This window comes from Ambystoma mexicanum, chromosome 5p (genome assembly GCF_040938575.1).
Source record: "Ambystoma mexicanum isolate Mex_15411 chromosome 5p, UKY_AmexF1_1, whole genome shotgun sequence".
Lineage (NCBI taxonomy): Eukaryota > Metazoa > Chordata > Amphibia > Caudata > Ambystomatidae > Ambystoma > Ambystoma mexicanum.
In genome coordinates, this window is record NC_090930.1 from 906,412,427 (window position 1) to 906,556,605 (window position 144,179).

Sequence of the window (144,179 nt, forward strand, 5' to 3'; positions counted from 1 at the left end):
CCTAGTAAGATCATTGTCTCTGTTCTCCCTCTGTTCACCATTCCTTGCCTCGTGCGCCTTGAAACCCTTGTGTATAGGCGCATTGTAAATGCCATATCATATCATTGCTGATTTCTCCCAGCGACCCCCACCCTCCAAAAATCTATTATACTTGGCCCCCCCTGAATTGAAGGCCAGTGACAGAGTGGGAACACAATAGGAACATCGTTTTGGGATTATTTCTGATAAAAATGTACTCTTTGGGAAAAGGGATTCAAGGGGCAACATTGTTTTTCTTTTTCTACGTGTGATCACAGATGCAATATGAGGGATAGAAAAGCAATCAGAATTATTTTTTGCCACGCCTAAACAGAACATGCAGGGCTTTGTGGTTTTGGTCAGAGCGCATGGGAACAAGGGGGCAATTTCATTTTGCACCATGCACATGCCAAGAAACTACTTCACATTTCTGATTTTAAATGAAAGGGATCAATGGGGAACTTTGTTTTTACCACACGTGCAAAGGAAATACCTTGCATCACACTTCTGATTTAAAATGAAGGGGATCAATGGGGAATTTTGTTTTGCACCCTGCACCCTCACATGGAAACAGGATTTGGGAATTATTCTTTTAGCAGATCTTTCTGTCTATTCCGGCTCACAACACACTGGGAAGAGCTTGTTGGTTTTGAATGCCAACTAACACATCCCGTGATTTCAATAGGGGAATTAATGTATTTACTTTAATTAAATTTGCAAAGTATCTACATAGACAAACAGGATATTTTGCTGTAGGGAAATAACTAGGACAATACTGAAAAATGAAGGGCCTACACAATCTATGGCTTTGGGGATAGTTTTACTTACAGGAGAGGCCTTGGAATGGGCATCAGGGAACATTAGGGCACTGCTGGGACAGCAAGGGGGTCAGTCAAGGATTTTCTCCTCTGAATCCTCCAAGGTGTCCCAGTCAGCTTCTATGTCTCCTGGTTCCTGTCTCCACTGCAAGATTTAGGCCTTTGTACTGGGATGTTTCTCGCAAGAGTTCAGCAGCAGGTTGCCTCCCGGAATAAGTGATAAAAGCCCAGTTCTAATGCAAACTGGTTTACTTATAGGGCAAATGACATAGCAAACTTGTCATGATTCCCGTGAAAGTGATTGGTTGGTTTTCTCTACCCACGTCACACCTGTTTGCTAATAGGACAAGGATATGGAGAAGTGAGTAAGGACAGCTGTAGGAGGAGAACGCTTCATCATCCCAATTTGACAGTAGGCTCGCCATGTTTTAAAACTCACAAAAATCTATGAACATGGCAAGTACTCTAAATTTTCAAATATTTACATGTATGAATATATTTTTAAGGACTACATTTTAAGGCAAATCAGATGAGGCTTCTTAAATTGGCACACTCTTCCTATGCAGAGGTATTTTTTTTCATTTACCCAGTAGACATATCAGTGAGACATATGCCCCTTCATAATTTTCATCTTACTTCCTTCACCCCGACATCAAATGTGAAATCTCTTGGAATCAAGGGAAGGCCCAAAACTAATTTTCATTAATTACTTTATTTATGTTTATCACACAAATGTCGTTTTAGCATGGTTGAAATAGGGTGACTGTCACCTTTAATAAAAGTCTGGAATGACTGTTGTGGCTTCTATGCTGCCTTTTTTATGCAATCAAATGTATTTTTCCATTCACTTAAACTCCAGCTTCACAGGCCTCACTCCAGCCCCCAACCTTGTTCCTCTAAGTTTCATTTATCCTAAAACATGTGACTAAGCAGAGCCTGGCTCGTGTGTATGTTAATGTATCCCTCTTAAAGACCTGTGGGGCCCTGATAGCAACTTTAATGGATATTCTATGGGAATTGTGACTTCAGGGTCACTTCTGCAGAAAGAATAGGCATGGTCCTTTCTGTCTTTACTGTGCTTTACATCTATGCAGTGTATTTCTTTGCATATTTTGCAGTAATGACTTTGATTGATAGTTGACACCAAGGACTGTGTCTTCAGGCCAGCAGAGGAAAGATCTTGGAGGTTACGAAATGACTGGCTCATGTACCCTGCAAGCAAATGGCTTTTAAACTCACACACAAATGCATTTTACTTGACATCTTATAAGGAACCTGGGCCTTATCCATACGTATCAAATCTCTTTTTAATTTCACAGTTTCAAAATACATGAGTATCACTTCTGTATTGTCCATATGTATAGGGCAGTTACTTGAAGAAACCATGTTCAAGCTTTGAAAGTCTAGTGAGCATTTCTCTTAGCATACTGTCATTTGGATGAGGGAAAAATGAAAAGGAAATGATTCTATTTCTTGTAAATGCAATGAGCTTGGTTTCACTTTAGCTGGCTGAGCACAATCTGGTATTACATTGAAGATAATGTATGCACTGCTGTCTCTTGAAGTAAAAGTGCAGCTATCCATGGATTGAGTAAAATGGCATTGTCAGTCAAATGTCTTTCTTTTCTTTGCTGTAATTCATTGTGCATATCTTCACACTTTTGAAATTCATTCATGGGGGCTGATTCATGGAATTTGTGCGCCAAAAAATGGGGACGTGTGCACCATTCTGTCTGCAAATCCCCATTTGTTAAACAGGGATTTGCTGGCAGAATGGCGCACAAATCCCCATTTTTCGGCACACTAATTCCATGAATCAGTCCCACTGTCTTTCCTTAGGCCTGTTTTTGGTTCAATAGGCCTCATGTGTGACATCAACATTTCTGTGCTGGCCTTACACTTCAGTGGGCATTTACAAATGACTCTAGCCTCTTGATTTCTAGCATTCTGGGCTATATTTCACCCCACACCACACAGACGCAAGTAAGAGAATTTCTAGGTCTCAATGGTACTACTGGTCGTTCATCAAGTGGTATGGGACAATTGCCATGCCAGTGAATGATGTAACTTCAGAGGAAATGCTGAAGAAAGTAAATTGGACCCCTTCCTATCAAACCATCTTTCAGGATATAAAGGATGGATTGTGCAGGGCCCCAGTCCTAAAAGTGTCAGACTATGGTCAGGAGTTCATTATCCAGACAGACGTCTCTGATTTTGGGATTGGAGCATTGTTAGCGCAGCTGAAATCTCAAGGGGTAGAGCAACCTGTTGCCTACATTAGCAGGTTATTGACAAAAAGGGAAAGGAACTGGCCAGTCATCGAAAAAGAGGCTTACACTGTCATGTGAGCCATAAAGAAGCTGAAACCCTACATATTTGGGTCGGACCTTAGCATACAGACAGACCATCAGCTTCTTTGATGGTTAATGGCCATGCAGGGGGAGAACCTTATGCTTTTACATTGGGCCATATCCCCAAAGGGATAAGATATGTACATCCAGCAAAAGCCAGGCTCTCAGCATGGAAATGCAGAAGGCCTCATCAGGTACTTTTGCCTTGATGACAAACTAGACCGTCAGTAAGGTGGTGGTTCACATGTTGAGGCTGGGGGCATGTGAGGAATTCGCCCATCCGCACGGTGGGTGTGCGCTCACCTGGGCTTTTTAAAATTTGAAATGAAATTGAATGATGGTAGGTCAGACTCTGGAAACTGTGGTGGGCTAATCCACAAATATTTTCCTACGTTCAACGCACAACATACGCATAGACTTGTATTCTCTGGGTGGACAAAGCATACAAGCCCAGCCCCCCTCTTATTTTTAGTTGGCATATAACAACCAGGAATACACCATGTCATCTCAGAAGGGGGAGGGCCTAGCCTTCTCCCTGCCATGACCTATCTAATTAACTAAAAAGGCTCCATGGATCTGCCCTGTACTTTTGTTGAGCACAGTAGCTGATGGCAGCATGTACATACTAATCAGGGTTTAATTCAAACAGTCCTAAATGCAGCCTGTCTGCAGAGGCTGGCAAAGGAGACAGGAAACCCCCAACACCCTTTCATATGCACTGTGTCAATCTGATTCCAGCTCCCACGTTCAGTATTGATTGACAGGGAAATGTCATGTCTGGGAATACGTGTTTACAGTAGTCATCCCTCCTGGGAGACCCATTCAGAAGGTAGGAGTATGTGGTTTGACAGAGACAGAAAGTTTGGTCTCGCTGCAGCTTCAAGGGTGAACGGCCGCTTTAATCAGGAACCACAGAGAGCTATATTAACCAGAGAGACCATTTGACCCACAAGAGACAGAAAGATGGGTGGGACCTAGTATTACAAGTTTTCCAACTTTTACCTTTTCTGTTGCAAAGCACTCTGGTTATGACCTCATGCATACAGGAGATTCCTGGTGGGGACCCAGGATTGGTTCATTAAAGTAGGCTTACCCTACACCAATCACTGTGGCCCATTCGGCTTTAAAAGAGGGCTGCACCCCTCTTTTGGCAGATCATATGAAGACTTTGCAAGGATTAGCAAGCGGAACTCATCATTGAACCCTGGCTGAAGGTGCAGGCTGCCTTACATCTTCCACCAGTAAAGGAAGGCTAGGACCTCCAAGAGGGAAGCAAGATCCCTACCCTAAATATCTCCCGGGGAACAGAGAGAGATGCTTAATACAGAGGACCCTACAGCAGCTCCAGAACCGGTACCCAGCCATCACACAGCATGCCCCGCTAGGCTCTGCAGCAAGCTTCCTAGGAGGGGAGTGCCAGAAAGTCTCTGAACCAATCCAAGGACAAGGCAGCTGTCTGAAACACTCTCCTCAGCTTTGCGCTGTACGCCTTAAATAAAGACACAAGCCCAGTAGTGAAGAGGCGAATGTAAATTCATCGACAAGCATATCCTGACATCTGCCTTAACTGACATTGTCAAGCCAGTCAAGCCCCTCTAACTCCAATGACTGAACTGCTGATAATTGTTACACAGCAGTCGCTAACACATCCGACATGCCTCGACTAGTGCTTCAGAACCGCAGACCAGCACTGAGACAATGGTTCCTAACCCCGAGCCGCTGTGTAGGCCAGCCTTCAGCTGTCCATGCTGCTTTGCTTGCTGAACCCCCACCCTCCACCCCTACCATGAATACAGCTGCGGCTCACTTACCTGCTGCTCTTCTGTACGACTCTTTCCCTGTGACGCTAGTTCCACCTCTGCATTGAGAGGCGGATCTTCCTCTGCAGGGTACTTATTTTTCTTTTTTTTTACAACTTTATTTGTCTCCCGCTTTCCTTTTTAGGGAAGTGCGGGACACCACCACCACCCCTGATTTCTATTAATGTCGAGTAAGGACAGCGGGGGACAGAACCGGAACCCCTGCTCCCCTTGCTATACATTTTTTTTCTTTCTATTTTTCAATGCAAATTCTTTATTTTCTCCTGCTTGTTTTTTTCCAATTTTTTTTGATGAATTCCATTTTATGTAACTTTGACTTGACAGTCCCTTTTATCATTGGGTAAAAATTGTATTTTCGCTGTGTTGCAACTAACCAGCGATCCATGTCCTTTCGGAGATAAGCCTGCCATTTCGTCCACGTTACCAAAATTCGAGGACAGGTTTATAATTTGCTTGTTACACCAATCTGTTTGGATCCCTTGTGGTGTAATAGAGGTGTGGGGCTGCTTGATGGTTTAGAAACCGATATTCATCCCTGGACTTCTGGTGCCCCGGAAGTTGATTTGTCACATTGTCATCACATTTTCTTACTGTGAGTACTTTGGTATACTTTTAAATCTGCACCTCATACCAGGGGTGAGTGTGCCTTCAAGTTTTTGACTCATATCATGACTGGAACAATGTGGAACAACTGAGTGTTTGGAATCAGTTCAAATTAGCGTGACCAGACATCCCGATTTCCCCGGGACTGTCCCAGAATAGGGTGCTCTGTCCCCCTTTCTCAAGTTTAATTTTCCATTGGAAAATGCAGTGGTGCCGGTTTTTGGTAGTAGCTCCTTCAAGCTGGCAGCAGGACTGCACAATCTCACACAGAAGAAATGCTGCATTTTACGAATTAAGATATTGGTAGTTTGTGATAAATCATAATATGTGTTCTATTCCACCAGTAACATACTTGCCAACCCTACTGATTTAGATGGTAGGATACCGCTTTTTAAGCAGTCCTACGACCTACTGACTTTCCTGGCAGCACTACGGATTTTCAGGCCTGTCTGCCTGAGGCCCAGGGAGCAGAGCACAGCAGCATCCAAGGGGCGTGTTAATGGCCCATCTCAACATTTTGATTGATGACAGGGGTGCGCCTGGCCAGTCCTGCGTGAAACAGACACAGGGGCCCTGCACACACCTGGTCTAATGTCAGAGCCGTCAGTGTGACGTGAGATCCCGTTCCTCTCAGTTAGCTCATTGCCAGCCAGGTGTACAACTCCACACTCTGGCTGTCATAAGGTAACTACTTTTAAACGTGTTTGTGTACATGTTTTGGATCTTATTGTATGAATCTGTATGTGCCGTTGTATGCTTTGAAATTGTGCATCATTGGTTATTTGTGATTTCAACTTAATTTTGAATGGGGGGTTTGTCTTCCATCCTTTTCCATTTGTGTTTTGATTAATGCATTCACGTCATACGGTTGTTATAGTTTGGGTTTGAGTATGCCGGGCTAGTATTGGTTAGTGTGTGAGCTTGTGTGTTTGTTTTTCTCTGCATGCATGTATTTCAATGTTCACGTTTGTGTGCATTCAAGTTTATTTTGGTTTACAGTGCGCATTTGTGTATGTGTTTGAAAGTGTGTGATTGTATCCCGTGCATTTGCATATGCTAGAGTATATGTTGTTTTTCCCATGGGTCTTTATTTTTTAAGCGTTTGTGTATGGTCTAAAAATATCAATAATTTGGTCACTAAGCGACCGAATACATGTCGTTGTAACGGGAGACGTAGACTCAAAATGACGGTCCATTTAAAGCTGTGGGGCTCATCAAGTTAGAAAAGGGCGAACCTCTTAGTAGCTCTATTCCACAATGTACACTGACTGATAAAAGCTTGGTGGTTGCAAGGACCAAAGGTGGACACAACTATGACATTGAGGCTCATTACGAGGTGGGCGGTAAGGGGTTAACGGCGCCGGTAAAGGTGCCGGAGCTGCTAACCCCTTACCGCCCTATTCCTAGGACCGCTCGTGGGTCCCGCTCTGTATGCCTGGTTTTACCAGATGTCCTTAGCGGGTCCCGCGAGCAGCCCAGCATGCTAACAACGGGCCCGTCATTAACAGTGAGGCTCTTCATGGGATTCGAACCCAAGCTTAAATTCTCCTAGGACCTAGAAACATGTATTGATCTAATAAGTGTATTACTTCCAGCCTCAAACACCCCACAGGGAGCCCATTAGCCCTTCAAAAAAGTGAGTGGAAGTGGTCATCCTCCGTGTTCCCTCGGTTTGTGGGAGGGGGGGAGGGCTTAAATGTAGGTTGCTTCCAGCCAAAGCATGTTTAGTCATTGGTTCTTCTTGTCTTCTTGCCTTTGCTTGCACGTGCTGCCTGCCTGTAGCCGTAACTCCGAAAACCACCAGTTTATCAGTTCACATACATTTATTTGCTATGCTGCTTGGAAATATTTCTACCAGTGCAGGGCCATGAAGGAAGGTTTCGAAATGAGATTTGTAATGACCAATGTAAACAGGACTTTTGAACCCACTCACAAATGGAGTACATCATCCATCAGTACATCTTTGCAAAAGGCAATGCCAAATGACCTTGCAAAGGTGCACAATTGGGCAGCCAATGGCCGCTTGATTTATTGGTTGGCATCGAGTACCACTGTCACTACTGCATAGAGGTGCGGACAGGGGGAATCCCTGAATTCAGTAACTGGGAGCGCGACATGTGTGACTCAGTGCAAAGCGATCCTAAGGCTCTCCCGGGCTCCCAGGCTGCACACCCATTTGCTGCGATGTACTTCGAAACAAAACCCCTACCCGTTCAGCGCAGTGAATCAATGCCGTCTTTGTAGAAGTCAGCAACATTGGATTTGCAAGAATAAAGTCAAACTTGGACCACTTGCGCCCTCAAGCGGATATTTTCAAATATAGCCAGACGCCCAAAATATACAAACGACTGATAAGAAAATGAACATGTGTCCTCTGGTAATGGACACTGAGTTAAACGTGCTGGTAGACCCTCCTGAGTGGGAACCATTCTGAGGAATGGGTTATTTAGCTTTGCTTATTCTCGGTAAAGGGGCTGCTACATGTCTGCAAACTGAGAGAACAGGTGCCAATGGACGTTTGTGTTAAACAAACACTTCAAAACCTAAAAGGGGAGGTGGGTATGCATGTTTATGACTTATCCAGTCACCCCTATGGATCCAAAAATTAAAGGATGGAAAAGCACTATTATAAAGGTATCTTCAACAATGAACAAAACGTGTTGCACGTGCTTACAGCGAATATAGTGCAGTTGTAAGTATACATTCTTGGCTTATGGAAAAAAAACAGTGTTAGTACTTTAGACAAAGCGGCGTGTGATTGGTGATTTGCTAATGTACGGGGTTAATACTTTGGTATATGAACCATGCAATGTGGACATATGAATTATGAGACATGAAATTGATAATCTTATAGATGAGAGTTATGTGAAGTAAAAGGGATATACTTTGACCATTGAACACCTTGCAAGAAATTATTAATAATAACATAGGTTTGTTAATTTGTGTCTAAACATATCTTCTGATTAACTAAAGAGAGTGCACGTTCCTTTTGATCTGCTGGTTTAATAATATATTTGTTTCATTGACGACTTTAATTCTAAATCATTTCCCTGCACTTGCCATAGATCTGGGCATGGAGTTGGGTGTATCAGAGTGTTTTGCTATTTAATCACAGGCTTTGGGCCAGCTTTAAACCAACGTTTAAGTAGTACTAGCACTCTATTTAGAATATTGACTCCCGGAGGTGCCAAGCAAAGAGTGGGGAGTAGATCTCTTGTTTTTACAAGAAGCCTCCTTACGGAACGGCCTTCCTCTCCCTCTCAGACTTGAGCCGGATCTCCTTAAGTTCTGGAAACTCCTCAAGACTTTCCTTATCTCCTCCTCCTTCCCTTTCCCTCTCCCCCTCCCTTGCTAGACTGGTGCCTGTACCCTTATGTACCTTACTGGGGCCAGGCCCTCCTCATCCAGTCTACCCCGGTAACCCTTAGCAGCACTTTAAAACGGGTACCCTTCCCTGACTAGTTTGATTCTGGTTCAGCCATCCCCTGAACTATCTCACCCTGTCCCCTGGCGCCCCCTGGCACTTGCCCTCCTGCCCCCTCTCAGCAGTTGGCCAGCCCTGGGTCCCCTGCCTTCCTCCCTCCTACCCTCACCTCCTTGGCCTGCCCCCTCCCAACTGCACTTATTGTCACTGCACTTGCACAATCCAAATGTCACAAGGCTTAGGACTGTTCCTTACTGATATTGTTTTCTCCTCTGTCCCCGCCCGCCCCCTTATAAAGCACACAAGAAACTGTAAAGTAACAGATCTTCCATAAAGTGGGGCCTGCAAACGGTATATCTTTGTGACACCCAGGGCAATGTGGGTCAGTGGCCAGTCTATTCAGAAGGGGCATTCTTGCTGACCCTCATCCAGCCCTAACAGAGCAGGCCCAGGTACCGTGCCGAGGTATGGCACTTCTTGTAGGGTTATTAATCTACAACTGGGATTGCATGAGGGGTAAAGGCTGTGTGATGCTACTTCTTGTAAAATAGTTGGCATCTTGTCATGTGAGGTCCAATGATAATATTATGAAGATTATGAAGAGAGAGAGAGTGTGTGTGTGTGTGTGTGTTCTGTGTGTGTGATTTTTTTAACCTGCCCACTAGCTATTTTGATTTAGGGCCGCCACCAGATGTGTGCTTGTGCAGTGGGTTGACACAGGAGAATCAAAAGTTGCCTGTAGTCACAGCAAGATGGGAGCTTGCAGTGACCTCTGCCGCCCGCTAATTTGTGCCTTCGCCTGTGGGTGGAAATTTCTCTGCTAAGAAATGTGCTTCTCATGGGAGATGTCTTATCCTATTCAGTACCCTTTGTCACATGTTACTGTGCACTCTCCCTTTGCTAGGGCCCAAAGACTAAGGTACTACCATGGAATTCCAGGAGGAAAGCATGGTGTTAATCAGAGGCATTGGTGGGGGGAGCAAGGTGGCTATAGCCCGGGTCTTTTGGTTGTAGCCAGACTCAGACTCGCCTATAGGGCAATAGGCCCATGGCCAAACCAAAACACAAAATGCCACTTTTATGGGCAATTTAGGCCAGTTTGATTAGTTAAATCACTCGACCAGTGTTGTTGAATAAATATTCTTTAAAGTGCACAATTTGGATCACATTTTATCAAAAAATCTCCCCCTCAGTTACTATTTTAAAAGTGTCACAAAAGGAATGAATAACCATTTACAACTGTCGGACACTTTTTCATTGGTGCCTGAGATAAGTTTATGGCCCAGTCCGACCCTGGTTGTAGCCCCAGATAGAAGCTCAGGGGCTACAACCAAAAGGCTGCTAGCCCCGAGTCCCGACAGTCCCAACATTAGCATAGCCGCAGATCGTTACCAGACCAAGCAACACCCCTGGTGTTAATTAGTATCCAAAAGACAACACCTTTATCAGCAGGCCTATTCCCGGCTCATCTCCTGCAAACAGGTATTGATAGAGGCAGCGGCCGTTTGTGGAAGCCCGAATTGAAATCAGGGCCAACATGCATCCGACGTTTCAGAGCAATCATTTGCAAGAAGGGTTGACGATTAGCGCTCCGTAATGGGATCCGGCCTGGGCGATCCTAAGCTATGATGCAGACACTGAAAGTCCTTGCTGCTCTGTTGCATAGCAAGCAAGGGGCAGGTTTCTCTCCTCTTGAGAGGGAATGCACCCCATAATGCATACCACATGTGGCCTGAAGGCAAGTCATACAAAAGGTTGCTCTCTGAACAGCTCGGGGCACCAAGAACACATTTCTTCAGAGTGCAAAGACTTACATTAGGTTTCTTGATGGGATCTGACCTGATATGAAAAGGTGATCACAATTTCTTATTATGTAAGTGATACATGTTTCCTGTATGGACCCAGAAATACTGCCACACATTTCTTCATGCAATATATTTTAAGGGTAACATTACCAATGGGAGTAATTTTAGCCCGACGTGTAAATTGCGCAGAGGGGACTGCTTACATGAAGACCAGGATGCTGAGATATTTTGGACTACAAATCATCTCAGTCCCTTCTAACATAGACAGCAGTAAGAGATCATGGGAGTCGTAGTCCAAAACACCTGGAGAGATGCAGGTTGCAGACGCCTGGTGAAGACTTACACATAAGCAAACGTCCCAGTGCAATGATGTTTACTTGTGTGTGTATATATGATGCATGGAAATCAGAGCAGTGTTGGGTTTCTGTGCATTATTTAGCATCGGCTGATATAGGGCCTTATTCATGGACATTTTTTATAATGATGCAATCCCATAGTAACACGTTCTGTGAATCAGGCCCATAGAGTATCTTGCACGTCACGCATGCATGAATTCCAAGTTCCTCCTTTTCTGGAAAGGATCTAGTTCACATTTTAAGAATCTTACAGTGGTATCTCAGGTTTTACTGAAGTTTGTGCAAATCAAGCAATTGTATAGGGTGCCAACTCGTTCCCCGATGCATATATAATTCTGTGGAGTGTGCGTACAGGCGTGATGGCTATTTGGCCACGCTGTCAATGGGAAAGGACTTACATGAAGCCTTGTTGCCTCCTCCAATTGTTCCTCTGATGTTCCTCCTCCAATGACTGGAAATACGAGGCAGAGTAATGATTGCATAGAGAGTAATGATTGCATAGACTTGCATAATAGTCTGGCAGTTAAGGGGTTAAAGTATGTTTAAATATTGTGGTTCTCTCCTATCACCCGGAGGCAACTCTATCCTAACGCCCTGGAACTGATGTGTGCCACATATAAGCAGAGTCTGCATACTGCATGCTGATGGGCACATCCTTTCACTGCTAGGCAGTGCTACTACTGTGATTTGAGCCAGCTTTCTAAAGCTGTGTTTGATCCCCTATATGAGAGCGCCATCCTCAAATGGTGGGGATTAGCACAAGAGTAAATATTCCAATAATGAAAGGCAATTGATGTGAAAGAGTATATTCTTAGGATGGTAGCAAGAACACCACTTGGTCTCTACTTACAGAAACTTTGAAAGACAAACCTGGAATTTCATTCAAAATTGACGATCGATCTAGAAACTCACCGCAACCACACCCTGTAAATAAATCGGTACTTCATTTCACTGTCACTTATCTCCTCTAATGTATTGATCGAGTAGCAACACTTGTCCGGTGCACCCATACCGCAAGTTGTCTCTGGGCACTGACCTGACCACCTTACCGTGAGTGGAAGGAGAGAAGTTTGATAAGAGCTTGAAGGATTTAACGGAGCATGTGTTTTGAATGGGGGCAGGAAGGGTGATCTAAATTCGGAAGCTAGGGCTGTGAATCAGTGCCCCAGGAGGAGGAGAGCTTAAATGTTGCAGAGTGCAGTCCGAGTCGTTCCAGACCCCTCCATGCATGCAGTGGGTGTTGTGATGATGAAGTCTATCCCTGACATAGTAGAGGGGCATGTTATGAAGGCATTTGAAATCGAGGCAGGCCATCGTGGACTGCACCTCCTCCATCAACCAATGAAGAGAAAGAACTCCTGGCCTCGGAGAATGGTCACTTGCAGAGCCTGGAGACAAGGTCAAATGACACACTTTGGATCATCGGGTGTTTCTTCAGAGAGCCAGAGAGGAGACCTGCATACCGTGCAGTGAAGTCGCTGAGCTGGCAATTGACTGCTTCTCAGACTACTGGGGCAGGATATTGAAGGGATGAAAGATGCATTGCTTTTTATAGCAGTTTTAATTGGAAGAAAGGGCTGCTTCCTAGTGAATTAACGTGTAGCGAAAGCTTCCATAAATCACTCCCAGACCTTTAAGCTCGTTGCTCAGAGGAAGAAGTTACTAAGATGGGAGTGGGCCCGTTATGGTTACAGGTCATTTGGTCGAAAATAAATGGTTGACAGGACAAATGGTCGACGCAATTTGGTCGAAAGACAAATGGTCGAATTTTTTTTTTGTTGTATTTTTTTTGGGGGGGGGGTCCTCCCCCAACCCCCTTTTTTTGGTAAAAACCCTTTTTTTCCCTAAACGAAAACCTGAAAAATAAATATATAAATTTTAAAAAAAAATCGACCATTTGTCTGTCGACCAAATGACTGGACACCACCCGTTATATGTACCAAAAGATATCAGTACAGTATCAGTTCTGCTTAATTTGATTTGGTGCTCTCTATTAAATGTTGGAATTTATGTATTTATTTATAACTTTTGGTCTTCAACATGAAAAGCACATCACCCTTTCACATAAACAATGCAAGGTTGGATCAATTGAATGCATTCCTGTCTGGGTTGAAACTCAACCTCTGTCCTAGACACTGCTGCATAAATATGGATACCATCTGTGGGAAATTGCATAGGTAAAGATCTCATGATGTTAAAGAGGGGTACTAGATATATGTGGAAGAGAACTGGAGACAGAGGGACCCTTGGGAAAGCCCACAAGTGGCCATGGATCTGGTGGAACAGAACTGGTCCATCTGTACTTTCTAGGTACTGTCTTAAGGAAGGTCAGAAACCACGTGCTGGTTTTTTTTAGAAGCATACACCACTGAAGATAGTTTGTGGAACAGGGCAGCGTCGTTTATCATAAGATTGTGAATACATCGAGAATTGCCATAGAAAGCATACATCCAGAATCCGCAGTGTCTAAGGTGCCCTACCAGAACCCGACAGGGGCAATCAATGTCTTGTTTCCTGTGCAGAAACCAAATGGTATAGGGGGAAGAGGACCTGTTGCCTAAAACGTATTGCAACTGAAGCACCGCCAGCCTTCTTTGATTTTAGAAATTGGTCGAAAATGTGTGATGGATCTGAAATTGGCACAGATGGAGGGTTTGTTAGGGAAGTGGAAATCATTCCACCTTTGAGTGAGCATGCCCGTGAGCTGGACTTAAAACCGTGTTTGCCCAAGTAGGCAAAGGACGTTCCAAAGAGGGCTGGAATCTGTAAGAGAAGACATCTTGGGGGTAGAACTGGCATCTGAATTAGGGAGTTTCTCCTGTTCCATCAACTATTCTAAGACACCTGGTTGTCTCTTCAACAGGGACAAGCATTGGGGGGACAGAAGAAGCAGGGGAGTGTTTTTTTTATTTTACGGTGCTTGTCAATCATATTCACATTTTTTTTTTCCCAATCAAGTGATTAAGGGTTTCACACAAGGAAAGAGAGCATGAAAGCAGGAAGATGTGTTTGCGAGATTGCTGTCAAGTTTAAACACAGTACAGCTTGTGAGGGTGCACACTGAGGTTTCATCTTCGAAAACAATGTTTTGCTTTCAGGGTAGCTTTTTTGTAGGTTATTAAAACCATCCTGTAAGAGGGATTTAACTCTGGTCTGAAGATGTTTCACCAGATCTCAGAAAAATATAGGCCTTAAAGTTTGCCAAAGTCTGAAGATTATTAAACAGAGATTTTTGCAGATCCAGCGTCATTCTAAATGATCTGGTTGTGGGAAAATCTGTGCAAAACAAGACTGCATCTATTTCCAAAGCATCCTCACATTCTAACGCCTTGCAGCATTGAGTGTTTCCACACAGGTGCAGAAAGTGGCACCGGATGTGTGGTTTCTGCACGAGTGGATAAGCAGCACATGCAGTGAGACATGGCTATTCCATTTAATGGGGTGCGGGGGGGCCGGGGGAGGGGGATCCTGGCAGGTTTCCCAGTTTTCTCATTCCTGCAAAAATCAGCTGCATTACTGCACTGATGGTATGCCTGAGGGATATTGGAACAATGGCCCTTGCAATTGCTGATCTGCAGGGCGTGGATCCTTCCACAGCTGGAAGGGGTCCACAGCAAGCAGATGTGTGTTTCCCAGGGTGAACGGCCATTCACCACACACTTGCAGTGAATCATTGACCCAAATTTGCCACATGTGGAGAGAGAGGAGCATGGGTGGGCGGGGGGTGCCTGACATGCACCAGGCAGAGGTACTATTGGTTGAGCACGCCCATGGGAACGGTTTGACCCACCTCAGAACAAGGTCATTGACCATAAAGGTGAGATAAAGCAAATAAGACGATGCTATGAATGAGAAGTGGAGATGTTTTTTTTAAAAATAAACAAACAATCAGCTGGTTTGTGAAATCCCCAAAACACATGCTGGTTGACAATAGATTGGGGGAGGTGAAAAATCTCCTGTTGACATTCTAAAGGGGCCATGTCACACTCGGTGACTTACAAAAATGCTTTTGGAGGAGATTCTTGCAGAAGAATACCAGAGACAGACGAAGGTGGGTGGGGGCTGGTCGTGTCGGCGAGTGGACAGTGTCACCTTGACCTGCCCTTCACCTGATGGGGAATTTAAAGATACTTGTGGAACATCTCCATTGGAGAGAGAGGAGAGAGGAGAGAGGAGAGAGGAGATAGAGAGAGAGAGAGAGAGAGAGAGAGAGAGAGAGAGAGAGAGAGAGAGAGAGAGAGAGAGAGAGAGAGAGAGAGAGAGAGAGAGAGAACACACCCAACCATCCAGGCATACATACATAGAACTGGTTTCTCGGGGTTCAATTACTGTCATTTGAGATCTGAACTTGGTCCAACAGTTGGCCTCTTAAACCTGGCCGTGGCAGACACGCCTCACAGGTTGGATCTGCTTTCCATCAGCTGCAATGAGCACCAGAGTTTAGAACCTGAATCCAAAAGGGCACTCCCATCCAACTCCCTCTTGAGACGGCTCCCTGTGCCAGGAGGGAATGAGAAGGATTTTCCTTGAAACAAAAGAGCGCAGAATCCCGCCGCCTGTTGTATGGCCCCGCCGCCCGTTTTTAAATGGGTGTTCTTCGAGACGCGCTTAAGCACAAATCAGCAGCAGCAGAGCCTCCCCCCTACTCCCGCCCCCTCCTCCTAGTCCATTAAATCGAAACTTGGATTTGACAATCACTCCCACTTGGTGGCGGCGAGTGCTCTGCATTATTCATGTTCCGGGGCGTGCCTTCTGCAGGAGCGCTATATTAACCAGAGCTGGGACCGAATGAGCGAACAGATGGAGAAAGGGGTTACAGAGAGCAGAGGCAACCGAGGAAACCAAAGGGGAAACCTAGACTCGTTTTTTTCCTGATAGTTAACTATTTATTTATTTTGAATTTGCACTTTTCTCCAACTAACACGTTTTCGGAGCACCCTTTTTTACTTCTGCAAAGCCATCTGCGTGCCGCCTGGGTTTGTCTTCTCTTTCCCTCCTCGTGTCACGTTAGTTGAAAGTCGCTTGCACTTTGCAGCGCGTGCATGAATCGCTTCTCCTGTAAGTCACTGCGACGTTGTGGTGTTCTGTCCTTTTCCTCGTTGGCACTTTTTTGACAGCCCGCCCGCGTGCTCCTTGCCGCTCCGCTGCAGCGTGGATCTGTGTGTGAGTAAGGCGCCTCTTCCCTCCGACCCACGCGTTCTCCGTCTGTTTCTCTGACTCTTGTGCACTTTGCTTTCCACTCAGTTACTTCAGCTCAACGTTAAGTCGCATGAATAGCATGTAGGCTGTGGGGCACTTTACTAAGACTATAACGGGTCAGCTCCTATTGCTTCAAGTGTTCTGTCAGCCTCTGTTCCTGGCTTTTATTTTTTTAGCCAGGGCTCGCTGTCTGCTTAGCTTTCTGTCCGTCTCACTCGCTGTCACAGCCGGGCCACTTGCCTAACTCTGCCACTGTGTGCAAGGTGTACCTCTGCCTGGTGCCCTTGCTTTGGCTGACTCTGCTCCTTGGAGGGCGACCCCTCGCAGTAGTTGTGGTATCGCTTGCCCAGCCCCCATTGCCTGGCCCTGACTGTGCAGTGCTGTTCTGTGGTACCTGTCCGTGCTCCTCCACTGCCCATCTCTGTCCAGCTATACCGGGCGTGGCCAGTCTCCGTTGCACTTAGTAACCTACCTCTGCATTCTGTGTCCCCTGCCAAACCTTTCTGTCACTGCCTGCATCGCATGGTTCCCCCCTGCCCTTCTCCCTGCAGAGTGCAGCTTTCCTCTGCACTCCCGCCTAGCCCTGCAGTTTAAGGGTTTCCTCTGCCTCTAGGTCTGAGCCTGCAGTGTAGGGGTGCCCCTGAACATTCCCTCCTCTGCCTCTGCAGCTCCTTTCTCTTCCCGCATTCTAGGGTCTGCCCCCGCCCCTCCTCCCCCGCCCGGCTTGTCATGCTCCCGCAGCTGTACGTGCAGCTGGGGGCGGCGCTGCCCCTGTGGCTGCCGCTGCTGCTGGCGCTGCCGGTGCTGTCTGTGGGGACGGTGGTGCGCTGCGAGCCCTGCGACTCCCGGGCTCTGGAGCAGTGCCGGCCGCTGGCTGCCGAGTGCGCCGAGCTGGTGCGGGAGCCGGGCTGCGGCTGCTGCCCGACCTGCGCCCTGCCCGAGGGCCGGCCTTGTGGGATCTACACCGAGAGTTGCGGCGCCGGCCTCAGCTGCCAACCGCCCCCGGGCGAAGCGCGTCCCCTGAAGGCCATGCTGGACGGCCGCGGCACATGCGAAAACAGCACCAGGTCCAGGAGCCAGCTGCTGCTGCTGATCGGAGAAGCGCCCCCTGCAGGTGAGCGCAAAGCACGAGCTTCTGAAATTATGAGCGCGCGCGCAAGGGAGACGCGCCTTGGCCTAAGAGCCAAATGTAAGCCCTCATCAGCGCCCAGGGTAACATCAAGAGTGGGGTGTCTAAGCAGAGAAACTCGTGCATAACGAGCCACCTGGTTCTAGGGACCTCTAATGATTAGAGCCCATCGAGAAACCCCAGTGCCACTCTGAGATAGCTAACACCAATGGCTGTGCGGAAGTAGACCATGCACGACGAGTGAGCAGTGAGAGGAATTATGATATTCAAAAGTAGCGAGAGTGCCGAAGAGAGTTATGTTATAAGGAGGGGGCTCGTGGGGAGAAAGGTCACTGAGGCTCCGTGTGTGAGCGGTATCGGGAGTGATGAGTAATTTGGGACCTTTCATGACTGGGTTGCCAGTGTAAAAATGTCGTCCGCAATTGCTATGTACGCCATGACGGTTTGTTCAGGGGAGGAATCCATGAAGGGCATGATTCATGGAATGTTCAGCTTAGTGCAGTGTGACTTTGCACTGCCAAAAAAAACACCCTTATTCACAGAGCAGTACAAAGTGTATTTTTGCACTGCAAAGATACTTTGCATTGATGCAAAGTCACTTTGCACCAGATGCATTGCTGGGGGGAGGGGGCTATTGGGACTATAGCCCATGGTCTTTTGGTTTAGCCTTGGATAGAAACTCGGGGGCTACAAAAAAAAAGGCTAGCTAGCCCCGAGTCCTGAGAGTCCTGACATTAGCATAGCCCCAGATCTTTTCCAGACCTAGCAACACCCCTGCTTTGCACTGCAAAAATATACTTTGCACTGCTCTGTGAATCCGCGTGTTTGTTGGCAATGCAAAGTCACTTTGCACAGTGCTAAAAATTCCATGAATCCGGCCCTAAGTGTTACTGTTCTGGCTCGAGAGGTCCTGAAAATGTGCAAGGGGGATGTAATAGCAAGAAAATAAATAGGGAGAGATGGCACATAAGTGGGTACATGTTATTTATGGGGATGTATAGAGCACTCTTTTGCCATGTTTCTTGATCTCTTGGTGCTTTGATTAATTTTAAAAACAGGGAGTCAGAATATGGTTGGAGGTGATGGAGGGAAAATGCAAGATGACTTTGCTGTTGTGTTGAGTGTGAAGTTCGGAAGTACCCAGATACTCTTTGTTTCTAGGTGGTTCAAGTTGAGGGTGTCTGAGGTATCTCTACCTTCACGGGAGCCTGTTTTTCTCGTAATGCGAGAATGCATATGTCGGAATTTACAATGTATATGTAAGCAAAAAACCGCTAGCGCAAAGTTGGTTGAAGCACTGTTCCATTGCATTTGCTGTTTACAGAGTTGGTAAGTGCACTGTGTTATGGAATGTAGAATTTGAGCGTGTTAGTCTTGAGGGCAATCATTGGAGACGTCAAGGGGTATTTTTTTCACAATTGAACATCCAGAGGAGAAATGCTATTACCTGTGCTTTTTTTCTGGTGAGTTCTGAAGATCTACAAGGCATCACAAATATGGAGTGGGATGCCATCAATGTACAGAGCACACTGGAGAAATGACATAGTGAGTGAACAATCAAGGGACACTTTACAAGCTGTCTTTCAGTGAAGAAATTACCTAATAGGTGTGTGTCCTGATATTGCAGTACTATCGCACCTAGTTATTTATGAGTAGCGGAGGCCGGCAAAGCCTGGATCGCTCACATTATGATCACAAGGAAATTTACACTGGTGATGGGCAATTTAGCACCAATATTTGGAGAGACCAAAAGTTGGAAAATTAGCTGTCTGCTCTTGTCATTCTGTGGAGGGCAGTCCTTACTATTGACTCAATTCTATGAAAAGTTTGCACTATTAATTTGGTGCAAATGTCAGTGTAAAACTGTCCGTCAATCAGGTTAAATTGCCCATCTCTTGCGCATCATGTGATCCAGCCTAGATCGAGTCGGAAGTTCAGAGGGAAATGCTATCACAAGTTAGTCGCTTAATGGAGAAATGTGTTCTTGAGGAGCCTGCACTGAGAAATGATGTTTTAACATGGGCTGCCCAATGACGAATGTGCACCTTATTTGCTGTGCTTCAGACGGAAACGCAGATTATGTGCCAAGGGCCAAGGGGGGCATTACTAATGGAATACAGTGTCTGAGGGAGAAAGGTCATTCTGTGTGTGTTCAGGCCCAATCTCTTTAACAAGTGGTTCTCGAAGGACACATTCTCAACATTTATATTTGCCACAAGCTATCTGCACGAGTGGACATAAAGAGAAGTCATGGAACACTGGCTGGACATTCCAGCAAAAAAAGAGAGATTGATTGGAGAAGAAAAATCATTGTGAGTTGGTGTTGTAGTAAATCCACACTGCTAAAGCGTGTCCCTGGGGGGTATTGTGGTACATTTCTAAGATGTTTCTAAAATTGACATGAGAAGAGTGAATGAGAAAATCTGTAAATATATATTTATAAATAGGAAAGTACATTTAAGCCAAGTCACACATTCATCAACGCCACCTAGTAGCCATCGCTGAAAGTTCACCTCCAGTGCTGAGCCACAACAGCAAGGCATTGTGGGTATGCAAATTAGCTCAAATGCAAACCTTTTTCTCCAGGAAATTGTCTTTGTCTAAGAGGGCAGTATTACTTTATACATAGCTTAATCAACCCAAGACAGACAGACATTTGCAAGGCTACCAGGACAACTACATACCTGGCTTCATCCTTATAAGGGATCATCAGTGCAGTATAGTCCTGACAGCCATATATATATATATTGTGATAAATCTGGTCAACTTAACTAAAGTTTTTTCAGTGAAATTCACTGAAAAAACTTTAGTTAAGTTGACCAGATTTATCACAATACAAACCTTGAAATGTAGCGGATGTGGAAAGTCATGATCGGCTTAACTCTCCCGTTGATTTCCCACGTAATGCCCCTGTGAATCCATGCTCTTATAATATGTACGTGCTTATGGGCTTTGCAATGGGAACGCGCTGAGTTGCCCGTCATGACTTCCCACATCCACTGAATTTCAAAGGTTTTGTTGCAATAAATCTGGCAAACTTAACTAAACTTTAACTAAAGGTCTTTTCAGTGAATTTCAAGGGTTTTGTTAAACCGTAGTTTTTTGTTATGTGCCACTGGTATGGTCTTCAGCTGTGTCCACTGTATATGTCCCCTCAATATGTTTCTTTTATACACACTGCCTATGTACCCCTTCTCTTTGGGCCCACTAGCCAGGGCCTATGGGCCTTGGCATGGCCAAAAACCTTTAAACACTTCCAGGCCACTTGCCATGGACTTTGGCCATGTCCAATTTCCACCCTCACCTCACTGTAGCTGTCCAAATACTTTTTTGCTTTAATCCCTTCATTAAAAATAAAAAAAACCTTTTCTACATAACTGCGGTTATCATAGCAACGTATTGCACGTAGCCATGGTTATCATGTAATACAGATAGCCGAGGTTATCCAGGAAAAAGTATGGGGGGAATTTCTTTTTTCCTAGCCACTCACCAGGTGCCCCTCTTCCTGGCATGCTCTCCCCACTCCTATAAACTCATGTTTCCCTCCATAGCCCTCTCCCGTGCCCCCACCAACCCTTGTTGTTCCATGCAATGCACTTTCATTCCCAATCTCGTTTTCTTGTGTAGCCGCGAATATTCCACAGTATAACTGCGGCTACGAGAAAACGTTCATACTCTTAACCTGGTCCATGGCCCCCTTCTGACTCCTCAATTTCACATGGTGTCCTCTTTCCTCCCTCTCCCCTCTAGCCTGATGCCATTGCATCGTTTTTCCCCCTCTAAATGGCATTCTTCGGCCTTTTGGTATTCGGATATCCTTGGGTATAGCTGCGGTTATCTCTGACATCGAACAAAAACAATGGTGCATTTTTCATTTCTGAAAAGCCTCTCTGCTGCAAAGAACCATGAGGGATATAACTATAATTTTGGGAGAACGGGACACCCCCTTCTCTGTCAAATATTTAAAAACCTACTGGACGCAATAATCCCAGACCACCTCCCCGCCCCCTGGAAATTGAGTCAACACTTTATGCCATGTTGTTTCATACCGGTCCAATTCCGTCCAGGTGTTTGGGCTGTGCGCTCAAGCAAACATTTGACTTTTTCCTCTGGGAAAATGAATGGGGCTAGGCGGAAACTGATTTTTTAAATTTTTATTTTCCTAATAACTTCTTTATTTTTTAACAGATCTTTCCCAACATTCCCATTCTGGGGGGTGTAAGTAACATTTTGTCTGCAAAATATATATCAGCCAACTTCATTGCACAAGTCAAAAGTTATTAGCAATTCACTTTTTGGATTTCCTGTGGTACTCAATACTCCACGATAGTGCGGCGACCGCTGTATTCTGGGATACTTCTGCTCTTCTAACATTCTAACTAAAGTCCTCGAAGATTTGGGGTACGTTTTATTATGGAGCCCTTTTAGTGGTGCTACATGAAGCCCCATTGGGGACATCTAAAAGAATACCAAGGTATAGTGTGTCACTAATAGAGGTATCAAGGTATAGTGCATCACTAAAAGAGTACAGGCAGTGACCAAGTTATCAAGAGGATCTCGCCGGGGTTATGTCAGCAAGTCAGTTCTCTTAGAGGCAGCAGTGTTAGGGCGGGGCCATTTCCGTTGTGCATATTTGTGCAGGTCTGTTCAAAAAGATTTTTAATTTCAAGCTTTATGCCATGATGCGCTTAACAATGGGATCATTTTGGAAAATGTCCGCTGCAAGGGAGGGACAGCTTTCAGTTGTCAGACAGCTGTTACAGGCTTTGTGGTGTTTTCTCCTTTCGTCTGCCTTATCAGAACCAACTTCATTTCACTTTGGAGTTAAATAATCTCTTAATTAGAACCTCGTGATCCTCCCAGTTGTGGTGCAGCAGGTGTTCACTGTCACAAAATCACAGGTTCCAATCGCTCTAACAAGATTTGTCAATTTCCCAAACACTAGGTCAGGCTTTGAGAATTACTAAAAGACATTCATACAATTTCTATTGGCAGAGCATTTATCCCGTGAACAACAAAAATATTGAATGCACATACAGAACATCTAATTTATGTTCCCAGGAGAAGGAGTTGCCCAGCAAACGAGGCACTGCTGTTCAAAATATAATCTTGATCAATGAACAAAGAATATCCACTTCTGATCAATTCTACATTGATTGTAAAGGGGAAACTATGGATCCAGAAGGATCCTATTCGTTGGAATGCTATAGTGTATCTTATATTTTAGGAGGTGTGCTTTATGTTTATGTTCTGGTTGCACAAAGCTGATGAAGATGAAGCCACAGCACAAATATAAACAACATGAGTGTACATTCTAGTTAATCGATTACACTTTAAGCAAAGCATTTTAAAAAATGGTTTGAAATGAAGTTGTCCAAATCATTATACCATAACCAAATCAAGCACTGGGCTATCAGAAAATCATCAAATTAACATTTCAGTTCCTTCAATTTCCTCTTCTTTGTAATGTTAGACCTGCACATTTTGTCATTGTCTTGGAAAAGAACCCCAACTTATTTGGTGCCAGTAACCAAGCAAAATAAACTATTCCTGTCCTCCAAGAATCACCTTGCTTCCCATTCACCAATGTACTCTATACAAATAGGGAACATTTGAACATTTCAGCTGTCTGCTTTTCTTGAAAACAGACAGCAGATGACAAGCACAGAGACTGTTAAATTACTAATATTACTAACTCCTGGTCAATCGGAACTGATGAAGTAGTCACCTTCCTTGTAAAATGTTTTCAAGCAGTTCCCCATTTTAGCCACAGGAACAGACTCCTATAACTCTGTCTATCTAGTTGAAGAGTGCCTATAAGTTATTTAGACAAATATATCTTCCGTTCAATAATTAACAATGCATTTTGTAATGCAGCTTATTTATTGGCCATCCATTGGTCTCAATGGCATCCATCTTTGGCTGGTAACCTCTTGATCATCTGTTTAGTCATGGTTCTGTTCCTTTTTTGTAGTTAGTTCTTCTCAGTCTTGATCCTCCATTGGGATTCAGGCAGAAACAGCTGTTTCTTTGAGAGAAATTAGCATTGTTCAGGAGCAGCTTCCAGAACTAGCAAATATTTGCCCTGATATATTTCATTTGTCATGTTTTAATAGTTTCAGCTTGAAAAGACAGGCCAAGCTTACGTCAGGCAATTCTGCCCTATATGTATTCCCAGTTTTCCAGATAATATTTTGAAGTGGGAGTATTTTAATCCCTATTTTTGGTAGATGGGGGTAAAACGATTTTTTAGGGAGTAAAAACATGAGTCCCGTTCCCGAAGGGGGTATTTTATGAAGGAGTAAAAATGTGTTCAACTGTAAAGCCGGGTTGAGCCATGGTTGTAACCTTTGGCCAGAGTTGGCGTGTGACTCTCCTGCAGTTCGGATCATGGCCCGGTGTCACACAGTGGATTCAGGCCAAGCAAGTGATGGGCTTGGCTAGGGCACGATGCAGCAATATCGAGATGGTTTGAAGTGCAAGCAATAGTTTGGATTGGTGAAGGAGCGCAAAAGCCAGCGCTGGCGTCTTCCTTCTTGTTCAAGGTGTGGTGTACATGGAGCGACCGGTTCAGTGCGGCAAAACAGGAAGCTTCAGGTGGTCTGATCTTCCAGCTTTTTTGAGGCCCACTCAGGGACATGAGGACAGAATGGATCTGTGTAAGGTCTGCTCTCCTAGCTTCAGGAGATTCTGGTGCAGAGTGGCAGGTCCTGGTCCACAGCAAAGGTTCACCCCACAATGTGCCCTGAAAGTGTGTAGGGGGCAGATCTTTCTTCTGCCTTGGGTGGCTCTTTCCTCACCTCAGGCTGAGGACTTTGGAAAGTGCAACATGCCCATAGGAAGTCCAATGAGTTCTTCACTGGTGTTAGAGAGCAAATGTTTAGGTTATCTTTTTTTTTCAAATTTGAAATGTTTCCATAAGAAATAAAGTACAAAGCAAATGTTACTAGGCCAGCAGGCTATCATCCAGGTAACAACATAAACCTGAATCAAAGAATACAATAAACAATAACCTCGATATACATATTAACCCCAACACATTTAAAAACGTAGCCATGAGCGGTGGCCTGACATTCCCAAACATAAGAGACAACACAAAACAAGAGAACATAACAACACAAGCACCCTCCCCCCCAAAACGTATCCATTAGACGTGATGCAACCCCATTCTATTACACAATTCTGATTAAGATGGTTTACCCATAAAAATCATTGAAATTCCCCCATTGTTCATCATAACGTGCTTCTTTCATTGCTTATTAAACATAGTCTTCTCATATTTAGATAGAACTTGCACATCTAAATCCAATCCTTTACAGTAGAGGATATTTAGGTTATCTTGAGAGGATCTAAGACGTGGTGGGAGACCCCTTCTTTTAAACACAAAAGCCTGTAGTTGATTGGACCAAAGCTAGTCTGCCTTAGTGGTCCAATAACTGTTCTTCAAAGAAGTGGACTTTGCCCTTCTGACATCACACCCAAAGGGCTTTGCTCTAGAGGAAGTGGAAGGAACAGGAAGGGGATAGAAAGAGGCAGAGAGAAACACAATGGTGGACGTCTCCTTCCACTGACCCAGATCGCTCCTGATTTCTCTAACTCCATCGCTTTCCTTCTCACTAGGATCAAAAATTTAAAATGCAGCACCCTGATGTGATGCTAATCCCTATGAATGGGTGTGCTCCTTTGACCCCTGGACCCAGCGCAACTGCCTGCTGTGCGGCTGTCCCTGGTGTTGGAGGGTGATATCTTCCTCCACAAAGAGATCAATGAAGAGGCATAGACATTCATGTTCCTGTCCTGTCAGGCTCACCCTTTCTGGTCCGAATACACGTCACCTTCCACAGCTGGGCGTGGCTCACAGGAGCTGACACATTTGTGATATTAAAATGGACGTGGCTTTAATAATTAATGGATGTGGCTTTAATAATTACCAACCACCATACCCTAGCTCAGGGATGGCTTATATTTAAAGATTATTCTGCCACCAGCGGGTCGACTCATAATTGTAGGGTTTTTTTAAATGGGTGCATATCTTAAAAGCAGCCCAGGTGCTGCAGATACGATGTTGTCATTGCTGCTGTCAAATGGGCACTTGTGGCCTCTGAAGCTGCTGTGTGCCATTGGTAGGGCAGGCCCCACAAATCAGGTACTGATGCAGCAGGAAACAGGTACACACTATGCTTTTGGCATGGAGTTTATGAAAGGGGAATCTGATTAGCAGATTTCCCTTTCAGAGATGGAATTACCCAGATCATTTTAATAATTCAAAAAAGACAGGGCTCCTACACCCTTGCCAAATGGCAATCTGTTACAGTGCATTGTTCATCATTTAATCTTCCTATAACTCGATTGCCATATGTCAATATTTCTTATCCTGTAGCATTTGCCGACTTAAGATGTCTTTGCGAGTTTGGCAGTAGAGCAAATCATTTGCTGTTTTGGAACAACAGATTTGTTACTGTTCAGCCACATTTCGGCTTTCATAACTGAAACAGTACAACGCTGCCTGCTTTTGTGTGGAGGACATTGCCTCCCTCAACACAAGAAGTGGTAATATCTCATTTCCCAAATTAAAACCATCTAGACTCAAAAATGGGGAATAACTTAAGGGTCCACATGCCTCTGAGTAATATATCGTACTTCCAAACAGTGGTGTTGCTAGGTCTGGAAAAGATCCGGGACTACGGGATGTCGGGACCCGGGGTTAGCCAGAATGTTGGTTGTAGCTCCTGAGCATCTATCCAGGGCTACAACCAAAATATCTGGGGCTATAGCAACGCCTTCGCTTCCAAACTCGTAATGAGGCTGTGTCACTCCATGGTGCTTCAGCATCCTTACTTCCACAGCGATGCAGTGCTGACTGTATAGTAGCCTCTACATTATTAGTTAGTCTTTCAAGATAATGTGGGTATCATTGTAAACCTGGTTATTATCTGCTTTATATCTGGCCAATTTGGGGTCACTGGATCGTACTGAGGAATTGGCCTTGTCAGCCCTTCACTCGCCTATATCACCAAATACTAATATAAAATAAAACCATGAGTCCACCCTCTAGTTGTTTCAGTCGCAAAACCAGGCGGGATTTGGACATTGTATTAGCTACCTCTGTTTTGACAGCATATAACCGGTGCACCGCCACCACTGTGCAAATGTCAGTGTGCAGTTGGTTTGGTGGAATGATCGTGCCTGTTGCTTCTTGGGGTAATCCTTCTCCAGGTGCAGTTTTTTCCTGATTAAAGCATGATATGTATTTTAGTCGGGGAAAAGCCTGGAGAGACGAGCACCAGGAGTGTAGTGAGCCTCAACTGGTTCATTATCAGTCGGGAGCATGGGGCATCACAGTCCTGACCAGCTTGTTATGCATATTTACGCAGATACAAAAGTAAATAGCCTCATGATATGATATGATATGGCATTTGTAACGCGCCTATACACAAGTGTTTCAAGGCGCGACGAGGCAGGAAGGGGGGAACAGGGGGAGGACAGACAACGATCCTACTAGGCCAGGTGTCATTCAGACCGCGCAAGTGCAGGGGTAGGGGGAAGGGAAAAGTGCAGTACAAGGTAAGTAGAATAGAAATAAATAGATAAATAAATAAATAGGGCCAGCTGGTGGCAAGTGCAAGGTAAGTGCAGACAAGTGCTGGGAAGGGGGGGCTGTAGGGATACAGAGACAGTCCCGCAGTGCAGGGGTTGCCAGGGAGGCAGTGCAAGTGGAGAGTGGCTGGGCCCAGGACCGAGGTCGGTGAGAGTGGCCAAGTTTCAGATTCAGTGCAGAATTTAGTGAAGAATTAGCAGGGGAGAGGGAGAGAGAAAGCAGAAGCAAAGAGGAAGGTTTTGAGGTGCTTCCGGAACCGGAGATGGTTCTCCTCAAGTTTCAGGGAGGCAGGAAGGCTGTTCCAGAGGGAGGCTCCTGCCGCGGAGAGAGATCTACCCCCAGCTCGTTGCTTCGAGAAGCGGCTGACCCTGAGGGAGTTGGAGACGGATGAGCGAAGGGCTCGGGAAGGAAGATATTTAGGAAGAGAGAGTTGCAGGTATTTAGGCCCCAGGCCCCAGAAGGCCTTGTGGACAATGCAGAGGGTTTTGAACTTAATCCTTGCAGCCACTGGGAGCCAGTGTAGAGATTTCAGTCCTGGAGAGATACGGTCCCTGGGATTGAGGCCAAGGACAAGTCTCGCAGTTCTGTTCTGGATGAGTTGCAGAGGGCGGAGAGTGGAGGCAGGCAGATTAAGATAGAGACTGTTACAGTAGTCCAGCTTCGAGAGAACCAGGGCTCGGGAGACAGTGAGCTTCTGGGGGGTTGAGTTGCCATAAGAGATGCATCATCCCTGACCCCTTCCTTCTGCTATCCTCCAATGCCCCAATGAAGAGGTGATTCGTGCCCTTTTGCACACTGGTATGTATTGCTGCCACTCTGGGCCACTCGTTTCTACAGATTGCCGTAGTGCATGTGTGTCCAGTGAACATTACCTCTTTTGATTAAGCCCCACACCTCAGCTCAAAAGCACAGAGCTCCACTGTCACCTAGCTGTATTACACTCCTCTGCAGACACACAATGTTAAAAAAAGGTGCTTGGTCTAATTGAAACCAGTGCCACCATTATTCTGAGCTGTGCCACAAGGTTCTCTACAATGCAGAGGATCACAGAGGTTGCAAAGATTCAGTTTATTTATTTATTTGAATTCTTGTTACGCGCCACATGCCCGTGGTTCTCAGGGCGCACAGGGGTGCACAGAAAACAAAAATAAGACAAACCAAACATTAAAAGACTGAAGGATAGGAAGTGTGGAGAGGTCCTAAGATTACTCAATATTAAAAAGATGAGTCTTTATAGCTCTTTAAAAAAGAGGGTAGTTTTGAACCTGGCGTATTGCAGGTGGAAGTACATTCCATAGGAGAGGACCCTGGAAATTGGGAGTGGTACCTCCAAATTTAGCAATTTCTGAATCTGGGGGAAGCAAGTACTGTAGCAGTAGAGGAACAAAGGTTCCTGCCAGTTGTCTTGACTTTGATGCGTTCTGACAAATATGAAGGACTGCTTAAGGACACGCACTTGTGTGTCATTGTTAACACTTTGTGTTATTCTATGTTTTACCGGAAGCCAATGTAGCTTCTTTCTGTGGGTGGAAATGTGAGTGTGGTGCGATTGGTTAAAGATGGTGCACACAGTTGCAGAGGTGAAGGCTCACCAGTTGCCTAATAGTATGCTGCTCAGAGTCAGATGCTTAGCACAATTGAAAAACATCATTCAGAAAATGTGTTGTCCAGAGCAGATGTGGATGGCCCAGGTTTGAAATTGTCATTTGGTATATATAACACACTTAATACCAAGAGTGTTCTAAGCACAGACACAGGGATTGATCCTGTGTTGTTGCTCCGTGTCGTCTTACTTCCAAGGCGAGTGCATTGCCCCTGAGCTATCCTCCCAGGCCTCAATGAAGATTACCTTCTCTGAGCATGTTCTGGTATGGTGTCCACCAGTTGAAGAAGAGGAAAGGGTGCATTCTCTGAACCTCTGTAGGAGTTACTGGCATACCTGTCATTCAACATATACGGCCCCTGGTAACTAGGTATTGAGGGGGAAAAGGGTGGATAGCGCCTTTCACCTTCTTTGCTCCTATATTGTTTTGCAATATTGAGCATGTTGTGTTTGCAACAATTCTGTGGATGAGAAAGATGGTTTTTCCTCTCAAAACATGCAGGCTTGCTGATGTAAAGTGTTTTGTTTGAAATGTGTTGGATTACTTCTGCCATGTGGCCGATAGGGTACATATGGATCATGTAGCTGTTCAACGGGATTGGGAGAAAGAGAGGGTCCTTTCTGGATTTCATAGGGAACTGAGGTGAAATTCCCAAGCCGAGCCCTCTGACTCCTCCCTTCCTGAAAAATAACTGGTTCTTGAAATTTCTGCACCATGAATTCCCAGAAAGAGGATATAAAGGTCCAACGTTTATTAGGTGGTGGATTAATGTGTTCAGGTCAGCTCGTCTGGTCATGCTCCAGCTCTTACGGTGGTTGAACTCTCAGTGCTTCTTTCTGGCCAAACACCCGAGTGACAGTGCAATACCTCCCATTCTGAGATCATATTAATGAAGGGGGTGTTTCTGATGGGGTTATTATAAGTGGCTGGGAAAGTTGTATCTAGTTTTATTTTTGGCACTTGTATAAATAGCGTGATTATACCACTCCTCTGTGTAACGAGGCACTACTGGATGTTCACAAAATCTTGCATGAACCACTCTAGGCTAGAGAAGCTTGCTGATCTCAGATTATAAAAAATAGATGTTACCACCTCACATAAAAGTTGGGATGGAAATGAGGAACCCAGCATCACAGGAAGAATGAAGCAGCTCACCATCTCAGTAGAACACATGTAGCAGCTCTGGATGACTGAACCTACTCTTGAAATCTAACACTAAATTATGGGAATGCTTAGAGCCCGATTCATAGAATATTATGCAGAGAACGACTCTGCGCGAACATGCATGCAGAAATTATTTTTGTGTGCTCTGGGTATTCATGGAATTGTTTGTGCGATGTAACCCCATATACAAGTTGCGGCCAGAATGCCCCTGACCTGCCCCCATGCAAAAAAAAAACCAGTCAGAAATAGCTACCTTTGCATGCTCCCTGGGTGTGAATACTTGCAGCCTGAAAACAGTGTGTGGGGTCCCCCTCAAGCAGGCCCGCAACTCGTGGACCTTGCGCCGGGTCCCCCGTAACTGTTACCAGCACCCTGAAAACATGTGTACGATTTTTCGTAACTCTGGTAAAATTCAGAGTATCTGCACCCCTGTAAACCATTCCTGCACCCTGCACACCTAAGTTAGATCGGAGCCCTGGCTGCGCCTACGCACCCCTAAATCCGACACCCGATCTTACCTCTGCATATTGAATCCTATGCACAAGTGTCTGTAGGCTTGCCTTCGGGGGCCGGTAGTATGAGGGCTTTGTGTGGACATTTCTCTACCGGGGAGGGGGGGGTTGAGCAGTCAGATCCCTGAATACGTATTGTTCTGCGCAATAGTGGGAGTGTGATGGACTGCCTGCGAGCCATCCCTCGTAACGTCCACATTTCCCCTTGTTCTTCCTCATTTTACGAGTTACGCCGCCTTCCATGCCCTCTGCGCAAGCCACGCCCACACTCTGCGTGGTCTCGTGCAAGGCACTCGAACACTCGCAGAGATGTGCTGAGCCAGTGTGAAGTCCCAGCAAGTTAAGAAAAAGTACAGTGCAGTTGATTCCGTGAAACGACAAACGGGGTTTTGCATGCAGAATGGCATGCAAATCCCTGATTTTCCATGGAAATAATTCCATGAATCAGGCCCTTAGTTTTATATGTGAGGCCAGCTGATCATTTCCTAAAACCTCAAATTTCTTATAAAGACTAAGGGCCTCATTACACGGTAGGCGGTAAGGGTTTACCGGTACCAGTATTTTACCGGTACCGGTAAACACTTACCGTCTTACCACGAGGTCCCTTTGCGGGTTGGGGAATTTAACGCCTGCTTTTTTCAGGCGTTAAAAACCAACCCGCAAAGGGACCAGGGAGCTAATTACGGTACTGCAATTTGCGGTGCCGTAATTATCACCTTCCCCATTCCCATTATGCCCTATGGGGCAAAAATGGGAATGGGGAAGGGCAATGGGGGAAGGGGGGAATTACCGCCCCACCAACGTTGGAATAGGGCGGTAATTCCCCTTTAACCAAGGCGGTGCCAGTATTTTACCGGCATGGACCAAGGTGCTAAAAGCACCTTGGTCCACCGCCATCCGTGTAATGAGGCCCTAAGGCCAGAATCACACAATGACGCAGTAGCATGCGATTTAGCCTGGGTGATGGGCAGTTTTTACCCAGCTAAGGGACAAATGTTTTACTGATATTTGCAGCGAATTGGAAGCGCAAAAATGCCATGGAACTGAGTGATTAGTCGGTAAAGAATATCAACACTGACTAGAGAAGAATCACATTTTGAACTTTTTGGTCTGTGCAAATATTGTTGCCGAACTTCCCCGTCTTGCATTGTTATCAATCTGGAAGCTAGCGTGCAGCCCGGCAGCACGTCTATGTGTTGGGCTGCTCGTTCATGAAGATGTGGCGGGGATGCAGCTTTTCGTCAGGGATGGGGAGTTGGAGCTGCTATTGCATATTCTGTGAAATGCAGAATGGACTTTTCGGGGCTAGAGTTATTCCCGGCTTCCATTTGAAACGGACTCCACAAAGTGCCTCTGCAGTCTGGGTCTGATTCCTGCAAAACAAAAATGCCTTTCTCTGGCAGCAGCAGGGACGGCTCCCAGTCACAGAGCCTTTCAGTCGCACTCAAGAGGACTCCTGTGAGCGCTGCCTGGGCCTGCTACAAGCGCTGCATAGAAGCCCTGCATAGAAGCGGAGCTGCCCCGAAAGTGGGGGCTGAACGTGTGGCGTGATCCTGTGCTCCCCTGGGACCTTTACAACGACAGCCACTGCATTTGAGAACAGACCCATTGTCAACTTACACAATGGGCAGGATTATAAAAAGTGATTTAAGACCCTGTGGGTCATGTTCTTCAAATTGTTAATTGCATGGAGGGGGCAGGCCCTGTTTGCACTTTTGATATTTTATTTCCCTCTTTTCTAACACGTAGTAGAAAAGTTAAAAGTAAAACAAAGGCGCAGTTGCCTTTTCTCTTCAACGTTTTTCTCCGTTTATGGCAAAATCTCCTAGTTATTATTATATAGTTTTTATTAATAGTGCATTTTGGTTAAAATAAACCTTAACGCCAAAATTGATAAAGGAACATTCAGCATAATATCGCAAATAGCAATTACAGGATTCTATTATTTCATCAAGTGGGAAGGTTTTGGAATAAATAATAATAATAATAAACAATAAAGTAACACAAAACACACACAAACAACCTAAAACAAGTGCATTATTCCACATTTCAATGGATAACGAGAGTTCAAAGAACAAACACAAATACAGCCTGAAACGACCAAGCGTTAATTATCAATCATCACTGCATAGAACCCATCACACCACATTGGCCAGACGTTTTACAGCCTCCTTCCAGTATCCAGCCCCGTAACAACAAGAGAGTTGGCCCCGTATAGCAAAGACCAAAATTGATCACTCTGGATACTTTCAAGGTTTGTTTGAGTAAGCCCAACTGTATGTTTGTTCAAGATTATCACATTGGGTCAAGACTTATCGACTGTATTCAATGTCATTTGAACACAAGCTACAATTTCGCTCTTTCCGAACAACTCCAAACCAACTACTGATGTATTCATACGTTGGTAGGATACTCAAATGCAAGTATACCACAAATTCTCTCATTTTACGGGAGCAGGGTTTATATTTTAAAGGCCTGCTGGGTAAATTCTAAAATACCGCCTTTACTGGGCTCGTTTGTTTAGGGAGCTGCTTCTATCCCAGTGCCATGTTTTCCGCTTCAGTAGATTCAGATAGTCAGCATGTCTGTTAACAGTGGGAGCTGGAAGCCTATCTCCTCACAATGTGCCTTCACTGTCTTCCTCAAGGAAGCCAAGGAAGGGTTTACAGAGGCAGCCCCCACGCCACGTGCTACCAAGCTCAGGAGCCTACGGTCATCCTAGGGGCACAGTCTGAAGGCGCAGTAGAGTTTACAGCGCTTAAGAAACCACTTTCCCCGTAGGGACCGGACCCTCAGCTTCAGACTCAACCCTTTCGACCGACGTGGTCTTACGGACATTCAGAATAGACCTAATTAACTTTCCCTCTAAAGACTCCAACCAGGTCACTTGGCCCACAGCCAAGAGATCCAGACCATATGTGAGTGCAGAGATAATACTGGTCTGGTAAATCCTTATCAGTCCCTCGATGTTGTTCCCGCCTGTACTGGACACAAAGCGTTTAATTAAGTGCCGTTTTTAGTGCGATAGGAAACAACCTCTCCATAGAATCCCTTGGTTGGATTAGAGCGGATGGGGAAGCCCAGGTATGTGTATCCATCCGCTACCTCTAGCTTAGTAACCTTATGCCTAGTACCATAACCTTTGTCTTAGATTGGTTTTTTAGCAGGTTATTTGTGCTGGTGTTTTCCCCTAATGCATTTATGGCCCACTGGAGCCCGATTTGCATGCTGTCCATGAGGATGGTATAATCTACATACATTAGCCAAGGTATGGCTAATGTATGTAATCTACATACATTAGCCAAGGTATGGCCATGCCCCCAAGTTTGGGTGAAAACATTCTGGACCATCAGATGTATAGAGACTGTGGACTAGTGTGGCTAAGGCACATCCCTGTCTCAGGCCGATGTTGGTTTTAATAGTACCCGACAGGGCCCCCTCCTTTGATAAGCAAATGGATATCATGGACCCACTATGCAGTTCCTTGATGAAATAGAGGAGGACTGGGTCCAGGCCCCAATGTAAAAGTTTGTGCCAAAGCCTATCCCGGGAAACATTGTCAAACGCACTGGAATAGTCCAAACAACACATACAAATCTCCTGCTTGGAAGCTATCATGTCTGTCAGTAGGAGCTGCACAGCACAATTGTTGTGAATGGTGCTGTAGCCCATACGAAACCCAGTTTGGCAGTTTTGCAGATATCCAGATGCCTCTGCCAGGCATTAAGTTGCTTCAATAATAGGGTAGAGAAGATCTTGGCACAAGAATCCAACATGGCAAGAAGTCTATAGTTGGAGGGGGCCCCAGGCTCACCCTTCTTGAACACCGCTATCTGGATGGACTTCCTAGAGCTATTCAAAATGACTCCAGAAGCCAAGATTCTATGGAACCATGATGCCAGGATCGCAGCCCATGCGGGCGGGTTAGCCTTGAATACTGTGTTCTGAATCGAGTACGGGCTGACCGCCTGGGACGAAGTCAGATTCTTAATAACTACCTCAATGTCATCAGCTTCAAAAGAACCCAGTATTCGCCAATTGGTAGGCAGTACCCCAGTCCCTGAGGGAACTATTGGCGGATCGTAAAACCTAGACCCCCATGTAGGCCAACCAAGTTACCTCATGAATGGGATACAATTCTTTTGAGGATTGTTCTGCCAAAAAAGCCCTAAAGAATTACCAGAATTCGGCACTATCGTTGGTGTGCAGTAGATCGGACATATCAACCCACTTTGTGCTTTGCAGTGACCCCCTGTGTTGGCAGATCCAGTTTTAGACAGTGCTCTAAGTTTATTTTCACGAACTGAGGAATCAAGGGCAACACATTTCGTAGTGGCTGTCACCTCTGCACAATAGACACGTTTCCTCTGTTGTATTACAACATTGAAAGAGGCCAACCCTGCTCTGGTCCTCTGGACCCCTACTCAGATGAGTTTTAGGTGTTTAAGAAATGGCACAGGGTAGACCGCAAGTTCACCCACATCCCCCAGATACCAAACCATTCGAGATTAGGTGGCCCTCTGATTCAAGGAACAGGTTAATCCGAGCAAACTCACTCTCAGTCCAGCACAGACAGTTGCCAGCATTGTTGACCGCCACGCCAGGACAGGCAGGGCAAGGCTCCCTTCTAGCACTGACAGGGGGCCAGTGCCAGGCCAACAACAGGTGGTCACTCTTCTGGACCACCTTAATAAGACTCAATGTGTCCCATATTTCCTGATAAAGACACAATCAATGCAAGACTGGGATTTGCTGTTAGACCAATCACTTGGTCACCAAACAGCTTAGTATTGAGACATACCTAATTATGGATGTCCAGTTGTTCAAACCAGTCCTTCGGGGCAGCGTGTACACTAAAGCTGCCCAACACTGGAGGACAAACTGGTTTTAGGGCCAGGTGACTCCCCCCTCCCCATTGGGGAGAGAACGTGTTTGTTAAAATCCCCTGCAATAAGGGATCCCCCACCCCGAGGGTAATGGGAATACCACTGAGAAAGTAGTTCCATCACTCTCGCACAGACAGCCACCACTGTTGATGCCCCCAGAGGTTTATAAAGATCACTAATCAAAATAGGTTTGGGGCAGAACTCCGGTTCATTTAATACGGCTGCCAGGACCTCCACATCGTTGCTGCTCATGTAGAAAGAATCTAGGTTTAGATTACATTTAGCACCGATAGCCAGCCCACCCCATGATACTTTTCTTAGCAGGCAGGCAAATCACATTATAGGCGTCTATTTGGAAGTCCTCAAGACACCACGTCTCTGGTAATAGAAATAAGTCATAGGAAGACAACAATTGTAGGCCATTTGGGTTTGCCAAAAAAGAACTGAACCCTCTCGAGTTCCAGGAGGTCCAGTGGCTGCAAGTCCTTTACTGATCATGGGTGGCCTGTCGTCAAGTCCCCAGGCGTAATCTCATACCAGGAAACCTTAGGCCCACAGCCCTTTGTTTCATCCCTCAACTCAACTCAGGCATCAGGGTATGTGACAAACCTGGGCCAGCCCAGAGGGGGCTGCACCGCAGGACCCCTTGCGTCAGATGCTTGTCTGTCAACTGGAAGCCCATTGTATACAGATCCAAATTGTGAAGGCTCAGCAAGGCAGAGATTGCAGGGGTAGTAAATTCCAACACAGCCCAATTAGTCACACTGTTGACCTTTGGTAACACAATTCTGTTAATGTCCCTACTGCAGATCTTACTAGGTGACAGGACACTATGGAAAAAGTTCAACAGAAAGCTCTGGTTCATAAAGGCACTAGAGATTACAGGGGGTTAGTTCCTCCAGTTTTACACCACTGCCATAGAGAGGGATGGCAACCTGATGGCCCACCACCCCCTACTCAGCACCAGGAATACCACAGGCGAGGCCCTCGTACTCCCACCCCAGCACTAGACCTTGTGCACCGCAATCTTCCTGCCCGCGGCAATGATCTGAGGTCCTGTCGCTTCACCTGTCTATAGGCCTTCCACGTTGCATTGCGGACTGTGTGCTTTACGGAAAAGTCCCCCAAATAATGATCACAGAGGCTTTACACAGTGGATTCATTTGGAATCTGCCTGCTTTTTCCTGGTGATAGTTTCTGGCAGATCCTGTCGGAATCCATTGCTTGTCCGTCACCATCTCTCCCCTCACAGCCCCCCAACTTTCTTTAACCCCATACTGATGGTATGGGGTGTCAGAGGTCTCAAGCTGTGCAATGTGAACCGTGTGTTATTTAGGCTGTGTAGTGGCATAAGGAACCGTTAACTAACTGCAAATTATCACCACGAGAAGATACAGAAAAAAGTAATTGGCCGTAGGCCTTTATTTACAACAGTATATATATATTTTTTAAAACGATCAGATGCAGACTTTTGGGCACTAAGAGGTCAGGAGGAGGTATGACCTACAGTGCCAGCGTTACTATTTGTAGTCCAAAGGCCCACGTCTGTGTAAGTGGGCCTTGTGACCATTTTGGCTTCACCCTATTGTACCATGTGTTTCCTTCCTTCACACCTACGCTGCTGCCTTTGTCCTTTTGCCCCTCTTTTCCCTCGCTCTCCCTCTAGACCCCCGTTATTCGAAGTAAAAGGTACCATGACACCTTGTTCTTCAAATACCTGGTGCCAGGATGCCTTTTATCCTAAGAAAGGGGGAAGCTCAGGTGGCTGTGGAACCTGGAGGGTGGGGGGGGGGGGTTGTCGAGGGTGTGCCTGCTGGTACTGACCCCCGTGACCTATCTTACCCCTGCCACACTCCCCCTTATTCCTGTGGCTTCTAGCTGCATGCCCTGGGACATTCCACGCCACATGGCATATTCTTTGTTTTTGGGACTCTTGGGCTTGCTTATAATGGGCAATTCACAAGCAGAAGTTGCAGACTGAAAATTCGCTTGAGACTTCTGCAAGAGAGTGGAGTTTCAAAGGCAGCAGGAGAAGCTCGCCAACCATGAAATAATGCATCTATTTAAAGTGGTGACGGGGTGTCTAGCGAGGCATTCGATTATTTGAAGATACGGGTATCTGCTTCGGGACGGGGACAGCATCACGCCAAAGGGCACCGTGCACGTTTCAAGCCCCTACAGCCAACACCTTTCCAGCGGGGACACAGATCAGCCGAGAAAGCAAGCAGTCCGAATATTAGGGCCGGTGTGTACAAGGCCCACTGCTGCCAAGAGTCGCCACAAGGGAGATGCGGTTTGCGAAGCAAGAGACGGAATTATAAGAACTGTCACTGTGAATGAGCGCGTCTCTCTTGACGTGCCATGAGGCCAGCAGTATGTGGTGGAGGTTGGGTGGATTCGAAGGAGGGTTGGAGCGGAGATATTTTGAGTTTGAAAAGAAGCATATTTTATCGCTGATTTGCATTTCTTTTCGGACATGCGTTTCCGCGTACTGGCACACATTAGACGGTACCTTCTAGCGGACGCCTGCTTCAGCACAGCACGGCACATTGTTAGCAGCAGAAGTGTGCTAATCTCTGGGAGCCCGCACCTCTGTGACCCGCTTTTAATTAATACGTTCTCATGAAAGGAAAGGGCAAGACTGAATCCTTAATTGGATATTGCCTGCTATAAGAGCAAAGGCAACATGTAGTCTTAACTTCAAGGGCAACATGTAGTCTTAACTTCAAGGGCAACATGTAGTCTTAACATCAAGGGAAGAGGCACTACACCAGAAAAGAAGCCAGCATGGCTGATTTCCAATTCTACCACACTCTCCTGTATTACTGACTGAGATTAACAGTGTATTGGCAGAGGTACAGCCGGCCCCAAAGCCGCAGAGGAATGCAGCTAAACTGGGCAGCTTTTCAGCTATAAAAGAGGATATGCATTAATGTACTGCTCGTCATAACCGAGCTACGTGGCAAGTTGGATTAAAGAGCTGTTCTTTGAGTGTTGGGTGTAGGTGGATGTATCAACGGAGAGTTCTCCCCCATTTCTCAGGCTTACACAACCAGCTAGTGGTCTCCACATCGAATGCAACTGGAAGAGTTGGTGCATGGGATGTAGGAAGGAGGCAGATGGGCACATTGAGGTGTGTTCATGAACCGCTGGCAAAGGCTATATCCTGCCCTTTGTCATAGAACTGCAATGTTGTCAGTAAATCGCTGACCTTCATGGAGTCAGTGATAACACAAAAGGCCTGATTCAAAGGGCCCCCATTCATGGAGTGTTTTTCACGGTTGCACGGTTCAAAGTGACTTTGCACTAATGAAAAGTGACTTTGCACTGCAAAAATACACTTTGCACAATTCCATGAATCAGGATTTGTGTGGGCAATGCAAAGTCACTTTAAACCGGGCAAAAATAATCCATGAATCGAGCCCTCAGAGTGGTTTCTAATGGGATTGCGCTACTATAAAACACATCTTTGAATCAGGCCCAAAGGCTCTGGAAAAAGGTGTTCAACCTCTGCGGCTGACAACTAATGCATTGGATGCCTCCCGGGGCCAGAGGTCCTGCTGAGAAGTTGGCCTGTCGTGCTCCGATCTCTCGTCGGTGCAGGACTCTGGATAGAAATGTGTTATGCCTCCTGTGTGTTCAGTTGCAATGCAAGCCGAGAGACTGTAGGTGCACTTGAGAAGTGATGGTGTTCCCTACGAGAGATATTTCTGCATGACCTTATTTTGTGGTCTCACCTCACTACCGTGGTCTGCACATACTGCAACCCAATGAATGGTCGAGGAGTCCAATACAGTTGAAATGGCATTTCTATAATAAAATCTCAGGTTAATCAGATGGAAAATGTATCACAATGATGTTATGATGAGAAATCGGGCGGCTAATCCAATGTAAGGACTCCTTGTGAAATGTGATTGGACTTCTGGGTTACTATCTCGGTGCCCATTGAATTCATCAGTGACATCAAGATATTTCTTCCATACTTGGAGATGTTTTGGCTGAATAAAAAGTGGATCAGGCGTAGAAAGAGCCAGATACGTTAACCTAGTTCTTGGCGTATCGGCAGAGCCTAATTTATTTGAAAGCTTTGGGTCCAGGGTGCTTGCCATCAAACAGTGCCTAACTTCCTTATGTTTTATAATCTGTGGACCCTCTTTTTTGCGGCCTAGAAAGTGTGTTTAAAACGGAGTTATCAGCATAGACTTGCGGAATAAGACTGAAATGGAGTACAGTGTGCACATTAATGTTTCTAGGACTAAGGGTAAGCTCCCATGCCAATCACAAAGCTTAGGACAAAGGCCTAAGATTTAAAACAAATTGACCCTTCAGAGTTAGATTGAGAAATGGATGACAATTTTTGTTGAAAGAGGAATGTCAGGAAAATGGAAACTTGGGCCACCATATGACTTTGAAACCAAACATTTCAGAGCCAATACCGTATCATCTCCATTCACTGACCCTGACTAGTAATGCTGCGTGGGGGAGATGGCACGGCACTGTGCATGGTGTGCACCTGTATTAGTCACGTCAAGTCCCACGGGTACCGTCTAGAGGGAGATTCTGAAAGCCTTCCGGGAGTCCATCTCTTCTTCTGGAAGCAGAAGTGGGTTTCAAATAAGTGGACGCATTCGCAAGCTCATACTCGTGATTGTCACATATTGGAAGGATTTTATAAGCCCTTTTATGTAAAATCCGCTTGAAGAGCCACATAGTAAAGGGGAAGACATTAACGGCCTGAATTACAAAAAATGTATTAACATGGGGTGAAGTCCCATTGAAATTTTGTTTGTAAATCAGCACCGAAATATTTACCTTCGGACAGACATCTTTACACGCTCTCTAAATCTCTGTAAGCGTGATTAATCAGGCTGGTCGCTGCTCTTCAAATACACACTCTCGAGTTGAATGAATCCATCTTCATCAAAAGAAAGAAAGGTAATGGACTCTGGTTGTGGACAGAAGACCAGAGAATTAATGTTCCACCTCTTATACTTTTACCTATTGTATCTGCACTTAAGAAACAGACTCGTCTTGGCAATTATCAAAGAATCCAACATCAGGGCCTTTAAGGAGACGATGGCGACCTATCTTCTGAGTGGTGAAGTGGATGAGGTCATGGTAAAAGTGCCAATCTTCTTGAAAAATGCATGGACGATAAGACAGTAGACCAAAATAATGTTAGACGTATTGAATACAGGGTGGTTGTATAAGGATCGCAGTAACCCCAGCCAGACAGTACACTATTAGTTAACCCCCTCAGCTCGGATCCAAATTGAGATGAAATGAGTCACTTGCAGGGGTCAGCAGACCTTTATACCTAAGGGAGGGTTTTAATTGTTCAGCGTGTCACCGAGGCTGGCGGGCCAAGATGAGCCAATAAAAAAAATCGGATAGAATGAACAGTAAGAATAAGGGGATGATTGGTGTGTACCCAAATCTAGCATGAAAACCGTTCCATATTGTTTTGTTAGTAATACATTTAATATGCACATTACAACCTCAAGATACTTGCTGCTGCATGACGCTGATTTCGCTTGCCTTTACAGCTGAAATGCCGTTCATCCAGCTAAGGCTACATGTATGCTGCTTGCAAACAGCTTCTGTAGATCAAGGATACATGTGTATGCAGAAAGCATGATGATACTCTCACAGATCAGTAGCACCCTTAATTCTGTCTACCGTCCACAACTCATGATCATGCCAACAAGGAAGGTGTGTGTGTATATAGCTGGGATTTTTAGAATTATGCTAGCATTGGCTTACCAATCGCCCTGAACAGGAGGTGATCCTATAGCGTCGGCCTGTGGTTTTTCACCGATGACTCCTCAGTCACGGGTGTGGGTCTGATCTACAAACATGTTTTAACATGGGAAATTCCCATTGAAAACATGTTTGTAAATCAGGTCCTTATTGTCTTGTGTTTCTGGTGCACCTAACCTGTGACGGGCTGTCTTCATGAAAGCATAGAGGAATTCTCCTTAAATTAGTAAACTCGGAGGACTTTGATCGTGTTGACGAATGTCATATTCAACTCCCATTTGCCCTCAAGGAACTAATCGTTTTTGTTATTATCTTTAAGACCGGAAGTGCCGTGTTTCCAAGCCCATACAGGAATGTACAAGAAATATTAACTTTTAAAGTATGAGTGCTTCCTATCCTCATATTTTGAACATACCAATATATTGGTCTTCAGGTGTGCACATTAGAGTCTTACTTTGGGCACCCCATCTATTCCCCAAAGCCTTTCATTTTTACAAAATAAGTATATTTTTGCAGACTATAATCTCTTTATTTTTTCTTCTGTAAATGAGGCAATATTTAACAATTACAAGCGCTGATCTTTCTTTTGCTACTTACAGTTCATCTATAATGGAAAGAGGTTAGGTTAGGCCTGTTTAACCCTACCTTTCCTGACAACGGGTGGGGGATAGACATGTAACAATGTGAGAAGCCTAGATGAACTGGCTTTTGGATCCCTCAATAATTATTTATTTTCAGGGATTTGGCAAGGTCCTTGTCGAGGTCCGCAGGTCCCGTAGCAGTTTAGGACAGCCACACAATGGTACACAACAGTGTCTCGTAAATACATCTCACAACAGTGTGCTTGTAATATTTTAGAGCCTAAGGTATCCAGGCGAGCCTACACACCTAGCACTCTTTCCATGTTGGCACTCTGGGTTCAGTGTCTCCTATACGTCTTGCTGCAGCGGATGCCAACTTGCCTCCAGCTGAACCGGCACTTGGATGGGTGAAAGGCCTGCACCAGCCTCACTGGAGAGTTTGGTTGTGTCACATTGGGATCTAGCAGGGAAAGGAATACATTTGCTGGTAGAAAGGCATGAAAGGATGAATAGGATTTTGGCATTGCTTTCTGCTTCTTATATGGAATGTGGTGGATCATTAATCGGCTCCTTGTCATATCATCTTATGTTTGTTTCTGTTAAAGGAAATTCCAGCAGTTCGGATGAAGACAGGAATGCCAGCAGTACAGAGAATCAGGATATTTCCAGTACACACAGACTGCCAAGTCACAATCAGCACCATACCAAAATAGACATCATCAGGAAAGAGCAAGCCAAAAATGCCCATCGCTATAAATTGACGTATGATCCTCAAAGCACAGATACACTGAACTTTTCTTCGGAGTCCAAACAAGAGACTGAGTATGTAAGTATGTGGGCTTTTTTAATGTATTTTTTATTTATTTTTTCTCACCCACGAGGTCAGTTCTGCATTTGGTGGTGTGGTTGTCTTAGACCCCTGCTTCAGGTTAGGTGATACATTTTAGGAATACGGTTGTGTGCCTTCCCCCTTACACGAATAGAATGCCTTGTGTACATCTACTGTTGAACTATTAATACCGTTTGCCTTCTAGATCAGTGTAAGCAACACTTGTATGGTTGTGCTCTACTGTATGAGGGGATAATGCACACAACAGTTGGGGCTGCAGCGGAGGTTGGTATTCATACATTTAGAGCAAAGGTAGAGATGCCTGTGTTCCAAGAGGCAAATTATGTAAGGCCCTCCAAGACTGTGGGACTCAGTATGAACTTTTTGGCCAGCTATCAAATCCTTGTACAGCTCATGAGAAAACTGTCTGGGGCAGCGCTGAGTGCTCTGGCGGCCTGCACGCCCGGGTCGGACTCGCAGGATGTGAGTTTCCAGTGTTCCGCCTTGCTTGGACAGCATCCGCATGCCAGCCCTGTAGAGAGGGAATTTGAATGGGCAATATTGTGGTCCGTGTGCTGCCCCTTGTAGGCAAACCTGGTTATTCTCAAGCCAGCACAGAAAAGGACCACAAATTGCCGTTCAGTATTTTTGTCCAGCGTTTCGAAGACTTGCATGTGACACAGATGGAGCCCTTGTTTCATTTTTTTTTTAAAGAGAAATTTTAAGAGCTACAAAAGCACGAGTGTTCCCTTTACACTGAACTAGGATTGCTTCCTTGCTCCTGAAAGTTAGATGCATTTGAATGCAAATGCCCTATCAGAAAGGCAACCTTTCCATTTTTTTTAAATTACCTTTTGTCAATGGATATCACGTTTGCAAAAACGAGACAGTAAGGAGCATTTGCTCTCTCATTGCAGCAGTCTTGCCTCTCAGCTCCGCTAGTGTATGGACAAGTCCCACTGGTGTGGGCTGGGCTGTGTGTTTCATGGGAATTACAAGCATAGTAGATGTGCTCAGATGTTCGGTAAGAGCCCTGTTTACTGCACTTCCTATACCTTCCATTAGTCTGGCTATCATAACCCCTTCTGGTTGCAACATAAAGTCATTGCAGAGGGCTGAGTAGAGGGAGTCATTGCAGCATACAGTGTATGCTGTGTATCTCCTTTCTGTGGGCACCCTTATCTTGCAAGTCAGGAGAAAGTTTTGGTCACCATGGACATGGCTGATCTCTCTATTGCTTCAGTGTCACAGAAACTTGCATCACATCTTCACAACTGGCCTTTACATTCTTCCTGAGGCCAAACCTAAAAGGGACAGGTTCCTGATTTCTCCATTGCATTATTGGATGTGCTTGTGAGAAACAATCTTGCCTAACATGGCCTCAATCGAAATGAAGAGCGGGCACTGTGCGGAGTCGCTCTTCCATTTCCCTGCCAGCCCAGGGCAGGTGTGGAGGCGAGGATCAGTGCCTCCACAACTGCGAGAGCCTCCGTTAAGTGGGGTCGGGGAGGGTCTGTCATTAGTGAGGTGGGAAAGACGAGATGGGGAGCAGAAGGAAGAAGGTCGACATGTGTGTGTCCAGCATGTGCTCAGAACTCAGGCTTGGATCATGGAATTCACTGTGGGTTTGTGGGAATCGCACTGGCTGACACATCCACCAATGGTGCTAATAAAATATTGCTTAGTGATTTGTATGTGTACCACAGAAGTAGATGTTGTACTCATCCTCCAAGTCAGAGTGTTCTGTAGAATGTTTGAACAATTTAGCAGTACAGTTCATAGCCTTGGAAATATGATCATGACCAAAGAAGACTATGGCCCTCATTACGAGTCTGGCGGTAACCGAGCCGGAAAAACCGGCAGGTTACTGCCGGACTCATATTACCATTCCGGCTCCGTGATTCCCGGAATCACCGGGGCATTACAACCCCGGTGACCCGGTAATTCCAGAGGCGGAATTCGGTAAATCCCCATTCCCATGGAGTATGGGGAAGTGGAAACCCCGGCACCATGCTATAATGGTGCTGGTGTTTCCATGTCTGCCTGCAGGCTGGTGGTGTTAAACCCGCCAGGTCAGACCTGGCGGAGTGACACCTCCCGCCTGCAGAACTCAAGATCAGCCGGTGGTGGCGGGTTTACCGCCACCATTATTTCCAGACCGGCTGACTCGTAATGAGGCCCTATGTGTTAGTAGTAGTATGCATAACCTAAGTGTTTTCACTTAAAATGCATTGCCATTCCAGAAAACAGGCCCTGTAATATTTTTATGCTGCTCTTTTCCCCCGACACCTCTTTGTTTTTCTAGTTTGGGCGCCACAATTCGGTGCATAGACAAGCATGTCTGTTTTTTGTTGCCTGCTCTTGGGAGGCATTTGAGTGAATGGATGTCTGACGGTGTGTGAGAAATGAACTTACAGGGACTCAGTGGTCCAGGGATGAATATCAGATACTAAACCATCAATCAACCCCACACTTCTAGTACACCAGAAGGGATCCAAACAGATTGGATACACAAGCAAATTATAAATCTCCTTGTCCAATTTTGGTAATGTGGATGGAACGGTAGGCAGGCTTATCTCTGCAAGGTTGTGGATAATTGGTTAGTTGCAAACACAAAAAAAATACAATTTTATAACCCAATTAAAAAAGGGGACTGTCCAGTCAAGGTTGTATACTGTCGGGTGTCTTGACCACATTTGAATTATGCTACAACATCTGGTGCTGTGGGCTTAGAAAATCCAAGATGGCGGAAAAGCCCACATTTGCGCCAGAATCCAGGAGAACCACGCAGTTTTGCGCACACCAAAATGGTCACCTGACCTACCACTCACCAGTGCAAAGAAAGATGGTTCTGTTCAAAATCTGTTTTTATTAATGTAAAAAATTGCTAAGATCATGGCCCACAAGACCACTATACAGATTCAACCTTCTGGTGGGGTGTTCTACATCACTCTACTGCAGATCCACATCAATGCCATGTCAAGCAAGGATCATATACTATCAAGTAAAATCCTTTCTTTTTGAAATGTATTAATTCAAGACAGCTCCCAAAAATAGGTGCAGTACCGGCATTGGACACTAACTGGCGCTAGCGGTCTAAACTCTGAAAGGAGAACTGTATTTCAGTAACTGACAAAGGAGCCTGAGCCAGCCTGGACTTCAAAGCTTTGCTGGTTAATGAACATTCTTAACACCTGCTGTTCCCAGAAGACAGTCTGATTCAATTAACAGTCCAAGAGTCTGGGAAGCCTTCACACCTCAGAACTCCACACAACAAGGTTGGAAATCACAGGTTTCTGTTAACCAAATGCAGAGTGGCCCCCTGGTCTGCTGACCTCAGTCAACACAATAGACTCTTTCCATTGAATAGAATATGCTTATTTGAGCTGTGACTGTAAACATTGCTCTGGGGGAGGGAGAGCCATGTGACCATCTGACTCACCAAGCTTCTGGGGGCGGACCCAGACTCTTTTGTGAATTGAATTGAAGGCAAATATATGTTTTATAAAAATACTGATAACTAATTGTAACCAGATGGCAGAAATGTACAACTTTGAGATTCTTAAAATGACAATTCTACTCACGGTTCAAGACTCAGCGGGTTGCTCTGTGACGTTCTGAGGCAAAACCCCGGGAATTAAGAATATTGCAGACACTGTGCTTATGCTAGAGACCTAGTACATTACTGTAATATGCCCAGAAGGTGGGGTGTACCTCTGTGTAATTTCGGGTAAAAGTCCAATATGGCAAAACCCACTAAAAATGAAAATAAGTTGTCATTTCTGAACCCAAGCTCTTAGGAAGATCAGAGTTGGGCAAGAATGTACCTTAATTCATCTGCAATGTGTACATGTAATTTCAACAACTTGTGTATCTGGTAAGCATGTGTGGTTATGAAAAATCGTTTTTTCTAAGTAAATGCAAAGGGGAGGGACATCAGCCAGCCATAAAAATAGCATCACTCTGACTCATCCTGACTCACTACTTAGTTCCCCAGTGAGAGCACAGAGAATTACTTAGCCTATCAGGATCATCACCCACTTTCAAAAGACCTAAAAGGAGTCATTGAGACCCAGGAAGGGACACTCATTTTTCCACTTCACCTGAATTCTTGCGAAGCACTCTGCCGGACCAGACAATATCCAGAAGACTCCAGAACCAGAACTTAGAAAACCAGACTCCAGATTTCAGAACTTTCAGCAGAGAGGCCTAGTCCAAAAGCTGAATCCTTCTCAGCAGGCCTCAGAATCCAGCAACTTAACCAAACTATTAAACAGCCAGGCTGTGCTGTTTGATTCTGGCCTAGAACCCTGTCCCTGAAACACCCAGAAAGCAGAGCTGTATCCAGAACCATATCCAGACCCAGTAAGCAGAGCTGTATCCGGAACCTGAGAGAGACCCAGACCAGACCGCTGTGCAGTGCCGGACCCAGACCTGAGGCCACGCTGTGAACGGAACCGGTGCCAGAGACTGTCTGGAGAGAGAACCACAGCCCAATCCTGACCCGATCCGTGACGAAGGCGCATTCCTGTCCAAAGTTAGGATTGAGTATCCAGCCAGAACTGTGCATAGTCATCTCTTGGTTTAAAGTAATCTTATCCCATCCCTTCAACTTATCTAGAACTGCATTTAGAATGTTATGTCCATCTTGTGGCTTCAAATCTGTAAAAACGCCACATGTCATTCTGAAAACTTATTTCTGAAATCTACCTTCACAAAACCGTTCACATCTTTTGAATTGTATGTGCTAGGAACGAGATTTAAAACCGACTTCCTACTCCTTATACCTTTTTCCGTAATCGCGCTCGACGCGATTTGGCCCAATTTCTTCACCTGTCAAAATAGCCGCTTTTGCTTGAACTGCTAAAATTCATTTCAACCTGCTAATCCCTCATTGAGCATCGCAAGTGTGACTTGAACTAATCTTAAATATCTATCACCTACTCTGAACCTCCTACAGGAAATGAAAATCATTTTTAGCATATTTTTCCCTTCTTTGCATACCACATTTAAAAATACTTTTGCCTGTGTTTAAAACCATCCCTGTTTCTCTAAGCTTGCTAGGGGGAACTGGAATTTGTATTGTATTGTGATTGTATTCCTAAAAACCTGTGTGCTTTACTTCCATCTCTTTATATTGCATTGGGGGGGGGGTGAATTGCCACAAGGGGAAAAGTGAACATATTATCTCTTGTGAAACCCTATCAGTTTATTTCTGTACTGCATTTTTATTCATCATTGCATTTCCTTGAAATCATAAAACTATTCTCAGCTACCTTATCCTCCCTATACTAACTCCTAAGTAATTAAATCAGTGTGCTAGTGTAACATCATCCATTGTTGATGACTGTCATATGCCTAAGTGGGCTATCAAATATTAATTTATTCATAAAAGTGTGATATATATATATATATGTATATTCTTTACTTTCTCAATAAACCATTTAAATTGCAAAACAAACCTACTTCTTGGCTCAGTGAGGTCAGGGGGATTCAAAGAGAGGGGCGTTATATAAGGGTTTATCATCCAGATTATAATGTGTCATAAAAATATATAAATAAGGGCTTCCCTTGGGCGTCCCAGACGAGGCACTGACTTAGTGGGATTGCTGAATTGAATTCATTTAACAATACAAATATCTATTTTATTATTATCACAACAAACAATTCTAGCACACTACAAGATATTACCCACCCTGTAAAGGAATGCAGAGGACAGACATTTTCAAAGAAGGAAAGGGGATGCACTCTGGATACTGATTGGAGGGTGGTTGGTAAAGTAATTAATCACAATAGTTCAAGGATACCTGGTTTCAACACAAAGGGAGAAATGGGTTTTAAAACGTCACTAGAGTCCTTCGGAGAAGGACCAGGGGGACAGAACCACAATGTAGCTTGTGCTGTACAAGGTCTTGGTGATCGAGTCAGTTTCAGGGCGCTTTGCAGCTTCTCAGAAAGAGTTCTAGACGAGAGACAGATGTGGGTATCAGGCAGTTCGGCGAGCGAGGCTGGATGGACAGCTGCAGGTGGGCCTAAATGATGGCTCGGGGTCAGGAATCCTTGTCTCAGTGCTGGTCGGCAGGTCTGAAGCACTGATCGAGACGTCTCGGACGACGTTAGTGTCTGTGGAGTAACAACAGTCAGCAGTGCAGTCGGTTTCCGCTCAAAGGGCTCAACAATGTCCTTTAAGGTATTCCATCAGTAGATGCTTGTCGATGCACTCCTCCTAACTTATTCACTGGGCTTGTGTCATCATTTAAGGTGGACAGCCCAACGCTGAGGAGAGTGTTGCAGGCAGCTGCCTTGTTATTGGTTTGGCTCAGAGACTCTTTGGCATATCCCACCTAGGAAGCTTGCTGCAGAGCCTAGCAGGGCACGCAGTGTGCTGGCTGGGTACCAGTTCGGGAGCTGCTTGTAGGGTCCTCTAGATTCAGTATCTCCCTGTCTTTCCTGGGAGATGTTATAGGGAGGATTTTGCTTCCCTCTTGGAGATCATGCCCTTCCTTCACTGGAAGAAGATGTAAGGCAGACTGTACCTTTAGCCAGGTTCCAATGCTGAGTTCTTCTTTCTACTGCTTGAAATGTCTTCAGATGATCTGCCCAAAAGAGGGGCTCAGCCCTCTTTTAAAGCCAAATGGGCCACTGTGATTGGTGTAGGTAGGCTTAGCCTACACCGTATTGAACCAATATTCATGAGGTCATACCAGAATGTGTTGCAACAGAAAAGGTAAACGCGTAAAAACATTTAATACTACATCCCACCCCTCTTCCTGTCTATTTTGAATCAAAGCGATCTCTCTGGTTAATTGAGCTCTCTGTGATTCCTGATTAAAGCGGTAGGTCTCCCTTGAAGCTTCAACATGCCCAGATTTTTTGGCTTCTGTAAACCACATTCTCGTACCTTCTGAATGGGGTCCCCCTGTGGGGATGACTACTTTAAACAGCTGTCCCAGACATGACAGTTCACTGTCCTTTATACTGAGAGGTGTGAGCTGGTTACAGGTTGACACAGATACATGTGTAAGGTTGTTGAGGTTTCCTATCTTTTTGTTAACCATGGGCAGCCAGGCCCCATACAGGCCTGTTTGAACTATAATCTATTAGTATATTAATTATGTTAATCGCTGCCACTATTCTGCAGGGCTCAACAAAAGAACAGGGTGGATCCATGGAGCCGTTGATAGTTAATTAGGCTGGCCATGGCAGGAGGGAGGTTTTACCCACCCCCCTTCTTAGAAGACATGGTGTACTCTTAGCTGTCATATCCCAACTAAATATGACGCAGGACAGTGCCTGTAGGCCGTGTCCACCCAGAGTACACTATGTGTATGTCGTGTGGTGAGCATAGGAAAATGTGTGCAGATTAGCCCCACACATTTTCCGGAGGCTGATCTACAGTCATTCAATTTCATATAACATTTGAAAAAAGCCAGGCGAGAGCACACCCACGCTGCGGATGGTAAAATACCTCACACTGCGATTGATTCAAAATATTATCAGAGGGTATCAGTGCCTTCCTGATAAAGCTATTGGGGGTCACAGTTTGGGAGATTGCTCAACAAGAACTGATGCAGATCCACCCAGGATCCCCTTGTGAAAAGAGAAAAATAATATGAGGCCGGGAAACCCAAAGGAAACACACCAAACACTGGTTACAAAGGAACATACAAAGTGCTTTATTTTAAGGTCAAGCAATGACAAAGTCAAATGACAGATCGGATAGCTATCGGCCCTCAGTACAACACAACAAACTTCAACGGGGTTCGATGTATTCAGTGAGAGACTGCACATTAAGGCTTTTATACATTTCTCCAGCCTGTTGTCCAACCCCTTTGCGGGTGAACCATTCCATGAAAGTATTACTGGTCTAGGGTCTCTGCCAGGTCAACTTTAATGTATTCATCAGTATGTGCATAGATCAGTTCCGTTGATAAAGGTAATCCATTTACATGCAGGTCAACAGAAGGACAAGGTCTCAGTTCACGACCCTAACAAGTGGCCTGTAGGCAAGTTATACATTAGGTGTACAGAGGTCAAAACGACCTAGATTCTATTCGGAATGGCATCGTCCACCATTTTGATGTACATGGTGACTTTTACACAACAAGAGAACCTAAAATGGCGGTTTGATTCAAGATGACGGCCTACATCAATTTCTAAGGTCAAGACCTTGCCGTAGAGAGTTATTCGCGTACAGTTTTAAGCAACTTGTCGTAGGTCAATATACATACAATCGTTTACAATAGGAGGCATAATTTAATATCCAGTTTGAAAAAAAACCCTTTTGGCCTATGCCAAGTGCTAAAACTACTTCTGAACTACTTGCAAGTAACTCCATACGTCATCGTCCATACACCCTGAATCGCTGTCAGAGATATCTATGGCCATCAGGTCGTTCACTAAGATCTCTTTTAACACATACGCCTTGGAAGTTTTATCCGGGGCATATACTTTTTGTCCTATTGTACCTATCGCCTGAGCACAACATCCCCCTAGCATCGAACATATACTAGGCAGACATTGGATACAACAACAAAGGAATAGCAGAACTCCCAAAATGATCAACAAAACTGAAAGTACCTTCCAACACCAAGATCGCAAGAAATCCCAAAACCAAGCACTAAGATTCCAGTTCCCCTCGGGAACATGCACTTCTGAGCTAAGGACGTGCAGATTCTGAATTGCTTTGAAAATGGTTGGGGAGGAGTCTGGTACAAAAACACAGTAAGCGGACCCCACTAATTTACATACTCCACCATGTTCAGCCAGAATGACATCTAATGCCATCCGACTCTGGAGTGCTACTAATCTTATTGCTTCCTGCTCTAATGTCATGTTATAGAGTATATCTGTGGTCCGGTTGATGGTTCTCTCCAGTACTCTCGCTAGTCTCCTGATGTCTTCGGAATTTGCTATCTGCCCCCAAAATGGCACAACTGATTTTGCTATATCTCCCATCACTTGTGCGGGGGTATCACCATTCTCGTCCCGCCGTGGACGAGCCTTTGAAACTTCCAAAGTGCTTGCTATGAATACCCCAGGTAACAGGATCCCTAAATAACAATCCCTGCCAATCCCTGGGCAACCATGGAAATGCTACATTACCGCAAACGAAATAGACAGGTTTGCCCACATACAAAGGTCTGTCTTCCCCAGTCAAATTTTCAACGTTGGCACAGCCTTTAAAATCTCCCATTGACCGGGTACCATTCCTCTGTATGCAGAAAGAAACTGAATCGGGGCTATGGATAACAGAGTAAGAAGGAGGCACGGCATCCTTATTGCCTATCGGAGCCATTTTAAAGGAAACCAAAGATTGGAAAGGACGAGATAGTCTATCAGAAGCACTAATTGAAGAAACGTTGAGTTTTCTCCTATTTGCGAAAAGCGAACATTCCAGGGGAGTCAGAACAAGTTTTTCAAAATTGTTCAAATTAGTTCCATCAAAATTCCCCGAGATGCTATCATTCCATCGGCCAAAGAACAGTGCTCTAAGAGGCATAACAAGCAGTCGTCAAAGGTAAGGGATGAATATACCAACCTAGCCCCTTATCCCCATGGTGCGGTACATGCGAGCAGACCCAACAATTGGTTTTGTTAAAAATGGCATGTGTCGAATTCATAATCAGCATCATAGTATTATTGTGATACTTCTGTCTATGCTGAGAGTCCCTAGGTGACAGAGTATGCAAATGTACAAAAGAAGTAAAAACAGTAGGTACAATTTCAGTTGGCAAAAGAGGCTCTAGAGGATAAATCTCCTCGACGTACCAGAATCCTAAAGCAGTTACTATAAAAACCCCAATTATTATCAAAACACAGCAATACGTTTTCGGGGCCCAGGCACATTGTTCATTGTTCAAGTTGGTCACCCCCTTATTTACAAGTCCAATACTGGCAGTAGCGGTGGCAGGCGTCGTAGTCTTCGGATGGAAACCCCAATGTTCGTTGCTGGTGACCCCCCGGTCGCGCAGCTTCTTAGTCCTTCCCCAACCCTAGCTGGCAGAACCCCCTTTCTCAAATTTGGGCAAAAGCAAGCCCTTGATGATCCTTTCCTTTTTTTGTTTAAATGCACAGTCGAACCATGCCGTAGGTCTATTTTCTCTGCCGAAGATTATATCTGGTGGTTCCCGGTACTGTTTGATCCGGAAATAAGGTAACGTCACTTCCTGAGGGAAGCAACATATCAGAGACAACGGAAGTTGCAGAATTCGGAGCAATGGTTTCCGGAAATGACTTTTCCAAAGAGTGTGGAGACAAAATGGACGGTTCCCCAAGCCCCACGGGCTTAGAGAGATTCTCTGACTCACTCACAGTGCTATTTGCTGCTTCAGGATCATTGATTGCAGCGTTAGTGAGGGGTTCTGTTTCTTCTGTAACGTGCCGCGTCGGGTGAGGAAGTTTCTTGACATGCGTTGCATGTATCCAGTTCTTCTTTCCAGCCACCGCACACCGCACAGCCGTTTAGGTGACCAACAAGACCTGGAATGGTCCCCGCCAGCAAGGCGCGAGGCAAGAGGACCGCTTGTATGCTCTCACCAGGATCCAGCTTCCAGGCCGGATGTTGTGTCCTGGGCCCTCGCAGCGTACAGGTAAAGCTGATCGTACCTGATGATAAATGAAATACAGATTTTTAGTCAACTGGTTACAGTAGTCTGAAAGCAATACATTCTCAACATTTCTCAGTGCTTTAGGTTTCGGAAGACCCCAAATATTGCCAGGTCTCCCCATCACCACCTTAAATGGAGAGAACCCAGTCTTAGTTTGAGGGGTAGTGCTCATGGCTAGTAACACGATCGGTAAGGCGTCCGGCCATTTTAGTTTGGTACCGGCACACGTCTTAGCGAGTTTGTTCTTTAGGATACCGTTATGTCTCTCGACCAACCCGGCACTTTGAGGATGTCTAGCCGAATGAAATCGCTTATCAATATGTAGTGCCGTACATATCTGTAAAATTACAGCAGCAACAAAATGTGGACCATTGTCTGACCAAATGACTCTTGGCAACCCAAACCGCGAGAAGTACTCCTTTATCATAATTTTCGCAGTGGTCATGGCTGTAGCATCTTTGACAGGGAAAGCCTCAACCCATTTATTAAAGGCACGAATGACCACAAGGACATATTTTAAAATATTGCACCGCTCCATCTCAATAAAATCAAAATGAATCACTTCAAACGGGACAGAAGGAGGCCCAAAGCTACCCCTTGGAGTTACCATCCCCACATTGTGCTGTAGGCAAATCATGCAATTTTGGACATAATGCTGACCAATTTTCAAAATCTTATCATTTACCCAGACTTTCTCTAACATTTTCGTAATCTGTTCAGCACACACATGTGTGGGACCATGTGCCATAGTAACCATCATGACTATGTAGGCATTAGGAAGTAACCATTTCCCTTCAACTGTGTCCACCCAACACCCATCATCATCTAATTTCCCCAAGCCTTCAGCCCATTTCTTAGATTCTTCCATTGTGGCATCAGCTTGGATATCCCGCACAGACCCAATATCCTCGTCCATTAAATAGACATCCCTAGTTTCTCTTAGAGCATACATTTCTGTGCGAAGATCTGTGGCAGTTTGTCTGGCTATCTGATCAGGGAAAGCATTCCCTTTTCCTACATCGTCTGTGATCTTGCGATGCGCATTTTATGATCGCTAACTGACTAGGGAGCGCGAGCGCCGAGAGCAATTGTACTATCAGGGGGACATGCTGAATCTTGGTCCCATGTGAAGGTAGAAACCCTCTCTCTGACCAAAGTCTCCCAAAGTTGTGAGCCACCCCAAAAGCATACTGACTATCAGTATATATATTCACCGTTAGCCCTTCGGAAAGCTCTCAAGCTCGGGTTAATGCTATAATCTCTGCGGCCTGCGCGGAGTTATGTGTAATTCACTTGGTCTCTTCAACCGTACTTAATATAGTGACTGCATAAGCAGCTGTGGATGTACCATCCGGAAGTTTGAAACAGGAGCCATCACAAAATAGCTCCCCATGCGCATTATCCAAAGGAGTGTCCTTAAGATCAATTCTGCCCTTTGTTTCTTGTTCAGTAGTATACAGGCAGTCATGTGACTCATCATCACCGCAAACAGTATTTTGCGGGAAAGGTAGGAGTTCTGCCAGATTAAGAACACAACACCTCCTAATTTGTATGTGGGGAGCAAACAAAATCAATTCATATCTCGTCAATCGTGCGGAAGTGAGGTGTTGCGTTTGAGTTTTGTTCAATAGAACATCTACAGAGGGAGGCACCATCAGGGTTAGATCATGGCCTAGGACCATTCCCTCACTCTGTTTTACAGACACGGCAGCAGCAGCGACAGTTCGCAAACATCTTGGCAAAAGCGCATGCGACAGGATCAAGGGCGGAAGAGTAGTAACCGCACGGCCTATTCTTCCCTCCATGTACCTGCGTTAATACAGCCAAAGCACATCCATCACATTCATGCACAAACAACACAAAGGCCTTGTTATAATTTGGTGTACCCAAAACCGGTGCAGAGCATAATGCAGTCTTGAGAATCTCAAATGATTGTTGATGTTCCGATTTCCATAGCAATGGCGAAGAAATGCCCTTTTTTGTCAAAGCCAACATCGGTTTTATCACTAGTGAAAAGTTTGGGATTCATAACCTACAGTAAGAAGCCATATCTATTAAGGCTCTGACTTCCTTCTGTGTACTTGGGACAGACATGCCAGAAATGTGTTTTATTCTTTCAGGTGTCAATCTTCTTCCCTCCTTTGACAGGAGGTAGCCTAAATAGGCGACCTCCTGGCAACAATATTGAAACTTTTTAAGCAAAGCTTTGTGACCATACTTAGCTAGATGGATGAGCAACAATGCAGTGCCCTCTTTACAAGAGCTCTCAGAATCTGCTGCTAAAAGCAAGTCATCAAGTCATCAAGTCACGTACTAAAGCAGCGTAAAAGTAGGGGGTAATTCAAGAGTATGAAGCTGTTCTTTCAAGGCCCTACTATAAATGCTAGGACTCTCGGTGTAACCTCGAGGTGCACAAGTAAATGTGAACGAGCGTCCCTCTAAGGTGAACGCGAACAAATATCTACTGTCCTTGTGTATAGGGATACTGAAGAAAGCATTCTTCAGGTCCACAACACTGAAGTAAGAAGCCGTAGCTGGAATCATAGTTAATATCGTCGTCACATAAGGCACAATTGGAAATTGTGGAGAGACAACTCTATTGATGGCACGCAAATCAATTATAAAACGAAACGGAATAGCATTATCGCCTTTTTTGTACACGGGTAGGATCGAACTATTGCACAAACTTCCTGTAATCTCCTCAATCACCCCGCGATGCACAAAATCGGAAACAATGGTCTTCAAAGCTCGCTCACCTTCAACCCAGATCTTATACTGCGGGATAAGTGGCAGATTAATACCATGTTTCAAGACTATTCTAACAGGCTCAATCTGTAGAACACCGACATCATTGTCGTCAGCCACCCACAAACACTCCGGGACATTACTGAATTCTGGTGGCAAAGGTCTAGTCAAAAATTGTGAAACAGAAAACTGCTGTGGTGAAATCGTCAAACGCAATCCATCAGATGAACAATGAATTACTGCATTTAATTCCTTCAACAGATTCAACCCCAACAAATTCTCTCCACAATTTGAAGTAAAAAGAAATGGACAGTGGTCCGTAAAGGGACCCAAAGAAATAGGTACCGGCAAAGAAACTGGACAAATGACTGATGTGCCAGAAAACCCTACGGAGACATTGGTTTGCCCTGACAGTGGAATGTTTGGAACCTGTGAATGATCAATGGAGCGCTTCTGTGCTCCAGTGTCTATCAAAAACTTGGGGTTACCTGGTCAATAATTGTGTCTGCAGATACAATGCGCCACATTCAAATTGTCAGGGTTAAATTAAGAGTCGGGTCACGACTCACCTGACCAATCCTAAGGAGGACCGTATGGTTTATCAAAGAATTTACCTAACAAATTTTACCTTGTGTTTGGTGATTTCGGCAAATCTGCCCGCCTCAAAAGTGGACCCTCGTCAAGATGCCATCTCAGACTGCACGGCTATCGTCCAAAGATCGGATCGTGCAGCGCTGTAGAGGTGTCGCGTCTCGTTCAGTCAGGCCCATAGTATCACACCATCCGATCCTGGTCCGATAGCATGCGTCAACCTTTAATGGTCCGGCATCAATCTTGAGAGTCCCTATTCAGGCGCCAACTGTGAAAAGAGAAAAATAATATGAGGCTGGGAAACCCAAAGGAAACACACCAAACACCAGTTACCAAGGAACATACAAAGTGCTTTATTTTAAGGTCAAGCAATGACAAAGTCAAATGACAGATCGGATAGCTATCGGCCCTCAGTACAAAACAACGAACTTCAACGGGGTTCGATGTATTCAGTGAGAGACTGTACATTGGGACATTCAGGCTTTTATACATTTCTCCAGCCTGTTGTCCAACCCCTTCGCGGGTTAACCATTCCATGAATGTATTACTGGTCTAGGGTCTCTGCCAGGTCAACTCTAATTTATTCATCAGTATGTGCATAGATCAGTTCCGTTGATACAGCTAATCCATTTACATGCAGGTCAACAGAAGGACAAGGTCTCAGTTCACGACCATAACAAGTGGCCTGTAGGCAAGTTATGCATTAGCTGTACAGAGGTCAAAACGACCTAGATTCTATTCGGAATGGCATTGTCCACCATTTTGATGTACAGGGTGACTTTTACACAACAAGAGAACCTAAAATGGCGGTTTGATTCAAGATGACGGCCTACATCAATTTCTAAGGTCAAGACCTTGCCGTAGAGAGTTATTCGCGTACAGTTTTAAGCAACTTGGCGTAGGTCAATATACATACAATCGTTTACAATAGGAGGCATAATTTAATATCCAGTTTGACACTGTGCCTAAAAACGCATCATTCAGTGAAACCTCTGGTCTCGGCTGTGCACGCACTTCCACGCTGTGGAAATTGGTTAGAGTAACTGCTATGGAAAATCATGACAATGCCAATATAGTGGATCTGTATGTTCCTGCCTGCTCTTAGCATATATGAAAAAGCTCGTACCCATAGGGGTCTGTGCGACACCGCCCTTTTAGCATAATGATGGGGCAAAGATGCATTTGCATTCACTGCACATAGCCATAAATGCACAGTGCAGAGCAAAACATGTGGATTTGCTCCTTGTCTGTAATGTGATCCAAAATGTGGTAGAACAACAAAACCCAACACACATTTTAACTCTTCCATACCATTTTGCACCCTGACGAAAATCGGGGAGTACAACTTAACAGTACTTGCTTTAAAGAAACAATGGTATGGGATTATGTCAGAGTTGTTTCAGAACCTAAGAAGAACCAGCTTGTGTTGTGTGCCCTAAACACCTTACCTTTCCTCCAAGAAAAAACGCACAGGCTTCAGCTTCGCACAAAGTGAGATTATAACGTTTTGAACCCTGAAAAGCCTTGTGTATTAAACTGGCCCGTGGCAGATTCCAAACAGCTCTGGTTCTATTCTAAACCCTGTGGTTTTAGGTACTCGTGACAACCGAGACCACTGGCTTCAGAATAGACCTGCAGTGTTGTTACTGAACTTGCTGCTGGGAATTGCCAGTTGCAGTCATGTGGTCTTCACACTTCATTAGGAGTTAAACCACCGACTCTTTGCCCTGAGTGGCCCCTGTGAATGCAGCCTGTGCAGCTGCCGGCTTTTGCCCTAGACAGTCCAGAGCAACCTGGCAACCTTTCCAATCTCCAACACACACTAAAAACAAACCGAAGCAGCAGCCATGATTTTATGTTTGTGTTTGAAAAACCTGCAATAAATGTATGAATTACCTTTGTTCCAACATGAGGTGAGTGCAGAGGGGAGGCATGTTGCAGTTGTTACAAAACGCACGAGGAAGAAATTGTTTTAATTGTTTTAGTACCCGGTATATAAATAAATAATAATACAATAATGATTTTGTACTATTTTCTATGCTGTGTTAGAAAGGACGCCCAGTGCCTCCTAAATGCACCTTAATAGATACAAATAAATAATAAAAACACCAAAGACCAGAATATCCGAAAGACGTTTGGACGCAGAGGGCCTGATTCACATAACATTTTTCAATGGGATTGGACCATCATAAAATGTTTCAATGGTAGTGCACCATCATAAATGGCGTCGTGAATCAGACCCATATAGTTGTTCCAAGAAAAAAAGTCTTGCATGATGATTGGTAATAAAAAATACCTTTCATTATGAAGACCGCATCTTGAATTTCTGAATCAAAGCATAGGCCCACACCACGCTGCCAAATGTAAAAACATTTTTTAAAGTGCAGGTGGGATAAGAAACCAAAAGCAACTGCTCGAAGATACAGCAATCGACAATGCACAATACGTGTCATTAAAAGCTACATTGGAAAGGCCTGAGCTCGTTGAATGAAAATTCAATTTTACAAAAAAAAGTAACAAACTACAGAATCGGAAATACAAAATTTAAAGGTTAAATGCCAGTGAAAGAGGGCAATACTTGATTCCCGTCTTACAATTATTTTGTTTCCTCCCAATAAAGAACATTTAAAAGAGTTTGGGCCTGATTGAGAAAGTGTTTTCCAAAGGGTTTGTGCCATTATAAAACAGGTCTGTGAATCAGGCCTTTAAGCAGGTCTGCCTGGATAAATCAACAGCAGTGTGCCTCCACAAGTCACTGCATAAAATGAACTTCCAAGAAAGTGACACAAGTGTCCGGAAACGAAGATGAGACGAGGTGAGACAATTGGGGCATAGGGTGCTTGGGGGAGTTAGGGTTGAATGAATGTTGCCCAAGTAATAACTCTTAATCAGCATCTGTGTAAATGTTTTAGGTGCTTGGGAATTTGGATGTTTGTTATTACATTGCACTCACAACTTTTTCTTCTAATTCTCTACCCGAGGATTATGCTCTTGGGGAATATAGCCCTTTGTATAGGACCCTTAGCCCCCAAATTGCCCGGGTTGCACAGCGGGGCTTAACAATTTTACCGATGTTCACACAATATTCACTCCCCACATGAAGCACCCAATCGAAGGGTGACTCACCAGTTGGAAGGAGGCTCCTCTCCAGAAGGCAGTGTTAGCGGGTACATTTTACTCTTAAGGGGTGTCATGCTGAAGGTAACTGGTTTGTTGGCATGTGTTCCTTGCTATCAATTAAATGCAGACCTTTCGACTCCAGGTGAGCAGCTCTTTTGGCAAACACGAAATGCCACACACTTTGTCCACACACTCCGCACCAAGGGGGAAGGTATGGCACAATCCATTCTCGAGACACCCTGTACAGGCTCGGTTTCCCTACTTCAATTCTTACACTGCAATTGTTCACAGACATACTCTAGGCAAGTACATGATGTACAAGTGGCCCCACAGTAGTGGTGCGTGGCGTTTTCCAGCTGGTTACAGTTCCCATGCACGTTAAATGTCATTTGGTGGCGCACTAAATGCCCTGGATAGGTTATTATTGGATTAGTAACCCCCTTGAGCCTGTTAACAAATTGCACATTTTAATAGCCTGGCACTTTTCCTGATGCATGTCGACATTGCTCGGCTGGCTCTTCCACCAGAGGAGCCTTAGCATTCGGTCATGATGAGGTAAGAGGCCTGCACCAGACGCTGTGGACCACAGGTGGTTTCAAGTTCTTTCTCGCTGTTGAATGCAAGAGACTAGAAGAACACAAAGCTTCAGGCTTACCATTGTGTGCTCGTAAAGCCGTTTCATGAGAAACCAGCCCGTACGCATTGTACATTGCGGCGTTCAGCGAAGCAATGGCCTTACAGCGAGAAGGTCATTTCCTGGTAGTTCCTGTGACCCAATTAGCTGAGCTGTATTATAACAATCGCATAATAGCTTGCTGTATGTATCATGGCTTTTAGTCTGCTGTTGGGAAAACATAAATGAAGTGTCTTCGCCTTTATAGGTCCTGGTGTAGCAAAGAATCCCACTTTAATAATGGACCCCGACTTGTGCTGGCCTGCTAGCGTTTTTGCAATCTGAGACAAGTCTTTTGGCCATTCACGTGATTCATTCGCCTTTTCTCTTTCTTTGCAAATGCATTGTCAGGGCCCTTGTCGAAGGGAAGTGGAAAGCATCTTAAACCAGCTCAAGATCATGAATGTTTTGAGTCCACGGGGGTTTCATCTTCCAAACTGTGACAAGAAGGGCTTCTACAAGAAAAAGCAAGTGAGTACACGGTATTTCCATTGCTCTACATAACACAACTGAAAAGCATAATAGAACTGATTGTCCGTCCTGTTTCTGTGTGCCCGCTTTAAAGCACTAGAATAGACAAAAGGTTAAGAACCTAGTGAGGATTTCTTTGTCATAGGGCTTGACTGAAAGATCATCCGGGCTTGGTCTGATGGGTCCGATCCTTATCGGCAGGGGGCAAGGGGTGGCCCTACAATCCCAGGAGATTTGGGCCGTGAGTTTTCTGAAAATATGGTTATTATGTATTTCTTGAATATCTTAAGACTTGGTAGGACCCTTATTTGGCCCTCCAGTTCTTTCCAGAGAAGAAGCCTTGAATGATCACTGCTATCCCTCCAGGCCTCTTTCGCAAAAAATAATTTCATCATTTCATTTGTGTGATAAATGGAGTGTGTATATGAGGAAAGTAGACACAACGATGATAGGAAACTCTTAATACACTGCCTTGCAGTTCGATTAGAAGAAAAGTGTGTAAGTGCACATCAGTTTGCCTGGCTGATTTGGTTTGCCATGATTGTCCTGTTGTCAAACGTTCATCGGGTTGCATAATGTGTTCTTATTTTTAGGTTGGATGTGCACTTCAGAAATCGGAGGATTTTCAAACAGAATGTATATTTCTTTTAATATTCTAATACAATTCTACGATTTTAATGTAAGCCATAGGAGGTGGTATCTTCCAACCAGCCAAGTCAAAGTCTATTCATAGTCTAACATGATGGTTGGCTGTCAAACTGGTACACAATTAGTTAATATTCCTGCCTCCAATCTCCCTCGACACCATACCATGGCCAGCAATCCTGCTTCTGGCATCAAGGCTGATAACAGAAACATGTGGGTCGTGGGAATAAGAATTAGGCGAGCGGGTGTTGCCCCCCACCACTGCATCATATTTGGTGGTGCTACATGCCTTCCCTTTGTCCACTAAACTCATGTGTGGCATTTCCTACCACAAAGCCCTTCCTTCCTAGAGGGGTTCCTAGTTTCGCGGGGGAATCAGCCGATCTCTCCATATGCCACCATTAGAGGCAGAGCACACTGTATTAAAATTGATGTAAAGGTAGTAGACTGGTCATTGATACCAGATTGCTACCACAGCCTCTAAACCAGTCCATGTGTGATAACAGTATTTCAGCTGTCACACAGTTCAGATTAAGTTCCATGAGTCATTTTCCATTGCTCTATGCGGCACAATTGTTCTGGAGGTGGCAAACGGACAAGGCCGCACTTGTCCATTATGTGCACAGTTGCAAACCTGTATCAAGATCATTCCATTTACAGCAGATTCATGAAGGCTTCTTTGGTTTACAATTACCCGCTTATGATACACGTGTGTGTTTCAAGTCGCAATCCAAGGCATTGTAAGGACATTTAAGAACGGCAATCCTGATTTAAACGGATACAGTTAAAGGAAGTATCAGACGTTCCTTCTTGTGGCATTTGATTTTGAACCAACTGCCTAGAACTGTTTGACTATGCACCAGAAGGGCTTCTCGACCTGAGTCACAATGTGTTTTCCAAGACATAAATCCCATGAAAAATCCAATGGGTGGGTCAAGAGGAGTGTTTGCAAGGTTGGTGCCGGGGGTGCTGATTTAAAATGATGCTAATTGTGCGATGCACTGGATGTTGTTTTCGATATAAAGCCAGTGAATGCCTCCCCTGATCCTATTGCCATCGGTTGCCAATCAACCATCAAATGTTGTGATATTTCACCTCGACTTCTTGTCACTTTTAGGAGTGTTTTCAAATGGTTTTGGTATTCAGCTGCTCGTGGCTCCAGTCAGTGCAGAAGCTTTAGAACACCATTTGTTTTAGAGGATTTCCAATAATATTGGTTCCAGTCCACCCATTCTTACTTCATGCAGTTCGCTAAGTAAATCCTCATTTATCTAAATTCATGCTCATTCTTTTTTAAAGAGGCAGTCTGATTAAGAGCTGGGGATCAACATTAATCCGCACCTCTCTTTTGTCAAAACTGCACCTGACAACCAATGTCCGAATGAATGCTAGGCGCACACGCTACACTGCACGTGCAATCAGGGGCGTAGGAGACACATAAAATCTGGGGGGTGCAGGGGACATCTTGAGGACTTTGCTTTGTTTATTTATTTATTTATTGTGTTTTATTCAAAGAACTTGACTTTTCACAAAATTAGAATTAAAATAGCAGTACGTATTAAATTACAAATATCACTGCATAAAACAGGAGAAAAGATGAAAAGAAAACAGAAGAACATTTAAAGGATGCAGCAGCAAAGAACATGTCTTTGTATGTTGCGTTTCTGGATTTTTCATCTGACTGTGAGCTCATGGTAAGAGAAAGGAAATAACAATTACTTCCAGTGGGCCACAGCTAGGACGCCAGCTCGTTAAGAGGCAGATCACCTGTAAGTGGACTCCTGCCAAATAAAGGAGTTGCAGCCTTTTCTACCAACTGCAAGTTGCTACTTTTTTTGTGTGGGGGCAAGGAGATGTGTGTGTCTCTTGGAATGGAAGGATGGAGGTTTCAAAGAAAGAGGAAATCTTGTTTGTACCTCTGAGTAAGCCCTGTTATGGGAGTAGAGGGACCAGGTGTGTGATGTTGCTGCGTTGACTGTCCTCCGGGGGTGGAGGATACAGCAAACCACGAGGATGAGCGAGCGCAAGCCCACCTCCTTATAAGCACTCCCCAGGTCCGCGGCCGGGTGTGTCGGACCCGGGGGATGCCTAGTAGGTGGGGTGTATGTGGACCCAGGGGGTGGCCAGAGGGGCAGCCCGCTATGTGGGCTGCCCCCTAGCGCCCCTGCGAGGGCCTGGCCAGCCTCTCACGATGAGTCTGGTCCCTCTTATTCCATCTCACGCTGGCTTCAGAGCCTAGCCTTTGTTTGCCTTTGTTATTCTGAATGCAGAGCTGGATGTTCCTTTCTCGTTTAAAATTTGCTGCAAAGCCTGATCTATTTGATTCTCTCATATGTTACTAGGACGGCAGGGCATGGGTCCGCTGCCCTGTTACATTATTCAAAGAGCCCCTCTGGCCTTTCTTTGCCTCTCCCTTGTCTCACTGCTTGCTTGCTTAATACATACCTCCTTGCTTGAACACTCAACATATTCTCCCTAACACAGCAATGGCAGCTGTAGTCTGTCTTAACTTCTATTTGTTCCGTGTCTTGAATTGGCCTCTTATTTCTGCTCTTCTGTCTGCAGGGGAAAGGCATTTGCCAGTCACTGCCATGATGGTTCTACCTGGCCATAAGAGGGCAACAGCTAGCCAATATTGCAAGAACATGGGCATATTATGCCAGAGGCTGGCAACTGCCTTCCTAATGCCCACACAAGAGACACAACTCTTGCCTTTGTTTCTAACAGTAATTCAGTGGATGAAGAAACGCGAGAACACACATATAGCTTATAAATGAAGGGGATGATGTCACACTTGGTTAAGACATTTTGAACACGCCAGGAGCTAATTTCCAGCTGCAATTAAGCAATTACCTTTTAGACCTCTGGCTTTAAAATAACGTTAGTATCACCTGGAAAGCACAGAGGTTGCTCAACAGGTTTCCTGGGCCTGGATGATTGGAGGGCATTCTTGCCCTGGTTTGGAGCCTGGCCCCTACATCCATGATGGGGGGAGGGGCCTATTACTTTTGGTTGTACGTATCCTTTGAGGATGGGCAGACATTGCCTCCTGCTTTAGCCCACTAACAGCTCTGCTTTGCAACTTCATCACACATACCTGTCAGGTGGCATGTAACTCAATGCTACTAATGTTATCAGCCTTAGAAGTCTGGAATCCTTTGCCACATCAACTAGGGTACAGGCTTGCCACCTGAGACGTACCCATGTCTGAGTTGGCATCTGTTGCCCTGTGCGGAAGACACACACGGAAAGAGCACGGCACAGTGCCCTTGTGGGTTTTTCACACTTCTTCCTCGGGGTGGGCACAATTCACTCTGCAGAGAAAGTGGCACATGCTGAGCAACATTCTCCCACTTTGACAATGTCACCCAAAGAGCAGAACTCGCCATTTGAAATACCTCTGTCGACTTGTTATTGCGCAATCCACACTGATGGGTTTAAGCACCTGCTTAACGCGAGATGGCAATTAAGGGCATTTGCCAACACACTCAAGAAGCACAGGACACCCTCTTACCAGCGACATGCCATGCTCACTCACTCATTCTGATCACGAAATGCCATTTATCTGGGGTCATGTTAAATGTATTTATTTATTTATTACATGTGTAGCATCACGCAAAACCCCCAAGCATCAAGACGTAAAGTAAACTGCATGGAGTGGACCACTTCCATTGGCACACGTTTTTACTTTCCTGACACAAAATGGAAGATTTTAGCGTAAATGGCAGGTGAAATCACATTGCTTTCCACTTTGGAAGAGTGTAAATACCTCGCGCAATTAGCGATTGCTGGCGGAATTGACAATGGCTTCCTCTGGACTCCGCCCGCTTTTACCAGGTTTAATTTCCAAGCAGATCCCAAAGGAATCCCTTTCCTTATTTCCAGCATGAGAATACATGCTGGCAGTAAGGCCGCATTTGTCTGGTGGAGCGGGAAATACAGGGGGTCCTGGTGTGTCCACTCGGCTCCCGAACTCCACCGAGAAAATGCACGAAAATCTGGCCAATTAGAAAAAGCAACAGTAATAGTGTTTTCCACCACTTTTTCTGAACCAATTGACCTAGAAAATGCTGTGTTGCATCGGAAGCTGAATGCATTCACTCTTCCTTTTATTCCACCGGAAGATTAAGCCAGGTGCTGAACATAGGTGTTACATATTCCTGTGCACAATCGCATTTGGAGCATTAACTAACTGAGCTACCTTACAAATGATATCATCTCTGGGGCTTTACCGTCTTAACCCCTTAACTGCCATGGGTATTTCCCCCCAGTGCCAAGGCCTTTTTTGGTGATTTTGGTATGTCGCCATTCAATCCCTTGTAACTTCTTTGTTACATGAGATATCTCGGTCAAAGTTGGCCCCTTTTTTCCCACATGTAGGCAGTCGTAAAACCACCCAGGAATCCTAGTTTGCTGTAGGGGGTGAGAGAGAATGACCAAAAGGGAGAACATTTGGTTTTTATTTCTGAAAATGGCAATAAAATGATGTACACATAAGCCTGTGGTGTTTTCCTTGTAAGAGCTAGGAACAAAAGGTTTGCTGTGCTGGATTCGCCATTGTCCAGACTTTCAAGAACAGATTGAGTGGAAACCAAAATAACATATTTTGATATGCTAATCAGCCATTTTGTGACAGGTAGGTGATTTTGGTGTTTTTTTGTCCAATAGGACATGTGTGGACGGAATGCAAGAAAAGGGTAGAAAAGCTTAATGGGAATCCAGAAAGGCATACATTTCTGAAAAGTAGACAATATTCCAAGTTTAGGAAGGAGTGATTTGTGCAAGTCAGGCAACAACTATGTAGGGAAAGATTCCATAGTTTGGGGGTGAAATAGGGAAAATGACAGAAATAAACCCACAATTTCCGCACATTTCACTCTGGTCACCCACCGAAACACACAGCCAACAACACATGGCCTACCTTCCCGCATTCCCACAGGTTTCCCGACGAAAACGGTACCTCACATATGTGGGTGCACCTACCTGGGTGCAAAGGGAAAAGCCTAAAACACTGGTAACCCCAAGTCTTTTCGCACAGCAGATTTTCAGGAATTTTGCTCATGTGGACCACCTACAGATTTGGGCCTAGAGTGTCGAAGTCATGAAGGAAAACAGGGAACCCCATGCATTTCCGAAAAGAAGACACCCGTGGGAATCCACAGAGGTCTGACTTGCGTGAATAGCCCCATAATTTATGACCCACAATCCCTGACAAAATCTGAAATTTGGTGGAAAAAACACAATTTTCACTTTGTCTGGGATTGTGGGTAATAAATTCTGGGGCGATTTGCGCAAGTCAGACCTCTGTGGATTCCCACAGGTGTCTTCTTTTCGGAAATGCATGGGGTACCCTGTTTTCCTTCGTGGCTTTGACACCCTACGCCCAAATCTGTAGGTTGTCTCCCAAAACCCTTTGGGGGTTACCAGTTGTTTAGCCTTTTCCCTTTGCGGCCAGGTAGATGCACCCACACATGTGAGGTACCGTTTATGTTGGGACACCTGTGGGAACGCGGGAAGGTAGGACATGTGGTGTTGGCCGTGTGTTTCGGTGGGTGGCAAGAGGGAAATGTCTGAAAATTGTAGCTTTTTTAATTTCAGACTTTGCCGGGGATTGTGGGTAATACTTTCTGGGGTGATTCGTGCAAGTCAGACCTCTGTTGATTCCCACGGGTGTCCTCTTTTTGGAAATGCCTGGGGTTCCCTGTTTTCCTTGGTGGCTTTGACACCCTATGCCCAAATCTGTATGTTGTCCACATGAGCAAAATCTGCTCTGCCGAATGGCTTGGGGATACCAGTGGGTTAGCTTTTTCCCTTTGCGCCCAGGTAGGTGCACCCACACATGTGAGGTACCGTTTCTATAGGGACACCGCTGGGAACGCAGGATGGCAGGACATGTGTTGTTGGCGGCGTGTTGTTTCAGTCGGTGGCCAGAGTGAGATGTATGAGAATTGTGGGTTTTTTCCACCAAATTTCAGAGACATTTCCCTCTGCCCACCCACCGAAACACGTCGCCAACAACAGATGTCCTACCTTCCCGCGTTCCCACAGGTGTCCCGACAAAATCGGTACCTCACATGTGTGGATTCACCTACCTCAGCGAAAAGGGAAAAGGCTAACCCACTGATAACCACAAGCCTTTCGGCAAAGCAGATTTTGCTCATGTGGACAACCTACAGATTTGGGCCTAGGGTGTCGAAGCCACCAAGGAAAACAGAGAACCCCATGCATTTCCGAAAACAAGACATCTGTGGGCACCCCCCTTTCCACTAAAAACATCCATGGTGGTTTAGCGACCCCACACCCACCCAAAACAAGTTATAATTTGTTTTATTTTTGTTTTGCCCCTTTCCCAGGGGCAGATGGGCAAATGTGTGTGGCCATCTGCCCCTAGGGGGGGGGCGTACTGCCCCAGGCTTGGGGGGTGGCTCTGCCAATATTTGCAGTGGCCTCCCCCCACCCCAAATGGATGGGAGCATCTCATGTAACCCTTCCTAGGGGCATAAATCTGCCACCAGGAAAGGCTACATAAGGTGCCCCCTCATCGACTTAGGGTGGGGGACACACCCCCTTTCAAACACAAAAAATCCTAGTGGTCTAGTGGGCCCCCCACGCAAAACAAGTTATAATATATATTTGTTTGTTTTGCCCTTCCCTAGGGGCAGATGGGCACATGTGTGTGACCATCTGTCCCCAGGGAGGTGGCAAAACATACTGCCCCAGGCTTCTGGGGCGGAGTGGCTGTGCCAATATTTGCAGTGGCCTCTCCCCTCACCCCAAATGGATGGGGGAATCTCATGTACCCCTTCCTAGGGGCAGAAATCTGCCACCAGGAAGGGCTACATAAGGTACCTCCCCTATCCACTTAGGGTGGGGAGGGCCACCCCCCTTTCAAACACAAAGAATCCTGGCAGTCTAGTGAGCCCACCCCACCCCCACCCAAAACAAGTTATAATATATATATTTTTGTTTTGCCCTTCCCTAGGGGCAGATGGGCACATGTGTGTGGCCATCTGCCCCCGGGGGGGGGGTTACAACATACTGCCCCAGGCTGGGCTACATAAGGTGCCCCCCATCCACTTAGGGTGGGGGGGAGAGGGCCACCCCCTTGCGAAAATCCCTGTTGGCTAGTGGTGCCACCCGCACCCACCCCACCCAAAACTATGTTTAAAAACAAAAATCTTTTTTTTGTTTGCCCCCCCTCTTCCCTGGGGGAAGATGATCTCCCATCTGCCCCCAGGGTATTGCCCCCATGCTTTGGGGGTCAGGGGGGAGAGGGCAGCTTACATAGTAAGCAGCCCCTCCCCCCACTTCAAAAACAGATCCCTGCACAACACACCAAACACATATTCTGGGGGGGATAAATGACATTACATCCCCCCCACTTAAAATTGTGGGGGGGATTGGTCCCCCCTGTACCCCCCATGTCCTACGCCCATGCGTGCAATACTTCTTCTGCTGGCCCTTGTGTGCAATGTAAAGTTGTTGCCAGGCTCAAAGATACACATACGTTTAATACCTCTGATTTAGGAAAATGTTATGATCTGTCATGACTACTATTACAATGTAGATTATACTTCCGGATTTGTGAATGTGTATATGTTGGGCCGTGATATCATTTTATTTATTTATTTATTTGCATTTGTAAAGCGCACCTACAGCCCAGGTGCATTGTGGCGCTTGTGACAGGAGTTTTCAAAGAATTTTCAGTAAGCAAAGGTTACATGTGACCGAGAGGTCTCTTAGTTACAAGTACAGTTACAAGTCCATCGAACTTTGTAAATGCGAATATTGCAATGATTGTGTTCTCCATCACGGATCTAAATATTGGGAAGATTTTTGGCTCCATAACAAATACTCACTGTCTTGTAATGCATGCTTATGTCTAAGCAGTGCAGGCACTGTGTCATGAAAAATAAAACGTCCCTACTGGAATGTCATGTCATGTCCCATTTGGAAACTCTGCTGCTGACAGAACCTGCCCGTTTAAAGCACTGGGTGCACTTAAAACAAGTTTACTAGCTTCAGTGCAGTTAGCTACGATTTTAGCACCTATATGAGCCTAGTAAACTGATCCAAATGTTTTTATTTGATCCGTTGTCCTTGACAACAGCGTCCCCTGAGTATCTTCATAATGTGATATTAAACATGGCTGGCAGGAGACCCGGATGCTTGTGCAGGGTGGTTTAAAAAAAGCAGTGCTTCTGTGCAGCGAAGCACAGGGGTACATGTTTCAGGCACCGCATGACTGGGATAGATAAGTGTTTTGGATTGTAAATAGCCTTTTAAGAGTTCCTAGAAGAACGTGGCGAGCTCCTGTTACCAGCGGGAACCTGAGAACATCGTACATTACTTCCTGGCTAGAGGTTGTATTTCGAAGTCCCGGGGCATGCTTTCTGTGTTCTTGAAATAAGTTTGAAGTATAAACATAACTTGCTCTCATGTTGTGTCTTCTCCAAATGTTAGTGCAGATCTTTCCAGTGTTGAGGTGCCATTGTGTGCGGAAAGGTACTGTGTGCGAGCATTCAGAAGCACACTTGCGCTTGTTCCAGCCCCGCTGTGCCCCTAGTGCCATGGCACTACTAACTGATGAGGCCCAACAAGGCCAACACATGTCCAGGGTTCCTTGCAGTCAACAAGTGGGAAAAGGTAGTCACATGGGGGAAAAAACCAAGTTCGAGAAAATATTATCGATTCAAAGCAGTGAAAGGGAGAATAGGCTCAGTCAGGTAATGGAATTCATTTAAACATATTTTATTGGTATCAGAAATTACAATATAATAACATTGAATCACACAATAGCATCATAAAAATTTGGTATATTCCTTCCTCTGCCCACCCTCAATCTGTGTTTGCCAATCACCCCTGCTCATTGCCGGAAGCTACTTCACACCATCTCTGGGGTGAAGACCTGGTGAAGTTCATTAGCTGGCTCCAGCACTTTCTGTATCTGGCTTTCATGCGCCATAGTCCTATCATAATTGGGTTGTCTGCTCTTTGAGATCTTAGCATTATTTTTCCTATTCTCCTCAGTTATTCTCAGGCTTTTTGCCTTTCTTCTCTATTTCTTTTGACTTACCTTTTTCCTGCACGTGACATTATGTCATTCTACTATTCACACTCCTGCTTGCAACTCTAATGTCTTGATCTACCCTCCTATCTCTGATTTCTTATTTTCCATGAACTTGGACCTTTGGAATGCACCTTCAATCTGCAACAAACCCCATTCAGTTCTTGACATTTTCTTCAGTTTTATCTTGTCGTTTTTTTTGTTTGACTGAAACTTGGATTAACCCCTCTATTTTGTTAACTCCTGGTGATCTTTCATCTTCTCACACTTCTTTTTCCCACAGGTATCCTATATCCTTCTTCTTGGCTCATCTATCCCCCTTCACCTTGCCACATTTTCTTCCTTTGACAAATGGTATTCAGCTTTTACTAAACCCCATTGGCCTTCCTAGTAATCTAGTGCCCTCGGCCAGGCCCCTGGTTGTAGGTTCTTTTTAGGACAATCTTGAGATTGGTGGTACCATCTAGCTCACTAGTAATCGTAAAGGGGATTAAAATCTCCATTTTACGTCTACTCCTGCTTTTCCTCTCTATGCTATTCATGATTGTAATCATCCCTCTTCTACCTTTTTATTCTTCCATCCTATGTCTCTGGCTCTTCCCTTGACTTAATAATTTCAACATTGCCATTTACTTCAGCAGTCTCTCCACTTCTGATGTATTCTGGCTTTCCTTTACATTTTCTATCCCTCCTTATTTTTCTCATTCTTATGTTCTGTGTTGTGACGTTTGTCGTTTTGACACTTATGTCTTAATATCTACCCTTGTAGCTTCCCTTCTCCTTCTTAATTAATTTTCTTCTCTAACTACTGATGTTGGTACTTATTTGTTTTCCTCTGAACTGCTAGCCACTCTTGACTCCCACTATCCCGCCTGTTATTTTTCTCTGTCAAACACACCACCCCAGCCATGGATAACCACCACTCTCCCCTATTCTGATCACCTTTTGCGTCAAATGGAGCATGGTTGGAGGGGAAACCCATGCTCCTTTGGATCTTGCTTCCTTATCCTCCCTTCATGCCTCTTATGATTCTAATCTGGCTTAGCAACATCATAACACTGAGCTCTTGTGTTCTCTCCCTTCTCATCCTCTGCCTATTCCAAGTGTTAAATCAATTGTTTTCCCTCCCACTCCTGTTCCTTCTGTTTTCTTTCTGGCTCCGGCATTGCTAACTCTGTGTCCACTGAGGTGATGACCTTGCGCTCCTCTATTCCCTCTTCTCTTTTCCTTCCCTTCCCATGTCTACTTTTCGTCCTCTTTCAGATGCCGATATTCCCATGTCTACTTTTCGTCCTCTTTCAGATGCCGATATATATATTTTTTTTAATCTATCTTTGTCTGAGAGTAATTGCTGTCCGGCAAGGGTGCAAAGCCCTGGCTTTTTTGATTTTCATTCCTAAAATGATGCAGGCGATTCTCCAAAGGATACTCTACCAACCAGTTCGCCCTTTGTCCTTCTATTTGTTTATGCTCATCTCTTTCTATTACTTTATATGTTAGTTTCCTAGTCTTTGGTTCCACTCTTTGGTTTTCCTCTCATATTATCACTTAAACCTGGTCCTGTCAGTTTCACTTCTGTAACATACAGAAACCACATTGACATATTTCCTTCCATGGCACCAAAACACATCTCATCTCTTGTTTTCGCCTAACTTTTATATTGCCCTAGTATTCTCGGTCTCCCTTCCTATCAATTGGCCCTTCTTTGCTCGATCTATCATTTTTCCATTCGTCTATCTCCTAGTGACTCTATTTCCCTGGCGCTGCCATCACTTCACTGGCTCTTTCGAATCTTGTTTACTTTTCAATTTCCTTTGTATTGTGCATAGAGGCTTTCATAGCATGGCTCCTTCTCTTTCCTTCTTGCTTTCTTTCTGCTTCCCTTCTCTCTCTCTCTCTTAACTCAGTCCCAGTTTCCTCTGTCTGTCCCTCACTCTTCCTGTGTTCCATCTAGTTTCCATTCTTGTTCACTATTTGCACCTAAATTCTCGAACACACTTCCCTTTGATCTCTATTTTTCTTTACTCTTTTTCGTCCTCCTATCAAAGATCAGGTGCTATCCACTTAATTGGTCATGTTATTGACTTATTATGTTGTTGTACCATTTTCACATTTGTTAAAAATGCTGAATACATTCATCAAATTCAAATAGATGCAGATAACCTAAAAGCAGGCTGCGAAAATGCTATGATCCCCAATACTAAGTTTTGGGACAGATTATAAGAATGTGTTTGAATAAATTAAATAATTTGTGAATGGTGCACGTTGTCTACCACAAACAAGATGTGCAAAAACACAACAGCTCAAATATTTTTCCAAAATAAACAAAACTGCAAATCAATACCATGGACATAGTCTTTTGTGTCTGTTTGTGATATATAATGTAGGGAATTCTGCAGTGTGCTGGCTCAAACAGCTCACGTGGTGATATCCTAACTCCACTGTAATGACGGATTACAGAACAGTATTTTCTTTTTCTTTTTACAGGTCATTAGTGATGTCCTACTAGCCTGTAATGCAATGAGGGAAGGATTTACAGGCTTTCATATGGGTATTACAGGCAGCTATGCATTATAATAGTAATTTGTTTGCATAGATATTATTAATTAATTAAAAGATGAAAAAAACTTCTGCCTTTGCTACAGTTTTTTTTTTTTTTAAATTGCCTTTTTATTTTACACGGCAACATTTCTGAGTGGGTCACACATGTTCTTGCCAGACACAACGCGCCCCCCTTGAGGTTTTCCTCTGTAGTTTGCTAGGTAGATTTTGTGAGTGGTACAATATATGTTGAAAGAGTTTTGAATCTGTTATAGATGCCTTTGTCGGCCACCAGGTGCTCCTTGGTGTGTTTCTCTAGCATAACACACACACACAGACACTTGATCAAAAATAACATTGCAAGTATGTACATGTTATACACAATTTTTGAAATAACTCGGAAGTTCCAATTACGACCGCTAAATCATTATCATAGTTATGTACAGTCTTCCTCAGGTTGGTGACACACCTCTTTATTCTAAATAAAAAACAAAATATGCACAGTAATGAGGGGTCTAGGTGCAACCGAATACAATAAATGCATTTAGAATTGTCAATTTAATTACCATGGTCTCGCACGTGTTTGTGTGAGGGAGTTTATTAATACAAAACCTTCTTGGACAAAATATAGGAAAAAGTGGATAATTAATAAGAAACTGTCCCAGGAGTACTAAAGGAAGTGTTATTTGTCACTATTACATTGAAATAAGTGGGTAATTCTAGTACTGTAGCTTGGACTGTATGGAGGCCAATCTTGAAGTAATATGGTTAGTAAAATTGCACTTCATTAAAAGAAAAATAGTCCAACTACATCTGCTATGGCGAAAGATGTACAGATAATTAATTTACACGGGTATGGGTACTGAAAGGGGACCAATTCATGTGCGTGGTGTGAAGGAAGTTCTCTTTTACCTGCCAATAGGAACTGTCAGTGTGAAGTAGAGATCAAAGACCTCTTGTTTCAAGAGAAATTCTTATAGGTGCAAACGAAAAATTACCATTTATCGTTGGAAGAATTACAGACTGGGCAGACCCACCAACCACTTGGAGTCACTTGCTCTACCAACAGAGGCAGAAAGGTTGGAATAATACTGGTTGGAGTGTTATTACAGCTACATGAACACGTGAGCTAAACCTGTATCGTGGGTATGCGGGAGAGCTAGAATGCTCAGTGTTTGGAACAATGGCGAAAGGGTGGCCATGTCTGTTGAGGGCCAGTGTGACAGCAGAGTACTAAATACAGCAAAGTAACAAGTCAAATCATTGTGTCAATCAAACACAGATTTACTAAATAGTCCATACGTATATGCCATTGGTTTGCTTGTTTCTTTAATCTGCTGATGACAGGAAGTAAAGCCCATGACGGATAGTGTTAGCTCTTCAACACCCATCTGTCACGCTGCAGAGATGTCCAGTTGCATTACCATGCATACAGCCACAACCCTTAAAAATAAAATGGTGTCCCTCTTCATAAGAAGGCCTGAAACATACTGCTGGGTAGAAGGCGTTCTTACCACCCAGCCATCCCTTCTGCACATTGCTCATAGGCTGGTTTTACTCAGTTGTGTGTCCTCAGTTTAGCTCAGCCGAACAGTACACACCATACTACAATTGCATTGGATCATACCACATGCAAATACAGTTAGCCCCACCTCTGCGGGCCACGAATGATGCAAATTGTTATTAAATACCCAGGAGAAGTACAGAGAAAACCTAGCATTAGCCCAGCGTTTCGATGGTCTTAATCTCCTTCTGGGGCACCAGCAGCTCTCCTCAACACCAATCAGACGGAAAGGATTTCCTGCAGATTCCTGCCCATCTCTTTGTAGGGATCCCAATGGTTCCCGATCCAGGTGATTTTGCGGATACTTGCCCTCTCTGCCCAATAGTTTATTTTGCGCCTGGAAGAGCTAGTCAATAATGACCATGGCAAGTAATAAGCCATGTGGCCTGTTGTACCATTGATCCAGGAAGCGAGGGCTTTGACCAGTGAACCTGGCTCTGCCTCGATTCACCAAACCAATATTATCTAAGCGTGTTTGGCCAGTGGGCATGCTTTATTCTATAATCAGGGGCAGTCCTTCCTTTCTACATTTTCGTAACATAAAAGTAAACATTGGGAGGAAAGATTTGGCCCACATTTGCACCATATTGACATTGAGGTAAACATTTTAATTTGATAGCATTCTTTAATAAGTCCTCTGCCAGTCCTTGCAGGGATAGCAGTGCACATGCCCTCTTTTCTGCCTCTCCTAACTCAGTCTGCTGTGTGCAGCCCTCAAGGTGAGTAGGACATAGGCCCTGCTTCACAGTATCTACTCTGAAGGCAATGGCGTCCCTATTCGCTCTGTGCTGGGCCACACTGTATCAAACAAAGTCCTGTTAATGGTTCCTGTTAATACAGCAGTCTTCAAACTGTGGGGCCACTGGAGCCTCGCCCCCCCAACCCTCCACCACACAGGTTATCCTGGGGGAATCACATGTCTCTTTCAGTTGGAAATACGTTTAATAGAAACAATAAGTAGCTGTGGCATTTGGGAGAGAGGACATCAGTATTCGTTCCTCTGGTGGGAGGGGCTCTGAATAGGAATGTTGTAAAGCACACTGCTTCGCTGCATTATTTATCTGGAAAGCTTCACCTCCTTTTCAAAACTTCATTCGAAGCATACCTGAAATAATGCTTCCCTTTTTGGCTTTTATAAAAAATAACTTGGTACACTTTTGTCCACCGTTACACCCTTGGCTCTAGGAATGAAATTATGTAATTGGGACATTTTTAAACACATTACAGTTAAGTGACCCTCAAAAGAATGCAGCACTCTCGTGAGCATCCCGCAGCAGCTGCTCTCGCATTCCTTCTGGCCCTGCATCCCGCATATAACACCCCATCGCGCCACTCGTTAGAATTCCTTTTGTATTAACCCTTGCCTGCATTCCAGCAGAATGATAACCTCGCTGTAATGTCACTACCGAATTGGTTTCCGTTAAAAACATAAGACACCGTGGTTGGGAGTTCGAGGCGGGCGGGGAGGGAGGTGCATGCTGTTTGTCTAAAAAAAGCAGAGTCAAAAACGGTTTCTCAGAAAGCCGATGTTCTCCACAGACAAGCCTGCTTTACAAATGAGCACACGCCGCACGCCAGCAAGTGCCAGCCTGGGCTTCCACCAGTGCACAGGACGGGTACTTATGCCGACGTGCCCCTGCATCGTTTCATACTGGACTTCAGTGCAAAAGGCCAGGCCAGTGCACATGCTGCGTTGAGGACAGGACATCTTCAAGTGCGGATGGTTTACACGAACAAAGAATTTTAAAGTAGTTGTTTCTATTGACACGTTCGGTTTCATACTTTGACCTTAATTTTTGATTACCTGTAGTTAGGAACATATTTTTAGTGGACAGAAATACTGTAGCCTTCATCTGCAAATATTATTTCTTTTTCAGACAAATTCCCTTTTTTCTAGATCCATATTTCAATTAAGCACATTTTCAATGAGCAGGCGGAGAGGCGTTACGCTAACGCTGCAACGTAAATGGCTCCCTGCTGGCAAATGTCGGTAATGTGCACGGCGGTGTGCAAAAGTATGCTGCCTTTTGCCCTGCACATTGGCGCCCCGCCATGCAAATGAAGTAAATGCTGCCTGCCATGTACGCAAAGCAGGAAGCCTTCACAGTGGACCCCTATGGGGCCCGTCTACTTTTTGCTGGGGCATAAGGATCCCCAGCATTTCTGCCCCCATGAAAACGAATGCGGGCACAAATGCTGGGAGTGTTTGTATGGCTGAAGGGAAGTGAGTGGCAGGAATGCAAGTTGCGTTCCGTCCCTCCTCTTCGCCATACTAATTGAGGAAAATGGGGTGCACAGTTCATTGAAAGCGAAACAATCCTACGCAGGACTTTTACACTGCACTGGGCCAAAATAATGAACCCCAGTATGATCTAGCAGATCGAATTAAAAAGAAAACCTATATTTTTGTCAGCATTGTGTACATTGATTTACTATCATTAGCATATGTGGAAAATGTGGGCTTGGATAACCTGTGGCTTTTACTTTACTTTTTATTTTTTTTTATTTATTTATTTATTTTTTTTTTATATATTTTTTTTTTTTTTATATTTTAACTGCACAATTAATAATGCAGGACATCCAAGTCGCAAAAGTGAAGGAAAAGGAGGTCTGGATACTCTACTAATGACTGACAAGCAGCACCTTAACAGAGACCACCTCTTAAGTTGCATTTTAAGCACTTAGCCCTGTGATTCATTTGATCTGAGCAACATCTTTTGGGCTAGACTGCACAAAAAGACCAGAAACAATTAATTCATCCACTACCCCCTTATCCTTCCACCACTCCCCTCCCCCTGCAGCTCCCATCACCATCCAACACTCGTCCTTCTTCCATACCTCTTCCCCATTCTTGTACGCCTGAGCTAGCCTCTCTGTCCAAATAGTGCTATCCCCCTCCTTTACTGTGCTAATAACCCTGTCGGCTTCCACCAACCCTCCTCCAGAGGCGTTGCTGGGGGGGGGGGGGTGAGGGGGCTGTAGCCCTGGGTCTTTTGAGTGTAGCTCCGGAAAGAAGCTCAGGGGCTACAACCAATGGGCTAGCTAGCCCGAGTCCTAACAGTCCTGACATTAGTGTAGCCCCAGATCCTTTCCAGATCTAGCAACAGCTGTGCCTTCCTCTAAAGGACCATGTTCCCAGCACACAGAAAAACCCTCCACGAAGGTGTTCTTTCTGCCAACCGCCCCTCACCCTTCTTTTGTAACTCTTCACTGCTTCTTCCACTGCCATTCTAATGTTCAACATATAGTATTTCTTCCCCAAGATGGATAGGTGAACGGTTTGCTCTCTAAACAAATGAAAATCCTCATATCTTATCTCTGGATGCTTCAGCATGTGCACTCCCCACGCCACGCAACATTTTTCAACATTTTTCTATACCCCTATTAATCTTTCTATACTGCCCCTCCCTAAAAGCCGCTCCCAACTCTCCTTGGCAAGAACTCTGTCAAATATAGTGGAACGTCCAGCCAGTTCTTTCTCAAACAAATTAAGTCCCTTTTATCTTTCTGTTGCCCCACCAACATGGGTAACAATTTGTGCCACTTTAAGCGGCCCAACCCCAACCATTTTACCAACACATCATTGTAACTGCATCCCAATCACCCTCTTCTGCGCTTGTTTCCCTGCCCATTTCTCCAAGAAGTGGCTGCAAATCCAAATCTGAGGAACCCCTCCACTCGCTCATGCTGCATCTGTGAAAAAAGAAAATTGTTAGACCTGTGCAATAATCACCTTACTTCTGACCTTTACCCAAAGTAAGTATTGTACTCCCCTGATTTCCAGCGCCTCAGTCTCTTAATGCCTTATTCGTTAATTTCCATTTTCTTCCCCTCCGAGGCTTCTTCTAGTCTAAATGAGTGAGTACCAAATGCTTTCCTGTCTCCCCCAAAGCTGCCAGAACATTCCTGCCACAGTTTCCCTGATTTAACGAACACAAATCCAGGCTCCCCCCTCTCTAGTTGAACCCAGAACCCCTTGTCCTGCTTGTCTGTTTTTTTACTTCTTAATCCTAATCTCTAAACTGTTTTCTGACAGAAACACCTCTCCCCACGTTAACACCCCGTGATCCCACCACCAATTTATATATCCTAAACTCACCAAAAAACAACCATGTAAAACATGCCTTGAACACCCCTATTTCCCAAGACGACCAAACTACTTCTTCCAGCACCCCACATAATCTCCCTAGTAACTTTGCCATCACTGCCTTTCTTCTAGCACTATTCTGCCTCCTCTCCCTTGCCCAACCCTCTAACATCCGTTTCACCATTTTGCTCCCACTTGACTCAAAACCCCAACCATTTTCCATAAAATGGAATTCTTGACAGTTTTCTTGCTCTAGTTACCCTTGACAAACTCTTACCAATCATGTTCAAGATGTAATTCACCATATCCTCCGTCCTTCTTTCCCCTGCATCCCTTCTCCCCACCCAGCTTCAAGCCCGCCCTTTACAAATTTAAACTATGCTCTCCTGTAAGTCACCCTGGAATGTTCAGCCAAAGATTTCCCCACTAAGTTCTCAATTTCCTAGCTTCCACAAGTCTATTGGGTACCTGGTTCCCTTCTTGTTCTGCTTCCGGTGCCAACCCACGGAACCTCTGCAACTAAAAACGAGACCAGGCATCGGCAATGCCATCATCCTTCCTTGTACATACCTAGCTTTAAAGAAAATATTATGCACAAGGCACTGTAGCACAACCTCTCTCAACAGGTTGGGCACGCTCTTATCCCTGGCAGACTGCCTGTTCAACACCTCCACTACTGTTGTATTGTTCACATTACAATTCACTTTTTTATTCTCCACTTCATTCCCCCACCCTGCCAATGCCACCTCCAGTGGAAAGAACTCCAAAAAGGCAATGCTCCTGCCCTGTTTATTTCCATTGCAATAGCCCCTAACCAACGCACCACCTCCGCACAATTGTACACCAAAAGCTCTCCCTCGTAATGCATCAGAAAATATCTGCACCTCCCAAGACACTGGGTCACCTGGGAGCCACATGGACACACATTGAATTTCTCCAAGAACGGTAACCAAACCTTAAAATCTACTCTAAGGGTACCTTGCAAATGTACTCGGTGTTGTTGTTGCTTAACCCCTGACATGGAATGTGCCATGATTCTGCAAAACATGCGCCCCAGAGCAATCACCCTGCATGCAAAGTTCAAGTGTCCAAGCAATATCTGCATATCCTTCAAAACCATCTTCTGTGCTACAACGTTCTCCAACATCCCCACCAAATTACTTTGTCCTCAGTTTAGTGGGATGTCATTGCAATAGAATCCAGCTTTATCCCTAAACATGTTATTAACGCAGATGGCCCTTCTGTTTTCTCCTCTGCCAAGGCAACTCCCAACTCTTCCATTAAACCCTGAAAAACCATGAACATATATTTGGACTTTTCCTCCTTTACCATCCTACCGATAAACAAGAAATCGTCCAAATAATGCAACACCCTTTGAGAACCCTGCCTATATGAAAAAAACACCATTGTAAGAATGAGGTAAATCGGTCAAACAGGGCACATGGTACACCTCCTTGTCCACAAATATTTGGTCCGACAATTGCAGGCCCAATAACCAGAAATCCTCCAAATGCACCTGCAACAACCTGAAAGCAGATTTACTATCACATTTGGCCATAAATGCTCCATGTCCACTCTCCCATACCAGCTCAATCACCTGGTCCACAATTGTGTTGGAAACCACACAATCTTCCTCTGTGATAGTCATTCACAGACATCCCCTCAGGCCATGACAAATGATGGATCAGCCCAAACTCCATCTTCTTAGGCACCACCTCCATAGGTGACACCACTAAATCGCCCTCCAACTCTTTAAATGGGCCAACCACTCTCCTTTCCGCAATTTCTTTTGCCAGTTTCTTTTCTACTATCTCATGTCGCTTTTTTGCCAACCTTAAACCATTCCTTAAAACCATCCCCCAAAATCTTCACACCTGATCTATCCAGATAGAAGCTCAGCCATTCTTCCAACTTTTCTATGCTAACTGATGTATTGGCCTTTTCCCACAATCCGTCTATCCAGACCCCGTCCTCTCCCTTTATCTCCTGCTGCGAAACATTGAGTGCCGTCCCGCGCACCTGCTGCACTCATGTCGGAATTTACAAATCACCTGGAAGAAAGCCTCCTTATTGAAGGCCCAGCATGCTGTAGAAGGCTTCCCCCTGTCTCCTGCCCCCACCCCATCCAGGGTGGGGCGACCAAGAGAGGGCCAGCAAGGCACAGACAGACGATTCACCATATGTAATGTTAGAGCCGGGCACGTTGGCGACATCCATTGCAGCCACAAATCCATGTCAATCTCCCCCACACCTCACTCATCCTTGCCCTAAATTCTTCATATCCCATCCACCCAAACACCCCAAAACTCACAAAATCCTTTCTAATGATGTCCAAGCACTATAGTCCTCTGGATACTTCTCACAATATACACTGGTGTATATATAATAAATGCTGATGTCCAGTTCTCAGTCATCACTGGTACCCTAGGTAGTGATGCCAGCTCCTTCACTTCCTCCTGGAATCCTTCTTTCACCCTCAATTCTCTATGAAGCATCTTAAGAATGTCAATAAGCTCTCCAACCCAAATGTTCTCCTTTGTTGATGCCATTAGATGTGCCCTTAAGGGCTTAGTTATGCCCATTTATGGCAACTTCTTTCCCTTCTCCTCTCCCTTACTGTCCTCTCCTTTTTTTCACCATCCTTCACCTGTCCCCCCTTCTCTTGGGGTACCTCCACTGTGTTTCTTCCGATACCTCTGGCACATACCAAAACACTTGTCCCTCGCCACAACTGTCATCCCCCAAACCTGCTCCTTTCCTCAACTACCCTACAACCTCCTCCTCGCCCTCAACATTACACATGCTGTCAAACATTCTCGCCCATGCTCACCTCTCAGCAGCTGTACCACCCCTTCCACCACCCATTCCATCTGTGATATATCGTGGTCACACCACGTCCGATAGGACTCTCTCACCAACCGAAGGTTGTTCCCAAATCTTCCCTCGACCTTTTTTACAGTGCTAAGGGCACTCTAGCCCTCCGGCCACAGCTCGCTGCCTCTTGTGTAGTGCCCAAAACCCCCGGGGGGAATGCATCTGCATCCCCCCGGCACCCTGTTTGGCAAGTTAGGTTATCTGGTCTGAATGTTGCACATAACACCAGAAAATTGTTTTTTGAGTGCTCAATTACCAAAGGGATTTTTTGCTTTTACTATGTCAAAAATATACGATGTAGTTGTGTGTGTATGTGTGTGTACGCGCAAACATATCACTGTCAAAATATTCAACTACATATATGAAAGAGTTTGAGCTACAAAAAAAGGTTATGAATAAGCTGGATTCCCCACTGGAAGAAGAACATTGTGAAACAAGTATAATTTTGCTGCTAATCCATGAAATTGAGTAGTGCGGTGAAATTTATGCAGAGGCAAAATAAATTAGTAACATTTATGTGTGTCATGTTTATTTTATTTGTTACACGCCCAGGCCCTGGGGTATCATGGCGTGGTTACAGACAGCTTTGGCATTGGCATTTATACTGTGTGCAGAAGTTAATAAAACAAGATATCATACAATACATTCATGGACATTATTTACAGATTCAGTCGGTGGTCTAAGGCTAACATGGACTAGCAGATCGAATAACCACGTTTTTAGGTTCTTCTTAAAGCCAAGGAGAGAAGTCTCTTTTTTGATGTTGAGGGGGTGAGTGTTCCAGTGTTTAGGGGCTAGCACAAGGAAGCTGCTGCCCCCCGCTTGGTAGTTTTGGAACGAGGAGACACTAAGAGTAGATTGTCATGCGGTTGGAACTGCAACAGACAAGACCAGAAACCTGCTCTGCTGATTCTGATAATTGTCAGAGTTTTGTAGTTTCCGTTCACAAGAAGGCTATTGGTAGGGATCTAAATAACATGTTTCCCATGAGGTTAATTTACTGATGCAAAGCACATAAATCACTGACCTGATCAATACCATTCTTGGATGAGAATTTGGCAGCTAGGTTGAGGCCATGGACGGGCACATTGGCTACTGGATCTGGCCACAGGTCATGCCCAGTGGGAATTGTAGGTAGGATCACAGTACTGGGGCATGGTTGAAGGCAGTGCCCACTGGTCACTCTGGGTGTGTTTGCTGTGCCCGAGGACCATGGACAGGCTGTCCACTGCCATGCAAGTGTCAATGAGTGGTCTCTGTGGATATGTTTATGCTGCCTGTGCCTTGGCCAAAGACCATGCTCTGTGCACGCTGTCTTCTGTCCCAGCGGACAATGTAGGTAGGTTCACTGTGCTTTGGGTCCACGATAGTGCCCAATGTGCATGGCAGCAGGACATGCCCAGTGGTGACTGCAATTATGGTGCCATGGTATTATACTGTACCCACTGGTCCCTGCATGTATTTTTGTGGTGGCAAAAGCCTCAAGTCTTATGTCCATTGGACATGCCTAAAAGCCATTCACAGTGAACATTGTAGGTACATTCACTGTGCCCAGTAAACTACGAGTGTGTTCAATGAGCTTGAATCATGGCTGAAAGTCATTTGACCACAAGACATGATCAGTGGACACTGTTGGCGTATTCAGTTACATCATTAAAAACAAAATAATGAAAAACGTTCTGTAATAAAAAAATAAAAAATCTTTTGAAACTCACTGAATACAATTTTAGTTGAAAGGCTGTTGTGGTTGCAAAACAAATAGTAAGAAGATAGTAATGTACCAATTGTGGTTAGAAAAGCAGCCATATCTTACCCACCACCTTGCACTGCTCATGCAATTGCACAAGGAATCTAACATTCCACATACATACCCACAGGTATCACAGGGCATAAGAGGAGCAACAAGAAAACATACTGATTTCCCAGAAAGGTCATATTTACATTTAATAATTTATACCACACTGTCCTTGGACCCGGAGGCTTCAGGGCGCCAATATGACATCCAAACATGAAACATTAAAGGAAGATAAGGAGGGTAAAAAAACCATTAACAACTATCAAAAAAGCAACGTCTTGAGTTTACTTTTAAAAACGTCAATTGATTACAATTCCCTAAGCTCAGGTGGAAATCCATTCGAGATTCTGGGAGCAGTATGCATAAAAGCTGTTTTACTGGCCCTGACAGTATTGAATTCCGGGGTGTGTAGCAAATAGGTGTTATTGGATCTTAGATGCCTGATTTGGACCTTATCACTAATCAGAGCCTGAAGATGCTCCGGAATCCTGCTCTGCCGACATTTACATACAATAAGGGCGAGGCGATCTACAAGTCTGGACTCCTCGGGGAGCCAGTGAAGGTGACGGCGAGCTTCTGTGACATGGTCTCTGCGCGAAGTGCCCGTAACCGTCCTCACTGCGCTATTCTGCACCACCTGTAGTCTTTTGCAGTCTCCTTTGTTGATGCCAATCAGTAAGCTACTGCAATCATCGATTTTTGCACCCACTATTGCTCTGGCAATGGTCTCCGCATTCTGTTGGCTAATGAAGGGGTGCAGGTGTGCCAGGAGTTTGATATAGTTTACAGATGATGACACGATAGAGCTAATGTGCTCTTTTATAGTGAGATGCTGATCCAATCCTACTCCCAGGGTTTTAAACTTTTTTTGAGTGAGGATTTTAGTGCCATTAAGGCTAAAGCTCTCATAGGCTGCACCAATTATTTTTTTTTGCAGATTTTGGGAGCCCACAACCATAAACTCTGTCTTGTTCTTGTTAAGAGCAAGATTGTTCTGAATCACCCAGTGTTCCCCAATAGAGTATACCTTTATTGAGGTAATATTCATCATTCTCGTAAGGTTAGTGGTATCAATCACTGATAATCATTGGCATAATTAGTGAACTCTATATCATTGGAGTCGAGATATTTAAAAAAGGGAACAGTATGAATGTTGTATATATAGCCCGAGAGGCAGGCCCCCTGAGGTAGCCCGAATTTGAAGGTTATCGCGGGAGATTCTGCCTATCCCGAGAAGACCCTGTATTTCCTATCACTAAGAAATGATGAGCCCCGTTGGAGAAGTTTGCTACCTCCTTCAATCTGGGGATCAAAATAGTATGATCCACCAGTTCGAAGGCAGGCGAGAGGTCTAATAACATGAGAAGAGATGGCAAGCCTCTATCCATACGATCAACCAATCTCGACTTCAGTTCCAGTAGGGCTGATTCGCTACCATACCCCTGTCTGAAGCCAGATTGGTGTAAGTGAGAATAGGATAAGAGATTAGGTGGGCAGTTAACTGTACATAGGCTACTCGATCGAGAATCTTCAATAAAAATGGGTATTTGTGATAGGTCTAAAGTTCAGTGGATTATCCTTGGGTAAGCTTGGTTTTTTGATAATGGGCGTGATCCATGCTTTTTTTAAAAACTTTGTTGGCACCCGATTTTCAATAAAGGAGGTATTGATAAACTTACAGAGTGCTTCCATTAATATAGCCAAACAAAATTTAATAATTACAGCGTAGCATGGATCGCCTTTACACAATGTGGACTTAAGCTGCTTTATAGTAGGTGCTTATTCCTCCACTGTAATAGGGGTAAAGCAGAACTCCAGGACTTAGAGGTTCGATGCCAGATGTACTTGATTAGTTACTCCAAGAGTATCAGAAAACATGGCCTTTCTATTAACAATATCAGATCTAATTTTGTCAAGCTTCCCCTGCAATGCTTCCTGAATTGATGTGCACCAAGCTGTGTCCTTGATAACAGTAGAAGTATCCTGCCTACAAGGAGTGGCTTGCTCTTTTAAAATGTTGAAGAGCTCCTTACTTTCATATTGTGCATTACTGATTCTATCATTAAAGCAATTTATTTTGTGCATTATAATTGCTTGCTTGTAGTCTTTAGCAGTCATTTTATATACAGCTAAAAAAGAGGGCAACATTGAGTTTTTCTATCAATCATAAAAGCATTTCAGCATATGTGATTTGAGTTCCCTAAGTTTGTCAGTGGACCAGGCATTTCTTGGCGCAACTCTTTTATATTTCAATTTGAGTGGGGCAAGGAGATTAGTGACTTTATCAAAGGCGGTGACCAGCAAATTGGATAACGCCTCAGCAGACACTATATCATTGATCTTGTCAATGAGAGAGCTCTGCAGAGGGGTTTTGCGCTCCCTGGTAAGGTTCCTAGTATTTCTGTACTGTATCGTCTGCTTGTTACATCCCTTAGTTTTTATGGGAAAGGTTGAAGTTAAGGTAAAAAGGACAAATAAACCAAATGCATTTTTGTTGCTATGGTAATTGGAATGCATGATGTGATCTGTATTGTGTGTGTTAAATGATGTGTGTATGTGAACTGCATAGAATTGGCCAAGAGGTATACATACAACCTTGAATGTACTTGTACATTTTTCCAGTTTTGTACCAGAATGTGCATTTCCCATTGAAACTCCAGCCATCTGCTGCAAATATCGATGGCACATATGTGGAACACTGGAATCTGGGCCACCTCGTGATTTCACTTAATCTAACTTGAGTTTTTTGTTTATTTGATTTTATATTTAATGAAGAAAATTCTAAATGGTACAACATGATATAGAGAGAAAAAAATAACTGAACCCTAGAATATTTGCCGCTGTAAACATTACTTTGAGCAGCCTCTTTTAAGAAGAAATTATAATAATACATCTGGTTTCATTTCTCTAGTACAAAGTCTTTCACAATACAAATGTAACTTTAACTCTGCACACCTACTTCACAACTCTAGCTTTCAGTATTGGGTACCTCACATCCATAGTATAGTTAAAGTGAGTTGTAATGTAACGGTGTAGTGTGAACGAAGGTTAAATGTGTAGTGTGGTGGACTTTATTAAATATAGGGATTGTAACTTCACATTTGCATTCCTCACTTTGGGAGTTTTTACATTTTCTTTGCTTCTGGAAAAGGGGTTTATACATATGGCCATTTTAAACCTAAAAACCCAAACCCAGACTCTCTTTACAATATTTGTTCTACTGTTGTTTGTTTGTAATCAACATATGCTATAGTGCCCCTATCCAAGGGCAATGGCTTAGTGAGAGCCTGCCAGTTCTAAGGTATCATCTATTATGGTGGTAATGTTGAGAAACTACATATATATAATAATATGCTTTGATCCAAACTGGTGGGTAAAGTATATAACCGTCACTATGATAATGAACAAAAATTACTATGAATAGGCAAAAATATAACCAATTGTCAAGTGCTACTAATAGGATCCTACCAGTGGTATTCTAAGATAAAATCAAAAAGTGGCTGGAATTAACAAATTGCATGCACACAAGAAAGAGTTACCAATGTAGAACACATCATACATGGGCCTGTGACTTTGTTTGTTCGGGATTCATGAAACTGTGTACATCTGCACCTAATTTCCCCATATGCGTATAAGATAACACATTGTGCTGTGACTCATGAACATGTACCAATTAATCTTGAATTTGTCCTGGGGGGTCATTAAATAGCATCCACAAGCACTGTGAAATTAAAAATTATCAGCCATAGAATGTGCTTGTGATTCATGAAAATCCTTCATGTTATCCTCAGATATAACCATTATAATTATAATTGTTCTTTAATAACGCGCTTAATACCGGTGACCAGTTTCTAAGCACGAGACCGGGATCCGAACCTGTGTTGCTTTGCGCTGTCTTGCTTCCAAGAAAAAATGTTGCCTCTGAGCTATCCTCTCGGCCACAAGGTGTAACCTCCCTGTTGTCGAATTGAACCCCGGTCTCCCGCATGGCAGGCAGGGTTACTGACCACTATACTAATGATTACACTATACTAATTATTACCTGCCATTAAAGCCACACTGTTTTGTTTTTTAGCCATAAAATTGCCTCCACTTTAGCTGTAAATAGTCAAATAAGTAATTCATGTGTACCATTAGAGCAACAGCAAATTTGAACCGTTTAAGCAACAGCAAACCCTTTGCTTGCCATGACATTTTTATCATATATATCTTCAAAGGTTGCCCTGGACTATGCCTTAAAATACAAACTGTCATTTATCTTACAGTTGAATGTTCCTTTAAAATATTCACTGTAAGTTTATACTATTCATAACGTTACCAACATAATGAGGATGATATTGCTTTTAAAGGGAGACTTACCAATAACTGCAATGGGTCAATTCTTCACCATATTAGGATCATGCAGGACTTCAGCCAGGGGTGTTGCTAGGTCTGGGTAAGATCCGGGGCGATGCTAATTTTGGGACTGCCGGGACTGGGGCCTAGCTAGCCTTTTTGGTTGTAACCCCTGAGCTTCTATCCGGGGCTACAACCAAAAGACCTGGGGCTATAGCCCCCTCAGCCCCCCCTAGCAACGCCTCTGACTTCAGCACCTGGACCTAAACAGCAAGAAGAGCCAGAGCCACCAGTCCCTGGAGCCATGCGTTGAAGAGCAGCTTCTCTCACACATCGTACATCTGGCTAAGAGACATCGCTTTAATCAATGAATGAAGAACTTTGGATTAGTGTGATTGTGAAAAGTTGCCACTACCCTGCTTGATTAGAGAGGGTTGGTGAACACAGCCTCTGACTGACAATGGCCAACCTTTCCAACAACTCTCTGCCTTCTGGAATTGAGGGTTTGTAGTATTTTTGTGGTTGACACAAATTTGAAAGTGGTACATTTATTTAACCTACATATTTTTTTTTTTGTAGCAGATATACATATTGTGGGAGAAGACGAGGACTGGGTGGCCAGTGTGGAGGGAGGGGGACAAAGGGGACCCCTCGCCCTCTCCAATTAAAGACTAAAAAGAACAAAATGAAACAACCAAATGTATCTCTGTCAAACAAACAGAATGGAGTGGATATTGGATATTGCTCCTTGAACGGCGTGAGCACTTCATTCACAAGTCACTGACATGTGAAAGGGGTGTTTATATCTGGACATGACAAATAAAAGGGATGAATTCTGGGCTTCACCAGAGGGTTAGCTTAGATGAGGAACCCAATATTTTTTTCATGGTGCGGGATTTGGGATTCTTTAAACGTCTCAGAGGAGATTCAAGGCTTCACGGAATGATACACAGCTCACATTTCCTTGTGAACGGAGTAGGACAAATGATGCACACGAAAACAGCAATTTACCAAGACACCACTTTTATGATGGTTTCGATGAGGGTGTGAGTCCACCCCATTTTTAGAATGACTCTGGCGTGGCAGGAAAGGGCCAGCACAATGTTCTAAAATTGCCTACATATATCTGAAAACACAAACAATGTTTTCTCGGCCCCACAAGAGGCACTTTTCTGTGTGGCACAGCCATGCCGTCTTTAGTGTGGCTTCTTTAGTCTACTTGCCACCAGACTGTATTCTGGTGGAGGAGGGCAAGCCGGCCAAATGTCCACACCATGCTTCTTGCTTCATGTATGGACTGTCCTCTTTTTGCTCTCCTTTTCCTAGCAGCAAAATATAATAACTGCTGCATTTTAATATATTTTTATGTTTTAAAAAGAATTGGATTCCAATTATGGTTGATCTTCTGGGTTGGCACTAAGGGCCTGATTCATGGAAGTGTTTTATAATGGCGCAATCCCATAGGAAAATGTTCTGTGAATCAGGCTGTTAATGTCTAACACCTAGTTCTGCAATTGACTCTGGTACAAGTTGCCGTAGAGTGTACATTCACTGCTCCTTTAGTGGAATGGAGCAGGGTACTTGTAATAATCACATTATACCTACTCAGCTCTCCATCGTTCTAAAGCTTAAATGCACAGATCAACCACCAAAACCATTGGCAAGCTTACCAACCCCATAGATTCCTTTTGAGTTCTTTGTTGTGCGCTATATTTGTACTGCGTGTTTCAGTTTGTGCTGCACACAACGCAAGCCCTGCACTCTATTATTAGCCAGACGCATGGTGGTCTACTTCGACTACGGAAACATGCTCTCAGAACTGACCCCAATTCCCTTTTTTAAAGAAAAAAAACATGATTTAGCCAAGGCAGTGTTTATGGTTTAAACGACTGGGGAGATCGCTCTTAAGTTAGCTGCATGGAATAGATATTTTGTCCACCCAAAATACAGCCTTGGAGGTTTTCCATGCAAATGTACTTGTCGAATTGCTCGCCATGCCTTGATTGGGGCCTGCATGTGGCTTTCAAACTAGTGAGGGACTTTTGATTTATTGCTCACAATGATGGCTGTGTGTATACCAGATATGTTATGTGTTAGCTCGACAAACATGAAATGGTGCCGTGTATAACGTAAATATACAGGAATGCATAAACTGCATTAGTTCCAGCCGGGGTTCCAGCACAGTGGATCCTGCCCTGTACAGTAGGTAGCCTTGTTTGCTAGCACCGTACGAGATGGCCGCACAGTACAGCAGTTGTGACAGAAGGATTTTGCCTAGCAGCCTTTTTGAAACTGTAGTCGGCACTAACACATTTGCAAGGAGAAGTAGACACTGACAGGCGTTTGAGTACTTCACACAATTTACAGAGCCATTGAAGAGTAAACATATATATTTGAGTGGGTCCACCACCCTATTTTAGGTTTGTTTGAGGTGCTCGTAAATATGTGCTTCCTTAAGAAAGCTGACAGTGGTGCTGCTGTTCCTTTAAAACCCCATGCCAATTTTATTTTGTGATTACTCATCAACAGTTTAGGTGTGTGTGTGTCTGTGTAATTATGTGGTGGAAGCAATTTGAAATAAATTAGCATTCAGGTGAAGCACCAACGAGCAGAGAATGTACACCCAAACGAAAGGGAAACAATCTACCAATTCCAGCCTCAGTGAGCTGCCTTGTAATTTCACATGGACGTTCTGGGGCAAACTCACAAAGAGTCATGCATTCTGTGGCCACGTTTCTCTACATGAAGATCTGCTGGGAGTGGAAAAGGCATCAGCCAAACTTTCCCTCCAAACTCTCAATATGGGTGTTCGGTAAAAGTGTCAGTATTCTGTAAACACAACTTTGCTACTCTACCACCACACTCTCAATTAAGTCTTCTAATTAGAAGTGTAGCATAGATGAGATGGCTAGTGGTGTATTTGATGTGTAAGTTGTTATTGAGGTAGGAGTTTTCTTTTTATGTACTGGTTGAGGAAGTTTGAGGTCTTCAAGAATCATTTCATTATTTTATCTTGGTTTCTTTGTGTATCTCTGGATTTAAGAAATGTACATTGCTATGTAGTTGCATGACTCACGTTTTACCGATGGTGCACTTGGTTGCTTAGTAGTTGCAGGAGATCAGCAAGCATACATTACTCATTTTGATTAACATGACTAATTTTAAAACTGTTACAAGAAAAATGGCGCACAACATCCTCCCCTACCATAATCTTGAACGAACCCCTCACCAGTAATGGTATTGACATGAATGTTGTGTTGCCGTACTATTGTTTAATATCAAATAATTGTCTCAAATTATCACTAAACACTTGCCCCAAACATGTTGAGATGAATGATAAATCAACCAAAACCTAGAATAAGACAAAAGTGCTCAATGGTGGCTTTCACTTGGATTTTCCCCAACAACTATGACTACAGTCAGAATGAAATTCACCCAGTCCTCAAGTAGGTTTGTAATGCTCCAGACCGAGTTTGTGTGGCTTAACACCAGCTCTGACTAGAAACCAATGCCAGAGAGTATAGGGAGAGATTAATGTCTTTTTCTTGTACGCCAGTGTTTTGGCCTAGTCCTCGCCCTCTTGACAAATCTGCCATTTGAAATCCACTGTGCTGTCATTGTGCACTTGAAGACTTTTAAACTATTTGTGTGACATTGGTTAACTTCTCATATTTTAGTTTCTTCTCCCATTAACCCGATGTGTTGGATACTAATGGGCTGTGGAGTTTTAACATAACAAAAGCATCTTTAAAAATATATTCAGCTTTATCCTCTTTTAGTTTCCTGCTTTGATGACAACTGGGTTAGATTTATTTAATTTGAAATAACCCAGATCGGCTGGCATGAAAAAGAGCTAGTGCGATTAAATTTGTGGCCCATAAAAAACATGCTCTTGCCTCAGAAGATATGCTGAGGGCACTTGAGGAATACAGCCTTGATCTAATCTACCCTGCCCCAATGTTTCACTCAATCTTGGGGTCTCGTTTTACTGAACTATGTGACGTTGCAGCTCCTAAAGCAGCCATTAAAGGAAGCAAGATACCCTCGTGTTAGGCGGAAACCCTCTGGGACCACTGCAAAAGATTTAGGACTACAGGTGTTTGGCAGTAAACCCACTTGGTAGCAGTCTGTACCACACAGATTCACTTGGTAGCTGTGGCTGAGCAGTCAGAATTCCCTCAAGAAGAGTTAAGAAGTATGTGGAGTATACAATATAGGGCAATTCTTCACAGTAAGACAAGCAAACACGCAACGAGGCTTCAGTGTAAAGATTTTAAGGTATTTATTTATAACGGAACATCTATGGAAAACACTATGGCACTATCACGGCAAACACTTCAATTACAATTACTCTACGAAGAAGAAACGATCAATCCCCCTAACAATATTTCGACAAGTCTAGTTTCTACCAGCATCACTTATTTGCAGACAGAGGTGTATGCCTCAACCTAGATGGCACACTAATATTAGTTAGGACGGGAGAGAAAAATAGCAGGTTACGAAATCAACACAGTTCAATACTTCACGGGAAAAATGCAAGGCAAGAAGGCAAGAACCACAATAGATCATAAAGTTCAGAGGCCAGGCCCACCCGGAGAGAGGCAAGGCGGTATGTCCCAAAAAGTCTTAGTGGAAATGCGTTCAAGTCTTTGTAGCAAATTGTTATCGGCAGATTGAACCAGTTCAGAACAACATGTTAGAGAAAGCTTGGAGGCGACCCAACGGAAAGGCGAGGATTAAGACACCTTACTCGATCCGGCAGAAAGGGAAGCCAGGCGGACACAGTACCTTGTTTGTGGAGAGACAGCTCCGGCGGGGGCAGTTGTTCCTGGTGGTGGATGCACGTCGGGTCTTTGCCAAGAGTAGAGATGATCTCGTCGTCGAAGAAAAGTGAAGTCCGGTGCACCACCAGGGAAGAGACCAGCCGCGGAGTGCTCCATCACAAGGCACCACCTTTTGGTCGCGGTACAGGGGTAGTGGCTATCCGGTTGCCGAGGTGCTCTGCACGGGCAATTCGACCACTGCGTCCTGAGGCGAAGAAAAAGCAAAGGGGACTGGTTGTTCCCACCAGTCAGGGGGAAGAGACTCTCCGGCAGGGAGATCTCCTCTGTCGTCAGGAAGTGGTGAGTCGGTTCCGCAGGGCTCCACCGGAGGTGTCGTCGTGCAGGTCGGCTCAGCGTTACCCTCGTCGGATTCTTAGGTCCTGTGGCGACTTCTGAAGATCCAGTCCCAAAAGCCCTGCTTTTATGCAGAAAACCCCCATTCATTCAGCCTAGCTGTCAATCAACACACGCTAAGTGGTGAGCGGGGAGGCTCACCACTTGGGCCAATCACACCAGAGTGCGACCGGAGTTGGCAAGGCAACTCGGTCCAGGGTGCCTAAACCCCCTCACGCACCCCTGTGGTAACCCAGACAGAATGGCACCACTTTGGAGGGTCTCTGTACAGAGGCCCGCCAAAAGTGGAACAAAGGGCTCAACCTTTGGTTTAGGAGTCACAGAGACGAACACAGACGCCATTTTTAAAAACCGAGTTCTGGCAGAAAATACCATCCGATAAACCTATTTAAGATAAGTAAACTGATGGTATGTTAGAGATTAATGAGAAAAAGTATCAATCTCCAACAATGGGACGAATCCCATAGGGTTATGTTCGGGGTCGAACATAACAAGTAGTTTCCACTGCCACCAGCCAAAACTCGACGAGGGGGACGGGACAGTGCACCCTCGAGTAACAGACCTAGGAGTAATCGAATTACCCCTACTAGCACGTCCACAATAAGATGGTTTGTACTAGTTCTGTTAGTAAATTTAGGTCTAGTAAAGCCAATGGTGACTTTACATGCCCGGAGAGACAGTAGTCAGTCCCTGGGTATGGAGTCTATGGTGGAGGTCCGCTAGGACGCCCCAGTGTTATGGCACGTAGGGTGCGGTGTTACACACATAGAAAAACATATGAGACCCTATGGAGTAAAAGACCCCATAGCCCATAGAACACATTGACATTCAAAGGAATTACACACATTCATGTCCAAGAGTGGGAGGAAAAGAGTCTCACTCTTGGCAGGATGGAAAAAAACAAACTCCAGAAATCCAGCAAAGCTGCTGGGGGACTCACTAGGTTGGGAAATTCAGCCTAAACAGAGAATTCTCCCTAACACCTCCTCTTTATGATTCCCAGATAATTTAAAGAACCTTAAAGCCCAAGAGCTGAAGGCAGAACAGAATTGGAAAAAGTTGGATTCCGTTGATGCCTCTTTATTACTTAAGAACTTACAAATGGTCTACAAATTGGCAATATATCATGCAAAAAAAGATTATTCGCATTAACAAATCCGACAACATCCCCGGGAACATTTATCAAACTGTTTCCTTCATTCTTAATCCTATGGCTATGGCTCGCACAATTCCCAATTCTCAGGAAAATTGTATACAACATAATGATTATTTCACGTCTGAGATCAGACATCCAGAAGAATACAACTCTTTAGATAGCCAACAAAGGCAGCCCAAAAGCATCTATGCCTGAACCTGGAGAACAAACTGCAGAGGCTGAGGATCAAGCCTGCAAATTGTTCAGGTTCCATTCAGTGACCTTAGCATCCACCCTATATCTGTTAAGTAAATTAAAGCCCAATATACCCTATGTCCCGGCAAGATCTCCTCCGTGCTTTAACTGCTAGGTATTTTGCTGAAACAATTGCAGACCATATCAAGATTTTTATTAAGAGGACAGTGTTGTTCCCACTTTGCTCAAATCAGCGGTAACTCCTTTCCTGAAAAGAACGTATTTAGATTTGACTGCTCCAAGCAATTATAGACCTGTTGCCAGGATACTTTGGTTGGCTAAGATCCTAGAGCAGGTTTCACTTCTCAGTTACAAGAATATATAGAAGCCAATCATTTCCTGCACCCTTTGTAATCAGACTTATGGCCAAGACACGGTACATAGACTTCTTTATTAGCTGTGTGGTACAATCTCTAGTGATAGGCAGATGAGGGTGGTTTCTCACCGCTAGTAATGCTGGATTTGTCCGCCTTGTTTGACTCAGTGGATCACAGGCATGAGCATTATGCAAAGATCCCAAATCCTGTGTAAACATCATTCTGCTCTTTTCTAGTAGATAGATCCCAGCAGGTGAAACTAAGTCCTTTTTTATGTCCAAAACATGATTTACTGTGTAGAGTGCCGCAAGGATCCCCCTTGTTTTCTCTACTATTTAATATCCAAATAAGACCATTTTATGACACCCTCGAGAACATTAATCTTGGCCTCCATGCCTATGCTGATACCCAGATGTATCTGAGATTGTTGGAGAATAATAGGAGTATGGATAAGTTGTTGGAATGTTTGAATCGGATAGAATACTGGATCCAAAAGAATGCCCTTCTGCTTAATCCAAAGAAACAGACATCCTTTTGGGCCCTAAGAACACATTTCGGAGGCCAGACATCATTCTGGAAGCTCACAATCTCTTTGACATGCCCATAATGTTCAAAGCAAAACATCCTTGTATATATTGACAAGGATTCCTAGTTGTGGGTGGATGCCAAAATCAATGAAGTGGTCAAAGCTGTGTTTTTTTAAAAAACTTCTACTACTACAAAGAGCAGCTCCATTTATTAATTCTGAGTTTATGCCAGGTATAGTGGGTTCCTTAATAAACTCAAAGATTGACTATTGTAACTCACTTTGCTTAGGCCTCCCAGCATTCCAGATTAATCTGCTTCAAGGAGTCCAAAATGTTGCTGTTTGCCTTATTTTTCAATTGTCACAGCCGTGCTGTTCCCTTCATTGGCACACTGTGAACCAAGGAATTGATTTTAAAATACTGTGCCTCACCTTTAAAATACATCTATGAGTTGGTACTACCCTCAAAGTCAAATATCTCGTTATTTCCCATCAAGAGCCTTCCCATCAATAGTTTTACGATCCAAAGGAAAAAAAGACGAGCGACAGGTTTTTCGTTTGCAGCTCCCAGACTGTGGAACTCTCTACCACAATGTATCTGAGTCATTGATTACCTTCTTCAGTTCTCCTAGTTCCCCAGTTTCTTTCCTCTCATTGTCCAAGTGGATGCTCAGCCATGCTTTAGTCCGCTGGGCCCCTTGCACCTTGAAGCAGTTCAGACAGCCAGTGGTGTATTACAAATCAAAATAAAAATACTAATATAGTTGTGATAAGAAACACCTATGTCTTTTTTTTTACTTCTCAAAGGACATAAATACCCATGAGCACCCAGCCTCCATGACCATCCCATCCCCCACCTCCAAGTACACTCAGGAGACTTTGTCATGATGCACAGGCAGAATGTTCATATCAAAGAAAAATAATTGGTGTGCATAAAAAGGCTCTCTATTGTCTGTTTTGGAAATGGTAGTCATGCACATTTGTCTTCATCCTACTTGGAAGAAGCTCTTTAACAGATTACCACTTGTTTTTTGAGTTTATTAGACCAGTTTACATAAAGGAATAAGTAGTGCGAGTTAATGACAAAAGGTGATTTTTGTTTTGTTAAACTACATTTTGTGATTAAAACACTCAGCTGTATATATTCTTGCCTATGTTTAATAAAAAGCCTGCACTCTAATGCACCATGTCTTCAACAAAATAAAAGTTGAAGGTGCAAGGAAAGAGACGAGAGCTTATTTATATTATGGTTGGGCAACAAAGCGTTAGTACCAGAAAATATGCTTTCGTGTTGAAGCTCGTTTAAGTACATACACCGTAATTGGGCTCTATATGTTACAAAGATATGTAAATGTTACATATTTACCAAAAGTCATTTGCGATGGCATTAAAAAGGAAGTATATTTGATTGCTGGCTTTTGTCTAGGCTATCTGATTGCCAAATAAAACATGATATACTATCAACTGGTTTGAATAGGAAACATTTTTAAATGTTTTTTACTAGACCCAGTTGATGACAAACAGGTTTTTGTATATCTCCTAAATTGCAGTGAAGGGAGTTCCATAGATTTATTTTTATTATTGTAACAAGTGAATGTGCACATAGTTTATTAGCTTGATATAGTTTACATAGTTGTTCCATCTCAAACTGGATCCTTTAGACGCTGTTCTCAGTTCAGTTAGTATGCTTACCCTTAGCTGATAAGCAACCACTTGAGATAAAACACCTGTTCCACTGTTGTCTGTTTTCTTTATAATTGATGATGGCTTGCCCTAGAGGAAATTCTGGTTTACAATTTCTAAAGGCTTTCTTCTGAATCCAATTGTTTGCATGCTTGTTGACATGTTTAACATCTCCTGAACCTCTATGAAGCAATGGTCAGTGGTGATTACTGTCCCATCCTGAGCACTCCTCCACCTCCTTTCCCCAGCAGTCTATCTGCAAATTGAAAGTCCCCTCTTTACTCCCATCCTCATCCACCTTTTCCTCACCCTTCACTGCCCCCTTCTTTCTCTTCCTACTTGCAGACCTTCTTTCAAGTGCCCAAAACAAAACTAAAATCGCTGGCTTTACGAGTGCTTGTTTATGTGTACATTTTCTGCACACCATTAGCGTTCATGGTCCGTGAAAAGACACTACCCACCCATGACTCTTAAAATAATTATTTGGTGTACTGTGCAATTTGAATTGTAGTGGTGGTCACAATAATGATCTGTACATTTCCTGCAGAAGTTGAACGGAGTAGTTGTCAAAGCAAAAGAACCACATGTTTCCAGAAACTGGTCTTTATGAGGGAAAAAAATATTTATTGTAACATGTTTGTATCCGAGGTCTTCTTTAGAAATAGTAAAATATGTGGTACTTACCATTTTTAATCAGTACGTAAATGGACATCATTTTCAAATAATGATAATGATAATGATGTGTTATTTATATAGCGCCTTAATCCAAAGTGTTTGACTCCAAATAACATGTGTAGAAACATGCGCAAAACCTTTGCATCAGGATTTGCACCAGTTCTTACAATCCACTGATTTCATTTTTTTGGGGGGAGGAAGTAGAGTTGGGGCATGAACTCTTTGGACTCTTTCCGCCTTCCTTTTTCCCTACAAATCCTGTATGCAAGGAATAAAATAGTCAGTGTCACAGAGAAATTTACTATGCATTTCTGTAGGTTTGCTAATTAAATTGGCACTTGTGTATCAAAGCTAGCTATTTAGGTTACCCTATTCAATGAAAGCACAGCTCACCCTGCATTCCTCTCTTCCCTTCAGAGCTCTCTACCCTCTTTTCTCTGTTCACTGAAAGTTCAATGGGGCTAATGGAGAGAGAGTGCAGCAGTAATCATCCCCTTCACTCATGTGCTAAAAGGCCTGTGTGGGAGTGCTATGCACATATTTTTTCTTTTTCAAATAATTGCAAATCAGAAATAAATTGGGATAATACTGTTAAGCTAACTGTATCCTGTCTGCCAAAGACCAGTATGTGTCATTTCTTTAAAAAAAGGCTTTTAATTCTTTTTCTAAAAATGTAATAGGTTACATAATGTATAATTACAGTATTGCTACTGTGAAACACAGCATTGTCTCCATGCTTTACAATGAAGTGTATCTAAATCTCATGTCTACAAGATTTCTTTTTTTTGGGGAAGATGCATCATATTGACTAGTGGACACTTTTGAAAATGTACATGACCACGCAGCCAAATGCTTTGTTGGCATACCTAGTCCTGTGGCCTGTTGGTTACATACAGCTTGCAACTGGTGCTCAACCCATGAGCTTAACCCATACTCCTTGACATCTTACCATGTTGCTTTATACACTCTACCCTGAAAGTGAGATGGGCGCAAACTACAATATTCTGCCTAGTTTGCCCAGTACTCTGCCTGCTAAGCCATCCACTCTTCTTAGTCCTTTACATAATGAATACACAAAGCTAACTTGATATTTACTTAAAGTAGTAATCAATAGTTTTCATCCAGTCTGTACATCTACAGACCGACTGCAAAACTGTACACTGTTGTTGGCCTCCAGCGCTCACTTTGCTCTATGATTATGATTGCATTATATATTTGCACCTGCATTAGAGAGAGCTGGCCAAACTGTTTCCAACACTTTTTTTTATCATATCTGTTTATTTGTGTCCCTTCAGGCAGTTAACCTTTGTACAGATACTCATCCAGGGCTCGCTAAGTATTTTCACCCACTAGCATAGTCGAGTAGATTTTAAGAAGGGCCATTACCATTTGCAGGGGATGAACCATTTTACAGAAAGTGCATTAAAATTTGTTGTCAACCGTTGCCATGGGTCAAGTGCATGTCTCTTCAGTTGAGTGGGTAAACTGTTACAAGTCTAGTAGAATTTTAAAGAATTTTATCTCACGAATGTCTTCCTTCAGCGGTACACAAACTGCTGTATTGTTGCTTATTTTATATCTTGGGTACAAGTATCTTCTGGTGGCATTAAAAACATCTGTACAATATTGCTAATCAAATGGGTTTGTTTGCCAATCAAGAAAAATTTAAATAGCCAACTCTGCTAATCAATTTTTGAAAAATAATGTATGCCTTCTGTATGCCAGCATGACGTTTTTTTTCTGTATAGCACAAACCAATCTGAATCCATTGAAAACATAGTCCGCCATTTATGTATGGCAAACAGGATTTACACTTCTTGCCAAACAGTTTGTAGATAGAAAAAAGTGGTTGTGGGCATACTGTCGCATTTAATACCATTCTTTGCACTTTATCTTAGTATGGCCAAACTGCACAGAAGGCCAACATGTATGTAAGTGCAAATGTTGGTGGTCCCCTCCATGCCCACTTTGAAAAGGGGATCCAATTAGTGCAAATTGTGATGAAAACTTCATGCTCTGAGACTAAAACATGTAATCATGGTGAACAATGTTCATAAAAGCAATATATAGTGTTTAAATTAGTGGGATGGGTTTGTGCATATGATAGATTTTAATCTACTGCACCAACCCGCCAATGCCAAGAAATCATTATCTGAATCCAAAGACCTTTGAATAGAGTTGATATTGCTAGCTTCCAATCACTTCCTTTGCAATTCCTGTTAATGAGTTTGAACGTGAAAAATGATACTTCTGTAAAAACACAGACTCATCGACTTCATTCCATATTGATGCACTAATAACATGATTTAATAAGCACAGGAAGACTAAAACATGGAGTGGTACAAAAATGCATGTACTGTTATTGGTTGATAAAGGCACCTCATTTGGATACTGACCCATCAACACTTGCCACATTTTGCTTACCTAAGTTGAAACACACCCTTTGTGTGCCTTCTGATGCAACCGCTGCTCAATTGAATTTCATAGAGTTGCTGGACAAGTTTCACTGCATCTATTTCTCCACTTCACTAATTGGCATTGCACAGATTACAATCAACTAGCTCCTCTCAAACTCAGGGAAAAGAAACATCAGAACACTTCTTAGATTTCTCATGGACACACTTTGAAATGTTCTACAAGATTTGAACCACGAATGCTAAATGGCGAAAAGCAGTACCCCAACACTAAAAGACAGTGAGCCGTTCCCGACAATTGCTAACATCTGTGGTGCATTTGTCCCAGCTTGCTATAGGAAATTACTCTCGTGTAATATCATATATGTATTTATTTTTTAAATGTGTAAAGCACCTTAAACCCGAGGGCATGAAGGCGCTGTTATGAAACCAGTTACACACAAAAACATAGAACAGGCAGTGCATTGCAGGATACTTTCAACGCATGTAAAGTCATTTAATTAAATTACTTAACCATGTATACAAGCGGACAGTAAGAAAAAAGTTTGACGGAAGCACTGTCTCTTTTAGGCAAATGAGCAATCAGCCTCCTCCATTGCTAGCAGTGATCTCGGAAGTTGTGTCTAGCACCTTTCACACTTCAACTTGCAGTATTTGGTAAACTGTGTCCTATTATATGATCCTATTAAATTAACCCATGAAAACATCACTGCAAACATAGGATGGTTGGATAAAGAGGGCTACATGGCGTTCTACTATGACTAATCTTATGGTCAGATACCTATAGGGCAACCAGCACTCTTACGCTTGCTTAACTACCTGTAAAATGTGATCTCAAGTGGGTAATTCGCCTCCAGGAGCAAGGCTAGTGTTAGGCTTGAGATGAAACTGGCACACAAGGAAAAAAAAATAAAAGCTGGACACCAACCTTCTCTTGCTGCACCACCCCCGCCTATTGAAACAGCTACCCACCGCAATCTGGACCATGCCAATTTTCTTGCAGTTCAGGAAGGAACTTAAGTCCTTACCCTTCAGCCAATATCTAGATGCAACCTTGGCTCCTTGCCCTACCAGATCACATCGCCACCCGATATCTAGAATATCCCATTTCTGATATTTTAACCCCCATTCTTACTATATGTGATACCGTCAAGGACATGTGCAGTGCTCTGTTGCTACCTAGCAAGGTATGTGAAACGTTTTGCCCTTGAGGCACAGACCGCACCAAAGCACTTGAGGTTGAGCATATATGGTTTACTGAATACGTGGGTTTACATGGACAACAGGTAAGTACAGAGGAAACGGTAAATTACATATGGGTCAAGTTATTATGTAGATTAAGATATTATTCAGGGAGACCTCCACCGGTCCCTTATTCACTCCGGCACCAAGCCCAACTGACTCTTGATAGAATCCTAAAGAGTCACACATCCAAACATTCCATATTCCAATTAACTTGAGTACAAACACACTCACAGGTCAGAGGGATCCAAAGAAAGACAGCAAAGAGAAGACAGATGTAAAACACAACACATCTCCTGCCTTATATGACAAAATCACATAGAACAGAGGAAAGCACAGGGAAACTCCAAGAAAACAACCACCACAACTTCCTTCCAAAACCTTGCTGCCAAGCAAAATGCTCCGAGCAATAAGCTCTATCCGCTCTGTTTCTTCCACAGCTAAAACATAGCACACTCACACCAAGACAAGGTAACTGTTCTATGGCTGGCCTACCACAAAACTCAAATCAAGGGACAAGCCCTCCTTCAAGCATAAACTCAAAAACAAACCAAACACACAGCTAATCCATCCTGCTCCGTCCACAAGCAACTAATAGTGCCACAACACCAAAACAGAGTTCACACCCCACTAACAGCCTGAAGCAAGTAACAACAACAACTCCACTCCCCCATTTGGCACCATCCAAAACACAACGGGCATCTACATCCCGCAACAATTGGTAACGCAACCACGGGCATTCACTCCCGCTCACCAACTGGCAGATTAAACTGGGCGTCCACATCCCACTAAACCATTTGCACAAATGCAAACCTTGGCACAAAGTATTTGGGCATCCACATCCCGAAAAACACTCTGCACCAAAACACCAGGCATCTACATCCTGCAACACTTGGCACAATGTATCCGGGCATCAACATCCTACTAAACCATTTGCACCAATGCAAACACTTGGCACAACATATCCGGCGGGCATGCACATCCCGCAACAATTAACAATTTGCACACACTGGGCATAACAACCCACTAGACAATTAGCATTAGACTTATACACCACTTGCTACATAACACTTGCAACCACACACACATTTCCCCAACACTCCAGTTAGAAACATTTGGCAATAAAATAAGGTAAACAAATGTTAAGCCTACACTTGAGTCCAATATTAAAACTTGCAACGTCCTTCAAAGTCTTTCACCTGTGGGAAAAATGTTATTAGCAAGAAAAACAGTGCTGAGTAGAACACATTTAAAATCAATTCTGTAATCTCACAAATCACATAGTCTCAGAACACTAATGTGCACACGTTTAGGTACCTCACAGCACCAACACACCACACATTTTTACCGCACTTTGCAACCTACTTTGACACCATATGGAACCAATCATCGTTAAAACATACATCAAATGCTGCCAAATATCATTAAAACATATTCCTTAGTAATGCAGCAATCAATTCCATAAACACTCTTGTCGCATATTGCAATTTTCAAGATCTCATCATCTGGGCACTTAATACTCTCTCTGGTAACATGAGAGCTCCCTAAAAAAAATTAAGAAAGTCAGGGTCAAGCTCCTCTAAAATACAATTTTCCACTCTCCGGTCAATACGAGTTTCCTCCTGCGACTCCTCCTTCGCACAGGTTCCGATACTGAGATGACCACATTGCTCATATAAACTTCACCACCAAAACAGTTAACAACCGGCTGTTCAGAACAAAAATTGTCACCAGACTCTCCCAAAGTCATTTTTACCTTTTTTGGACGAGGTTCATCTGTCATCTTTGCCTCACTTTGTACTGCATTCACTTTTGACACAGTCAAATCCTGCTCGGAATTCGCCTCAGCAGATCTCTGTCTACGATGTTATGCAGAAATGAGAAATTCCGAGAAAGGAACCTTCACTGCATCACGTGACACACTTTCCACGCTCCCCGCGGCCATTTAATTATTAGCTGACGTCATCATTCTACACAATGCAGGCAGCCGGAAACCCCTTGCTCTAAACACCACCCACGTTTAGGTACTCTTCTTGAATGGCTAATGTCCACTATTAAACCAAGGGCTCGATGTTATAATAAGACTGCTCCGAAAACTGTTGTTCAATAACTGTGAGACTGTGAGATTCTCCCAACTTTAGTCTTGTAAAAACAAATGCTGTTCCGTGCGCAGGAGGCGTTGGATGTCTCCCTGCTCTGGACCCTGCTGGGACTGGCGCTCTCCTTCCACAGCCATTAGCGCTGCCACGACTAAAACCCAAAATGCTGCTCTAGTTCGCCGTCCACCCTGTTTCTCTCCTCACCTCTGTCATCAGTTGACACGACCTCTTCGGCGTCCGCTCACTGAGTCCTGTGTCCTGTCGCCCTCGGTAAATGGGGCAGACCTTTCACTTGACTGCACAGCTCCGAAACCAACCGTAACTTCACACTTAGGATAAAGGGCACTTCCACTTGCACTGTGACGGCCGCAGCTCCGGAGCAGCAATGCTTTACACTCAAGGCCCCAGGCACCTCAGATCCTCGTCGCCAATGAAACGTTTTGCCCTTGAGGCACAGACCGGACCAAAGCACTTGAGGTTGAGCATATATGGTTTACTGAATACGTGGGTTTACATGGACAACAGGTAAGTACAGAGGAAACAGGTAAATTACATATGGGTCAAGTTATTATGTAGACTAAGATATTATTCAGGGAGACCTCCACTGGTCCCTTATTCACTCCGGCACCAAGCCCAACTGACTCTTGATAGAATCCTAAAGACTCACACATCCAAACATTCCATATTCCAATTAACTTAAGCACAAACACACTCACAGGTCAGAGGGATCCAAAGAAAGACAGCAAAGAGAAGACAGATGTAAAACACAACAGTATTCACAATATAAAACATCAAATATAAATACAAAATTGAAATACCGGCAACCAAATTGGTAGGGATCCCCTGGAACTGACAATCACAGGAAGCCATACAAAATAGGAGAAATGTTGCCTACAAGTGTTGTATGCTATAGGAAGAGCAAGCTGTCTCTGTCTATATCTACATAGTAGGGGTTACAGACAGGTTTGTACATCAGTAATCTGTTTCTAATTCAAGTATCAGAGTCACCCTAGGTGTTGACCTGTCATGACCATCACACTCCATTGGGAAATGGTTTCCATCCCATTCAGACATATACATTATGGTAGCAGACTCCTGCGGCCCATTCCAACAATGGATGCTCTGTGTGATCTAGAGAAGATCTTGATTGCTGCTTCGGATGAATCCATTCAGATCCCTGTGGCCTGTCCCCTACCACCTTGCTCTTCTTTACGGTGGCTTTGGCCCAGCATTCTAGTGATTCCTTGTCAGTGGATCAAGCGTCTAGAATATGGTGTCCTCATGACCTTCTCACTGTCAATGTCCTGATCTTTTCAATTGTTCATTCTCTTGGAGGCCTTCATTATGCCTCTTCTACCCGCTGTATTTGTGAAAATTGAAACAGGACTTGAAGTACACCGTTTCAGTGGTCATCTTTAATAATTCTTCTAAATTGACATGAAGGGCAGTAGCTCGGCATGCTTCTTCATGACAAGGATATAAAGGTGTCGTTCTTACACTGTAATTTTGGAAGTACAAGGTTTGGTAAAAATAAAAGCAAGCAATATTTTGTACCACTGGCTATCACAATTTGGTTGGTGGTCTGAGTTTAAAGGGGCGATCCACTGTATACATAAAGCAAACTTGGTAGTAAATGTACGCAATCTGTGGCGACTAGGGGACAGCTGCAAGCATTCTCAGAAATGTATGGAGGTACTTTATGTAAAACATATTACAGAGAAAGCCAATAACAAGGCGCTGTCGGCAGAGGATTCTAGTTAATAAGGGTGCGAGAAATTAGCCGATAATCTGCAGACCATCTGCGGTTTTTAGCACCACTGAACTAAAAGGAAAACAGACTAAAAAGAGAACATCGAAGCAGGGTAAAGAATGCAATGTGAGAAAATGCAATCAAATAAAACCCATAGAAATAAAAAGTCGCCTTGACCTTAAACAGAGATTTTCTTTTAAACAAAATGTGAATGGTATTTTATTCCAGAACACCCTGAAATACTATAGCACCATATATGAACTAAAAAATGTAATTATTCTGAGCTCCACAAGATCTTGCTTGGGACACACTATTCCCAGGAATCAACCGCTAAAACCTGTTCATAATCTTAAAAAAATAGGAATCTATAAATATTATTATAGCAATAATCTCTCGTTATGAGGGATACACCAGCCGTAATGGCCCGGGGACCAAGTTTCAGGACTGCGGGAACGCTCCAATATGCAATGGGAGTTTTCAATCACTGTGGAGCAGTGGACTTGCAACCTTTGGCTCCCTATGTGTTGAACTACAAATTTCATGATACCTCACCTTTCACTATGCTGGCTTGGCCTGATGGGAGTTGTAGTCCCAAACATCTGGAAAGCCAAATGTTGCAGAAACCGGCTGTAGAGTTAGTGCAATGCAGCCTACTGAGGCACACCATTTCCATTCCTGAATATGTTTGCTAGATCCTGGGTTTGTGTACCCTTTTACATGGTGGGACACCTAGAGTTGAGAATAGTGCAAAGAATCCACATTTTCTTTGATTACATCTTTTTTTATTAAGGTACAATAAATAACAGAACACAACCATTGAATTGCCAAACGAGCGCATTGTTCAATATGTTGAAACATTAGCACTAGGATTCACAAGCAGCATTTCAACTTGCAGAGCGGTTATGCTTTATGAATAAGTGTTACTGTACGATGGCGCAAAAACAGCCTATGTGTACTCCACCTGCTTTTCTCCTGTAGAACATATGTGTGTCAGTGGCACCTGGTTATTTAATTATTCTTAGCCTTGATTGTTCTTGTGTGTTTTTTTTCTTGGCCTCCTGTCATGCCTCCCTTCTCTTGTGCAAATAACTCAAGTTTAAAATGACAATACATATTTCTCTGTCCTTTTAAAAAATATATATATTGAGTTTTAATATAACAGAACTACAAGCAATCCCCCTCTCCCGACCCTCCCCCCGGTACACGGTTGACACAACTATTTGATTGTAGAAACCATAAATTGTTCAGTAAAGTGGCAATACATATTTTTTTTCCAAATTGGTGTCGGTATTGTTCTAATTTTTGTTCTGCCTTTCCTTTTATAGTGTCGCTCATCCAAAGGCCGGAAGAGGGGTAATTGCTGGTGCGTCGATAAATACGGACAACCACTACCAGGATACGATGGCAAAAGTAAAGGAGATGTGCATTGCTACAACTTGGAAAGCAAGTGATCCCGGATCAAGATCTCCTGTGGACTATGTGAGGCAGGTAGATCCATCGGAGACCTAAGGCCCGCTGGAAGCAAGCAAGGACTGCACTGACTCGGAGCAGCGAGCTCTGTCTCGTACTGAGGTTGGGGCAATTATGGCCTCTACAGACATTGCACATATGCCCTGCTGCCACAGACACACCTCCAGCTTTCTTTTGAACACATAGGGAGAAGCTCTGAATTCCCAATATTAATATGCACTATTGACCCCGAAGAAGAGACGAATAGAGAAAGAGACAAACCACGAGATAGCAAAATAGAAAGAGACATAGAAACTAAGAGAGAAAGAGGGATGGAAAAAAGGCACTTCAGAATGGAATCAGGGAGTCTCCACTGACTTTTAAAAAAGAATGGCCTGTGACCAATTTGATCCCGAAAAGATGCTGTCTTCTATGTTAAAGAGTTTTTAGATTTTATGCTCGTTAAAATATTAAAAAAAATAAGGATTTAAGATTAAGCTTTTTTTTACAGGTCTTACGGGAAACATCTTCACGGGTAAAAATGTTTTATAAGAATTCAAAGAACTTTTTAAAAAACGTGTTTCTAAAATAAAGACATGGCTATTTTTTCTGTAAAATATATTATGATTATTCTGTTAGTCTGTATTTAATATAATTATGTTTTTTAATAAACTTTATTTAAATGTAACCGGTTTAGTCATTTGGGTGTTTACCGTGCTAGGGTGTTGACGCACCTAGAAAGAGGTCACAACAGTGTCACGCCTTTGTTGCTTCATTTCCCTGCCTGGTCCTAGATGACCCATCAGCCGAAATCTTCCACTCGCCTGCAAGGGAAGGAAGCCTTTGCAGGAGGAGCTCAGTTTGCACATTTGAAAGTGACATCCTTTTGGCCATGTAAATCATTTGAGGATCACCCACTAAATTTAAACTAGATGGATCCTGTTCCACGCACAGCACCCCCACACACACTGCTCGGATATTAATACTTGTCGCATGATACAATCCACTCTAAAGACCGGAGAATTTTGACTGGTGCCTTCATTATCAGAACACGGTCGGTTTTATATTCCCGATGAACTTGGAACATTCAAGTGATGCATTTAATAAACCTGGATTTTAAAAGCATATGGGTTCGGATGAGGACATCTTTGATAGTGTTAGATGTCCCATTGGCAAACTATTTTAACACTGTGTCAATAGTTTAAACAGTTTCATGAGTAATAGTTGCTTGTATGTGGAGTATGGTAGAGATGTCCCCGGTCATTTTCATCCGAACTGAGAATTGCAAAATAGGGAACCACCTACGTGCAAAAGGTCCCCTCTTTGCAATTTGTAACTTTTCCATCACAGTGTGGAAAAGTAAAGAGAAAAACAAAGGCAAAATCGCATTTATGCTTTACTGTTAGACTGCCTAGGTAGATGATTGCAGGAGACATTTACCATGTGGTAATTCAAGGTGTCTACCGCAGGAATGCAGTGCATTACTGCCAACATGAAAACACATGCTGCCCCTAATTTGTCAGGTGGCCTGGGCAACAATACGTGCAAATATAAAATCCATCCTGCTCCACACTCCTGCAGTCACATTTTAGAAAACGTGTGCAGTTTGTTAGAATGGCAGTAAAAGTCCTCCCACTTCTACCATTTTTGCTGATCATTGGGCCTAGGACATGCCCTCTATATTGTCATATTCAAGAATGTCCAATTGAATCCCCCCCCCCCCAGTTAGCACAATTTGGACCAATTGCCAAATTGCAAAACAGCCATTTCTATCTCACTACACGTCTGTCAGTAAGTCCATTACTTATGTGTTATACCATGCCACATAATGTTGACATTTGTTGAACCATCTGAATTTCCTACCAGTTCTCGAGGCACGCTAGCTTTGATGAACTTTTCATTGGTTGTACGGCACTTCACAGCAGAGATCAAGGACAGTTACTGCATGGAGACAGCTTCAATGGCAGTGTTTGACGCACACCTGGTTGAAGCTATGATAAAGGAGACAAGTGGCATTTGAAGTACAGTAGGTGCTGCAGAGTCATCGGGGATGCAGATTCATGACAAAAATACAGAGGGGAAAGAAAACCGATCAGTCATGTTCTGTTTGGTATATACATTTTGTTAACTGGTAAACACTGAAAAGGCACGTGTGGCTTACGGTTGTCACGTTTCCATTCCATTTCAATTTGTTAAAATGTCTTCGTGCCCAACTAAATATAAAACAATTGGTAAAGCCAACAGATTGTGTCTGTTATGTCAAGTGTATCCTCCAGTGCCCAAATGATGCCATCATATGTCATGACATGCTATGCTAAGATAAAAAAACATGCAGACTGTCCTATGATATGTGCAGCCTTCGATCTTTAAGTGCTAGGGGTGTGCATGTTCGTCCTGAATTCCCATAAGAAGTCATTATAGGCTCCCCCACTCCCGCGCTTAAGTGTTAAAGACCTCGATGATTTGCTATGTAATATTTCAATGAAACAAATACATGCCATGCAGTAATTCCTTCAGTAAGTTGTCAGTCACATGAGTGCCCAGGGTGGACTGGGAACCGCTACCAACCTGGGCGGTAAAGATTTGAACTATTCCCCTCCACAAACACACCAGTGTAAATGGGCCTCATTACGACCCTGGCGGTAAGGTACTTTACGGGCTGGGTGATGGCGTAAGGTGCATGTCCGCTTGGGTCGGCATTCGCGTACCTTACCGCCATGGCGCTAGTTACGGTGTGGGAGGTCGCGTGCACGCGCCCTTGGCGCAGTTAGCGGCAGCGTTGACTACGATGCCGCTAATGGCATCGTAGTTAACGGTCAGGGGTCGTAATCGCACCTAGCGGAAAACGATGGCGGTAATCGTTTACCGCCATCGTTTTACGCTTAGCGCCAGGGTCGTAATGAGGCCCAATGCCTTTGTGCTCTTAATCACTGACACAAAAAATGAAGACTTCTACATCCGTTGCTAACGTGGCTTTGTCACCAGGAAATGGTTTGATGTGTTCTCTGGAACACTATGCTCTGAATCAGACAGGGTACAAAGAGAGGGTGTACAGGCCATAGAAGTAAGCATAACTCATAATAGTGTATTATATATATTGCTTCTTGTCCTGCTTCATATGACTGGTATTAATTATAGCCATCGTAACACTAAACATGTTCTCAATCCCAGGCCCTGCCTGGACTTGAACATGTCATTTGTAGTGTAAGCAAGGATTTCAGGAATAAGCACCTCACAAAGTGAACTATCTGTACCTCAAGTGAGCATGATCTGCGTAGACGCAGATCACTAGTGCTTGCACTAATGACTTTAGATGGGAGGTGCTGCATCAAGCCTCAATCCGCTCCTGCGAGCACCCTTTTCTCAAGAAGACTTTTACTGTATTTAAGGCCAACAGCATGTCCACAGCAATCTTTGAAGAAACGTACTTTTAAAATCATGCAAGGGTGCAGAAGTAGGAGACTGACACACAGGTGGCAAAGTGATTTCTATAGACTTTTATTAAGTATAAAATAAAGAGAAAACCTATCTTTCCCTATATGTATGAGGGGTTTCCCTGCCTCAACTAAAGTACTAATGGATTTGTCAGAATGTCCTTGTAACATAAAGAGTCCACCGTCCTGCGTCAAAACGTGCCTATCTCTGTCCCTTACACGTATAACTAAACATATTTTTGCCCAATGTTCTTGGTCGAGTGGAATGGCTCCCTTCTCCTTCACTGGGTATCACAGTTTTGGTTGCAAGTTCCTCACCAGGGGGAATGACTCCCTTCCCCTGCTGTTAATACTTCACCAACAACCGTATTGTTGATCCTTTAACATTCTGAAACAGAAAGTTCACTATTTCTTCACTCCAGGGGGAATGACTCCCTTTCCCTCGATCACTGGTTTGATCCTTCTTGCAAGCTCAACTACTAGGAGAATGACTACCTACTCTCAGCCTTCTTTGGCTTTCTTCTCACAGTTCACAACACCTGGGAGAATGACTCCCTTGCCCTGGTCTTTCTCAGATGTATCTATTTATTTATGCTTATATAGCACATAAGACGAGCCAGTAGGCATGGTATTGCTAGACAAAACTAACAAAGACATAAAAACACAGGGGAATATAACGAAATAGCAATCAGTCCGTGTTCATGGCAATCAATTAATTAAACATAAGGATGTTTAGTCCTTGTTTAAATTTCATAAAAGAATGACATAATCTCAGGTCCGGGGTTAAGGAATTCAAACTTGTCGGAGCAGCATAATTGAAGGAGCCCTGAGCAACAATCTCCAACTTTACACAAGGTGTAACCAAGTAAGCCTATTGGACAAAAATGCTGGACTAACTCTATACATGCATTTGTGTGTGATACATTGAGTGCAGAACAAATCTACTGGCATTTCGAAGCCAGAGCAATGTTCTTCTTACTTTTGAGATTAGATCCCTCCTTGTCAATCCCTCTAGAACTCTAACAGCATTATTCTGGACAATCTGGAGATGCATAATTTCCCATTTGCTTATGCTTTGTAGCAGCCTAGATCCATAATTTAGTCTGGTTCCAATAATCATCCGTGCAATTAATGCACAATTTTCCCGGAACAGGAAGGGCTTCAGCTGAGCAAGCAACTTTAGATAATCGGGTGTAGATGAGACCAGATAGTTTACAGAAGTGTTCATGCTAAGCTAATGGTCAATCACCATATGATATGATATGGCATTTATAATGTGCCTATACACAAGTGTTTCAAGATGCGACGAGGCAAGGGAGAGGGAACAGAGGGTAGACAGAGACAGCGATCTTACTAGGCCAGGTGACATTGAGATTGTGCAGGTGCATGAGAGGGGGAAGGGGAAAGTGTGAGGGGAATGGGGAGGGGACAGTGCAGTACATTGGATATTAGTAAAATAAATAAATAAGAAGTGCAGCCAAGTGGTGGCTAGTGCAGGGGTAAGTGCACACATCAGGTGTCGTGTGCTGGTAGAGGGCTGTAGGCATACAGAAACAGCCCCTGAGTGCAGGGGGTTGTGAGGGGGGCAGTGCAGGTGTGCAACTAGCAGGGATGGGACCGGGTCCCGAGAACATAGGGTAGCCAGGTGACCAGTGCCATTTCAGTTTCAGCCAGGAGTACAGCAGGGGAGAGGAGTAGAGAAAGCAGAAGCAAAGAGGAAGGTCTTGAGGTGCTTCCGGAACCGAGATGGTTCTTCTCAAGTTTCAGAGAGGCAGGGAGGCGGCTAAAGAGGGAGGCCTCAGCCGAAGAAAGAGATCTACCACCAACTTGTTGCTTGGAGAAGCGACTGACCCTGAGGGAGTTGGAGGCGGATGAGTGAAGGTCTCGAGAAGGAAGCTGTTTAGGAAGAGAGAGTTCAAGGTATTGAGGCCTTAGTCCCCAGGAGGCCTTGTGGACAAAGCAGAGGGTTTTGAACTTAATCCTCGCAGCCACTGGGAGCCAGTGCAGATATTTCAGTCCTGGATCAATACGATCCCTGGGCTAGAGGCCAAGGACAAGTCTCCCAGTCCTATATTGGATGAGTAGCAGAGTGCGGAGAGTAGAGGCAGGCAGATTTAGAAAGAGACGGTTGCAGTAGTCCAGCCTAGAGAGAACCAGTGTTCTGGAGACAGGGCGCTTCTAGGGGAAGGAGAAAGGAGGAATATCTCTGAGGAGGTGCAGCTCGTAGTGTGACTTCTTAGAGATGTCAGAGATGTAAGGAGAGAATGAGAGTGTGGAGTCGAAGATGATTCTGAGGTTTTTAGCCTCACAAGTGGGAGCAGCAAGAAGGCCAAGAGAGGCTGGCCAGAGAGTGACCGGAAAGGTGTGCCGATGAGGAGAATCTCAGTCTTACTGGCAATAACGCAGAGATCATTGGTGGCACACCATTCCTGGATAGCAGACAGACAGAGATGAGAGAAGGAGAAGAGGTGGCTGAAGGGAGCCTGAAAGCGAGCTGAGAGTCATCCGCATAGCACTGAAAGTTGGGGCAAAGAGTGGCAACGCGATGGGCAAGAAGTGCCAGGTATTGGTTGAACAGCCAGGAAGAGATGTTGGACCCCTGGGTAACACCACAGGTAGAGATAGAGTTGGAACTTGGAGGGTCGATCAGAGAGAAAAGAAGTCAGGCAAGTCAGAGCCCGATCGGTGATACCCAGTTTATCACGGTGACGGTTGAGCAGGATGGCATGGTTGACCATGTCAAAGGCAGTAAAGAGATCAAGTAAGGTGAGAACACAGGGGGTGTTGGAATCGAGGTTGGAGAGCAGGTCTTCATGGCTGTTTAGGAGCACAGTTTCCGTGCTTCTGGCAGCTCTGAACCCAGACTGATGGTCATGGAGACAACCAACAGATTCAGTGTGAAGATTAAGCTGGGATATGGCCAGCTTTTCCAGGAGTTTGCCCAGGAAAGGAGTGATGGAGATTGGGCGATAGTTAGCCAGGCAAGACGTTTTCAGCAGAGGGTTTGTTTAGCAGAGGGTGCACAAGGGAGTGCTTCAGGGGGGAAGAGAAGACTCCAGTGGAGAAGGGTGGTTGCAGAAGTCGGCCAAAGCAAGAGACAGGGTGTCAATGTGGTCCTTGATGGTTTTAGAGGAACAGGGGAGAACCTGTTTTGACAAGACTTTCATAGATCAGAGTTGTCTAGAAACCTTGTCTGGGGAGAAAAGAGGAAAGGCTGAGAAGGAGGGAGGAGGGGTGGCCACAGAAGGGCCAGAGGGGTAGCGTGGAGTAGAGGGAGGAGGAGGAGAGTAAGAGAGGACAGGATGTCCTGCGTTTTAGATCTGAAATGCGTAGCCAGGGCCGTGCAGAGGGCCTGGAGGGCACAGGAGAGGCAGAGACTGTAGCAGGATTGGCCAGCTCCTTGAAAATTTTAAATAGGTCAGCCGATTTGTTGGATGCCACAGAGACGCAGGCTTGGATGAGGGCTCCCTTCTTGGTGCGGACAGAGAGCCGATATTGCCTTTGGAGCAGGCAACAGGCCAGTTTGTCAGAGGATGTACAAGAAGCATGCCATTTTCTCTCAGCCACCCTGCACTTGCGTTTAAGGGTGAAGAGGTCTGAGTCGTACCAGGAGTTGCACTTGGCTTTGGGCTTCAAGTGGATCCTCATGACAGGTGCAAGAACATCAAGAGTATAAGATATAGCAGAGTAGAGCATAGAGAGCGCTGTGTCAGGGTGTGAGTCAGCCAAAGGGGAGGGGTGTGAGAAAGTGATGGCAAAAGCCTCAACTGACACACGCGATACGGGTCGGAAAGCCAAGAAGGTAGGTGGCAGTGCTGGAGTTGGCTTGGCCTGAGGGGTGGAGCGAGTGAGCTGGGATGAAAGGAGAAAGTGATCACTCCAGGAGAGAGGAGTGGTGAGAGGGATAGAGAGGGGAAGGTCTGAAGAGATCAGAGCATACAGAGTGCGCCCTGCAGAGTGAGTCGAGCCAGAGGGGAGAATAGAAAGAGAGAGAGAGAGAGTCACAGAGGTTGCTAAAGAGTCCAGATGAAGGCCAGGAAGCATACAGGTGGCTCTTAAAGTCTCCAAGAATGAGGAGTTGAGAGATCGAGATGAGGAGGGAAGAGGAGAGGTCCACCCACTCAGAGAGGAAGGAGAAGATCTGCCCAGGTGGTCAGTAGATGGTAGCCACATTAAGGGAGGGGGTAGGAAAGAGAGAGAGCCTGCAGGCGAGGAATTTGAAAGAGGAATGGGCCTGCATAGAAATGACAGAGGCAGGAATCCACTCAGGGAAGATCAGGGCTACACCCCCTCCGGAACAATGGAACCTGGGCACGGAGAGTATCTTGCAGCCATCAGGAAGGAGAGTGTCACAGCTTGTGACAGAGCTGGCCGTGAACCATGTCTCAGTGAGACCAAGGACATTGAGGTTAAGTTCTTGAAGGAGGCGGCAGATGTCAAAGGAGTGTTTGACAGCTGAGCGAGAGTTTCGAGTGGCAATGTGGAGAAGGGTGCAATTCATGAAAGACTTCCAGGGAGGGGTACAAATCAGTGGTATGCCCAGCAGAGGTGTAGAAGAAGCCTGAGGGGGGGCAGAAGAGGATGGAGGAGAGGGCAAGTTAGCCAAGGATGAGACAGCAGGGGGAGGAAAGGGAACCATGGACGGAAGAGAGGAGAAAGCAGGAGAAGGAAATTGATGAGGCAAGGGCAGCATCTGTCAAAGAGGAGAAGGTTGGCCTGAGGGCCTTGGACCAAGACGGTACCATTTAGGTAAACATTTATGATGACCTTAAAGGAATGGAAGGAGGCAAGGAGGGCGTCCCACCGGGTGCCACCATTAATGGGAGAAGAAGAGACGGGAGAAAGGACAGAGACCATATGAAGAGTCGATAGATCTGGTGAGGGAACGACAAAGGATGTTGGGGAGGGTTTGCCTGGAGGAAGCACTGGAGGCCTGGGTTGGAGACCAGGATGTCTTTTTTAAACTTCTTCCTACCAGATTTGGTGAGGAGAGCAGGATAGTCGATAGAGAAGCAGTTGGAAAAGATAGGAGACACAGAGCACCATGGGGAGGAAGAACACTAGGGAAGGACACAGGGGGGGGGCAAGCAGGAGAGACGAGACAGTAGTAGAGAATTTAACAAAAACGACAAGAGTTCAGACAATAGTAGAACAGTTTGCTAGATGAACGCTTTGCTAAGAAGGTAAAACCAAAGACAGCATTACTTTCACAATGTGGTTTAAACAACGAAGACAACACACCTAGGTCTGAGAGGCCTGTAAGGGTCAGAAAGTCCTAGGTTCCACAATGCAATTTAAATACTTTCACAGTGCAATTTAAATACCAGAGAAAAACACTCCTAGGTCTGAGAGTCCTGTAAGTGAGAGAAAAGCCTAGGTTCCACAATGCAATTTAAATACTTTCACAATGCAATTTAATACCCACTGTTTTGACTTTGGGAAGAGTAGTAATGGCACAGCCAGCAATAAGAAATTCCTTGTAGCTTGGGCTCGGTTTTCTCATACATGCAGCTGTGCCCACAATCATAATCTATGTTTTAGCATCGTTAAGCACAAGGCCATTGTCCATTATCCAGTTCTGTATTATGGAATATACTGTGTTGACAGCCTCAGTCTCTCTGGTGTAATCCCCTGACAGGGGGATGAGACACTGAGTGTCTCCTACTTTGTATACAACACCCCTTTGGCATCCAATAGTTAAAATAATGACATGGTGAAAATATTAAAGAGGGCAGGCGACAAACACAACCCCTGTGGGACACCACAGGTCAGCACCTCCTCATCAGCTTTATGCTCACCCGCAAAGACTCTAGCCGTACGATCTACAAGAAAGGAGTCCACACACCTTGCTGATGAAGATGAAAAATGGGCGGATTGCATGAGCCTGGTGACCAACATCCTATGGTCGACCAAGTCAAAGGCTGCCAAAAGGTCAATAATCATGAGCAGCGCTGTGTGTCCACCATCCACTATTTCCAAAATATTATACTTGTGGTCCAACAAGGCAGACTCCTAACTATGAGCTCTATGGATCCCAAACTGTCTGTGGCCGAGTATCTGATGTTTCTCGATATGATTTTGAACTTGTAAGTAGGCAGCCCGGTCTAAGATCTTAAGTAAGAATGGAATATTAGAAATATGCCTGTAGTTGGAAGGCATGCTAGGGTCGAAGGACGGCTTCTTCAGTAAGGGTGAGATCCATCTCTGCTTGATATTAGAAGGCCACATGGCCTTCCTTAAATGAGGAGTTTATCAGTTTGGTTATTATGGGTGTCGGCTCTTCCGTACACCCTTTCACCGTGTTAGATGGGTAAACATCCCCTTCACAGAAATCAGATTTATGAGGGCGCACTAATGTGAGTTTCGCTTTCCGTAACGAAGGGGAACTCAAACAATGGAATATTCATGCTATCATCATGCTATCATGGGGGTATGACTTTTTTGCTTAACATGGACATCTTCCATTATCTAGCTAATGTTACTCTTTGTGGCTTCCTGGGTGGAGTTGCACCACATTTTATCCTTGTTAACCAGTGGGAGTGAGGCATAAAGATTCTTTAATTCCCTTAGTATCTTAAAGAGCTCTTTAGTATTTGAACCTGCACTCTTAATCCTCTGGTCATAAGTAATTTGTTTGGCATTTAAAATGGCACGTGTGTGCTCCTTTGCTGCTATTGTGTATTTTAGTCTATTCACTTCAAGGTTGTTGGCTTTCCAACATTCATATGCTTTATGCTTCGCCATTTATAATTTTTGCATGCCATCTATATACCAGCGTTTTGTCTCCTTCTTTAATACATGCTTTGTTTTTTTGGTGCACATATATCTTGTACTGTTTCAAACATGTTTGTGTATGTATTGGTTATCTTTTCAGCACAGTCAAGATTTGGTAGATCTTCCAGCAAAGTTTCAATGAAAGGGGTTAAAGGATAGTTCCGGGACTTTTTTTTTATTGTCCCTACGGGTCGGCCATGTGTTTGTAAGCATAAATCGGTAGATCGTAGGAAACTTTCCTATGGACCTTACCCGACTTTTCGCCCATTATCGCACTCGAAATCAGCCTCCATTTTGTGATAATCCTATCATTCCGCCGCATCGACCTGGCTCACCTGCCTTTGCGGCACTAAATCAAATCCCCCGCCCCTGAAACAGACTTTATCAAAACATTCATATTCCCCGCCTCTATCCGTGACGTGACTGAGCTGCGTAGGCAAACGCGCCCAGGCGTCTTCTACGCGACTCCACACAGACCCCGGAAATCAACACAGATCAGCTCACAATACAGCGCACCACAATTCGGAATATGAAACTGTACTTTGAAATCAAACCGCAAGATTGTAAATGTGGTAAAGTACATTTATTTGACATCAAATGTTTAGAGAATATTCAGCGATTTGCATTTTTATTTGCTCATGTTCCAAAAAGTTCGTATTGAGGAACGCGATGGTCCTTTGCTGTACACAGGGTCTTAGAGCATCTCACAATACAGCACCACAATTCGGAATGTGAAACCGTGGTTTAAAAGCAAACGGCAAGATTGTACATTTGTCAAAGTACGTTTATTGGACATCAAATGTTTAGAGAATATTCAGCGATTTGCATTTTTCTTTGCTCTCGATCCAAATTAGTTCGTCTTGAGGGAAGCGATGTTCGTGTGCAGTACACAGGGTGTTGGTTTACGATAAAAATAAGCTCTTCTGTCGCACTGATAATCGCATGGCTGTTCCAACAACGAGGCACTAGGCCACCACAACGGTAGGTATGTTGCATCTAACCGTTAGTACCGCGTAAGGGCATACTTGTACTTGGCGATCGTCCCATAAAATGGTCAGGGTGGTAACGTTGTTCACGCGGAGAAGCAACTGGCGGCTGTAGAAGCCGTCCGCCGGTGTCTGGTACTCGTGACACAGACAGTAGTGAATGATGTACCTAAAAACATAAAAAATGAAATTAGTCTCACCATCAGATCCTTATTAAAATTATTCATTTCATAGCGAGGACAGCGCTACTGGGTGTACACAAGTGTTTAAAGGCGTGGCGAGGCATGGAGGGGGGGGGAGTGGAGTACAAGGTAAGTAGCATAAAATAATAAATAAATAGGGCCAGCTGGTGGCAAGTGCAAGGTAAGTGCAGAACAAGTGCTGGGAAGGGGGGGCTGTAGGATACTGAGACAGTCCCCCAGTGCAGGGGTTGACAGGGAGGCAGTGCAGGTGGAGAGTGGAAGGGCCCAGGACCGAGGTCGCAGACAGTGGACCAGTTGTAGCAGGGGAGAGGGAGAGAGAAAGCAGAAGCAAAGAGGAAGGTTTTGAGGTGCTTCAGTAAAAGCAGATGTTTCTCCTCCAGATAGAGCGCGGTAGAAAACACTATGCCACATAGAACGAACAAGTACAACTGAACCCGTCTTTAAAGCCACTGTATAGTAATGAAATTGCGGTATAAACTCATCAAAAGTTACTTACATTATATTTGCATTTTCCATTGTGTCTCTGTGTAGGGCAGACCCGAAACACCACTCCTTCTTTGCCGACGTTACTTCTTCTAATGAACGTGGCTCATCGTTTCGTTTCTGAAATTTTATTCATTATCTTTTCTTAGTCTTTCAGGATGGTCCCGGCCTGTCAAGGTCAAATCACAATAGAACCTTATATTGGGTCGTGGGCCGTTCCGCCACCCGAGCAAAACATCAAAGCAGCTGACCTTCACTTTGAGCGAGCACACATTTCTAGTTAGCTCCAGTTAGTGTAAGGGCATCTTGTCTGCGTGCCTTTTTTTCTATTGTCCCTATGGGTCGGCCATGTGTTTGTAATACGGAAACATTCTATAATTTTTGTAAAAATGATTTATATTACTGTTTGGTTTAATTGCAATGGGCCTGCAACATGAGGAGACTCGAGAGAAGAGAGAACAGACAATCGAATTACAATCATTTAAACCGTGATGTGTATTTCTCAATGAGCTCTGCTTTAGGTGGACATGGAACAGAGGCAATGTTGGGTGGCAATGCAGTTGTCCCCTGCATAGGTTCGTTCACCACTCCATGTATGTGCCTATCGAGGACATCTACGATAAGTCTCTCAATAAACTCATATTGCATATCCTCAAACACTGGTTTGATCACCCATTGTTTACTTCTTTTAGTGAAGGCCTTATTGTAGCGAAGCGTCCCTAAAGTTCCGGTCGTCCTACTTTGTTGACGGCCAACATTATGGTTATGTGCCAAGACCGCTAGAAGAGTCCGATTTATCATGCCTTCCATGCCAAAATGCAATCTTTTGGGCCTGTACTTGAGGCACATATTGTGGAACACCTCCAAATCTCCTGTGTGGCAGAATTCCGTGAGTCCCCTCAAAGCTTTTGTTATAGTTTTATCAAATACAATCTTTTCAATGGCCTTGTGAGTGGGTGATGAAGGAATCAACCACTTCTTCTTCCGTGCCTCCTCTGTGGACAAATGGCCATGTTCACATTTGTGGAAATGCTCATTTGTCGACCATCGATGTACGTTGCTACAGTGCAACATTACTGACCGCCATTTTTCCAGTAGAATTTCCAACGACCCTTCACATGTTTTTGAGCTCCACCAAAGATGGTTGCTGATTGACTTGGACCACTGTGAAATACCTTGCATATCTTTTTTTTTTCCTGCAGCCGACAATTTTTTATTGATTGATTTTGCAAGATGCCAAACGTCAAATTGGTGATTTATATTTTTGTACTGTTCTCTCATTGTCTTGGCAATTGAAACGTGTCTGTCCGTGGCTATCAGGTCGATCACCATTCCCCGCGATTGTAGTTCTTGCAATGATGCTACAAAGCCAACTTTCTCCATGGCCACTGAGGATGTACTTTGTGACACCTGCACGACCAACGAACTCACAATTTTCTTACTTTCCATGTCCTGAAAGTGGTAGGTGCAGTACTTGGCTGAAAATCCTGGACTGTCGCATTGTCCATCACCGGCTAGCCTGAAGCGTTTGCCCGCGAATGTACTTTCCATTGACATTTTTTCCATTCTCCAAGCTTCGCTGATGGCTGGAAATAGATAATCGGTTTGGTATTTGTAGAACTGACTTTTCGCAATGAAATGGATTCCCACAAACTGAAAGAAATACTGTAACTTTTTAAAACTTGAACCACTAAAAAGTGCGGCCGCTGCACAAAGTAGATTGCCTGCTGGCAGTTGCCCCAGCATGGGTTGTGCAGACCATGCGAACGGATGATATTGTGTACAGGTGGCATGTATTTTAAGGTTAGTGCCTCGAATTGCACGAGTCACATTAATCAATGGCTCCCCACATACTTCCCCACCAACCCAATGCCCACATTTCATCATCATAATAATATCCATCAAACAGCTATCGAATACAATGAATTTGGCCTCTTTCCTTATACTGTCACTCTGCATCCCAGCTGGTTCGGCCTGTAACGTTGAGGACATGTCACTCGCATGAAAGGTACAATCTCTGATATCGTCTTCCGCTATGCTGAGTGATATTGATGGTGTTTCATTGTCGTCCACTTCATTCTCTTCCATTGCAACATCTGTTCCTTGTCCGGAGATGGGAGAAAAAAACAATGTCTTCAACTTTCGCGTGCTCTTATTTTTTGCGGGTGTGGATTCTGTGAATTGATCTACGACTGCATCCAAACTACCAGGAGGACATTCACTATCAATGGCTGGTGGTGGTATAGCTCCGTTGTCAATCACTTCATATTCTTCCCATTGGCACGATGCATCTCCAGTCTCAAGTCCCTGCCAAAAGGTTTGACAAGCAACATCTCTCGTTCGCTTCACTGTCTGTGTAGATCTAGTTCTTACACCCACTCGCAACTAGAGGACAGATTAGAAAAGGGATGTTCAGTTTAAACACAACTTACAGTATTGAACTATTGACAGTGAAAGACAACATAATATAGTGAACAGGACACTAACCTTCTTTTGCTTTCTTTTCTTTGAAACTTTCTTTCCTCGAACTTCAACATCTGGACGCTGTTGCTCCGACTCGTGTGTGCATGTCTCCACTTCCTCTCGCGCTGCAACGACTATACTTTCATGATAAGCACATCCATCACTCACTGAGGCTCCATCGACTCGCTGAAACATAGAACTTTCATTAGTATGTATAATAATATTGAAAACACAAAATGTACTTGGGGACCAATACCCATACGTACATCTCAATAGCAAAACACGAATGAACGCATTGTGTAGAACATTCAAACGACAATAGTTCACGCATTGTTGATCTAGTTAGATTGAACTGTCAAGATCCATACCTCGGGCTCCGCATAGACTTCCATTGATGATATTATTGAAGATGAGGCTTCAGCAACTCCCTGAAACACAGTAATTGCATTAGTATGGTTTTGTATTTTGTTTAAAAGAACATAAACTTTCTGCAGGCGTCAACGGCTCATCTAAATAGACCTGCACAAATGATCAGTTGTCTAAAATAAATAATGGATATCTAAATATGATTCGATTTGCTCCATCGTTGGAAGTGTCACCACCCAGAGATCTGCATCAACTACTAGGGGTGATGTTCTTGTTGAAGAAGCTCCGTCAGCTCCCTGAAACATAGTACTTGCGTTAATAAAGAAGGAAGTATAGCGGATGTAATCACGTCATTTGATCTCGCATGATTGATCTGTCAGTATCCATACCTCGAAATGCATAAGAACATCAAGGGACGCTGTAACTGCGGTGCACACTTCTGCAAGCTGTTGCGCCGACCCGTAACTGCATGCTCCCCCTTCCTCTTGGACTAATGCTCCATCGACTCCCTGAAACATAGGACTTTCATTAGTAATGAACACAATATTGAAAAAAGAAGACACATAGGAGGGCGACGACAGAAGGACATACCAATGGCTAAAAACGAAAGAAACATTGTGTGTAACAATCACGCTACAAGAATGCAAGATCTGATGATCTCCATCGATGGAACTGTCCGGAAACGTACCTCGAGCATCTGAGTGACATCTACGGTTGTCGTCAATGCGTTGGACTCCTCAGCATCTCCCTGAAAGACAGTACTTGCATTATTTTGGATAACAATAATTATAACTGAAAACACAGACTAGAGGACGAGTACTGTGGTGTACCATTAGGTAAAATAATTACACGATCAATTAAAACTATTGATTTACATGCCTAAAACAAGTCAGTGTCAGAATAGCTAAGTAAGATTACCCGATAGGCGCTTGAAGTGGCTGATGACTGCAATAACGACACGGATGGAGAATCTTCAGCCTTCATATTGAGTGGATACATAAATGGGGAAATTATTGTTAGCTAATGCTACACACTACCGCAATGCCGAGAGATAAATACGTAAACTTGACTCACCAGTGGAGGGATGTGGACGAATAGAGTGGGAATAGCGGTTGAGAGCAATTTTCGCCTCGCTCGCGGTGTTTTCGTCCTTATTAGCAATGATGTGGAGTACATGTCTGGGCTAAAGTGCCTGCTGCAGATGCGGTATCGATCACCCCTCTTGTCCGCAAAGACTTCTAGGACTCTACTTTCTATCTCAGAGGCTGGATATCCGCAATATCGGACCCATTCTCTTATCTGATCTATTGTCTTAGGGAAAACATGCATTATAGTACCTTCAGATTTGTTATGGGTCTTTGAAGGGCAACCGCCAATGGAACAGGCAGGCATTATGGAAAGTTCTGAAAAGTAAAGATCAACAATTCTCTATGAATACCAATGTGTTAAAACATTAAATGACACATAAAAGGTTCAATGCAAGGTCCGTTTTGGTTCTTGGAACTATACACGTTATTCACATGCGGATAAGTATTTCAATAACTTTCAAAAAATAGAAAAACTAATTTGACTAAACTCAGAACATGTGACTAGTTCCTTGCATGTACTGTCGTGAACGAAAAGAAAACATGGATGCAATTTGATGACTACTAGCAAATAGATATAAATCAAAAAATAGGACGCAAAATGATTATGGTACATGGACTTACCTTGACGAACAAACAGTTAGATGCAGGGATCAGAGTAGTTTCTTGTCGTAGAACAGGGAGCAGTTCACAGGTTGCAAACTGACGAGTTTGCTCAAAGTGGTCACGGAAGTTCACAGAGACGAAGAGCAGATAACCAGCACCTTCACGGGTTGACTAGCAAAGCGCAAAGAAGTTCTCATTAGAAATATGAAGTGGGTTATAAAGAATTCGAAACAGGGGTGTGTTTGTGAATGAATGACGTGTATATGTCGTGGCATTATGCGGTCTGCAGGGGGCCGTCCAGCGTGAGGGGGGATGCTTGGCAGGAGACACGGGGTCTGTAGGTAGACATGGGAACAACAACCCATGCTCTATAGACCACTTTGAAGTGTACATGGTCTTTGGCACCTCTTGGCCTTTATCGCTCCCTGACAGCTCCACTTGCCAGCACAAGTACCCCGGTGCGAACTGCCTTTGATAGGGCGGCGGGGGGTGGATCGGGGCGGTGGTCGTGCAGACAAGTCACAGGAAGACTCGTGAATGGAGACACACTTATGTGGATTGCAGGGGGGCGTCCAGCGTGAGGGGGGATGCTTGGCAGGAGACACGGGGTCTGTAGGTAGACATGGGAACAACAACCCATGCTCTATAGACCACTTTGAAGTGTACATGGTCTTTGGCACCTCTTGGCCTTTATCGCTCCCTGACAGCTCCACTTGCCAGCGCAAGTACCCCGGTGCGAACTGCCTTTGATAGGGCGGCGGGGGGTGGATCGGGGCGGTGGTCGTGCAGACAAGTCACAGGAAGACTCGTGAATGGAGACACACTTATGTGGATTGCAGGGGGGCGTCCAGCGTGAGGGGGGATGCTTGGCAGGAGACACGGGGTCTGTAGGTAGACATGGGAACAACAACCCATGCTCTATAGACCACTTTGAAGTGTACATGGTCTTTGGCACCTCTTGGCCTTTATCGCTCCCTGACAGCTCCACTTGCCAGCACAAGTACCCCGGTGCGAACTGCCTTTGATAGGGCGGGGGGTGGATCGGGGCGGTGGTCGTGCAGACAAGACCAGTTTGCCGCAGGGCCTCACCAAGGAGAGGCCATCTAACTGAATGTAAGAGGATGGCTGCAGGATCTACTACATGGAATGCAGGGGGGTGAGTTTATAAATACCTCACCCTCCCAGGAGAATATACACTAGATTCATTTAAAAAATCAAAACAACCATTGTTAAAATATATGTTGGGCTTTATTTTAGATTTTAATTAAACATAAATAATAAACATTACACATTGTAAAGTTGAGGTTGCAGCACATCGAGGGAAAATCCGCGGTATTGTCCACTGTCACTGGGGAAATGTTGTCTAATGGCAAGTACCGCACAGGCAGGTATTACTCTCCGAACGCGGTGTCCGAGCCTCCCGTGAAGCCACCAAGTGAAGCAACGATAGGCCACCAGCCTGTACCACCTGTGAAAAAAAAAGATGCAAACTGTATTAAACTGACCAAACTTTCTTATCAATGTCGATTCAGGTAACACATGTCATTTTTCTTAGAAAAAAATTATATCTAGAAAATGCACTATATGGAACAAATTTACATGCGTTCGAATGATATGTAAATGTAATTTTATATGTGGGAGACGACCATGAAATAGTGGTGGCATCACTGACATCACAGAGTATACTTACTCGTTACTCGGATTACGCGGACGAACAGTGCCGCGAAGTTCGTGCATAAGCACCATCATCATCCTCAACACGGTCCGTGAGAGGCAGGCTTCCCTGAACTCTGGCAGCTCGGTGATGCATTGCGGACTTTGCTCGCCTTCCTGCAGACTTTGCTCGCTTTCCGAAATGTAGGCCAAGCACCCGGAATTTTCACGGCAGCAGCAGTTCTCCTCCTCAGTTGGCATTAGCTCGCACCGATTGCACGTGCACCAGGTGGAGACGCCGTCCATGCGACATGGTCCAGGCTCTTCATCCGTTGACTGGTCCTCCCAACTGCCGTCCGAATCCCCATCGTTTTCGCGTGCTTGACTTTCCAGTAGTTCTTCCTCGGTGTACTCGGGCTCGTACATATACGGCATTATTGTGGCCATTGTGCGGTAAAGATAGTAAAATAATTTACAGAGATGGTACAGGTGTTCACACGGGCTACAAGCGGCGAAGGTAGCTGACCAGAGCACTGAAACGAGTCACAGAATACTCAAAGTAACACAGAGAGAGGAATGGAATCGAAAATCTGCTGCTGTGTGTTGTGAAACGGTCTGTTTATACTTATTGGGGAAAGAGGCGTCCTGCCATTTCCATGGCAACACGTCAATAGCTGAGGCGCAGCGATTGTTGACACGAGACGTGCTTGAAATGGGCAGTACGCGTCTGCTGATGTCAGGCTCAGGGGCGGGGGATTTGATTTAGTGCCGCAAAGGCAGGTGAGCCAGGTCGATGCGGCGGAATGATAGGATTATCACAAAATGGAGGCTGATTTCGAGTGCGATAATGGGCGAAAAGTCGGGTAAGGTCCATAGGAAAGTTTCCTACGATCTACCGATTTATGCTTACAAACACATGGCCGACCCGTAGGGACAATAAAAAAAAAGTCCCGGAACTATCCTTTAATGCTGAAGCTGATAGGTGTCATCTGTTTCTAAAAGTGAATGTTGATTTTTCCTGTTTTTCTTTCTTTGGCTGGGTGAGTAGCCAAGGTTAGTTAAAGTGTATCAAAATATGGTCTGACTAGGGGCATAGGCTAATATCTACCTTGCCAATATTGACATTCAGACTAGACACCCAATCAAGCATCCTGCCTTTATTATGTGTAACATGTTCACAACACCAGGGGGATGTCTCCCTCCCCCTGGCCTTTCTCAGACTTATTTCACAATTCACAAAACCAGCAGGAATGTCTCCCTTCCCCTGGCCTTTCTCAGAATGTAACCTTCTACTGACTTGTTCTGGTAGACTTGGTTCACTCTTCTGCCAGGTACTACCCTAAAGAAGATGACTTCTACTCATCTTCCCTTGTGTGTGTGGACCTAGATCTGGGTTTCTCTGTTGTTTTCGTCTGCCATACATAGCTCACTCCCCTGCCAAATATTGCCTACAAGGAATATTTCTTATACTGATCTTCCCTAGTGGCTGCGGGTCCCAGACCTGAGTTTCTCTTTTGCTTTCTTATGGCACACGTGGCTCACTCTCCTGCCAAATAGTGCCATGAGGAGATCTCTTATACTGTTCGTCCCTTGTGGGTGTGTGTCCCAGACCCAAGCTTTTCTGTTTCTTAAAAGATAATTATCAATGTCTTTTGGTATCAAAAAGGGGTCCTCCCCTATACCCCTATGTTGAGGGAATTTCATATGGTTCCCTTCCTGCTACCTCTGCGACCCTTTTGTGGTCCCATCAACCGCCCGAGAACTCTGGTACATTTAGAGTTGAAGCTGGCGTCTTCCAGTTGGTCCCAGGTTTCTCCTTTTCTTTGTTCAAGTCTTATGCGTCTTCCCCTGTCCTCTGGCAAACTGTGGTGTCACTGCAGTTGTTGGTCCCCTGCAGTCTGAGCATCTCTCTTCGACCATGCGGTCTGGCTCCTGCACTCACTCGGACCTCTGTTTTGCCAGCTTCTCACCCGGTCCACCCACACTGGACTGGATAGAGACGCCTGAGCATCGTTGCTTGCATCACGGTCAGCAGAATTCTCTCATTTCCACGCCAGACAATCCTCTCAATAGCGGTTGCTCCTGGGAGGGTCTGACAAAAGGGTACGTCCTTCCTCACTCTTTGTTAAATGAGCGATGACAGCTACAATGCTCATTCAAGTATTTCGGAGAACTCTTAATTGTTTCTGCACCTTCTACTCATCTCAGTACTTGTCAAGGAGGTCTTCCTTAGGTCATCCTACTCTTCCTCGTCTCAGTAACTGTGGGGTATTCAGTCTCACATATATACATGGATGTGTGTGGTATGGAAGTGAGGGATGTGAAGGTGGACCTCATGGACTGAGGGGAGGTAAAGGAAGTGGGTAGAGGCTGGGGGGTGTTGTTCCGTGTTCTCCCTAGATGGTCATCCTTATCCCCAGAGAGGGAGTCTCTCCCCAGGTGAACCATCGGGTAGCAGCCTCACCTCCCTGGCCTCATGGGAAAGGGCTTCTCCTCAAGGAGAAGTGACGACATCTAAGGATCCATCACAATCAGCATTTACATTTTCTTTTTCCACAAATAAATATATTTTACCTCTGTATTTTCACCCACTGTCCAGGTAACTGAATTGCTGGGGATTTTTTCTTTTTCTTTCTATTATTTTGGATATCTGCATGTTTACAATGTTATGCAGTGGTTCTTCACACTCCATCAGTCAACAGCTGCTTGCCACTTTTTAAAAGGAGCAGTAGGAGAAAGTGTTGGAGGTGAGTAGAAAGCAAAAGCAGGGACGTCATTTGGGAGTCGCCAGGGGTCGCAACTGCTACCCCAAATAATATTTTTTTAAGTCTTTTTTTTAATTGAAGCTCCTGGGCTGTGTGTGGTCAGTGCTGTGTGGCTCTTTGATTCTGGAGTGGCCGACTTTTTTGTTTAGGCCTCTTAAAAAAAAAAACAGGGGTTTCCACAAGTGTAACACTTTGAGCAGTGACCCTAAATAAGAAAGAATAGGAATAACAAATAATGTGTCTTTTTGGAATTCTATACAATAATTGCTAGACACATTAAAGGTTTATTTAATGCACACTTCAGGGGGTGAGTCACTGATTTAGTCTGTTCTTAAACACCCCAAATTCACAATGCAGACACAAACTTCCAAAAAGCATTTAGAGTAGAAAAAGCACCCATTTTGGACTATGTATTCTGCTTTTTGCAAGTTGCAGTTATAGCATGTTTTTTTCCTGCTTTTGTCTCTGTTACGGTAAAGACTGGAGGTGGTGGCTGTACTTCTGCTCTCTATATGGTAGAGGAGAGGCACAGAGGACCTCAGTCAAGATTCTCTATTCGGTAGCTATGGTTGAGCAATCAAGGCCTAGATTCTCAGGAGGTGATGCAGGCTGGTTCTTTAGTACAGTGTAGTCCCCAAGCTCCCACAAAAGAATGTCCACACACTGTATTAGTTAAAACACAGTCTTTATATAATTAATATTCAAGGTTATGTACACTATCACAATAACTCACTTTGTGCTCAGAAAATCAACAATGGTAAATATATACAGTTCTAAAGTGGTACCACGATATTATCAGATCCCATTAAAGTGCATCAACTATACTGTCAAAATGTCACACAGATCAATAAAGAGGAAACCATCAGTAGAGAGGGGAATGAAAGCAAGATGTATGAACAATTTGCAGAATACTGATCCCTACAACATAGGCACAATTCTGAGTGGAGATCCCCCCACCTGGGCAACCTGTAAAGCAAAGATGTATCACAAGCCCCGTCCGTGTATTGTTCTATGAGTCTTATTTCCCTCTAAAATACTTCTACAGGCCCAATGTACCTGGAATTGTAGCGTTCGTCAATGGGAAATCGACGGCCCTTCTTGAGTGCCCTCCCTTTAAAGCAGGAGTCACGGGTCGTCGAACGTCCGACGGAGAACAGGGCAAACTACGGCGGTGAAGTTGCAGCTTCGTTCCTAGTGGTGCTCATCAACGGCAGAGCATTGGCATCCTGCAAGGAAGAGGCGTGCGGGGCACCTCAGTGACGATAGTTCTGGAGCTCAAAGAGATGATGAAGAACTGTGGCCCAGCAAGGGCGTCGAGTCGTCGGTGTCTCTGTGGTCTTTAGGTGGTGGGAAACCCACCGGCGGATGCTCCTCGAAGTGTCGACGGTCAGGCCTTCTCCAGCGGGATAAGACGGTGGCGATGCGGACAAGAGCGTTCTTGGATTTTAAAGTTCTTAGTCAAACGGGCGCATTGCGGCTCCGGTCGGCGACGGCGGTCGTCGACAGTGGCGGACAACAGTCCGGGCGCTTCTCTTTGGGATTCCGCGGCAGTCCCCTTCTCGGGTCGGCAGCCTGTCGAAGGTCCGTCTACCAGGGAGCTTTGGCAAAGATCAGCTGGTGCACGATTGTCCCTTGTAGCTCGGGAAGAGGGTGCCTTACCAGGTCCTCTCTGGGTCAGTCCTTGGAGACACAGCAGCTTTCAGATTGTGAAGGAGAGCAACAACAATTCTTCTCTTCCAACAGGGCTTCAATGTTAAGCTTCAGTTTCACTCCAGTTACTCTTCAGCTTCTGAACACGAATTCTACTAGTGAGAGGCCCCCAGATATACTATTTGATCTCCCATTCATTCTGCTGGGTCACACTCAGGCAACCAATCGGTCAGAAGGGCATTCATGCAGACAGGCAGCTAATCAGGTGCATAGTGCATTCAGGCCATTCACTCCTCTCCAGACACTCACAACAAGTTATGTGCATTGGGACAAGTACCCAGCCATTCAACACTCCACCCTGCATTCATACCAGTTTCGGACAGGGCTGTCTCAGTCATTGGGTCAAACACCAGATACTAGACACCCACAACACAGAATGCATATTCGTCACACACGCCATTCACCCAGGTCCAACCCACAGGGTGTACCCACAACATACAGTCACTGGGAAGGCTCCAGCCAGTCTGGCCTGGACTTCACATATAACACCGACAGCCGGTCAGGGGGAAGGGACAGAGTCAGGGCTTCCCAGGACTTTGAGAAAACAAGGTAACAGGCAATAGAAACTAAGAGGTCACGGGGGCCATCTTGTTTCCTATCAGGAATCAACTTATCCCAATGGCAGGGCCTGGGTATCCAAAAATGGAGGATACTCAGAGCACCTGTCAAATTCAGCATGGAGCTGCCACCAGACCATACCCTGCTTTGTGGGCCACACATAGGTGCCCAAATACATACACTAGGGGCACAGGGTTGTACCTCCACACATGGGTGCCATCGGGTATCCCATGGGTCTGTTCACCAAACCAAAAGAGAGCCGCACCTCCAGGAGTCCCACATGAACTCCTGCACAGAAAACATGACAGAACACACGATAAAAAGCAGTAAAGGACAGGGATACGGAGGCCCTGTCCTTCCAATGTATTTACAGCATCACAGTTATGATCATCACACGACATTCCATCTCAGGGTCCTCGGTCACTTGACAGATCCTTGTGCCTAAAAGATTGTGTACAGTGTAGCCATGTTTGACCATAGCACATAAAGTGGTCCTTGATTTGATTGTGCCCAATTCATGCTCTGTTGTAATGTGTCTATCTTTCCTATCTCCATGGCATTCTGTTCAGGATGTTTGCTTGCATGTATGAGGTAATGAGTACCCAGAGTATGGGATGCCGTGTAAGTGCACTGCTTTGCCTGTGCTACTCTAAATTCTTTAATACACAGTTAGGAACCCTCACAATGGTTTGTATGTTTCCCTCCTCTGAAGCCTGAAAAGGAGATCCATGCAGGCTTGACATGTGGCCATGTTTGCCCAGACCTGCAGATGAACTGGCCTGCTGTTAAATCCCAATTACCAATTTAATGGTATCCACTACTTAGTGTAGTTTGCTTTCTGACTTTGAGAACATTCAAACATATAATTGCAAAAGTTACTATAGCCGGTAAGATAGCTACAGCTAGTAAGATAGCTCAGTGGGTTAAGGGCTTGCTGCTCCAATGTGTTTGTGATCTATAAGTTGCATGTTCGAATGCCGGCAAGGCCAACTCATCATTCTGAAGTTGATAAAAGAGTACCAACACAGGTTGGGTGATATTGTATGTATATTTGTTCTATATAAAACGCAAAAGTGTAAGTGCTATATAAGAACACATTATGATCATTTGGCCTTAGATATCTGCTTGCATTCATAGTAATTTGGTTAATTTGGTAATATGGGCCTATAAACACTGGTACTAACAATACATATGGTGATCTAGTCTTGTGTGAAATGTATATCACATGATATTGTAACCATATTTTTCGTAGTGTACTTAGGAACAATGCTATGTGATGCCACTTCCTGTTTTGTCAAGGGGTGAAAGGTTGTGTTCCATTGCTTCCCATAATGTCACTTTGGTTTGGTGTCAATTGGCATCACTTACTGTGATGTCATCACAGGTCAAGGGTCGTGTGAATTCACTTCCGCAACCTCTGTCATTTTGGTGAAATTATATCCCTGACCAAAAGGGGATCAAGTTTGAAGGGATAGTGTGAAGTTTGTAGGACACTGCCTGCCGCTATCCAAACATGGAGAGGGAGGGTAGTGTGCAGAGGAAGGGTGGTGCAGTGCATAACGAGGGAGACAAATCATGTCTTAAGCTTTCCTCATAGTGGTTCATGAGATGCACAAAAGTCCACTTGTCAGCATTCAAGTCCAGTAGAAACCGATTTTTGAAGTGCCTGAGGCAGCATAGGCTGGTTATTTGGGATGGTATTCACAACCCTTGTTAGTAGAATACCACATAATTTTCATGTCTTTTCCGAGTAGCATATGCCAGTGGAACACCCAGTTGACATTGTAAGTAATATTTTACAAACATTTTTGCCACAAGTTTGAGAGCCCCCTTTTTTATGAGCTAGGTGTGAGCTGAAAGTCGAAGCAGACTCTTTGAAGAGCTGCACCCAAAACCTATATTTGGGTGTCAACAAGAAATGCATTCCACAACAGATGTTGTTCAATTGCCATATTCCCTGTGGATATGTACTTGAAATCTCAAAACATTTGGTATCAATGTTTGCCAAACGTTTGTGGATGAGGTCAAATGTTAGAGGATGCTGATTTGTTGTTGATTTCCTAGGCAAAGAGTCAAAAAGCCTTAACTAAGCTGCAGCTACTGTGGAGATATCATGTATACACATTTCCCATTTTCATTTAGCTTTCATTGTCTGATTAATCTCTCTCTCAAGTGCTGTATTGATAGCTGTTGTTATTACTCAATTTAACGGTTCTGAATGTATCAATTTTGGTAGGATGAAGAGCTGAATCGGACCTGATAGGAGTTGAACCTGTGACGTGCAGGCTTGCCACATCTCAAATGTGAGAGATTTGTATTTTTGTATTGTATTGTTTATATAGCGCTTGAATCCAAATCGCATTACAGTTTAACAACAAGAAAACATCAAACATAGAACATAGAAGCAATAATAATATACATGAATCAAACCAGAAAAACAGCCTGTGGAACAATTTGCATTTGAGAAGAAAGAGAAAAGGAGAGGTAGGGGAAGGAGAAAAGGGAGAGGGAAAAGGGAGTAAAGAGAGTAGTAGAGAGGGTGGGGATCATAGGTGAGACAGGGAAAGATAAAGGAACAGGAAGATGGTATTGGGATGAGAAAGAAGAGGAGGAAGGGTTAAGAGTTAGGGGGGTGAAGAAGGAGTGATTTAAAGAAGGAACGAAAGGAGGAATAGTTGGACACGGAGCGGATAGTGAAAGGAAAGGAGTTCCAATGTAGGGGGACAAGGAGCTGAAAGGAGCGGAAACGAGAAGAGGCACAAGGAGGTGGGGGAACAGAGAGTAAAAAGAGATCCATGCATAAAAATAGATACATGCATACATCAGCTATCTTCCAACGACCTGCCGGAACTAGAATGGACATTCATCTCCTAGAATAAAATCATCCCAGAAATGTTCTTGATTGCAATGCAGTCGATGTACAAAATGCTACATGAGAGCAACTTGGCCTAGTCGAAAGTGTTTGCAAATCATCAACTGTAATTTATACTAGGACATCCTGCATTCAGGTGAACGATTCCAGAAGTTAACAAGCGCAAGAATGGGCATCATAATTGGCTCCTTGTAAGGTTCTATAATCTATAGTTGTGCCATGTGGATAATCAGACATTGGAACATAATAAATCCACCCAAAGCTCAATGAGAATTCAATGAATAGAATGCAATCACCACTTACACTTCCTTTACAGCAATTCAGGAGACAAATGAAACCCTGCCATGCCAGCAACTGGATCCAGTAGAATTATTTAAAAAGTCATGCATTTTGAACATCTAGACAGAATGCGCTGCTGAAACGGGTTTCATGTGGAGAATGCCTGAATTAAATTAGTGCAGCCAGATATCTTTATTTCTGGCACTTAAGTAAAAAATCTATACAACAATACACCACATGAGTTTATTTAAACGGGCAACAATTATTGTCATATAAAGCAATCATGGTTATGAATTGCTTTCCTCTGTGCATTAATTGTTCCATCAACAAGTCCTTTCAACAAGGACCAATTGCTCACATATGGCCATTCTGCTGCCTATCTTCATGTGCATGTTGTGTTAGCATTAAAAGTCATTACATAGGGCAAATAAATTAACTACCTAGTTAGAAGCAAAAAAAAAAAGTGAAATGTATTCACCCCAGAAAGTTACTGGTAGCAAATATGGAACCCATTTGCGAGCTATAAATCAAGTTGCGACAGCTAGCCATAGCTCCATTGCTGGAATTCAACCTATGTTGTCCTGCATGTCTCAACTTCCTAAATTTGAGTGATTGCATTAAAGAGTCCATGGCATTTCTTGTTGATGTAGGCTGCCAATTTCAGCATGACAGTGTGGAGAGGTTGGGAACTCGGCCAATGCCCCATTTCGGATATAGCCCCATGGGAATGCCATCCTGACCTCTTCTTGCTCACGGTGTTCGTTTTTGTTTACCCTAGAAGTAGGCTTGACTCCAGGAATTTTCATCTGGTTGGGACAGTTTTATTACCTGTAGGGCCTAAATAACACTAGGTGTGGGCATAGGAGTACCCTAAACAAAGTGCTGGCCTTCAGCAAGATTTCCCTGACCCGCGATCCACCAAAAAATGTTTTCCGGGATCCAGAAAAACCATTTGCATGGTTCAGTTCGTTTAGTCTGTAATCTAAACAGCTTTAAAAGGCACAGAAGCCTGGATTCAAACCCACATTGTTAAGAACAGGGGGTAGACACTTAGCTGCAAAACTACATGACTGTCTGATCAAGATGCGTCTTAATATTGCACTCAAAGTGCTTTGTTGGCAAGACTAACAGATGGCCCTTTGATAGGTAGGGCATGGGAGTGGAGCTTTGGGTGGGAGTAGTTATTGGTTGTTGCAAGTCCAACAAAGGTTTCATATTTTTTAAGCTGTCTTTTCTATTTTCGAGTTGTGCATTTAGGGGTATGACTTTGGCTGGACAGTGTCTGGTCACTGCACCAGGTTTTGCTAACAAAGTGTTTGACCAGGATTACTGAATTTGTTAAAGTTGGAAGTCTGCTCTCTCCTTCCATCCACTCATCCCTCCCAAAATCACATGCCCTACACTACCCCTTCCAAGGTCTCCTATTCCCCCTTCCATCCTCTTTTTTGTTTCCTTGCATAAACTCCCTCACTAATTTGAACTTCCATTGGCTGCTTACGTCACCTTCCAACCACAATTCCTCTTGTCCATAAGAAAAACTCTCACCAAAGCATGAAAAATAAAAACTGTATACTGCAGACTCCTGAACAACAGCCTATGTGCTGAATCTCATTTCACTAAGAACAAATGTTTTGTACCTTTTTTTAGCAATATAATGATATAATGTAGTTACAAAACAGTACAGAGCAAAAGAGAAGCATGCAAAATGGTTTGGCGACATATATCTTCCCTTCCCATCTGCTCTCCCCTTTCTATTCTATCCACCACTCTTTCACCTTTCACCCCATTCACCTTCCATCAGCTCCTCCTGACCTCTACTCTCATTTACCAACACTCCCAACTACCCACTCCATGTCTTCTTGGCCTGGCTGGGGGGAATCAAGGATGGTGCTGCCTCCTCAGTAAGGGCTTAGCAACAAGGCCCCCTGTCCTCTTTCTATAGCTATAAAGGGATTTCAATCAGGCACACACCCAAGTCTCGCCCAGCATGTAGTGAAACCCTTATTTATTTTTGTCTATAAATTCAATATTCTGAACGATATACCACTCATATCACACCCTTCTCAAACTACCTCCTCCCCCCCCAGTCTCACGGAACCAGGAATCAGGCTAGTTTGGAACGGTAAATATTTGTTTATTTATTTAGAATTTAAAACCACAATATATTTTTAATAGTTAACAACATTCACCAAGGGGTGACAAGAACAATGAATAATAGCTTCAATACACTGGGAATCAGGTAATGAACACAAAAAGAATGCAGCAAAGAAAAGAATACTTTTGGGTTGGTTTGGAACAGATAGCACTATGATTAGAGGTTCCCCCTGCAACACCACTCAACCCACCAATAGGCAATTTAAATAGATGTGAGGTACTCAGGAATAATACAAACCAAACAGAATATCTCTCCCACCTTCCCCCCTTAAATAAAAGACAAAAACGGATTTGACTTGTCAACTGTCAGAATGGCTTTGAAACTGGCTGAGCAAAAACACTAAATGTGGTCAAAAATGCTTACATTATTAATTTCTACATGAGCCACTTTGAACCGATGCAAGCAAGCAAGCAAAAGCAATGATTTAATCAAAATAAAACAATTGGAATCTCAAAGGCAAAGTGGGAATTCATTTAAAGACAATTCACACGTGTAAAACCTTTGCAAAATGTAAATTCGCGGCAAACTTTTACTTACACAATTTTTGATAAAAACAGGTCAATGACACTGTTTCGCAAAGGTTTTGGGTTGTGGAGATAGCTAAGGGCATAAGGTATCAGTATGAATTGAAATTTAATTTCTATCTTCAAAATTGAGGGAGTTATGGAGGTTTTTGTGAGAGGTGTTTTTAAAATAAAGACACGAATTTGGACAAAAACTTCAGTTTACAATCAGAACATATGGCTTATGATTCAACTCAAGACTAGAGCATGCAGGCTAGACAACCAGGTTGTGTCGAAGTAAGCTCTGAGACTGATTCAAAACTGTTCCCCAGCACCTCCCCGGTGGAACCAGTCCAAACACTCAAAGTGGGATATTTGGATGAGAGTTACACAAATAAGAATGACTATGAAAATGACGCTTTAGCAAATAGACAGAATGGATAGCACTAAAGATCATGACACTGTTACTGGTTATGGAAGTAAGAGTAGTTCAGAGATTAGGGTGGAACAATATAAGGCAAGGTTACAATAGCTCTCTAGCGTCCTGTTAATACTCACAATCCACTAGGATTCTGGTCAATGGATCGGGTCTATCAGGGAAGGACAGCACATCAGGCGCAGGAGAGGATCAGCTAGACCAGTCGCCGGATCTGCACGGGATCTGCCCTTCTTGTTTCTGGATATTTTAGATCAGCAGAATTGCGAGTTCATCAGGCAAGCATTATGTTAGCAAGCCAGATAGTTTCAGGATGCTTCCCCACACCACAGCGCTCCACTGGGTTGTAAGGATTAGTGGAGCATTAATTGAGGATTGAGGATTAATTGAGGATTGAGGCCTAGCTGAAAGTGGTTCAGCTACTGCTTGGCCTGGTTCCTGGCATCTGGATCTGGAAGGATGTTAAAGACTGGATGTCGAATGCTCGATCAGAGTGCTTCGCTGGAATCAGAAGAGAGAGTGTGTCTATGTGTTGTCAGCTGTCTCTATTTATCATGTCAAAATGACATCACAAAAATGGGTGTATGGGCCGGCTTAACTAAACTTGCCCCTGTGAACTGGGATTGGATCAGAGACTCATCTCCGTCTTGCATCCGAGTGATTGAATCAAAGACAGATGATGTCAAGTTTATGGTTCGGTTTTTACAACCCTTAGAAACCTCCCCTAACGACTAGTATCAAAATCAAATTTTGTCCTAAATACATATTTGTACATTTGTAACCTCTATAAAAATCACATACAATGATTAAATATTTTATGGAGTATCTGTTCATCAAAATCCCACAGCTGTGAGACCTTGTTTCGCCTTTTTGCAGCATTTTGTACATTTCGCCATGAAAACATTTTCCAAACGTTCTCCAAATTTCCACATATATGCATGTTTACCATAGGAATGTGTGTGCAAAGTTTAACAATTCTAGCATAAATACAGTTCCCATAAAACCACATATACTGCCATTCCTGTTCAGAATATGCTACACAGTTCCAACACATTTTGAAATGGAGGGCGAAAAATTAGATTAACAAATCTGTCCTTTTCATATTTTTCACCACTTCTGATAGCGAGTTATAAGTCTCTAAAAAATGTTCATTACATATTCTTAGCAGCAAATGGTCAGCCTTTTTCTGTCTCTGGAGGCAAGGAGTAGCCCCCACCTTTGGGATTTCCTTCTGCAAGCCTAGTTTACAACCTTTTCACACGTCCATTTCCTGGTCTGGAGGATCTGCCATTGTTCAGTCCTTGGGAGCAGACAAAAGTCTGGTCTACCCTAAAATTATCATTTGTCAGTGAGCATCTGCTGAGAGGAATGCCCTCTCCTTGGGTGCAAGCCTGTTTTGAACCTTTTGCAGACCCAGCCAGCCTAAGTTAATTCTTAATTTCTTGATTTGAAATCCAGCATAAAACAAACTTGTTGCATCAGATGACATAGATAAATTACATTCTTAGATTTAAACCTGTGGGATCAAAACAACTGAGATCTGTGTTACTTTCAGCAACAGTCCTTTTGTATTTGCTAATCTGGCAGATCTTTAGTTTTAGACAACTTTAAAGTTTAATCAGGAGAGTCCATTTGACAGGGGCTGTCACTCACAGGTAGCCCTGTGTGGCTGCACACAGATTTTTGACAGGAATTGTCATTCACAGGCAGTCCGGTTTTGCTGAGAAAATGTTTTGCTCTTAACATTTCAGGACCTTGTAAATTCACAGTGCTTCATTAGATTAAATGAAGTTTAGCGCTAAGCAAGATTTTGAGTGTTAAAAAGTGTTATGTATAGGCATTTTGAAGTTTCAGCAGCAAAGTAAATGTCATTTGCAAGCAAATTTTGGAGTTTCACTTGCAAAGCGCTGCTGCTCCCTCTGCACTCTATGTTTACTTGTCATGGGCCCACTGGCACTTTTTCTGCATCGTGTGCTCTGTTCCACCACACATGTACCATGGGTGGTAGGCTGTGCAGCCATCTTTTTGTGTGTTGAAAACGTGGTTTTGGAGGTTTTGGCGCACACAAGGGTTTTGCCGCCATTGTACTCTTTCTTGCACCATAGATAGCAGAGTGAAGCCGCATAGTATAGCGGAGTGGGTCAATACATCCCACATATCAGATGTCTGAACTCAATAATGCCGCCCTGAACACTTCTCCCAGGAGGCCACATATGTGGTGCAAGGATTATGACAATTTGAAGTACAACATGTTATTTTGTGTTATATTAGAATTAGGTTGAGGGTGCAAGCCAGTGCTAGCATGCAGGAGACAGCCAGATCAGGGAAAGAGGATGCAGAGGCAGAGAGTGCAGGTTAAAGAGTATCCCACTCCCTGCTATGGCTCCCAGTGGGGTGATGGAGGGACCCCTAATCCCCTACCACCTCCCTATTTGTCATTGTCTGGTAAATATTGTTTACAATATGCTATTGTCGATGATGACATTTTATTTGACGTGTTTACTTTGATTTGCTATTGAATGTCACAATTGTGTTCAATAAATGCAGCCTCATATTTTCCAAAGAAATATGTGGTGTGTCACCTTGGTAGGCCATGATTCCTGTGCCTCCCATCTATTAAACTACGAGTGAGACTTTTTGGAATAGCTTATACTGTAAACTGAATAACTTGTAGATGCCTACTTTGGGCAGGAAATGCTGCGTGAGATAAAATGATTTGCCCAGTAGCATACACTTTTTTCAAGTGGTGAAGCCAGAATTTGTACCTAGCATGAAATATAGGTACTTTCCCATGCATCTTCCTAGCTCAAGTTAGCACAAATGTGTGGTGAAGTTTGGTTTTGAATACCTAAAATATAACTAAATTTACTCAGATTACTTTAAAAATGCACAAATGATGACATAAACCAAGCTGACAATGTGTACTCATCTAGGCAATTTTAATTGTTTCCACCAAGTACTGGAATCATCTAAAAGCAAAACACAGGAAGAATAGCCTTTGCTCTTCAGTTATCAACTATGTGTCTTTAAAAAATGTAAATCCCTCCCACAATTAATGAATGTGGTGGAATTGCCTTCATTTACCAGTTTTAAAAGTCAGGTGGAATCCATAGTAATCCATTGTTTTTTCACCAGCATATAAATACATGCTGGTGGAAAAACAATCAGATTTGGTCGGGGGACCTATCTTAGGAAATATTTAAATACTGCTTTTTTTTTTTATAAGATGTACACATTTTATACTTTGCCAAAAACATTATAGGAAACACTGTTCTCTTGTGTCATTTTCCAGGTGTTTGTGATAAATATTCTGAGAGGCAAATGTTTATTGGGGGTTGGGCACAGTCCTCCCCTCCCACTCCCCTCCCTCATCACTAGTGCATAATTTCCATTTCCGGTCCTGGCTAAACACCCAGCACCTAAAAGTTACATTATATTGTTATTGTATTTGTTTATTCATAGAGCGCTTATACACAGGTGAAGTGTTTCAAAGCACTGCAATGTGAGATGGGAACAGGGGAATACGGAGTCATTCTTAGGCCTTGAAATTTATGAATGATTATACTTTCCAAACAAGTCCCATCATACACCTGGCGTATTCTGTTTGCATACAAACTCTACTAATAGTTGCTCAAACAGTATGAGTTTATCATGTCAGTTCTTATCAGTTTGAATCATGAAAGGTTTTGGCAGACCATACTACGCTTCCACACAAAGATACATTGTATTTAGGTTGGAACCCCACTGGAAAGTGCATGAGAAATAGAGCTGAAAGTGGTCCATACCCACCATCCCAGCCTTGACCGTTTCAAGTAGGGCCATTTTGGACCTAGTTAATGAGGTGTTGCTTGATTTTATAGGCTAAGCAAGCAAGGCACTCACATTTGGGAATATGCACTAGACTGGCAGTCAGGGAGACACACTGAAACCAACACTCATTGGCAAAGCCAACAGTTTGGGCTTTTGAGTGAGCATTGGATAGGAATTATTTTAGACACTGCCATAAGTGAACCCTCTGACCATAGGATAAACAAATGCCTGTCTAATACCTATACACAAGCCAAAATGGTTGGATCCGTGATTGCTTGTTCTAGACGGGACCCCAGTTTGAAGACACATATGGCTTCTAAATCAACTGGTTGAAGCCACACATTATGAAAAGATGTTTGTTACAACAGGAGCTCATTTACAGAGGCAATTAAGTCCTTAAACGATCAAGAATGCTTAGATATAACTCTGGCAGGCCTTATAGAGCACACAGTTTGGTGTTACTTTGTGAAAGAGCTTGCTTAAAGAGTTCCCAAAAGGGTATGCTGTGGTGGTGAGGGCCAGGTAGTTGGTGGCAATGCCATACGGATTAACATAGTCATTGGGTGGGTAAACTATGATTATATTTACATTACAGTATTTGTATTGCGCACTATGGACCCTGAGGCATAAAGACGCAGACAATTGGTACAAAACAAATTACATATAACATTTATCTCACAAAGACTGGGGGTTCAAGGGAGCTGGTAGTAGAAGAGAAACATGCTAGAGTTATGCAAACAGATGTATTTTTAAGTTTTTCTTAAAAACCGACACAGAGGTTTGGAATCTTAATGTCATCAGTAGCTGGTTCCAAAGTTTAGGGGCTTCCAAGTGGAAAGCCCCCATCTCTGCTTTTGAAGTTCTACTCCTAGGGAGAAGAAGCAAGCTCTGTCCACAAGACCTCAACACTCTGCCATTGACTTTGTTAATGATGTAATCCTGCCGATATGATGGCATAAAACCTTGTGTACATTTTAATGTTATGGCTAGAATCATATACTTGAAGCGTGCTTCAATAGGAAGTTTTGAATGGTCTGGGGTTAATGTGGATTTTCAAGAGTAAAAAGCCTTAAGCATTATGGCTTTAAGCTTTCTAAGCTCAGCCGTAAACCATGGTTGACTTTTGGAATCTTCATTCTTCTGTTTCTTAGGCTTCAGCGGCGCTAAGATATTGAAAATGCTAGTCATATTGAGTGCTAAACAAGAAGACATGGCTTGAAGCGGAGGATCCAGTAAAAAGTTAATAATACTGTCCAATAACGGTAAGATGTTGTTCAGTGTAAGGCGTTTTAGATGATGAGACAAAGAGTAGTCCTTAGACAGGTTCCTCAATTTCACAAGAAATGGAACAGATAGTGAAAAATATATAACAGCGTGATCTGACCGTCAACATGGCGTAATGGAGACATCATAACAAGTAGTGTTAAGAGTTGTTAACCAATCGAGGGTGTGTCCAAGTACATGAGTGGATATAGTCACTTGCTGAGTGAATCCTAAATCGAATAGTCACTGTTGTAGCTCTATGGCCTGGGTATCTTCAGCGTCGCCTAACCAGTGATTAATATCACCCAAGATGATAAACCATGAAAGGGGTTTAAGCCGAGATAGCACAAGATTGTTAAGTGCTTCTGCCCATCTGTCCTTCAGTGAGAGGGGTTGATAGAGAAGAAGAAAATTGACTGTTGATTCTACGTTGATACCAATTTTAATATATAAGGTGTCTATTTTTCATGATAAAACCTGGAACTTTCCATATAGATAGAGCCTTCTTAAGAATGAAGGCTACACCGCCCAATGTACCCTCCTGTCTATCCTTGCGTATCATAACATACCCTGTCGGAATTGGTAGATTGAGATTAGGACCAGTGGCATCTGAACCCCAAGTCTCAGTCACTGCACAGAGATCTAAATTGTTCTGTTCAATGTAATTGGCCACCTCTAAGGTATGCTTGACTAAAGAGCGGGTATTAAGTAGTATACAACATAAATCAGAAATCAGGGTAATTAACGGTGGAAAAGAGGAGCCTATATTAAAGCTAGGGGGCGGAGGTGTTTGTGCAAACTTTCTCGATATTGTGACGCCCTCCAGAGAGCTACTCAGGAGCATAGCTGTGGCATCTGTGTTGGTAAAAATGCAAGCTTCAGCCTGGGTAGCACTCGGACAAAAGTCGTGTACCCTCCTAATGATTGTACTCTCCGGCTTCGTCAGAGGACCGCAGTATGAAATGTTAGAGGTACACAGCAACTGAGTAGGTTAAAAAGCGCGGCTTGCCTTTAGCAGAGATAATGAGTCGGCGGATCGCTTTAAGGTTCTATTGCGTTCAGCATCTATGAGTGCAACAACTTCAGCTAACCCCATGATGAATCCTCGGTGAGCTTACCTGCACGTCAAAGCCGCGGACTGTGGCAGACTGTCCCAAACCGTCCGCGTCACCACAATCGCACTGGGTTTGCTTCCGGAAATTACAATCCTGCTGGGGATTGTAGTTTATCTGGGTTAAGACTCATTGGTAAAGCAAACAGTTTGGGCTTTTGAGTGTGCATGGGATAGGAATTACATTAGACATTGCCATAAATGAACCATCTGGCCATAGGATAAACAAATGCCTGTCTAATACCTATACACAAGCTAAAATGGTTGGCTTTGTGATTGCTTGTTCTAGACGGGACCCCAGTTCAAAGACACATATGGCTTCTAAATCAACTGGTTGAAGCCACACATTAGTAAGAGATGTTTGTTACAACAGGAGCTCATTTACAGAGGCAATTATCTCCTTAAACACTCAAGAATGCTTAGATATAACTCTGGCAGGCCTTATAGAGTACAATGTTTGGTGTTACTTTGTGGACGAGTTTGCTAAAAGGGTTCTCAAGAGGGTATGTTGTGGAGGTGAGGGTCTGGTAGTTGTTGGCAATACCATAGGGATTATCATAGTCATTGGGTGGGTAAATTACCAAACAGGCGCATAAGATGTGTGTTCCTCCTCACATCCCCTCTCCATTCAATCGGTGTTCCAGTGCAAGAGTTCTTGCTTACAACTAATAGCACACTAAAAAAGGATGGATGTAAGTCTCTGAATTAGTCATAACTACCTGAATTATTCTGGTTAGCCTTCCATAGCATTGCGTGCAAATCAGCTTGGCTATGCTACTAATGTGAGCAGCCCTAACCAAACTGCTAGAACACAAGGCCTTGCAATGGCTTGTTGGCTTCTGTTCCAATGCAGAGGGGCCATGGCCTAGCAATTGTGACTGAACTGTTTGACAGAACCAAGACTTTAATGGATTGTTCCCGTCAGTAACGAGACCGATATATTAAATACTTATTGCATGAAAGGCTGCCAAATGCAGTGATCGTGGTAATATTTAATTCAAAGCCTGGCATCTGATTTTACTACACTCTCCCCTCCAGCAGTCTTCTTAATACCAACCTTATTTTTTCACTGATACTCAAGTACTTAATGTAGCAGACTATGGGCCTCATTACACGGATGGTGGTAAGACGTCCCTTTGCAGGTAGGTACTTTAACGCCTGCCGTTTAGCAGGTGTAAAAAACCAACCCGCAAAGGGACCAGGGTGCTAATTACGGTACCACAATTTGCGGCACCGTAATTAGCGCCTTCCCCATTCCCATAGAGCCCTATGGGGCAAAAAGGGGAATGGGGAAGGGCAATGGGGGAAGGGGGAATTACCGCCCCACCAACCTTGGAATAGGGCGGTAATTCCCCTTTCCACCAAGGCGGTGCCGGTATTTTAACAGCATGGACCTTGGTCCTCCGCCTACCGTCTAATGAGGCCCTATTAATTTTGAATGTCATTTTTAGGGGCCCTGAGTCAGTTGATGCATCTGCTTCAGAAATCTATGTGCAAGCGACATCACCTAAGCATGATGTGAACAACATATACATTAAATTTAGGTTTGAGAAAATAGTTACCTTGTAACTGAGAGTTAGGAAATGTAAGTAAGATCAACAGTGAAGTTAAAATAAAAGCAACACAAGATCTTGCGAGATAGTTCTAGGCATCCTGCTTGCACAAGTTTCCTACATCACTTATAGGTGTGAATCTCCGTTTGCCTCCCCCGTCATTTGTGCTTTCATGTCTGTGAGGCATAAATCATTGTCCATGGCAAGCAAGCAGACACTTGCGGGAGGCCTTGGGTTGCCCTGGCCCACCTGGCCACCTTGCTGGAGACAGGTCTGAGTAGGAACTAAAACGTGCAGTAACCCTCTCTGAAATGATTGCCATATCAAAGGGGGAGGATTTAAAAGCCGTTGTTAATGTTGTACGCCAAGAAAGCACTGCTGCTGCAGATAGTGCTACTCACCAGGATGAGTTTTGTGTTACTGTAATACAAAAATGTTCTGTAAATTGCAGGCACAAATCACATTTTCTCCAATTCTGTGAACACAATCAAATGGCAAAACAAGCTATTTGTGTCACAATGCACGTGGATCTTCCCTGCAATGGATATTTCTTTTTTTTTTTCAAAACTGATCAACACAGATTTGCCCAAAGCAGTTCTGCCCAAAATGCAAGCGTTTCACTTGCCAGCGAAATGAAACAATAAATCATGGATCGCTACCACTGCTTTGGTAGCTAGAAGATGCACAAATAATGCAAAGTGAAATTGAGCAGTGGAGCATGAACCTACATGTTTTTTGTGAGCAATGTGAAGTAAAGGAAAATGCTACGCCTTTGGCCACTGTTTGTTTTTAGTCAACTATTATGTTACACTGT

The 144,179-nt window shown here is 44.1% G+C and overlaps 1 protein-coding gene across 1 annotated transcript; it reads left to right on the forward strand.

The window, feature by feature from the left end:
* The first annotated feature begins 15,971 nt into the window (after window positions 1–15,971).
* Window positions 15,972–106,985, forward strand: IGFBP3 (insulin like growth factor binding protein 3). The gene is made up of 4 exons (XM_069613339.1): window positions 15,972–17,508; window positions 42,234–42,454; window positions 60,548–60,667; window positions 106,174–106,985. Exons 1-4 carry the CDS (start codon window positions 17,124–17,126, stop codon window positions 106,297–106,299), a joined length of 852 nt encoding a protein of 283 aa, XP_069469440.1. The 5' UTR covers window positions 15,972–17,123; the 3' UTR covers window positions 106,300–106,985.
* The last annotated feature ends 37,194 nt before the right edge of the window (window positions 106,986–144,179 follow it).

Coding starts and splice junctions, on each gene's coding strand:
- IGFBP3 (XM_069613339.1), top strand. CDS start 17,124: ATGCTCCCGCAGCTGTACGTGCAGCTGGGGGCGGCGCTGCCCCTGTGG. Junction 17,509..42,233: donor CGGAGAAGCGCCCCCTGCAG/GTGAGCGCAAAG, acceptor TTTCTGTTAAAG/GAAATTCCAGCAGTTCGGAT. Junction 42,455..60,547: donor CCAAACAAGAGACTGAGTAT/GTAAGTATGTGG, acceptor ATGCATTGTCAG/GGCCCTTGTCGAAGGGAAGT.